We start from the raw sequence: 144,179 nt of genomic DNA, 5'->3' as shown, positions 1-144,179 counted from the left end.
CTTCCGAAGATGAATGTGCCCCATTCTCCTATGCCACAATTCGGACTCCGATTCGCTCGCTTTTGTCATAAGGCATGATTCTACCGTGGCCATTTCAGTCGACCTCATATCCATAATATACGTATTCCTCTCACGTGGAGCCTTCATCACAATCCACTCCTCTGGTATCTGAAAACCAGGATGTAACACAATCGCCTCATTCTTTGTAAAATGTACGGTGTACTCCTTATCACAGATCTGCGACACACTCAGCAGATTGTGCTTCAATTCTTCGACAAAGTTTACTTTTTCTAGAGTCATCTTTCCATTAGACACCGTTCCCATTCCTGTAATCTTGCCTCCACTTTCTCCTGCAAAGCTCACTCTCCCTCCTTGAACAGGTTTCAAATCGTGTAACAAGTTTTTGTTACCCGTCATGTGCCGGGAACAGCCGCTATCCACAACCCAAAGATTATTGGCAGCCCTGTTCAACTTTTCCTGCACGATTAAAGCAAAAGATTAGAATCTAGGGACCCAAGACCAATTGGTCTTGGATCTATACATCCCGAACTTTGGCTTTCCAAAGTTAGTCTCTGTATAATTCCTGTAAGTCCTATTAGTATACCTCCTTGTAGATTGATTGTGAGGCCTTCCAAACCTTTGTGAATTGAAAGAATTATAGCTTGTGGTTTGGTTATTAGCAGTGTAAAACTGAGATTGGTTTCTTTGAAAACCTGAATTAGTCACATTTCTGAATTTTGAATGGTTTTCATTTTTACCAGTATTATTATTACCATTAGACTTATTCTCAGTTTTAGTAGGCCTCACACCTCTGAATCTCTGCTTCAGAGGGCAATCTGCAACTAGGTGCCCTAATTGATTACACCTAAAACAACACCTATGTTCAACCTTTTTATCAACAGGGGTTTTAGATGTCGAGGCATTATTACCGCCCGTTTGTCTCACATAAGGTGGGACATACAGGTTTAGCGGAGAACTCTTTTTAGTTGTTTTATCTTTCTCTCCACTATCTGGCAATACCGCCTCCTCTTTTGCCTTACCAGGCTCGGATGACTTATCCGAACTTGATGAGACTGGACTCGGATCAGAAATTTTAACACTTGAAACAGGCGAACTTGTTTCGCCTCTACTAACATCTGGTTCTTTACTAGTTACTTTAATTGGAACTGTCTGAACAACCTCAAAGTCAACAGATTTCTGAACACTAGGATTAAAAGTGTAATTGTGATTATAAGGTGGTGGAACCTCATGATAACCAATTCCTCCCCTCTTAACAGAGGAACCTTGATCACTAACAAGGTGATCAAGAATAGCAGAGGAATTTCTGAACTGCTCAAGTTTTCTATTCAGTTCCACCACTTTCACCTGGTGATCAGCAATCTGTTTTTCTCTTTCAGCTATTAGCTTGGTTTTTTCTTCCAAAACTTCATAGCTTAGATCAATCACTTGTATTTTTTCAGCAAGTTTAGCTTTTAGACTTTTAATATCCTTTTCACAAGCTTTTATTTTAACTTTATAGCTATTTTCTCTTGCTTTAGTAAAGTGATGATCTTCTTTTAAAGTTTTAAACTCCGCATCCAAACCAACATACTGATCAGTTATAGTTGCTAATTGCTCAGACAAGTTTTCACATTTAGAACAAGTAGGTTTAGAACATACCTCGGAGAGCTGGTCTTTAACATCTGCCATGAGAGCTTTTTTTTCTCCGGTAACCTTCTCATTTCCTTCAGTTTCAACCTTCGCCAAATTGGCCTGTTCGAAAGTTTCTTCAGAATGCAGGTTCCAGTTGTATTCACCATCTTCTCTGGAAATCATAGCACTATAATCTTTACTACCCCCATTATGCTGTGTAGACTTGCCTTGACCACGTTCTACACGCTCATTTCTGCACTCCTTAGCAAAGTGGCCATTTTGCTGACAGTTGTAGCATCTTACCTTCGTCTTGTCAAACCCTGGCCTTCCACCGACAAACTTTCTTCCGGTCTTTTTCATAAACCGTTTCACTCTTCTCACGATCATAGCCATCTGCCATTGCAGATCCATTTCTTCCAGATCATCAGCATCAATCTGGTCATAGTCTTCATCCAACATAGCTGGATCAACAATCTTCCCCTGAATGTAATTCTCATAGGAAGCAATAAAAGAAGCATAGAGAGCAAACTGCTCTTCAGCAGATTTGACACTCATAGGCATCTTAGAGTAGTTGTTGCTAGGAATACTTGGAGAGCAACTACTCTTGCTTGCTTGCGGTTTAGAAGCACTAGATCCACCTGCTACAAAGCAAACATCACCATTCGTGTTGACTGACACATGCCCCTCATGTGATGAGTTGGCACCCGACTCTCCCTTCGAGTAGTAGGCAGCTGATTCAGTCTTCGAACCTGAACTAGAGTTGACTTTAGCACCATACATACCTGGATCTTGAACCTGATCCGTAGGTGTCTCCTTTCTAACCATGTTAAGCTCAAAGGTTCGGAGCTTGTTGACTGCCGTTTCCAGATCATATTGGGGAAAGTCTTTGTCTTCCCTCATCAGCACCGTGTACATCTCCCATTTTGGTGGGAGAGCATCAAGAAGCTTCTCAACTATCTCTTCTTCTCGGTAAGAAATTGAATAGTTGCTCAGTTCAGTCATCAGATGATAATATCGGGTGATGATATCATCTAGAGATTCATTCTTCGAATACTTGAAGACTGAGAACTGGGTTTTGAGCAATTTGATCTTCGAAGCACGGATTCCCACATTTCCTTCAAACCGGTTCTCAAGAGCTTCCCAAAGCTCTCTTGCTGTCTTGTACTTTCTAAACGTATGAAGGATCTCTTGTGGAAGGGCCATAGTGATAGCAGCATGAGCCTTGCTCTCGGCCTCATACATCTTTTTCTCTTCATCTTCCATTTTGCTGTACTTCTTGATCTGATCTGATACCAAGAAGTGCTAAGAGTGTATGATCCGATGCATCTTGTTAATTTATCGAAAGCTGATCTGCAGGTGTTAAATGAAAAGAAGATATTTTATATTCCTGCTTGGAAAGACGAAGCGAGGAAATATCAGCGAGTAGTCACGGTATGCGTGAGAGAAGGAGTACATGCATGAAGACCAAGAGATTGAAGATTACAAGACACGTGCTTGAAGATCAAGACATGAAGCTACTGCCAAGGGGGAGTCTGTTGGTGCATAATGTCAGTAGTTCATAGTCTAGTGTCTGTAATCGAGTCTGTAATGATTAATTATGTTTTATATGTCTTAAGCGAAGTTACTAACAAGTTCGCTATTTAGGCGAACTTGTTAGTCAAGCGAAGTTATGGACAACTTCGCCTGAACATGCCAGGCGAAGTTGTCGTGTATTTATATAGGTTACGGCTTAGCTTAGAAAAGGAGTTCGTGTGATCATTATCGAAGTTACGAGAGCTGTAACGTGAGGACGAGAGTTCGTGTCTGTAATAGTGATATTGTATCACGTGTTTTGGTTATAATATAACGTGTTTGTTTATCGTATCGTGTTTTTGATCTATTCGTGTCTTCTACGCTCGTAACGACCTACGCAGGGATTCCGCACCTACGTAGATCGAGATATCTCGTGTTGATCCATCCAGGGAACCTACAATTGGTATCAGAGCCTTAGGCTCTTATGCTATGGTTCGATATCGGCGTTTTGGTGTTTCTGGCACGAATCTGATGTGTTCTTGGCTGAACAGCGCCGCAGGCGAAGTTATGGGATTCAGGCGAAGTTGCCGTCACTGTTCGTAGGGTTTCGGCGATGTTATTGGCCAGGCGAAGTTAGCAGCCAAGCGAAGTTTTAGCCAGGCGAAGTTATAGCCAGGCGAAGTTATGGACAGGCGAAGTTAACGAGAAAAAAAAAAAAAAAAAAAAAAGAGTGTTTTGGACTTTTCGTTTTTATGGCCAGGTGTACACGATTATTGTGAGACCGAAGACGTTGTTCCGTCAACGAGTGAAACTTGTTATCTCTTGGTCTTACGTGTGAACAAATACGTGTCAACTCTGGAATTGGAGTTGAGGTTGTGAATGGGATATTGTTTGAAACTGGATATTGACACATATTTGGGTGTTTGTGGGCAATGAAATTGTTGTTGTTCGAGGTTGACCAACTGAAGAAAGTCAAATTGAACTGAAGGTTTTTGTCATTACTGGATTGCGGTCAGAGCATATTATTTATGTTATTTTCAAGGCGTTCGAGAATTGGATCCTGAAACGTGATGCTTATTTATTAGAGTGAAAATTCTGGAACAAGTTGGATTTAATCGGGAACTAAAGTGTTTATGTTCTTGATCGTTATCCCTGGTGATTGAAGATGCTTCGGATTAATTAATGGTCATGTGTTAGATTCTGTCAAGGTGGTTTTGTAATGAAATTGATCACTTGATGTTGAGTAGTTGAAGATTAAACCTTATCGTATGCCGACGAGTTGGTGAAGTTGTGGAGGAAGCCCAACTTCACGTGTTGGTGAAGTTAGATGGACTCACGTGATTGGTTGAGATGATCTATTGGCATGAGGATGCATGCATTTCAAAGACCTCAATCGTTATAGTCGGAGAAGCTTACACTGAAGGGAAGATCTGATATGGAAGACGCTGGGCGATTGGTAGATTTGTGAAGCTACATGACATATTCAGACACGGCTGGTTGACTGCAAACAGAAGATCATCAGTTAAGAGGGGGACTGTTGGTGCATGTCGTGTAACAGATGATCTTTTGTGTTTGTTAGAATTGAGAGCAACGGTCAAAGGGGAGACTGTTGGTGCATTTTGTGACCGTCGCTATGCAATTCTGACCAGCGGAACGCCACAGGCGAAGTTAGCACAACTTCGCCTACTGAAGCCCAGGCCCGAGAATGTTTTATATATATATACGTGTGTCTTGTTTAGGTTTAGGAATCCAGAAATTAGTGTGTGTTTTGAGCAGTTTGTTTGTTTAGAGAGAGTAAGAAACAAGGAGAGTCGTGTGAGACGCTCACCTCGGGTCAGTCGTGTTTTCTGTTTGGTTACGGTATGTAACGTGTTTGTTTGATTATTATATAAGAATCTGCAGATTTGATTATCCCGTTCTTGTATTTGTTCGTGTATTTGTTCGTGTACGTGTTTGTGTTCTTCATCTTTACACCAATAAATGAGTCTAGGAGGATTCCGCACTACTAGACCTCGTGCGGATCTCGTATCGATCGGCGACGCCCCGGGGGGAACTACAATTCTCTTTTCTATTTAAACATTATTTTCATCGGTTGTCAATCATCAAAAGGTTATCAATTGAAAGAACTCCTTTGATCTATCGATTTTATCAGTAAGTTAGCTTAAAGGGTACCATGTATGTTGAAGCTTGGAAGCCATTAGAACAGTAAAATATACCGAATTTAATAGATCATACGGGTGAAGGTACGTAAGTATTAAGTAATACATACATCTACTTTAAATATACGGTATAGTTTCCAAAATATAAATAAACAGTTAACCGAGTAACTGACTAAATTGTTATGTAGTAGTCTGGTAATCTAGTTTAAAATAATGATATATGCGTTATGTATGGCCCATTTGTGGTACAACGAAAGGTTCAAAGTAGTAAACAATAGGCCAATAATATTTAATGTTGCTAGTATGGATAAGAAAAAAAATAAAGTATGTTGTTATAGTGGATAGAATAGGCTAAAATATACATAACATGTTTCACTAATTATATGTATTGTTTGTTAACTAGTTATATATTTATGTTTTTTTAACATATTTTTAAGTAGGGGAATTACGATTACGACCCCAAGTGGAAGCTATAGAAAGTCGGTTAAAAAACGAACAAACAAAGGGAAAAGGATGTTATAGAATAAAAACTCGACTAGCAAATGAGTAAAAAGAGAGGGAAAAGATGCAAAAGCAATGGGCCGAATCAATGCATCGATAATGGGCCGAATCTATGAGTCGACTTGACAATTCTCTAGGTAGTACACCAAATGTATCATAGCTTATGATTATTGTTGTGTTAATTTGTAATAACTTTGTTTTATTTTATAGGGATATTGTTTTTTAATACTCCCAACTTTCACTCATTTATAGATAACACTTTCAATTTTTGATTTGTCACCCATCACTCCCAACTTTCACCCTATTTTCCTCTACCACTCCCCGTCTAAATGAACACTAACCTCGTTAATGTTTTGGACTAAAAATGTCATTCAAATTAGTTGAGGGGGTAAAACAGAAATTTTATATTTAACACACAACCTCCATTTCCGGTGACCTCGTTTTTCCGGCGACCTCGTTTTTCCAGAGAATTTGAGTTTTCCGGCTATCTCGTCTTTCAGAACACCATATCATCATTTCACCGAGCTTCACATATGAATTTGAATTTTCCGGCGAGTTGCAGGTTTCCGGCGAACACCATAACCATCATTTCACCGCCTCAAAACAAAAAACCCCCGCCCCCCGCCACCACCAGTGTCTCACCCAGCCACCTTCCGGGATCACCTGCGTGCCGGAAAATCGAGTTGCAGGTTTCCGGTGAGCACCATGTTCATCATATCTCCACCGGTGTATAATCTTCTTGATCCCCATCACCTTTTTACACCTCTGAACCAACTCCATTTTCTGAAAGATGAGATAGTCGGAAAACTCATATTCGCCGGAAAAAAAGAGGCCGTCGGAAAAACGAGGTCACCGGAAATGGAGGTTGTGTGTTAAAATAAAATTTCTGTTTTACCCATCAACTAATTTGAATGACATTTTTATTCCAAAACATTAACGAGGTTAGTGTTCATTTAGACGAGGAGTGGTACAGAAAAATAGGGTGAAAGTTGGGGGTGGTGGGTGACAAATCGAAAGTTGGGAGTGTTATCTACCAATGAGTGAAAGTTAAAAGTATTAAAAACCAATATCCCTATTTTATAAATATGGTTTGAAAATTCTCTTGGATTTTGTGTACATGATTTGTATTGGATTTATTTCCACGTTTTAAGCAGAAAAAACTGGATAATTCGGCGCTTTTTATCAGTGTTTTGAAACCCGGCCCGAACCGACTGGTCGGACCAGGACCCGCTACAAACACCGGGCCGGTTATGGTGTTTAACCCGTTTTCTAAAAACCCGGCCGGTTCTTGCGGTTTGCGGTTGACCCGGACCCGGTGAACCGCCGAGTGAACCGGTAAAAAGTATAAAAATCTGATATTCGAACCAGTTTGCAAAAACCTAACACTTTCCGGCCGTAATTCCGGCCTATTTAGCCACTGTACACCGACGACTTTTAAAACAGGTCGGCTTTGAATGATAAAAGACATAGGAGTCCGAAGGAGATGAAGATAGTGGGACGATTGAGTCCTAAACTCTCTTTTGATGAAGAGGCGACGGCGGCAATTACCTGTGATGAAGAGGCAGCGGCAGCTTACATTTAGGGTTTGATAGAGATGAACATGATGGAGTGTTGAATGGCCTGTAGGTTGTGTTAATTATTTAACTTTTTTTTTAAGTTACATTTTTCACCCTTTAAAGTTATAGTTTTATAAATTTAACCCTAAATTTGTTCTAATAATGTGAGTAGTTGTTTTATTTTATTATTTTTTATAGTTTTATTTATATATATATATTTATATTATTTATTACGTTATCCGGGTCAATGACCGGTTCGACCTCCCTGGTCGGTCCGACCTGTGACCCAGTAAGGTGTCCGGGTCGATGTCCGGTCCGGATCTTAAAACATTGCTTTTTTATACCTTTTTTTTTAGTTGAAATTTGAAGAAAGGAATACCAAAATAATATGGTAGGAATTTGGTCGCAAAATAATTTAAATAGAAGCTTGGTAAGAAATCGTTGGTAATTTTAGTGTTATTCGATTTCCTTGTCGATCGAGAAAATAACATTAGAGATTAAACAAGTTAGGTGACGCGGGAGTGCAGGCTCGGTTTACCACTAATGTTATATCGGCTTTGTTATTGGGTTTAAGCAACATTTTTACTTAGGCTTAAGTGAAATGTTTTAATCAATATATTCGGGCTCATATGAGAATTGTTTTGGATGATATTAATCGATGAAAATGGATCGCGATTGAAACAAACACATACAACATTAAGGTTACAACATACACCATCAACGAACATAACTCAATTCAAAATTCTATTCCATTATCAGAATCCTCTGTCTAATAAATCGATCACTATGTGTAACCCATAGATAGTTAATTATCTGAAAGTGATTCATGATTCAGAGATTAATTTAAGATTTCATTTGATATTCTATAAAATTTCATATATGATTCCAGGTTTATTTATTTAATTGATTTCTTGGTGTTAGATTACAAATTAATATACAACAGAAATTGATCGGAAACGTGCGTTTTCTTATGAATTTCTGATGATTTCTCGTCATCAAACAGTTATATAATGTCAGCTATTGAAGACGCCCAGATTTTGTAACATTGTTTACACTTCTTTATAACATTAACGCCACTTAAATAATGATGCATGCACACATAATTATATATTTAATACAGCACATATAAACTATAAACTTTTAGTTTATATGTATCATGTATGAATGCTTTATGTTAATATATATGCATCATGTATGTATGGACATATATATATGCATGCATGTAGTCTTGTAGAGTGGTACATACTATGTGTCTGTCGTGTAAAGTTACAATACGTCAACTTTGACGTCTAAACAAGACATCTATTTTATGCCTAAGGTAGCAGACAAAGGTTAATTATTACTAATATTACCTAAAGAAAGATTAATTTCGTGCGTTGAATTCATAAATGAGTGGCGGTCAACCTCAGATTATTTCAATGTGAGCCGTAATCTAACCACCACTCACATAAATTCATATTTTTATCATGTTGTCCGAAAGGTTTTGTTTTTGAAACAATTTCGTTTCCGTAATATGAAAATACATGGATAAAATATGTTCCGTGATACGTTAAAATAAGTCAAGCTGTATCAAATTATATACATATAAGTTTTATATCTATTTACCTTTAATTCTTATCCTAGTATATCCAGTATATATACTTAATTTTTTTTTAAACTTACAGAACATATCTTTTATCTTGTCTCACCTATCAGGTTTCATCATTGATGTTTAATAATCACTTTAGTCATCCTTTACTTTTCATTTTTGTTCTAATTATCGTCTTTAATGTTAACTTCGTTAGCTTTTAAGGTTAAATCATGATCGTTTTTAAATAAGTTAAGTTATGGCATTGGTATATGTTGAGGATTCATACACTAATTGAATCCCTCTCTTTGTTGGTCCAACAAACTAATTTAGAACAAAGTGAAAAGACAATGCAAAACAAGTTCAAATTATTATACTATATATAAAGACATTGACATGTAATTGGTACATTAAACATGTAGGTAAACTATTTTTTTCTTTTATTTATTGAAAAATAAATAATAATAATAATAATATTAATAATAGTAGTAGTAGCAGCAGCAATAGTAGCAGTAGTAGTAATAATAATAATAATAATAACAACAATAATAATAGTTACTGACTGTTAAATTGAGGGTTTAAGAGATTTTTAAACTCAAATATGCTAGCTAGTTGTCATACTTGAAAAGTTTCTTGCAAGTTCGGCTTTTAAGGTCTACAAGGTAAAGCCGATTTTTATGCCATATTGTTTCAAAAACTCATATAAGAGGCTCTAAACGCCCATTGTTGGGGTTTTTTCAATATGTCTTCAAGAAATCTTTTGCAATGGAAGCTTGTGACGTGTTACATTTTAGAGATTAACAACCTTATGAGAAAGTTGTATATCTTTGATGTAGGTTCAACAAGAGTTCAACATTATGACTTGATCTATCCAAGGATGCTATGCATACGCACATACACGTCAAGAAAGTTACACCAATATATAATAAGAACTCTTTTGTAGGTGATACAAGCAAGTAAGGAATTCAAGACCTTTTATAACCAAAAAAAAATAGGAAAAAGAAAAATACTAATAAGATCAAGTAGCTAGGTTTTAGTTTTTATCCTTGTTTGTTGTGTTCTTTCAACAGCTTGCAATGAAGCGTTTTGTCCTTGGGTCAGTGGGTGTTCTACTCTAGCATAATGGCTGCATCATATATGTGGGGCCAGGGTATAATTAGATTTGGAAGCATATTGTTAGAGCATTGATGAGTTATGCGGAATGAGAGAGAACTTGTTTTTGATTTTTTTTTTTTTTAAATTTAAGGATAGATTTTTGCTCTTATTTATTTTTTAATATTTATTAAAATTGTTGGGTGTAAATTACTGAAAAAATTGTAGTGATAAAGCTTTAACTTATATACTTTTACATCATTTTTTTAATTTCATACAAAGTGATTTATTTTGTAATAAATTAATTACAGATGTTGTAAATAATTTCATTATTATTTAATAAAAAGAAAGTTTGGCGTCGCTGGACTATGATTGGTCCATTTGGCAGCGCCTGAGTGTTTAAGTATTATATATATTTTTTTGGTTTTTTGTTTTAAGTTTAATGATTAAACTGTTATTCGTGTCGACTCACCACTATAACGTCTGGAAGAGACAATGCGCGGGATTACCAATGACCGGATTTTACGGACATTTTGTTTTAGTTTCGGAACCATAAAAAACTTAATCGAAACCGACTGAATTAGTATCGAGTCACCACCATAATGTCGGGACCGACAAAACTCGAGTTTTACTAACGCCCGGGTTTTATCTACCGAATATATGCCATTTTTAGATATTTTATTTTTTTATATGTTAATTTGACGAATTTATTTTTTGGGTTTTAACGCTTAGGTTTTACCAACATTGTTTATATTGTCCCGTAACAAACATAACTGAAACCGACCAAATTCATGTCGACTCACCGCCACAACGCCGGGTACCGACAATGCTTGGGTTATTTACCAACATTGTTTACACTATACCGTAACTGAAACCGACCAAATTCGTGTCGACTCATCGCCACGACGCCGGGTACCGACAATGCTCGGGTTTACCAACATTTGGGTTTTAACGGCCAAATAAACGTCGTTTTAAATATTTTATTTATTTTAACGCTTGCGTCTTAGGATTTAGAGTAACATGACAGGTATATAAGCATACCTGACCAGTCCCGAAATAATGCTTCGGGTAATTTACTAGTTTGATATAAAAAATAATTTGATTATAAAACGTATATGTTAAAAGTGGTGTGTTGGTGTTGAAATGTAAAGATTTTTTTATGTGTTTGTTACGACGGAGAGAAATAATAAGTGTTTTAAAAGTATTAGTAAAGATTTGATGTGGCAACTAAGTGAGTACATTTGATTGCACTCAGTTCAACCTTAACTAATGTGGATAGGCTTAATTAAATAATTAGTTAATATCACTTACACAAATAGATTCATTTATAAATCATATTCAAATCATGTAACATGTGATAGTACAATAGCATTATATCAAGATTTATTGAATTCCGAATTACTTTATATATTTATTACTAGTATAGTATACTAGTTTATTCATATTATATAATTAGTTTTTATCCCTGTATTACGGGGGTTATTTTATATTATTTGTTTCTAATATTTATTTATTTTTAGAATTTTTATCTTTTTTATTGTATGAAAGTTAATAATATACTTATGGTTTAATGATAAATTGTTTCACAAATAAATGAGATGTTGTAACATGTTTTAAAAGCTATATGGGTTTGATGAGACCCAATACCCGTTTATTTTTTTTACTATAAAATTTGGTTTTTAATTATAAATAATATATATCTTTTTTTTAAATAAATTAGATTTTAATTTTTAGTATATCCCTATTTTATAGGATTTTTATATCAAATATTTGGTGAGATTAGTTTTTAATTTAATGAGATGTTATAATCCGTTAAGGAAATATCTTGGTTTGATGAGACTCATACCCGTGAATTCGGGCCAAATGCATGAGAAGCCTCCATATAAAAATCAAGCAAATCTGGTGACTCCAAAAAAAAGAGGAGCGACCACATCGCGACACTTAGGTTTTTTATGCTTTCGTTTATATATATTATAGATAAATGAAAAGTTGCTTATATATATCACGTTACCTTCATATTTCTTTTTACTGTTTATTTATCTCATTTCTATCTTATTAAATACATGTCTTTTTTTTAATAATTTTTATTTTTAAAGTAAATACCAATCATTATACTTTAAAAACATTTATGTTAAATCCTTTCTTATTTTAATAAACTTTAAAATCTAATTAATCAAATAGTAAATAAAAGTCAAGTTACACTAAAGGGGAACCAGGGAATCATGTGCTTTACATGTAAACCTTTTGCTATTTAAATTATTTGTTATGCAAGAAACGCATCGATGGCGCAAAATCATGTCGAAACGTACTCTATTCGTAATCACCGGTCCAAAAAGCTAGGTTGGTCGGTATGTTTGATATGTAAGTTTTCATGATCTTCTAATGATAATGTTGGTGGTAAACTCATCAGTAACATGTAATTAAGTAAATTATGTACCCTTATCTTGTTTGTCTACATAGTGTCGCATATGAATTACTGATGGAATAGCAACGGAAGCTAGCTAGTTTCATCGAGAGATTTTTTATGAAAATGCGCCCGTCGCTAAAAGCGCTCCAAGCGACAGTGGTTGCTAGGTAGTAAAAACTGCTGATTAGGAAAATCGGTCTCTTGATCTTGTCTATAATATTCACAAATACCAAAAACCCTATAGGACAAAGGAGATTATTATTTTTCTAGAAATTTTATATTGTTAGACCTTTAATAATTTACTAATAACTGAATTCCATTTAAGAAGGGAAATACACTAGCCATTAGAAAGGTCAAAAGGTACATTAAACATATAGTTGAAAAAGAGAGTGTAGAAATAGTTGGGAATTGCACTGTTTGTTTCAAGAAGTAGAAAAAGAAAATTCCAAAAGAAAACAACAAACGGCTGTGTGTGTATTCTCATACGTAATTCTCTTCTCTTTTATTTTAGCCTAAAAACTAGTTGATAGACAGTTTCGTGCAAAACCAACAAAAGTGACTGCCCATCCACAACCCTAAACCAACCTACTTTATTTATTTTCATCTCAACAAATCCCTTTTCTCTTCCTATAAAATCTTCATCCATACCTTCTTCTGTTTGATTAATTGTTATTGTTACATGCTGATTGTTAACCAACAACTAAAACTACCACTTTAAGAAAACTCGCTATTTCTGTCGCAAACGGTAGAGCTTATTTTAATCATATATAGTTTTTTTACAGTTATTTATGGAGGAAACAAGAGGTAGTGGCTCTAGTGATGATTCAAGGATTTGTCCTAGAGGACACTGGAGACCGGCTGAAGACGAGAAACTGCGGCAGCTTGTTCAGCTTTACGGTCCACAGAATTGGAATTCGATTGCCGAAAAACTACAAGGAAGATCAGGTGTGGTTTATGTGTGTGGGATCATCTTGTTTTTATGTTGTTCTTTTGTATGGATCAACATGGTTAAATATCTGGTTAATTTTAGTAAAACATGTAATCAATTGATTATGGTGTGTGATTACAACAACTTAACTAAACAAATAGTATTTGATCAAGATAGGTATTTTAATCTGAATATGTAGAAAGATATTTGTGGCCAAAATTAAGTTTATTCATTTCAAATTATTTTCTTATTATTTTGCTTCTAGACAACAAGAACACTTGATTCATTACTTCTTCTATTAACGAAACCTAATATATTTCCATAGTTTCTTGAACAAGTAGAAGGCTTTATATTCTTAAAATATTTTAACTTTCATGTATCTTTTACTCTTCAATTGCAAACAACTATATCTGTCTAAACAAACCGATTTCTTAATCTTCTGAAATAAATAGAAAAACATCAATTCAAGATCAACACTAAATAGAATTTTCTCTAAAAGTCATTTTTAGGGTATCATAAACAAAACTATTTTAATGATACTATGAATAACTATAATAATAAACAAGGGCTCTCTTCTAGAACATGTAAATAATACTAGCCATAACAAGATGGATGTTCTTAGTTAGAAATAAAAAAATATATATTTATGCTTGGGATATAGATGTATTTTGTTTGTGGAAATTAATCCATTGCATCTGTTAATATTGTGCAGGAAAGAGTTGTAGATTAAGATGGTTCAATCAGCTTGATCCTAGAATAAACAGAAGGCCATTTACAGATGAGGAAGAGGAAAAGCTTTTGGCAGCTCATCGGGTGCATGGAAACCGATGGGCTCTCATATCGCGGTTATTTCCTGGACGAACCAACAATGCAGTCAAGAACCACTGGCATGTTATTATGGCAAGAAAGCAAAGGGAAAAATCCAAACTTTGTGAAAAAAGAAGATATGAAGATGATTTGCATAGTTGTAAACTGAATATGGATCATGGAGTACTTCCAAGGGACTCGCACTCCAACAAGTATTCAACCTCAATCTCTTTTGCAGCTAGTTTTAGTCAGTTCATGCAGTTACAGAATCCAAATTCTTGGTGTTTTAGGCATCCTAATAGCATGATAGCAACCAATAGATACTTGCAGACGGCGGATTTAATCGCACAACGACAGCGTAAAGATTTATATAGTTCTAGTCATCAAAGAATATCAGACCATTATGGGTTACAAAACCATATAAGTTCTAGTGCATATAGACATCAGGAGGCGGTTGTTTCTGAGAAAGAACGCCCGAAGCGGGTTAAGACGAAGGTGAATTTTGAGCAAGATAAAGAAGAGGAAGAAGCAGTCAAGAACAAAGATGATGTACCTTTTATAGATTTTCTTGGTGTGGGAATTTGTTCTTGAATACCAACATTATATATTTAATATTTAGGGTTTCTTGTGTATATGCACCATATACATGTGTGTATAATATATGTGTGCTAAAACTTAAAACTATCTTTTAATTTAATCCATGTATTTCTTTTACTTAGTTGTTCTTTCCACAATACTAATCTTATATAAGCACATGATCTAAGATAATTCATCATAAGCATGGAAGCATTGAAGTAAAAGTATAAACGATATCAAATAGTAGTCTAATTAATGATCGTTTATTAATTTATTTTGTGATAAATAAATGTAATACATATATCCCTATATTTATAAACCATCGAAATCTTAATCAGTAACAATCTTTATTTATATTAAACTAGGAGAAAACTAGCTCAAAAACCCCTTAGGTTTTGTTACACAAGTTACTCAAACATGAAGTAGTTATAAGAATTTTAAAAGATATATATATATAAATTGAGTTAGTTGTGTTAAGTTTCTAGCTTACAATAATGGCTAAAGAGGATTATATTTTCCATACGTAACTGCCTTGAACACAACAGCACGATGAACAAAATGCAAGTGTTACTTGTTAATTTATTATGGAAAACAAACTGTCCTTAGCATGATGCTGAAAGTTCAACAGAACATGCTTTTCTATGAGAGATCAAAGTTCAACGCACAAGTCAATATATAGGCTTAAAATAGCCTTGAAACATGCATAATATTAAAAAAGAATATATATAACCTCTTTGAGGTGGCGGTTTGTGGCTTACTGGTGGTTTTGCTTGAAAGTATTAGGTTTTTTGACTCTTTCAGTGATAAAGAGTTACTATCAATTAAACCTCAAATATTGTTGTTTAGATTAATTGTATGACTTAGGGTTACATCATAGGTGTGGGTTTGTATAGACAGCCTTATTACGTACATGTCTAGTACCTAAATTATTACTATGGTCTAGTATTACCAAAAGAAAAAAAACACTCACGGATGAAAATTTAATGACAAAACAAAATCAAGAAAAGAAACCATTTTTCTAAAAGCCGTAGTTGAAACATGATCGTTAACAGAATCAGTATGGGAGTGGGCGCTTTTTGAAAAAAATGTGGTTTTATACACCGGTGATATTTTGAAATGATCACCGAGGATCATTATATTGGCAATCATTTGCGTAAGATTATGTTTAGGGTTTTTTTAGTCGTTACCGAGTTAGAGTGTTTTTTTGACAATGATTCCTCGTAAAATTTGAAGATGAATTTGGTTAGGATTTCCTTACGTGCCTTCTAGTCGTGGTCGCGATATATCTTCCTTCGCAAAAGAAGTCTATACGTGAATCCGATAAAAAAAAATTTTCCCAAAACCTCTCAAAATTTCATTTATTTGTGTCTCTCGGTCTCTAGTTAGTGGTAGTATTTCATTTTGTTGGGAATTAATGGTCTTCATCCTAAAATGTGATATATTGAATACATCATATATTTTATTGGTCATATATATGCATCCCAAAGGAGTCGTTATCTAGGAATATGTGGTCGATTCTTTGGTCGTGAAGGTAGGTAGGTTTATATTTTATTCGATTGAAAAAATGATAAAACTTGGTTGACACACTTTTATTTGTTATTCTGACCGATTGAAAATTAAGTGATCATATTTATGGTTGTAACATTAACTTGTAGTTGTGTGAATTGTGTCTCTATTAATTTGATTGAAAATCTGGTTGTAACACTTATTTTTATATATATTAGATTAAAATTTTGGTCGTATATGTTTGTGACACTTGATATTTGTATTTTAGATTATATTAGCGTACTAGCTTTAGAGCATGTGTAACACACGGAATGATCCAAATGATAATGTTACAAATAAAATAACATAATGTATATCAAAAAATATATTACATCTATTCATGTATCTATACTATGTGTAATTAATTTTATTTATATCACAAAATGATTTTTTTCAAAAAAAAGTGAATTTAATATAAAAAATAAGAATAACGCAAGTGCAAAAACATACCCGAGAACTTTCCATCTATTAGAAATTTCATTCTCAGTATCATATATGTATAATTGAAAGAACTTTGGTAATGAACCAATTTCGTATAAGACTTCTCATGCAATAATAGTTCCTGAGTTACACCAAAAGATTTTGATAAGTTTGAGGAGGCTTCTTGACTTTGCCATAATAAAAATACATAAAAATAACACATTAATCTGTTCAAATTTGTGAATGTTTTGCTTCACTTGAGCATAATTTTGTATAACATGTTTCATACAGCACTCTGATCACAATTAAAGGAAAAATCAATACTGACACAAATGTTTCAAATTTAATAAAAGTTGAAAGCATTGATATGTTTGGAGGTGACATATCAAAAGTGTCCACCACTGTTTCTTAAATTTTAATAGTTGTTGGAAAAATAGTTAAATTCTCAAATCCTAAATCTTTTCATTATTTACAAATATGTCATTGAAGATAAATTCGAATAAAGTTCTAACTTTCATTTATTTGACATTTCGAAAGTCAAAATTTTGAACATGTAACAAATTTGACGATAAATCTATTTACATTCTCAAACTTTTCAAAAATACTCAAATTATCCATTTTTAACCAGCAACAAATTTTGAGCAAAATATAGTTAACACAAGTACTAAGCAATTTATTTACCAACTTTTGACATGTAACAATCAAATATAAGTTTCACAAAAAACCTCAAACAATCATTGATAAAAAAACTAAGAAACTAAGTATATATTATAATTTATAAGTTTATATGAAAGTTTATAAAAAATATCAATAGATAAATGGATTGATTTTAAATAAATGGAACAACTGTTAAGCATATATTTATAATTTGATGATTAAAAAAAGTTGTTTCGTAAAATAAAAGCGTATTCGAGTTTTTTTTATTATTATTTAGTATTTACAATCTTCAATAATATACATAGTGTAATATGTTAATGATTACATTTGGTATTATATTCTTTTCAATATTTAACGAGCATAGTTTGTTGTTGATTTTTGGATTTCATCAAGTATGTTTTGGAATATATTTTAACATACAGTAGTTGTAGAATTATATGTAAATGTTTATTTTTTAAAAAATGGATATATATATATATATAGTTGGAAATGAATACTTTAATCATGTTAGAAATATAATATAAATAAAGTGTAAAAGTAAAGTAAATAATTAATTAATCTATGAGGGTTATTAGTTTAAGAGAAGAAAAAACTGTGATGTTTAACTACAAATCGATACGTGTTTACAATTATTTTCTTTATTAGAATACAAGCTTTAGAACTCGTATATTACACAAGATGATTCAATGTTTAAAATACAATTGATACTATGATCGAAATAAAAAAAAAAACAATTCATTGATGAAAACATAAAGAACATATCATACAACTATCGATTTTAAAACACGTGTATGACATGATTAATCCATACAGCTGTGGTGGTGTATTGTGAATGCATGAACAAACATCTTTTGAGAACAACCATTCGTGAATTCTCCAATTTTTAACTTTTCAAAATACTTATTATTTATACCGCTTATAACTAAATACATCTAAACATATTGTTAACAATGGTAGAAATTAACAATGTAATTCGACTTTGAGTCAAAATTCATTCAATTCACCGACAAAAAATGTGTTTTAAAATAAATTATACAACTTAAGACCTTTTTCAGATACATACTTTATATCAAAAGCATTACCAAAAATGAATCTTTGAAAGAACAATGTTCAACCCAACGACTAATTTCGAGGAGGCTTCATTTTGATCTAAATCAAATTGATTTTCTTTTTAAATGACATGTTTTGGTCTAAACTGATTTTTACTCTGAACCAGTTTTGATCCTAACCAAATTGACATTTTCTTAAAAACGATCATTTTTTACATGGACTCATTTTACTCCAAACACGTTTTGACCCAACCCAAATTGCCTTTTTTAAATGACCAGTTTGACATAAGCCATTTTACTTAGAACTCGTTGTGCCCCGGACTCATTTATGCCTAAACCAAATTGAAACTCTTTCAAAACGACCCTTTTGGCCCGAATTGATTTTACTTAAAACTCATTTTGGCCCGAACCAAATTGGCATTTTTTAAATGACCAGTTTTTACATGAACTCATTTTACTCACACCCTTTCTAGCCGACAAACCCCGAACCCGTTTGCTCCCGTCACCAAAAACCTACATACTTGATTTCACTGAATAACACATCACAAAATCATTACAAAACAATTGAATTTAACCAAACCTAAATCAAGATAACCCATTAAAAGAAATCAAAACTCAAAAATAAAGCTAAATCCAAAAAAGAATATTGAGTAGCAATCATGCTAATGGTTATCTTGCACACACCTGGTAAATTCCTACCCCACTTATAAACGAGATCAAACATTACACAAAAATAAAAACCATACTATTAACAATTTTAAGGCAAAATTCCGTAAGCCCTAATATTCTTTTACAACTCACTTACATATATTAGTCCAGAAACGCTTAATCCGATCAACAGATATATGTTGATGTACTCGATTTGATATCATGGAGTCAGGTACTTAGCTTCGAAGGCAGTGTATCGAATACATTATTACGACAACTGTGTGGAATCGAACAAAATCACATAATTCAGTGATTAAAGAGCGAAATAGAAGATGAAAAATATGCTATTTGTAACAGCTAACAACCTAATAGACGTTTTCAAGAGATATGTGGCTATATGGAGGATGAATGTTCATACGGAGAAGTAATCATATAATAGGGCAAAATACTTCTTTTTCAAAACCTAAATACATATACAAAAGGGGATGTGTTATTCATACACCCTTTATAGAGTGTATGTATAGATTTGGTGTGTGTTAAGAGGGTGTGTGAATAACCAAAAAGGGTGTATGAATAACCATTGCCTACAAAAGGTAACAATTGAGAAGAAGATTCCATAGATTATTAGGGTTAGGAAAGATCTTCAACCATGAAACTAAACTCAAGGATCCAATGCAGGGAAATGTTTTTTTGTTTAAATAGATTCGAAATATTAAGCATATGGATCTAAATTGGGTTACTAGACCAGAATAAAAAGAGGAATGGTTTTGGCGGGATATTAATAGCTAGAATCAATATACGACTGTCATGTGTCCATAATTCACTACTAGAAAAAAGGGCTTTAATGACATGCGCACAATGACACGCGTTGATTTATGACGCGTAATTGTGCGAGTCATTAAAAAAATGTCATGTTTTTAAACAATTAAAAGATTTATGACATTTATTTTTTGTATGTCATTAAACTTGTGTCATAAATTAAAGAAATAAGGATGTGTGTCACAAATGCGAGTCATCTCTCAATCAAAATAAAATTTTCAACCTCAGCCCTATTTCTCTCAAAATACCGCCTAAGTTATTTTCCCAAATTCAAACCCATCTGCCAAAAGGCTAAAGAGTAAGGTAACAACATGAATATCATTTTCCCCAAATTCAAAACCTAGAATTCTCAAAGAGGCGAACATGGCGAGACCTGCGAATTTCTGATTGTGATCGGGTTTATCAATAATCGACAACGTCATCATCAACCACAACAGAAACCATGTTTTATTACAGCCGATCTTCTTCCCGATTTTAGGGGAAACCCCTCGTTGTGATCCTCGACAAACCCGTGATCCAGGTTTTGTTTTGGTTGTTAAACCCTAAATTAATAACAAAGTTTGATTTCTTAGTTTGATTATTCACAAATTTGATTTTTGAATCTCGTTTTTTAACTAGTGGTGTTGTTATTAGAACTTAGGCCTTGATTCGTGATTTAAGAGCATTTTTGAGAGATTGATGTTTAGAGTTTAGTTACAAATATGAGCTTCTTTGTTACAAATGTTTTTTTATGCTAATTTCTAACTTCTAATAATTATTTTGAATGTGCACATAAGGTGTTTGTGTAAATGCCTCAATCAAATAAGTAGTAAAGTATATGCTTAAATGACTAGCTGTTGCTAAGTTATTTGTGAAAATATGTTTAGCTTCAAGTTGACTAGCTTGGTAAAAACTCAAACTTGTCTTATTAATGTGCTTAAAATGATTAGAAAAAGTGGTTCGGGTCATAGTGGTGGTCATTGAATGTAAAACGATGTTTGAAGTTGATAAATCTAAGATAACAAACCTGTTGAAAATAAAAATCAAAAATCTAGCTAAAGCGAGTCTCAGTTTATGTCGTATTTTATATTTCTAAAAAGCTCTTCGAGTCTTCTATGCTTCATATTTGAAAGTGAGAATCTAACTCGGAATGTAAGGGATTCAAAAAGGTTGATTTCCGCAGCTACTTAAAATGTTCAGCAAGCTGTTTGACAACACTAAGTGCTTCTTATCCGTGCTTATAAAATTTGTATAAAATTAACTGTAGCTCCGATAAAAGTGTATTTTATATGGTCGGAAAGCTCTCTGAGTTTTCTATGTTTGGTATTTGAACATGCTGAACTAACTGAGATTTAAAAAGGGTCAAAACCCAGCTTGAGCAGCTGCTGCACAGAATGTGCAGCATCAAAATTAGAGTTTTTTATGTTAAGTTGATCAAAATAATTCACACATACATAATAGAAATAACAAGCTCACATAATTACTTCAAGAATCACTTGGTTAAGTAAAAGTTTTTATAAAGCTTCAAACTCTTTTTATCTTTATTATGGTTTCATTCCAAACTTAAATTTTTTATATCATTATTAGGAGGGCAAGCCAAGATACTGATGTTTGTTCATATGAGCCCGGAACTGAACGTTGTTGGAGAAACACTCAGTACACTTAAGTTTGCTGAGTGAGTGGCGACTGTTGAACTTGCTGCTGCACAAGTACATAAAGATAGTGCAGATGTGAAGGACCCTCGAAGAACATGGTTTATTTTTCATAGTTTGTGTATCTTTGTTATGATTCTAAGAAACCATATAGATTAAAATCATGTCTTATTTCAGATTGCCAATCTCAGTGCTGTTATTGCAAAGAAGGAAAGGGATCAAGAAGACACACAACACATAGTATATGCAAGTCCAGGGGCAAACTATCATCATGTTCCCTTCCTAACTTACAAATGGTGGATTCATTTCCTAAGCCAACAATTCGTGGGAAACCATGGGCGGTTGTAGGAAACACAGGTAATTTAAAGTTTTAATTAGTTATATTAACCACAATGGTTATGCGTCACGACAATGCCAAATATGAGGTCAATAAATAATTTCCCTAGTTAGGCTAAGTTGTTGATTTTGATAAAATATTGCATTTAGTTACTTTATTATTGTATGTTTTAGGGTGAGAAGATGGCCTCTCTTTATCTTTTGGTTGGAATAAACATTGTCAACTCGGAACGGGTTAGTGAAAAATGGCGAGTTCATTTCAAAATGGTACTGTGAAGTTTCGCTTCAAATAAGCACGCACCATAAATCCCGATAACGAAGTAGGGATGGTTGTCTGAGAAAGATGAAAATAAAACGTATGATGAAATCTGAAGATGACGTGTGACTCGCCAGTAACTTTCTGTCTCTCAAGTAAGTTACATATATTTTTTTAAATGGATTATGTGCAAGGTGGTTTAAATAAAGGGTGGCATTATTAATTACTAGAATGTAAAAAAAACAAGCTCACTAATTATTTTACTTATTGATCGCTTAAATAGTTCCGATGACTAAAAACACAATCTATTTCTCTCTTGTAGAAGTTGAGGTATACTCAGTATGTTGTTTAGTATCTAAAGTTACAAATGTTGGTATTATGACTCTTATTATTGTTAATTGTGTTTAGGTAATCTTCAAGAAAGGCTATAGGCACGAGTAGAATATGATGATTCTGTTGACTCCTTGGAGGAAGATGAAATCGAAGAAGAAAAAAGGTAATAGCATTTAACTTAATAATAATTAACTGTTTTGAGAGCTGACATTCTTGTTAAGTTAATTTGCTTTAATAATATTTAATATTGTGTTAATTTGCTTTAATAAGGATTTGATTTTGTTTGAAATGAGTTCTAACATTTTCTTTGTTAACTTTTTTTTTCAGGTTGGGAGAAGCAAGGATGAATACAAGGATGCTGATTTTGATATTATTTGCAAAGAATGGTCGAGTTTTGCGGCGACTCTTTTTTTTCCGGTGATAGTTTGTACTAACAATAATTTTTAACTTTGAAATATTTGTTAGAATATTTGACTTATGATGTATACATTTTAAAATGGATTGTTTTAATATATATTTATTTTATTTTGTTAATAATAATATTATTATTTAATGTTTATTAAATAAAAATACTGAATTTTATTTTTTTAAAACATTTAAAACCATGACACGTATAATTGCACGTCGTAATTCTGTGTCAAACGCATGTCATTAAAAGATGACATGTCATTTTCATTTTATGACTGGGGCTTCAACGACACGCATTTGCGTGTCATCTGTACTCTTTAATGACACGCAATGCGTGTCGTTAAAGGCATTTTTTCTAGTAGTGATTATTTTACTTTATTAGAATATGTAGATGTATATATTTCTTGATGAATATTTGTATTCAATCCACTATTCATAGACCTAAAATAACTTTTAACAACTTAATATTAATAATTGCCATAATTTCAGACGTTAAATTCGCTCTTGTTGCAACTGCATTTGCCTTTTTATGTATCATCCTGATCGATACTTTCGTATTAAATCTAGTAATTTTGAAAGTTTAAGAGCCAATTAGTCATTAAGTCAAAGCGCATGGTTCAAAATAAAATTTTGTAAATCTTGACCCGACGAACTGCTATGAGTTTGTTGATCCGCTGAAGCAATCAACAGTGTGACTACATGTGCCAGGTAACTATGTGTGGATTTGTGACACGTGACAATGATCATATTATCGTTGGACAGTTGGCATCTAGATATTTCCGGTTCCGACAGATTTTGATGTGTGTTTGATGACATTGATACATTTGGTTGTAGTGGACAACTGCCATTTAGTCAGATGATCTGCTACAGGTCCACGAACTCATTTATAAATAGGGTCATTCAGGTTTCAGTTTGATTCATTCGACTTTCGACGTCCCTCTCGATTCCCGTTCCCGAGCCTTAGTTGTGTTCCTGGGTCTTGAATTCTAAGATGGCTTCAACATTCCGACACTAAGCTGATTCTCGTTCATGGGTCTTGAATTTTGAGCTGACTCCCGACATTCCGACACTTCGTGCAAGCCAGTGGCGGATCTAGGAATTTTTTTTAGGTGGTGCACTACTTTTATATGCTTAAATTTCATAGAGTCGGTCGGGTATAAAAAATTCCGGGTCGGTTCGATGATTCGGCCAAAGCTCATTACATAATAAAAATACGATAAAATAATAAAAAAGATACCGTTATTAAAGTGTCTTAATTTACCAACTAAATTGGTTAGAGGTAAATCATGCCCGGTTTGTTGACACGTACCTCTAAGTAGATATGCCCGTCTAATTTCATCTTTTTGACTTCGCTGATAAGATGAAATGGTTTGCCTTTCGAAAGGATCCCATGAAAGATCATCAAAAATTATTTTTGACGGTTTACTACTTGAAATTGATGATCCAAGGTTCGATGGTTCACTTTGTAAATATCTCTTAATATTCAAAATACCTACAAATCAACAATTACAAACTAACAAATTAAAAACTATAAGAAACTAACAAACTAAGAAATTAAAACCAACAATCTAACTAATTAAAACTAAAGTAACAATCAAAAACAATTAACAAGAAGTCAAGAACAATTAAAACTAAAGCAACAATTTAACAAATGGATGATCATTTTATAGAAAACTTTCTAAGAAGCATTTCATCGAACACCTTGTAAGCATAATTGTTACAATAAAAAAACATTTATTCATCTCATTCTACCACCAAATTAGAAAGATTTGAGAGCTGAATGTGAGAGTTAAACAACCAAACCACTTATTAACACAACCTAGACCATATAAGACAATAGAAGAAAGCAAAAATCCCAAAAATTATTTCAACATATCGATGGGAATTGGGAAAGAACATGGAAGATCGAGCATACCTTCAAAGTCGGAAGAAGAGAACGGCTGAACGGGGACGAGGGGTCAGGGGAGATAGGCTGTCTGTGTTTGAAGAGAGGCCAGGGAAAACTGAAGAGGCGCCAAATTTGTTGTTGTGGTCTTAGTGTTTTAATAAAACCCATAAGGTAAGTTGGTAAAAAAAAATAAAAATAAATCTATCCTTCAACAAGAATGGAACCTGCGACCTTAAGGTAACCAAACAAACACCATACCGGCTGAACCAGCACTTCGAACTTTTATGTAGTGGTTCCTTTCCTATTTATAAGGTGGTTCCTTTTATATTTTCTATATATAATTAGACTATTATTTCGAAACTCGAGTGGTTCCGCGGAACCACCCACTTCTACTATAGATCCGCCCCTGGTGCAAGCAAAGATCTACCCAATCATCAACGTTGTAACCCGACCGTTTAGCTAGTTGTTAGGCTCGTTAAAGTAACAGTTATTGCATTGATTAGTAAATTCATTATTTAAAGTAACAACCTAGTCGGGCGTATAGTCAAACCTTGAAACTCTTTTTGATAAACAAAATTAGCCTTTTCATGTAAAGGTAGTGATAAAACAAACATTTCTTCATGATGAAAATACATAAACTTTTAATACGGTAATCAAACCGAAAGACCAAGGTCTGTATGTTATAATAGGTAAATCAATGTGTTAAACTATAAAGCGAGATAAATTTTTTTACCAGGTTTAAAACTATAAAACTAGACACGAGGAGTCTAAAGCTAGATTCCAATATGATCTAAATACTAAAGTAAACCTTTTACAAATATAGGTCAAGAATTAAGCAGAGGTTATTGTGGACCTAGCTATCAACAAGACAGCAGGGCGAGTATGCCCTGTATTTTACAAACTATTTAGCGCTTAAAGTGTTTGCACAAGATTCATAGATCCTTAAAAGTTTATGTCACAATAAGAAGAAACAGACACCCAGTTTAAAGTAAATATGTGTCTGGATAACATATGATACGTCTATGGATCGACTGAGGCCATGCTAAATGAGTTAGTCACAAAGCTATTATTAATTGTTCATGTACTTAGCTTAATAACTCCTAATAGAGTTAGGTCCCTAATGAGTTAGTCACAAATGTATTATTAATTGTGTCATAACTAACATTGAAAATGATTTGAGTCCGCCAGCGTTAATTACCAATGATGTTTTGACGAATTCATATGTATTATTTCAAATATGCATATATATTCCAAATTATATATATATATTTTTCAATTTTGACCGACTTTGGCCGAACAGTGATTAATCGGCGACAAATCGGAGGGGTACCGGCTATCGATTTACCAAGGATTAATAGGCGTCTAGTCGAGACTTTTACAACCATTGTTAAACTATGTAAATTATGTTTTTGAAACAAGTTTGACGGTGTTTATTTCCCAATGTATAAATTAATATTTAAAATCAATGAAGTGTTTGTCTGTTACATAACTAAACTTTGATAAACTAACAAACGAGTATCAACTATTGGTCACATGTAGTGACATTTTCAGTTCCAAATGTAAAACGTTTTCTAACAAGGAATCATGGTGAAAGTTCATTCATCTCTTGATATGAAAGGTCAATCTTTCAAAGACTTAGATAACCTAAAAAGAGAAAAATAAAACATTTTGAATTTTAGTTTTCCGGTTATTATTATTATTATTATTATTTGAAAAGAACGGGTTCGAGATATACAAATAGTCTATAATGGATTACTAATATAAACGTTTTCACGTTAAACTCTACCACAATTGTTTCAATATGAATCTACCGTGACAATATATGGTAATTTATAATATTATATTTTCAGTTAACTTCCCGCAATACGAGTTGTAACTTGGGTCTTGGGCTTCAATTGTTTGTACACTGCTGAGGTCATCGTGCTTATTTGGTTTATTGACAATTGTAATGGTGTGTCATTTGTGACGCTTTGTGGTGGTGTGTCATTTGTGAGCCTTTATTCTCCACTGTCATTACCCTAGCCTTCTTTCCCCCCAACGTTGTGTTCACCCATGATGTGTTGTAAAACACACTAGTTTTTTGCGTTATTTATAATTGTTTTAATCGCCTGTTCATCTAATATTTAATGTTTTTAACTTGTTTTGAGTATGATCTTACATGAATATGTATTTTGTAGGTTACAGGTTTAAAGAGAAAGAAATCGAGCTTTGAAAGAGACTCAGAGGCCCATTGTGCACTATTATTGAAGAACCAAGTTAAAGCCCCGACCCATATCCATTTTGTGAAGCCCATAAGTGTTATAATATACTAAACAACAAGAAAAAAAGCCCTAACCATTCTCTAGAGATGAAATCAACAGCAACGAAGAAAAGAAAAAAAATTATAAACCCTAGTTTGGTGAAGGATCTGATCAACAGCAATTAGGAGGAAGAAAAAGAGAGTTTTGCAGCCAAGTTACAAGTGTTTTCTAAGTGTTTTAAGCCTTCAAAGACAGCCATCATCATCATACTTCATCATCATATACTTTGGTTTGATTTAAGTTTCATAATTGTCTTGTTTTTTATCTTAAAGTTGAATTCTTTTGCAATTGAATTAAAGATTGAGTTGTGTTTGATTATTCTAGATTGTTGATGTTAGGATTAAACGCACACACGAAACTGAACACGACACGAAAGCAATAAACGACACGAGAATTTTAACGTGGTTCGGTCTAAACTGACCTACGTCCACGGGTGGAACTAGGTATATCTTTATTGAGTGACAACGATTGTTACAAGTACATAGCGTGTTTAAATAGAGATGCGACTAGGGTTAGTATCTTATTAAACAAGAAATCCAAACCGGGCCGAGCCTGCCCTTTGGACTTCAAATAATAAACCGGGCCTACACCGAAAGGCCTACGAAACCCAACAAACTCCCACTCGGAGGCCTTGAGTACTCTCGTCTGCACTCCTGATTGTACTTCTGTAATCAAAACATTTAACTTCCAGTTTCCACCGCCTTCTCATCAATTAACCTGAAGACCCGTTGAAGCTCTCCGGAGCTCCAACACGTCAGTCACGGCTAAAACTGCCCCTGACCCGTTCTCTGTCCCTACCGGCTCCCACTAAAACAAACTACCGGATCCCGAGATATTCTGAGAACAAACACTCTCCATATTCAGCAAGTAATTCACTGGAGAGACTTTTACATCCGGAATACTGGTTTTCTTAATCCACTGTCGACCTGGAACTGTAACTGAAACACGACCTGTGCTCCCACTGTCACGATGTCCTCCGACTGATTTAACCTTCCTAGCTCGTTCATCCTGAATCTTCACTTTGGCTCTGGGTTTGTTACTTGCAAAATGAACCTTCTTCTGCCCACGAGATTCTATGAACCGAACTTTGTCTTTCACCAAAACTAGATCCATTCCTTTCGGTGACGTATCGACCATATACAACGAACCCATTTTCTTTCAACGAGCAACAACGAGATTCCCTTTGACTACTTTCCACTGCCCATTCCCGAACTTAACATCGTGCCCCTGGTCATCCAACTGTCCAACTGAAATCAAACGTTTCTTTAAACTTGGAATAACCCTCACGTCTTTCAAAGTCCAAGAAGTACCTCCTGAAGTTATCAAATCAACATCTCCCATACCCGTAACCTCTAGATAATCATCGTTTGCAAGACGAACCTTTCCAAATCCCCAACCTTAAGATTCTTCATCGTTTCACTACAGTGAGTGGCATGAAACGATGCACCAGAATCCATCACCCAATAATCAACGTTACTCTCAACACTAAGAACAAAAAACTCATCCTCTGGGCATTCTTCTGCAGTGTTGACTTCTGTAACGTTCACATCTTTCTTACTATTCGGACACTGATTCCTGAAGTGTCCCTTCTCTTTACAACCCCAACATTCAATATCTTTACGAGTCCTAGACTGACTCCTCTTCCTGCTCCCACTGCCTCGTTGTTTTCCCCCTACCTCTACCTTCTGTGACTAATATATTACTTGATGATGCACCTGAACTTCTGCGTCTTGAATCTTCTCCAAGAATCAAATCCCGAATCCCATCAAAAGTAATTTTTGTAGAAGAACTACAAACCGCAGTCACTGTTTGCGACCAACTGTCGGGCAAAGAGGATAACAATAAAAGACCTTGAACTTCATCATCAAACTTAATGCCAACTGACACTAAGCGGGAGAGGTTCGAATTAAGATTATTGATATGCGTTGTAACTGACTCACCCTCTTTCATTCGAGTTGTCACTAGCTCTCTGATAAGATAGACCTTATTCGATGCCGAAGGCTTCTCATACATGTTGGATAGTGCGTCCATCATACCACGGGCCGTGGTTTCTTTCATGACGTTAAATGCCACATCTTCCGACAACGACAATGTAATACAAGCCCTAGCTTTCTTGTCTAACTTCTTCCAATCTGCTTCTGACAACTTTTCTGGTTTTTCATCCTCAAACACTACATCCAAGTCTTTCTGACAAAGTAGTGCCTCAATCTGCATCTTCCACCAACCAAACTTCTGTCCGTCAAACTTCTGTATTGAAAACTTTCCGTCTACTGCCATGACAATGACTAAAACGAAAAACTGGATAAAAACAGAGACGGACATAGCAACACGAGCCTGAACTTAACGATTGTTCTACTGGACTCTGTTAAACAATCAACCTATTTTAAACGACAAAGGAAATAACGAACTGTAAATCAGAAACTGAAACTTTTAAACTGAAACGATAAAACCTGACAAACGCAGTTGACACTGGTTCTCCGTTTCTTTAACGCTTCTTCTGATTGACAACAATTTTTCAATAAAAGTAGGATCTTGATATAATTATTCTTCGCTCGTTCTTGCTTAAACGAAACCACCCGGCAAAAAACGAATTAGCCCACAACAGTAACAAAGATCAAAGTCACGATCTATGTTGTTCAGAAAAAGATCAAACTAATTTGGTAAACCAACTCCCCTTGGTCAAATACCAAGCAAAAGAAACTCTTTTTTATTTGGTTGGACATAAGCAAACAATTTGCATTTTATCTTTTGAACTTTAGGGTGAACTCCAAGAAGAATAGAAAATATATAAGCCATTCCTTCCTCTCTCTGGTTAAAGGCAGACAACGACAAAAAAGAGAAATACTCCCTTCTTTCGTTGGCAATCTAGTGAACCAAAACAGAACACGTCCGACCTTCTTCTTCCCTCGAATCCTTTCAGCGAGGTGGCAACACACGGTGGTGATGCGTGCTCAACTACTTTCGAAACTAAACCTACAACTCAGATACGTGGCAGTCGGTTCTAGCGGCGCTACTGCGGCGGTGAGAATCGGACTGTGACAACAGCGAACAGAAACTGACGGAACCTTAGCTCCGACTTCTGGTGCGGCGGCGATGAGCATAACTGGCTCAACGTGTTCTTCATGTGATCCGAACCTAAGCTCTGATACCACTTGTTAGGATTAAACGCACACACGAAACTGAACACGACACGAAAGCAATAAACGACACGAGGATTTAACGTGGTTCGGTCTAAACTGACCTACGTCCATGGGTGGCAACTAGGTATATCTTTATTGAGTGACAACGATTGTTACAAGTACATAGCGTGTTTAAATAGAGATGCGACTAGGGTTAGTATCTTATTAAACAAGAAATCCAAACCGGACCGAGCCTGCCCTTTGGACTTCAAATAATAAAACGGGCCTACACCGAAAGGCCTACGAAACCCAACAGTTGAATGAGTTTACTTATGATTTGGATGGGTAATATGAATATTTTTACAAGTATATGTTGCTGTTCATTTAAGATGCTTGGCTAATGTTGTTAGTTCTACCTAGGTTTGATGATTATTGTTCAAGTTTGATGAGTTTTATGGATTGTTTGATCAAAAAACTTGAATTGTTATTGTAAAGTTTGATTTATATATGAATTAGGTTGTGGTTAGTTGCTGGAACTTTATTAATATTACTTCATAAACATCATGCTTTGATTGGTTGATATTGTATTGATTGATTTTTGCATGTTTAATTCTAGACTTTGTGTTTAGGGTTTGTTTGCAGTACGTAGAACCGTGGGGTTTTGTTAAGTGAGTCATTTGATAAAAATCAGCGGGTTTACACCTTCTTAGAGACAGAGAGGTTATAAGAAGTTAGGGTTGTCTCATAGCCTTTGCATGCTAGGATTAGGATTGCGTGAGAGCGAGTTCGGTTCTTGTTGAGTTTGGGTTTTTGAGCGACTAGTTGATCTAATATGTGTTAAATTGAATTGTTCCTCTATCCGTGGTTGTGTAGTATTCATATACATTAGGGTTGAGTGTCGGTGAGTCCGAGAGGAGAGTCAAAATTAGAGCACCTTAGTAATCATTTTCCGGCTTGCTTTTCTAATCAATTAAGTGTAGTTAAGGATTGTTATTGAGACCGAGAGGTGCTCTAGCTAGCTTGAGAGAGAATTAGTTGTGTCATCTTTAAATACCGGTGTCCTGAGATCACTCAATCCGTTTGCTTGTTGAGCCGTCAATTTGATTCTTACCTAGGTAGATGTTTTCTCCATCGTATCAGTTGTCGTTAAGTGTTCTAAGTTTGGTAAGTTTTGTCAGTTAGTCCAGTTTAATTAATTAAGTTAGTTTAAATTTAATTAGGTCAAGTAGATTTTAATATTAAATTTAATCAAAATATTATTCTTAGGAAGGACTTATCTAGGGTTTAGTAATCTAAAATGTTTTCACGTGTCCATGTGTTCGATACTCAGACTTCTTATTTCTATACTACTTACGATCGGTACCATTTCCGGTTGTGTGTGGAATTATTAGGATAATCTATTTTAAAATTAAAGCTTAGTTGTGAGTTTCATAGATATAGATTCGTGAATTAGGCACACATCAAGTTTTTGGCGCCGTTGCCGGGGATAGATGTTTATTTTACTTAGTTGTAGGAATAAAAAATAAAAACTGTTTAAAAAATAATAATAAGAGAAAATTTGTTCAAAAAAAATCCAGAAAGAATTTTTAAAAGTTTTTGTCCCTTGTTTTTAAAAACTGTTTATGCATTAAACATGGAATGATATTAACTACCGATCATTATCACTCTTGAATTCTTAAAAGAAAAATGAGTTTTTAAAATTAGAGCATATAATTTAGGATGTGTCGGTTGGCTCAGCTCTTTAGTTGGTATAGACAGTACATGCTTGACTTTAAATTGAATCTTAATTTGCTTGAACTTTAGTGGGGTTACACCTTCTTAGAGACAGAGCTGCGAAAAGAAGTTAGGGTTGTCTCATAGTCTTTGCATGCAAGGATTAGGATTGCGTGAGAGCTATTTAACAATGAAATCAAGTTTGTCGACACAATGAGCGTTACATGGCTTTTTAACCGGCCAAACTAAATAACGAACAAACGAGAGAAATATGAGTAGTTGGAGCATCCCGTGAATCACCACATATGATGAACTCCAACAAAAACATAAAACAAATTGAGAAATGGATAGTAGGGGTGACCATGGGTTCCATGCATTTTTCACCCAACTAACCATTTAAATAACAAAACACAATAATCGGAAAAACCGAGTTTAGCCACGAAACACCGTGAATTCGGTTTAAAATAACCTAGGGTGTCGGTCGTATGACAGTTGTGTTCTCTCTTTGGCCTATTAGCTCGAATACTGTGGCCAGTTTATCCTCAGATAAGGAATAGCGTCTTACCTTGGGATCTCGAAACCATTTTGCTAAGGCCGAACTTATAGTACTCTCCCCCTTCCATTTACGGCCGGAACTTGTCACACTACCTAGCCTTAAGGTGAAGATTAAAAACAAAAGTAGGGAATTCTTAAGAAATTTCCCAAAAATAAAAAAGGCAATCCAATTACGAAAATTTTCTTTGAATGTTGAGGCATAGCCTCAGAGTTTGTGTGTGTGTGTGCATAACAATACAATAAATAATAAATATATAGTTATCTAAGAAAGCTATAAACTGTTTATTCGAACACATAAGGCAAACAGATAAGCAAATATGAGGTTCCAAAGCAGGTTACTATGGCACCACTGACGATATATCTTAAACATTCGGCTCTGATACCAATCTGTCACATCCCAACTTACGGTGGAAATGTCGAGGCGTGAACAAATTGCTCACAACTCTCAAGGTACTATCATGCAATATTATAAATTCCAATATCTATTTATTTAAATTCAAATAAAACAATATTTCATACAATATCCAAACAAAAACAAATAGTGTGAAAACCATAAACAATTGTCTCATTTAATTTCTCTAACATTATTCCTTAAGGGGGTGTTTGGTACAGAGAAAAAAAATGAGAAGAAATGGAAATGGAAATAGGAGAGAAATGGAATTGGAAAGAAATGGAAATAGGTGGAGAATTGAAAATCATTTCCTTTGTTTGGTAGAATAGAGAAAAGAAGTGAAAATCATTCTCCTTCTCTCAACCTAACTCTTCCAGCTGCCACCAACTCCACCTTCTCCTCTCTCTCTCCGGCGACCGTTCTTCCTCCTCTATCTTCTTCTAATCCACCACGGCCACCAACCACTAAAACCACAGCTGCCGCCAACCACTCCGCCGCGATTTAGGGTTGCTAGTTGCGAACGGACGGACGCCGGTCGGAGTAGGACGCGACGGAGTAGGGTTCCGCCAGTCGGAGTAGGACACGAACGGATGTTTTTGCCTACATCATCGCCGGAGTTGCTAGTTGCAACGCGACGGAGTAGGGTTCCGCCGTGCCGGACATCATCGCCGGTCGGAGCAATGGAAATAATACCATACACACTTTTTGCCTACACCGAGAAGACAGATGAGTAGAGCAGAGAAGCGATGGTGGCTCACAGAGAATTCCATTTCTCTTCAAAATGGAGAGAATTGGATTTCTCAATTTTTTGCCTACACCCAATTCCCAGAGAAATCCAATTCTCCCCCCAATTCTCTACCTAATTCTCCCAAACAATGGAAATCCAATTCTCCACCCTCTTTTCTCTCTACCAAACACCCCCTAAGCGATCTTTAACTTCAACAACTTCATATCACACGATGACCTGCATATGCGTTGAAAATAAAGTAGATTTGTCAACACAAGATTGAGTGAGCAACACACCAGCTTACTATACATATAATATATATAAAAATAAATTGTGCAATAGGTCATATGAGATAAACAAATTAACCATTGAGATAAATGAGATGTCGAGAAGCACGATAGCTATAACGACTGGCGTTACGATCATACTATTATGAGATTATGCTGGCCTCTGCGAATGCGATTCACAACGAGCACATAAGCACATAACATATATGGTATTAAATTGTTATCACATAAGAAAATAGTTGAACTTTGGGTATAAGTATGTATATGAAAAATATGTTTATGCATATGTCCACAAAACGTGGAAAAACGATTAAAATATGGGGAATGTGGTACTCACCTCAATAGACGAACAAGGTGAATGAGAATACTAAGAGTGCGGAGATCGCGTGTTGACGATAAAGCCTAATAAAGAACAAAAAGAAGTACAGATACACTAAGTAAATGAAGAAGATTGATTATGAAAACTCGATAACCATTATTAAGTTGATATATATATATATAAAGACATATTATGTAAAATAATTAGTTTGATTATAAAACATATCTTGTAAATATTATTTTTAGTTTTATAATATATTTATAGTTTACTTGATATATATGTGACAATCATCAATTTCAGGTTAACTCCGTTAACTCAACTCCGTCAATTCAAACTTAAGATCACTGAATCTATAACGCACACTTCATTACATTTAAACTAGGGTTTAAATGACGCTTAACACTTACTACATGTGTAGTCTTTCGGGAATTGCACCGAAACGCAAACGAGTTGACGCAAACGATTGATAAATAAACGAAAAACGTCAAAACAGTAATTATGTGATAATTATGTGTTAGACTTATGTGTTATGTGATAACATGGTTATAAACGTTAACTCAAGATGAAAACAAGTTAGTTAGGCTAGAAAAGTAATACTTAGAAGTGGAGGGACTTGAGTGTAACTTGTATGTTTATAAATATATCATTAACTTAACCCTAACTTATTATTATTCTAAACCCAAAATCCCGATCGGAACTTCTTCATCCCCTTGCTCCTTGGCTGCCGTCCACCTTATACACACATACAACCCTCAAATCAAGTGTTTGATTGAAGAACTAGGTGCTAGGAAGGTATAATTGATCATTCTATACATTCTTGTTGCTTGATTTTGATGTTTGTTGGGTTAACCACAAACCCTAAGCTGCCGATTTTGTGTATGTATATAGCTAATATGATTGTGGTTGATTGAATGATGATTTGATAACTAGATTGAATCTTGTTGCATGTAAATTGTTGTGTCTTTGATTTGAGTTCAAACACAAACCCTAATCAAGTATGTAATATGTAATTGATGTGCATGGATGGTGTTTATGGAGTCTAGAGGGTTATATGAATGCATGATAGTTCATAGATTGTTATTATGTTGAGTTTGGATGCAAACAGTTTCTGGACAGAATGTGTATTTGATGTTTAAGTGACTGTAACAAAGTGTAAATATGAAAATTGGTTGAGATTATTGGTATTACTGTAAACTAGGTTGAGTCTAGTTTCTATAGAATATAAATTTGTAATTTTGGACAAGTAAAGGTTAACTTTTATGATTTTACAAAAACGTTGTGCAAAGCTGAGCTGTTAGACCTGCTGTTAGGTTATGTTGTAAATGTTATATCTCATGAACTACGAGACCAATTGGGTTGGTTTCACTTCTGGAAGTTGACTCATTGAGTTAGGAACCTAACCCAAGTGGTCTTGCATTTATTGGATTTTTCGTTTAACGGGAATTACAAATAACATTCTGTTGCGCATGAATTTGACTGTTATGAGTTTGATGTAATGATTTGTTGATTGTGAGAAAACTGTGAGGAATAAAAATGTAATAAAATATGTTCTGGAAACCTAAGACATATGTGCTTCTGTGATGATTTTTGGTAAATTAATTGAGATGCTATGATCGGTGAAATAGTACAATCTTTCTAGTAGGATTTCTGTCTCGGTGAAACTAGCTGCTGAGTTGTGTAAAAATGCATGAAACATGATACTTGTTATATAATTGTTATGTTTTGACCAAAATACCCTTGCGGGGAATAATTTCTAATTGATTGCCATGATTTGACCAAATTGCCCTCATGGGGAATAATGGCTAGTTAATTGTTATTTGTTGACCAAATGCCCTTACGGGGAATAATTGCTAGTAACGTACGTTATGAATACATGACACGTATATGATTGCTTACACATGTAATGTGTCACAAAAACACTTGTTTAAGTCACCCACGATTCACAAACGAAACACGAAACATGTTATGTGCATAGGTATTATGTGCCGGGTCTAGAGACTCGATAATATTCCGACACTTAGAAAAATCTCTTTGTTGTTTTAGAACGTTAGAGAGAGTTTTTCGGTGACGCGCATCTTGGTGATTTATTTTGGGAAATTCTTCGCAAACAGTGAGTTTCACTTTCCCCCACTTTAAACTGTTTTCAAACGCTTTTCACTTGGGGGAGATAACATACTCCACAACGCATTTAAGATTTTGTCATAAATTATATATCACTTGTAAAGGCTAAGTGGCAAACGAAACATTTGAAGTCCTACACATCGAACCGGTTAATATTTTGAATAGCGAGTCACTGTTGAGTAGTACTACTGGGTTTGACAAACCCCACCCAACGCTAAACTCGACTGGAGGTCGAGCGGGTGTAATTTTGGCTAACACGTACCATGGTCTGGAGGACCTGGTGACAAGGCACTTAATAAACGAGTCAGCTTCGGTGTCGAACACTTAGTAATACTTGTTGTATAGACTAGCTACCTATCGATATATAATTTGACATAACACTATCTGGTAACGCAAAATGCTGTAACGCTGTAACGCAAAACGCTGTAACGCTGTAACGCTGTAACGCAAAACGCTGTAACGCAAAACGCTGTAACGCTGAACGCAAACGCTAAACGATTTATTTTTATATAACTTGTGAACTCACCAACCTTGTGTTGACACTTTTAGTATGTTATTCTCAGGTAGCCGAGGCTGGCGCGCGGTTTAGGAACATGCATTGATTGAAAACGCTTTTGTCCTGCAAACTTATTTTTAACGGTTATCTTTGGTTTTAAGTCGTCCTGCGTGACGCAACTTTTGATTAAAGGTTTTTACGCTTCCGCATTTAATTACTCGTAAACGTTTTCATGGTTTTGAAACTTTATTTTATGGTTTGATTATAACTGATGATTCCGATCCTGCCGGTTCACACCCTCTGACGGTAAAACTCCGTTAGTGGATTTTGAGGGTGTGACAATATATATATATATATATATATATATATATGTATGTATGTATCAAAATATTAGTTTTTTATGTTATTATATATATATGTAGATATACATATATGCTTACATATACGTATATACACGAACGATAACGTAAGAAAAACAAGTATTATAAAGTCGGTTTTCATTAAAATTGTTTTAATTAATTACTATTGTTAATATTATATTTATTAAATGATTTTAAAACGAAAAATATAAAATTTACTAAAAATTCGGGGTGGCAGGGGGTCGAACTCACGACCTACCCCCCGTGACTCATGTGTTTAACCAGCGACGTGCAGTTTAAACCAGTTTCCATTAATTATAAGCATAAGCAGATTAAACAGTTTTGAATATAAACCCTAACAAATCCAATTCGCTCCAATTCGTTATTGTTAATCGATTACACCATAGGCTTTTTGATCTTTAAGTGATCATGATTCATAAACACTTAACAATTACCTTGATTGATGATAGGAGAAGGGTTAATTGGACAGAACACAGCCGACGAAGAAAGCTTTAAGAATGAATAGGTAAATGACCAAAGTAATCTAATTATATAGGGGGTTAAGGCCAGCCATGTAATAAAGATCGTATCTGCTTAATTAATTTTAATATTATTGACGATTTCGTGTCCAACAAGGTTTAAGGAGTTGTCGGTAAGGTTAATAAAGAAACCGGGTCCAAATTGATACAATTAACATGTTAGGGATGTCGGCTAGGATGAAAATACCATTATTAGATGATTTAAAATATCAATTACAACATATAAACGAATATTGTGGTCCAAGTTAGCTGTAACAACCCTAAAAATAGGGCTAGATTATTGACGATTTCATGTCCAACAAGGTTTAACGAGTTGTCGCTAGGTTAATAAGGAAAACGGATCCAAATTGATACCATTAACATGTCTAGGATGTCGGCCAGGCCGAAAATACCATTGTTAGATGATTTACGAGATCAATTACAACATATACACGAATATTGTGGTCCAAGTTAGCAAATTTGAATTCGGGTACAAGAAACTGAAATGGATACGGGTTTAGTATTAGGATATCTAGTTAGGTTAAATGGGTTATGACAATAATTACCATCTGGACCCTGAGGTTTGAGCATTGACACAAAAGGAGACAAAACTAAATATTTTGGGCTAAATGTGTAAAAACACAAAAGATTTAATTATAAATAATTAAATATTAATAAAATAATCAAACTAACTCAATAATTGCGGAATTATTATTAAAAATAACCTGAACATTGAACCGAGTCGGGTAAAAGTATAAGTTCAAAAACCCGAGTTGTTACAGTCTCCCTTACTTTAGGGAGTTTCGTCCCGAAATTAAGGAATGCTATAAGAACACCGTTACATAGAATATATAATTCAGAACTTTAAATAGTTGAAGTAATGCTCCAAATGAAAATCCGATAAGGGCACTTATATATAGGATGTACAAGCGGCGTATCCACCATGTCCTTATCATCTTTACATTTGTACCGGTATCTCAACTACTTTCTGTTCTGCATTATGACACACAAGTATACGAATCATGATTTCCATGCGAGGACTTTGGTAATCACGTATGCATCCATAATTACTTAGATCGTCGGACGGTCCACATAACTCGTCCCATTGTGTGGGTTACAAAACGTTTAAGTAAAACATGATTTTGAGGAAACAAAAATTTTAGGAGTTTTAGTTAGAAAATCACAAATGTATAAAACAATTCCAAAAGTTGCAATGAATTTTACTAAAGTAAGGAAATTTTCAAGACATCGTAAAAATATAAGTATTTCAAGTTAAGAGATCACTTATTAACAATTAAGGTAAAAAAATAAGATAAATGTAGACTTTAATAAACAATCTATCTGAAAAAAGGAACTTTATTCATAAGATAGAAGATAAATAGTCCAAATACGGAAATAATTCAAGGCCATAAAGAGGCGTTACAATACGTAATTAAGAAAAGGACAAAATAAGGTAAGATAGATAAAGAAAATGGCAAAATTCTTCACGTTGGTTGAGTAGCTTAATGATGTGACTTGAGATACCATGAGGAGTTCCATTCATAGGAGTTGGAGCAGTCGAGGTATATTGGCTTGGAATAACTTGAATGGGTTGAGCCTTTGCATAGCAGGGGCTTGAGTGGAGTAGGCTTGGTACACTTGAGCTTGGGGGTGAGGAACTTGATAGAGTTGGGGTAGGTATAGATGACCCTGATTAATGGGTGGAGCTTGAAGGATATGGGGTTGATGGGTTTGAACTTGGTGAGCATGGGTCAAGTAGTCGGGCGTAGTCATGGTTTGGGCTTGATGGGCATGGATAAGTTGAGTGCACATATTATGAAGATGATTTGGGTCTCCAAAATGATACCAGGCCCGAGTATTAGGAACACCAGCTTGAGCATGAGGGTTAGCTTGTGAATTAGGCGGGGCACGACAAGTGTTAGCAAAGTGACCGTAACGGTTGCACTGAGTGCACAGTCGGCAACGGGATTGAGCGGGTTGGTGTCGGTTACAATTGGCACAGATACGAAAAGGACCAAAGTAAGTCTTCTTGTTTGGGGCATTAGGGTCATTGGGAGCTTGGTTGTTGGGTTGGTTGACGGAGTAGTTTTGGTGGTTGGTCTTACATTTGTGGTTGTTGTAGGTAGGCTTGGTTTCGGCTTTGGCTTTAGTTGAGGAGTCGGTCTTAGTCTTTTCGGGAGTAGGCTTGAAGTCCTTGTGAGACAAGGTTCCATCCCGAACATGACTATTAGTGAGAGAGGCAGCTAGGTCCATCACCTCACCAATGGTTAACGGGTCACGACTTACCACGGCATCACGGAAGCTGATCGGAAGACCACAAATGTACTTTTGGATACCGCGAGTCTCAGGGGTTACCAAATGGGGCACAATACGGCTACGCTCGCCAAACCGGTTAGAGTATGAGGAGTTGTCCCCACCAATCTGCTTAAGCTCCCAGAATTCAGTCTCCAATCTCTACAGTTCGTGTTCCGAGCAATAATCTTCTTCATCGCCTCCTTAAGTTCCTCCCAAGGCATAAATACGACCAAATCAGACCCTTGGTCATTCCTCAAGGCATTCCACCAGATGACAGCTCGACCCTCGAATCGGCTTAAGGCGAACTTGGTCCGTTTGGCATCCGGACATTCGCAGTGGATGAAGATGTTTTCCATTCCCTCGAACCATTAAAACAAAGCGGTGGCATTTTCCTCACCACGGAAGGATGGAGGTTTGGTTCTCAAAAAGTTACGGAAGTCATGGTTATTTGGTGAGGCCGAGGTGGCTGAATCGTTGGAGTTAAGGCTCTGGATCTGTGTGACAATCATGGGCATTGCAGCAGCAAATTATTTTGTGATCATAGCAGCCAAGCGACGATCGCATGAACCAGATGAACGTTGATGATGACGGTGGTTTCTTAGAGACAACATTCTATATGGACTAAAAATGAGGATTTATAAGATGAATGATAAATTGAGGAAATCATGAGAATAATAAAATGTTTAATTATGTAGATAACCGATAATAACATTTCCTTGAGAAGTAAAGAGATTTGCGTCATAAGGGTTAAAAGTAAAAGATTATAAGATGAGGAGGGTACATTGCGTAAATAGTTATTATGTGATGTAGTTAATATGATTAATGTGTGATGACTACACGAGGAGATAAGTCAGTTTAAAATTTAGTTTTTTTATTTGATGAAATTTACAATAAACTAACGAAATATAATTGTGGATGTCGGCCTCCCATGAGCTTTCCATGGCAATTTGAATTAATTATTATATATATATATATATATATATATATATTAGTTAATTATATATTATGAAAAAAATCATAAATGAGCCCAAGTTTGGCTCGAGCTCAACTCGTTTTGACTTACGAGAGCTCGATCTTGGCTTTTTCTAAAGCTAGAACTCGGCTTGGGCTCGGCTGGTTTATTTTTTTATTAATCTGAGTTGGACAACCCTTCAGCGTTACACGGCATTTTGATTGTCCCAACTAATTAACGAATTAACAATGAAATGAAGTTTGTCGGCCCAATGAGCGTTACATGGTGTTTTAACCAGCCAAACTAAATAACGAACAAACGAGAGAAATATGTGTAGTTAGAGCACCCCGTGAATCACCACGTGTGATAAACTCCAACAAAAACATAAAACAAACTGAGAAATGGATAGTAGGAGTGACCATTGGTTCGAAGTTATGACCATCTGTCAGAGAAAAAAGAACGAACGGATCTTGTAGGATTCCCAATAAATTCTTCGATTTCTTCCGGAAGCATATGATTAATCATCTGCTTCTCACGTTCCGTGAATAGCCGGGGAGGTTCATGGCCAAGGGTAAAGATGTGCGAATACCGGTTCTTTTGGAATGTACCGCTTGTGTTCGAAACGGTGTTAATAAGGAATCAACGGGCATTTCCAGATATATTACTCAAAAGAACCGGCACAATACGCCTAATCGATTGGAGTTACGAAAATTCTGTAGGATGTTTCACCCAACTAACCATTTAAACAACGAAACACAATAATCGGAAAAACCGAGTTTAGCCACGAATCACCGTGAATTCGGTTTAAAATAACCTAAGGTGTTGGTCGTATGACAATTGTGTTCCCGCTTTGGCCTATAAGCTTGAGTATTATGGCCAGGTTATCCTCCAGGTAAGGAATAGCGTCTTACCTTGGGTTCTCGGAACCGTTTTGCCAAGGCCCAACTCACAGTATTCTCCCCCTTCCAGTTACGGCCGGAACTTGTCACACTACCTAGCCTTAAGGTGAAGAGTAAAAACAAAAGTAGGGAATTCTTAAGAAATTTCCCAAAAGTAAAAAGGCAATCTAATTACGAAAAGTTTTCTTTGAATGTTGAGGCATAGCCTCGGAGTTTGTGTGTGTGTGCATAACAATACAATAAATAATAAATAAATAGTTATCTAAGAAAGTTGTCAACAGTTTATTCGAACACATAAGGCAAACAAATAAGCAAGTATGGGGCTCCAAAGCAGGTTACTATGGCACCACTAACGACCTATCTTAAACCTTCGGCTGTGATACCAATCTGTCACACCCCAACTTACGGCGGAAATGTCGGGGCGCGAACTAATTGCTCACAACTCTCAATCTACTATCATGTAACATTATAAATTCCAATACCTATTTATTTAAATTCAAATAAAACTAATATTTCATACAATATCGAAACAAAAACAAATAGTGCGAAAACCATAAACAATTGTCTCATTTAATTTCTCTAACATTATTCCTTAAGTGATCTTCCAACTTCAACTACTTCATATTAGACGATGACCTGCATATGCGTTGAAAATAAAGTAGATTTGTCAACACAAGGTTGAGTGAGCAACACACCAGCTTAATATACATAAAATATATATATATATATATATATATATATATAGTGCAAAAAGTCATATGAGATAAACAAATTAACCAATGAGATAAATGAGATGTCGAGAAGCACGATGGATATAACGACTAGCGTAATATCGTACTATTATGAGATTATGCTGGACCTCTCCGAATGCGATTCACAATGAGCACATAAGCACATAACAAATATGGTATTAAATTGTTAACACATAAGACAATATTTGCATTTTGGGTATAAGTATATATAGGAAAAATATGTTTACGCATATTTCCCCAAAACGTGGAAAAAAGAGTAAAATATGGGGAATGTGGTACTCACCTCAATAGACGAACAAGGTGAATAAGAATACTAAGAGTGCGAAAATCACGTGTTAACGATAAAGCCTAATAAAGAACAAAAAGAAGTACAGATACGCTAAGTAAATGTACAAGATTGATTATGAAAACTTGATAACCATTATTTAGTTAATATTATAATATATATATATATATATATATATATATATATATATATAAAGACATATTATGTAAAATAATTAGTTTGATTATAAAACATATCTTGTAAATATTATTTTTAGTTTTATAATATATTTATAGTTTACTTGATATATATATATATATATATATATATATATATATATCAAAATATTAGTTTTTTATGTTATTATATATATGTAGATATACATATATGCTTACATATACGTATATACACGAACGAAAACGTAAGAGAAACAAGTATTACAAAGTCGGTTTTCATTAAAATTGTTTTAATTAATTACTATTGTTAATATTATATTTATTAAATGATTTTAAAACAAAAAATATAAAATTTACTAAAAATTCGGGGTGGCAGGGGGTCGAACCCAAGACCTACCCCCCGTGACTCATGTGTTTAACCAGCGACGTGCAGTTTAAACCAGTTTCCATTAATTATAAGCATAAGCAGATTAAACAGTTTTGAATATAAACCCTAACAAATCCAATTCGCTCCAATTCGTTATTGTTAATCGGTTACACCATAGGCTTTTTGATCTTTAAGTGATCATGATTCATAAACACTTAACAATTACCTTGATTGATGATCGGAGAAGGGTTAATTGGACATAACACAGCCGGCGAAGAAAGCTTTAAGAATGTATAGGTAAATGACCAAAGTAATCTAATTGTATAGGGGGTTAAGGCCAGCCATGTAATAAAGATCGTATCTGCTTAATTAATTTCAATATTATTGACGATTTCGTGTCCAACAAGGTTTAATGAGTTGTCGGTAAAGTTAATAAAGAAACCGGGTCCAAATTGATACAATTAACATGTTAGGGATGTCGGCTAGGCTGAAAATACCATTATTAGATGATTTAAAAGATCAATTACAACATATAAACGAATATTGTGGTCCAAGTTAGCTGTAACAACCCTAAAAATAGGGCTAGATTTTTTTTTTTATTTTTTTTTAAGAAAAGTTATCGTTAGAGGCCAAGTGTGAAGTTGGTCGAATAGTTGAAGGGAACTGTACATTGATGGGGTTGGCCTAAACCGAGGAGATAATAACTAATTGGCTCGACCCAAGAATTATGTTGAAACCAACAGAGATAGGGGTAAGCCCCATGATAATATCATGTTTTATAACACGAGCTCGACTCAAATTAACTAAACGAAACCGAGAGTCATTTAGCCAAGACGGAACCGAACCCGATAACTACAAAAATTATATGACCCTTTTCATAGATACATAAACGTACCGGGTATCCAAAATATATATCCAAATATCAAACGACCCATTATACTACCATCCGGTCACCCAACCAAACGTAACGAGAACCGATAAACAAGTTGTGACACCGGATATTATTTAAATTTTCTAAACATGCGTTCTTATATGTAAAACCGGTCCCTGATAAATTATTTAATAGAATTTTATAAAAGTGATGAAGATACTATAAGATATTATTAATATTCCCAAAATCAAATCCAATCCATGTCCCCTGTCAAAATTGCTGCCTCTCTGCCTCCAATTACCATCTACATACATAGCTGCTGTCCAATCAATCTTCATGCATAACTCCATCCAAGAAATCCCCTGCAGCATCATATCTTTCATCTCATCTTTTAATCTATCTCTTGCAATCACGATCACACTATTATATTCATCTTATTGATTCTGATGTAATAAAAACTCCTGCAGCAAAGCAACATAACTTTCATTCTCATGTTATAATCATGTTAAAAACTCCCAGACTGAAACTCCTTTGTTGTTGTCTGATATTCCCTCAGAACCAGAAGCATCTGTGTGAACGTGCTCGTCATCTCCGCTTAATCAATATTACTCTTCAATGTACACACTCAAACTCACTCTATGCTCCCTATCTGGGAGGGACCGAACCAGCCTAAATCACAAGGAAAACCGGGTAATCACTAATGTAATATTGTTCAACTTATTCTTATCTTATTACTCTGATATTCTAATAAACCGGTAACCAACTCACAGCCCTAAAGCTTCTGTTTCCGCTCATGGATTGAGTTCAAGAATCTATCCTACTCGTGAAACCCTAAAGGGTTCGAGGTATTGCAGCTCGTATATGTTGATTTCAAGCTTTGAACCCGTGTTAAACATGTGTGAAACTCAACCAGTAAACTGAAAGAAAACCTATTAATATGTAATCTAAAACTATAACGAAGAACATGTTAAAATCGGGCATAACATAACCATGAAGTTAAAACCTTTAACTAATAAACCGACCACACTAACGGGCCGTGAACCAAACCAATAAAATTTGTTAATATTTCCAGAATGTGCTGAAAATGTAACAGGTTTGAAATTATAAAAGGTTATATAAGGTGCAGCCCCAAAAATTGTGGCCAAGCTCATGGTCTTTTGGAAACTCGTTTAAAGGTGAATTAGCTTGAAATCAAAGCCGATATGTGACCATATTAACTTCTGGACATCTAACATAAATTCCAGTTGTTAAAGGTGTCTATTTATGTCCTTAAACTTGGAATAAATTAGCCCCAAGAAATAACATTAAACCGTGTGACGAAAACCTTTTAGACTGTCACCTTGTAACCCGTTTAAGTGGAAACTAGCTCGAAAACCAACCTGACATGTGACCTTGTTAACTTCTGTACATTTAACAAAAGTTCAGCAGTTACACATGTATAATTAAGACCTCAAACCTGGTAAAGACCAGCCTCAAAAGTTAATACCTAACCGAGTAAGAAAAACCACACGAACCGACATTTTGGTGACCCTTTTGATATGCAGTTAGCCATGCAACCCTAGTAATAATATGATTCCTTTTTGCAGCCATAAAAATAATATTTTGATTATATATAACCTGACCCGAAACCATTTTATATGAATCTTCGTTTTTAAAACCGAACTAGACCCCGAACTAGTTGAACCGGGCACGTACTTGTAACAGCAGCCCTAAACATCAATTTTAATACCCATGAAAGGTTAAAACAACTTATTTTTATGTATTATAACAGGTCTTGAAAGTTTTGATAATTAAAAGTGAGTTTTCGTTAAAAATATATAACGAAAGGGCATTTTTGAAAACCGGTTATTTCTCAAAAACTGATAGGATTAGAATGTGTTTTTGAAATAGAGGCTGGTGAGTTTAAATGCCTAGATAATAGCTGTGAAATGTTTAAGGGAAAATGTATTTACAAAATGGGCCCGTTGGCAAGCTTAAACTCATTGTTTCGTTAAAACCGACGAACGGGCCCGACTTTTAAAGAATAAAAGACTTCAAAAATATAGAATGGATATTTTCTAGTAATTATATTTAAAATAATTTATTATTATGTTATAAACCATTATCGATATTTACAACACCCTTTTTATCAAGAAATAGCGTTTAAACGCAAGTGAAGCTAAAACCGGCGTAACCCAAACAAGCATTTGAAAAATATAAACCTATGAAGTTTCTAATTTTTAACAGCAAGTATGAGCCAATAAAATCATAATTTTAGTGTTTACGTATTTTACAAAAACTATCTAAGCCTTTAACTCAGTTTTTGCCAAAATAAACGTTAAACGAAGGTACGAGGACTAAAACCATACAACCCAAAAATTTTTGAGATATCAGACCTGAAAATAACTCATTTTATGTTATATATAGTTCTGGAAATGACAAGTTTCAGTTACAAAAGTATTCGTTCATTTAAACTATTCTTTCAAGACATTTCGTTAAAAACCGACAACACCGTTGATAACCGGTATTGGCAACGTTTGTAAACACAGGACATGGTTGTTTAAATATGTATCATTAGACTTTTGATATCAATGAAATGTATATAAATTCTATGGTCATATGGTAACTCGAAACCTAACTGAAGGCCCGAACTTTCCAAAAATAGAAACTTTATCGAAACCAACCAAGTGAAGCGAAGTAACTAAAAACTCTTAGAAGCTAAACTATAAACTTAAACATACAACATCAATGTATAAACTTGTACAAGTGTAAACTTTCCATAAATGGGTACTTAATTCACCGCGAACCAAACACTCTGGCCGACACTATGAAATTAACTAGTACCGAAAGTTTTACATTGTTGTCCAATAACTTATTGTTGATTAATGTATACTAGGCGTACTTGGTGGTTCATAGCGTAGTTGCAAGCTCATTGATTATCTTTCATATACATATTGCATACGGACTGAGGTGAGTTTCGTGCTGCCCTTTTTACTTAAACTTTTTGGGCTGGATACATGCTGGTTTTACTTATGGTGTGATATTTATCAAGAGGTGTTTTACTGCTAAATTTTTTCCCAACTTTTACACAATCATTAGCCCGAGGGAATGGGCCAGAGGCTTGTATGGGTAGTACTATTTGGGAGACCCCCACGCACAGTGACCCTATGTTGGGTAAACCACACTGAGATCTGCGGATCGTTGAGGCATATAACCTACGTGTTTGATTATTGCTTTTAGCAGGGTGATAATCCGGGACGGTTTAACTTCTAGTATGAGTTGGGGATACTTATGCTAGTTGCAGGTTTGATTGTGGACTTGATTGATGTGCACCATGTTTTATACTTACATACACGCAAACTCTTTATAAATGATCTGTTTTATGTGTATGTGAGCTAAACTCACGAACTCACCAACTTTTTAGTTGACACTTTTTAGCTTGTATTCAGGTACTATGGGGATTAACAATTTTGGATTAGCTTTGTAATGAGAATGCTTAAGGATAGAGGCGTATTCCGAACATGAATTATGAAGATTAGATGCCAAGAAGATTAGTAGAACCAACCTCGGGATTGTAGCAGTGTCAGAGAAGAGATAGTTGTGTAGTTACACATTGTCATAAATACTTAGTGCAAACATTGTAACTTATTTTTTTTCAATAATATTCCGTTGCTTGCACTTGGTACCAATTTGTCTTTGAAACTCCCAGGCCCCCTAGCCCCTAATTGGCAGGGTGTGACATTAGCAAATTTTGAATTCGTGTACAAGAGACTGAAATGGATACGTGTTTAGTATTAGGATATCCAGTTAGGTTAAATGGGTTATAACAATAATTACCATTTGGACCCTGAGGTTTGAGCATGGACACAAAAGGAGATAAAACTAAATATTTTAGGCTAAATGTGTAAAACACAAAAGATTTAATTATAAATAATTAAATATTAATAAAATAATCAAACTAACTCGATAATTGTGGAAATATTATTAAAAATAACCCGAACATTGAACCGAATCGGGTAAAACTATAAGTTCAAAACCCGAGTTGTTACAACTAGTTGATCTAATTTATGTTTAATTGAGTTGTTCCTCTATCCTTGGTTGTGTACTTGATATGGTCTAAAAGATACATGCTATTATATAAATATTTCCTACATTTTCTAGTATTTTGAGCCCAGTTCTTTATTGAATATATTTCTATTTGGCTCATAATTGGATTTTAAAGATTAAATTTTTAAATGAGCTAAATTAAAGTATTTATGCTAAACTTGATACCACAATGGCATCAAAGTAATAATTGGTGGAATAAATGACCACATATTTTGTGGAGTTTCATGTTCACATGCTTATTAAAAATAAAATTCTACATTAATCATGCTCCAATTACTTATTTATTAATATGTGATAAATATTTACAAAGTGCAGGAGGGCTCGTTGAAATATATCAAATGGGCTGATGGTTGGTGGGCCCACCAGAAAATACAAAGAAAGAATAAGGTTGAGTGTCAATGAGCCCAAGAGGAGAGTCGAATTTAGAACACCTTAGTAATCATTTTCCGGTTTGCTTTTCTAATCAATTAAGTGTAGTTAAGGTTTGTTAGTGAGACCGAGAGGTGATATAGCTAGCTTAAGCAAGACTTAGTTGTGTCATCTTTAAATACCGGTGTTCTGAGATCATTCAATCCATTTGCTTTTTGAGCCGTCAATTTGATTCTTACCTAGGTAGACGTTTTCTCCATCATATCAGTTAAGAGTTGTTAAGTGTTTTAAGTTTGGTAAGTTTTGTCAGTTAGTCCAGTTTAATTAATTAACTTATTTTAAAGTTAATTAGGTCAAGTAGATTTTAATATTAAATTTAATCAAAATATTATTCTTAGGAATTAGGAAGGTCTTGTCTAGGGTTTAGTAATTTAAATCGTTTTCACGTGTCCTTGTGTTCGATACTCGGACTTCTTAGTTCTATACTACTTACGATCGGTAAACTTGTCGGTTGTGTGTGGAATTATTAGGATAATCCGTTTTAAAATTAAAGCTTAGTTGTGTGGAATTATTAGGATAATCCGTTTTAAAATTGGCGCCGTTGTCGGGGATGGGAGTTTATTTTACATAGTTGTAGGAATAAAAAATAAAAACTGTTTAAAAAAATAAAATAAAATAATAAATAAAAAAAGAGAAAATTTTTTCAAAAAAAATCCAAAAAAAAAATTTAAAAGTTTTTGTCCCCTATTTTTAAAAATTGTTTATGCATTAAACGGGAAATGTTATTAACTACCGATCATTATCACTCTTGAATTCTTAAAAAAATGAGATTTTAAAATCAGAGTATATAATTTGGGATGTGTCGGTAGGCTCAACTCTTTAGTTGGTATCGACAGTACATGTTTGGCTTTAAATTGAATCTTAATTTGCTTGAACTTTAGTGGGTTGCGTTAAAATAATTTTGGGATGAAAGCATGGGCCATACTCAAGTCTCATGTTTAATTTGATTGCTAAATTTTTATGAAAATGTGAATGCTGAAATACGATGCTTGGGTAGGTTTAACGTTAGGGCATGCTAGTCCGCCCATGATATAAACATAGAAAAAAACATACTTCTAGTTTTAGTGGTAGACATTTCATAGGTGTATGATTTTATAACCTTAAATCTTGTATTGATGGTATTCTCCAGGGTTCTGAGACTATGGGTCGGTATACGGTACATCATCAGGGTATTCGCATCGCCTAAGTGGATTTGTGAAATAAGCTAACAATAGCAAACCCGCAGTTTATTGCCAAATCATAAGTCATAAAACTTGATCACTCATGCTTTACAGTACAACTACATTACTAACTTGATCAAACCACGTTGATAGCCATATGAGGTCTCCTTGCTCGCGTCCTATTACCATTAAGAAACAGACCACAAGGCTCACTACATGTGTAAAACGACAGATGAATTTGTGCATACTCACCAATGGTGATGGTCCTGGGGTGTTGCTTGGTAACAGGTGTATGCCTTGTAGTGGGGAACACTAACTCGTTAGTTCTTAATTGCACTTAATTGAGTATCTAAGTGGCTGCCTAGTAGACCTTAATGCTTAAATTTGTGTGGATAAACAATATCCTTGATCGTCTCAGTATTTGCTTAAATGTTACATTATGTTTTGATCAGTTGGATATGAGGTTTAAGTCAATTTGGGGTGGTTCCGGGTCGGTAAAACCAAGGAAAAGAAAAGAAAAAAAATATTATTATTAATTTTGGTTCCCACTAGTTCATATAAACTTTAAAAAACGTCACATGTTATTTGTCTCGTTGTGTATGGAAAGAGCATGGGTTTAAAGTGGACAACATACTAGTAATCGCAGTTGATGTTTTGATAATGTTTTTGAATATTAAAAGAATCAAGAGTTGAGTTGCAACTATCTATCGGTTATGATCCTGTGCATACTTCTTTTTCAGGGACGAAAAAGTCTTAAGTGTGGGGATATTTGATGTGTCGTAAAACACACTAATTTTCCGCACTATTTATCATTGTTTTAATCACGTGTTCATCTAATATTTAATGTTTTTAACTTGTTTTGAGTATGATCTTACAGGAATATGTATTTTGTAGGTTACATGTTTAAAAAGAAAGATACCGAGCTTTGAAAGAGACTCAGAGGCCCATTGTGCACTATTATTGAAGAACCAAGTTAAAGGCCAGGCCCATATCCATTTTGTGAAGCCCATAAGTGTTATAATATAATAAACAACACGAAAACAAACCCTAACCAGCCCCTAGAGACGAAATCAGCAGCAAGGAAGAAAAGAAGAAAAAAATTATAAACCCTAGTTTGGTGAAGGTTCTGATCGGCAGCAGCTAGGAGGAAGTAAAAGAGAGTTTTGCAGCCAAGTTACAAGTGTTTTCTAAGTGTTTTAAGCCTTCAAAGACCGCCATCATCATCATACTTCATCATCATATACTTTGGTTTGATTTAAGTTTCACAAATGTCTTGTTTTTTTATCTTAAAGTTGAATTCTTTTGCAATTGAATTAAAGATTGAGTTGTGTTTGATTATTCTTGATTGTTGAATGAGTTTACTAATGATTTGGATGGGTAATATGAATATTTTTACAAGCATATGCTGCTGTCCATTTAAGATGCTTGGCTAGTCTTGTTAGTTATACGTAGGTTTGATGATGATTGTTCAAGTTTGATGTGTTTTATGTATTGTTTGATTATAAAACTTGAATTGCTATTGTAAAGTTTGATTTATATATGAATTAGGTTGTGTTTAGTTGCTGGAATTTTTTTAATATTACTTCATAAACCTCACGCTTTTATTGGTTGATTATTTATTGATTGATTTTTGCATGTTTAATTCTAGTCTTTGTGTTTAGGGTTTGTTTGCGGTACATACAACCTTGGGGTTTTGTAAAGTGAGTTATTTGATAAAATTCAACGGTTTTACACCTTCTTAGAGACAGAGAGGTGATAAGAAGTTAGGGTTGTCTCATAGCCTTTGCATGCTAGTATTAGGATTGCGTGAGAGCGAGCTCGGTTCTTGTCGAGTTTGGGTTTTTGAGCGACTAGTTGATCTAATTTGTGTTAAATTGAATTGTTCCTCTATCCGTGGTTGTGTAGTTTCATATACATTAGGGTTGAGTGTCGGTGAGTCCGAGAGGAGAGTCGAAATTAGAGCACCTTAGTAATCGTTTCCGATTTGCTTTTCAAATCAATTAAGTGTAGTTAAGGTTTGTTAGTGAGACCGAAAGGTGATATAGCTAGCTTGAGCGAGACTTAGTTGTGTCATCTTTAGATACCGGTGTCGTGAGATCACTCATATCCATTTTCTTGTTGAGCCGTCAATTTGATTCTTACCTAGGTAGACGTTTTTTCCATCATATCAGTTAAGGGTCGTTAACTGTTCTAAGTTTGGTAAGTTTTGTCAGTTAGTCCAGTTTAATTAATTAAGTTATTTAAAGTTAATTAGGTCAAGTAGATTTTAAAATTAAATTTAATCAAAATATTATTCTTAGGAAGGTCTTGTCTAGGGTTTAGTAATCTATAACGTTTTCACGTGTCCTTGTGTTCGATACTCGGACTTCTTAGTTCTATACTACTTACGATCGGTACATTTTATCGGTTATGTGTGGAATTAGTAGGATAATCAATTTTAAAATTAAAGCTTAGTTGTGAGTTTCATAGATATAGATTCGTGAATTAGGCACACATCAAGTTTTTGGCGCCGTTGCCTGTAACATCCCGAAATTTCTAAAGTAATATTTATTATATTATTTTGTCGGGTGAAATAAACGAGTTAGTGGAACGATAATAATAATAGCAAAATATGAAGACTTAGTAGGATAATTAGATGGGATTAGATATGGACCAAAAGGAAATATGGGCCTTCGGTCCATGGGCTTAAGGGAGTATAAATACCCCCTTAAACCCCAATCCTTTCCATTCCATCCATTTATCCATCCTAATCTCTACACACTCCAAAACACACACAACCCGAACCAAGATCCAAAGGCGAGGACCCGAGCTCGTTGGTGCTAGATCGTCGTGACGAACCAAAGCAACAAGACCAGCTCGTGTTCGTAGTTCGACTCATTTACGGTACGTTTATATCGAGAACTTGTTCGTTTAGGTTTGGATTAGTATAGAAATGATAGATCTGTGTTTGTATGGTAAAAACGAATCCAACAAAGCTAAACTTACTGAAAGTGGTTATGATTTGATGGGTTAATCGATTGATAAAAGAACCCGTAACCTATATGCCTAAATCGCAACCTTTAAACATCGATGTTAGGTCGATTTGATGGTTGGGGTTTGTAGGCGCTGGTCAGACGATTCCGTGGATTCCTAAATCGAGTTATTTGGTTAAGAAACGAAGATGATTAAGAGATTTAAGGACGAACAGTACCTGCAGCTGGACAACTTCGCCTGCAAGCTAAGTTCGCCTGATGAACTTCGCCTGCAAAGCTAAGTTCGCCTGATGACAACTTCGCTGCAAAGCTAAGTTCGCCTGATGACAACTTCGCCTGCAAAGCTAAGTTCGCCTAAGGTTTAACTTCGCCTAAAGCTAAGTTCGCCTAAGGTTTAACTTCGCCTAAAGCTAAGTTCGCCTAAGGTTTAACTTCGCCTAAAGCTAAGTTCGCCTAAGGTTTAACTTCGCCTAAAGCTAAGTTCGCCTAAGGTTTAACTTCGCCTAAAGTCAAGTTCGATTAGAAAATAAATTAAAAACGATAAGTAAAAGTAAGCTAATACTAGGCCACCAGATTAAATCAGGCGAGTATTGATACGTGTAACTTATACAGTCAGCCGAGCTCAGTTAAAGAAGGGATTTACAACTATCGGAGGAAGAAGCAGAGTTCAGGTGAGTTTCTAGCCCCATTCCTTGTTATGTTTTCGGGGCTGTGTGCATACTCGATGTGTTTGTTAATACATTTATCCTAAGTGATAAGTGTATGCCATATGTGATATATGTGATGGATATGAATGATTGTTTGTCGGTACGCGAACGATCTTCGGATATTGCGCGTACTTTCAGGTTAAAAATAAAGGTACGAATATTATATATCGAAGATGTATGAACATTACAAATGAATACTTGTCGGGGCGTGAACGATCTTCGGATATTGCACGTATCGACAAGGGGTATGGTTGTTAAATGAATGATGTAAGGAACGCCTAGAGTGTTCTTATGCTATAATGTAATTATTGTATATGTGAGGTATGTGTATACAGGTACACGAATGGTATGTGAGTTCTACGTTCGACATAGTAAGTTAGGATGGCAAATCCCTCTAGCTTCTGTCGGACATAGACTCGGCTGGTGATGGCGTAGTTAAGGACTGCGGACCTTATACGTATTATAGATAGGCATCAGCATAGGAAAGGACTGTGGACCTTATACGTGCTGTATTGGTATTGTGGTAGCATAGGGGAGGACTGCGGACCTCGTACGTGCTAAGTATTTGTATTGTGGTAGCATAGGGGAGGACTGCGGACCTCGTACGTGCTATGTATTTGTGTTATGGTAGCATAGGGGAGGACTGCGGACCTCGTACGTGCTATGAATTAGGTGGCAACATAGGGAAGGACTGTGGACCTTGTACGTGTTGTGGATGTAGGATGGTATAGGGAAGGACTGCGGACCTTGCACGTACCATAAATGGTGAACATAGGTAAGGACTGCGGACCTTTTACGTGTTCACGACCTTGAGTACAGGTATAGACGGCGGACTATGAACGTACTCTCGGTAGACTGAGGTTAGTGATTGTAGATATGTATGTATGTATGGTAGCAAGTATGTATGAAGAACAGAAGGGTAACTAGTTAAGTATGGATATGTATCTTCGGATATGTATGTATGTGTATGTATTGTGTGGCGTCCGATTAACTATAACTCACTCAGCGTAGCTGACTTTTAGTATGCACGCAGGTGAGTAGAATGAGACAGCTAGCTTGAGCGGGCACATGGTGGGCGAATAGGAGACTGGCATCTGAAGACTTAAGATGTTTTAATGTAATTGACGTTTATTTTGAAAGACAAGAATGTTTAATTAAGGCAAGTTTTGGATCGCTGTAACGTTTCATGAAAGTTTTTATATTCCGCGAAAGTTTTAATGAACTCTGATTTGTAAGAACTGTGTTTATGAGTAAATCCGACGCTAAAGTAAGGCTACCGGGTTCGGGGCCTTACATTGCCGAGGATGGAATTTATTTTACTTAGTTGTAGGAATAAAAAATAAAACTGTTTAAAAAAAATAAAATAATAAATAAAAAAGAGAATTTGTTCAAAAAAATCCAAAAAGAATTTTTAAAAGTTTTTGTCCCTTGTTTTTAAAAATTGTTTATGCATTAAACAGGGAATGATATTAACTACCGTTCATTATCACTCTTGAATTCTTTAAAGAAAATGAGTTTTTAAAATCAGAGCATATAATTTGGGATGTGTCGGTAGGCTCAGCTCTTTAGTTGATATAGACAGTATATACTTGACTTTAAATTGAATCTTAATTTGCTTGAACTTTAGTGGGCCGTGTTAAAATTGAATCTTAAAATAAGTCTTTACCCTTAAGCTTTCACTGCACACTTTTTTATTTCAATTTTTCTTTCCTTTTTTCATTATTTTTTTTTTCATTTTTCTTGACATACTGTATTGTCTTATTTAATTTGTGGTGCATTGGCCTTTTATTTAGCTAATGGCACATTGGCATTTTTGAAAGTTTGCAGCATAAAAACAAGAGTAAAGTGCTATTTTCGTCCTCGTGGTTTTATAAATAATGTGAATTTAATTCAAAAAGTTTATCTTTTGTATATGAACCCTTCATGTTTCTCAATTCTTGTCAATTACATCCAAATCACTAACTCCGTTAAATTAATAGTTAAGTCAAGGATATACATGTCTTTTCACTCTTTCTTTATTATAATACTTATTTCAGTGACTTGCAGTTTTCGGCCCTGTCGTTTGCCTAAATCTGCGGTTATATTCCAGTAGTTTCAAATTTGCAATCTTTGTCTCTATGGTTTCATTTCACTTACAATTAAACCCGAATTCACTAATCTCCTTAAGTCTGGTCGGTAAACCCATCAGTGCGTCCTTCATGTGAGGGGCAGTTTTGTGCTTTTTTTTTCTTTTTTCCCAAATACGCCCCAACCCCTCACGTGAGGGGGCTTGCGAATTAGGACTGAGGTTTAGTTTGGAAGAAAAACGACAAAATTGGTCGTTACGTGAGGGGCACGAAGATGAGTTAACGACCAGACTTAACGAGGTTAATAAATTTGGGTTTAATTGCAAGTGAAATGAAACTACAAGAACGAAAATTGCAAACTTGAAACAATTGGACTAAAACCACATATTTGGACAAACCACATGGACGAAAACCGCAATTCAATGAACTAAGTATTATAATAAAGAAATAGTGAAAAGACATGTCTACCCATGACTTAACGATTAAATATAACGGGGAATTGGGAAACGTGGAGGATTCATATGTAAAAAAATAAACTTTTTGGACTAAATTCGCATTAATTGTCAAACCACAAGAACGAAATGACACTTTACTCTAAAAACAATAAAAAAAATATCTCTTTTAACTAATAAAATTATGGTATTTGTATAAGGGAAAAAGAGCCACAGTCTTTTGAACCTTAAGTCGTAATATTCTTTTGGTAATACCGTGTTAAGATCATATACATCATAGTAATCCAAGATTGCTTTTGTCCTTAACATATCTTTAGTGTAATAATTACTATACATCATACGAATTCTACCGTTTTTAAATAGTATTCATCTTTAATTCACATCATCGTTTTCTATTTCTCTTAAGCAACAGTTCTACAGTTTGCAATAATCCGTTCGATTGACATCTTATCATTATGAATATAGCATTGGAAATGAAGAAACGGGGAATCAGTCATGAAGATGTGAAGATTGAAGAAGCTTATGTTTAACTTATTTTATCACTAAACTTTTTAATTTTGCTTATTTATTGATTGTGTTTTTAGATTATGTTGATTTATTAATTGCTTATTTGCGCTACGAATGAAGATGATTATATTGCTTTAGTTTTAGTATTTTATTTATTTAGTAGTTTTCTAGATCATATACTCAAAACCAGATAAAACTTGAACCCGAATAAACCAAACCAAGAAAAACCAAGAAAGATTAGGGCCGGGTTTCGGTTGTAGATTTAAAATTCTCAAACCCAAAAAGCCTTACCCGAGAAATCCAAAACCCGAAATATCAACTCGAAGAACACCCATACATATAACATCATCATATAAGCGTAGCTGGATACATTCAAAAAAACTATTTTGTATAAAAAAAATATCCATATTATGCAAAATAAAAAAAAATGTTTTAAAAAAAGCACATACAAAACTACACTAAATTAATATTCAACATTATATTGAAATTATCAATAACCCAAAATTATTTCCTGTATTCTTTATACAAAAATTTATTTTATATTTAATCCTCCTATATATGCATGTGTATGTCCAAGTACAATCTAATAAAATCCAAGAACCATTCTTATAAACAGATGGGATTAGACCTTTTCTTATAAACAAGACATCCTGTTCGCCCAATGTACATATTTTAAACAATCTTAACAAGTAGGTTACTTCTATGTTTTGAACTCGGTTATATCTATAAGTGAGATCATAATCAAACTTGAAAGGTTAACGTGTGCTAGAGGTGCACAAACCGAGTATTTTCAGGAACTGGAACTGAGTATGGTCTCAAAAGTCAAAACCGGGTCGGGTAGGAACCGGCTCTGGGTATAGTCGGATCTTTGACCGGGTTTTACAGGTTTTGGGTAGGGTCGGGTTTTGACCAGGTATTTTCGGTTCCGATTTCGGGTACACTTCCAGAGAGAAATCCTATACCAGGTCATACCCGCTGGTCGGGTACGGGTAGGAACCGGTTCCGGGTCAGGTCCGGAACCGGGTACTTTATGCACCTCTAGCGTGTGCGATCTAGACAAATTTGAGCTACAAACTAAAAAAGTTGACTCCTCGAGCTGTCAACTCACACACGGCAGCACGGTGAAAAAGAAAAAAAAAGACAATCTACCGGCCACCAAATTAAAGCCTAATCAACAAAACACAGCAAAACACAATATCACACCAAATCCCAACATATTTAAAACATAAACAGAGACAAAGTGAATTCACTGGAATTTAAAATCAACAAAGGTAACCATAGAACATAAAAGCATCATGATAACATGTTTTGGGACCATATTAAGTTACCATGATCCTGTTGCACCAACTGTCGGATTCTCAAAAGCAGCAAAATTCCAGAAAGTCTTGAGAGAGTAAGGCTGGGAGACAGTCAAACCTTCCTCCGTGATCTTTGCTATCTGTAATTTCATATATCATCATTACTCGAGTTATGGTCAAATGAATACCATATATCATCTAGACAAATTTTAGGGTTTTTTAGGGTGAAATGAATACCATAAAGTACCATAGGGGGCTCTATTTACCTTATTTTTGGTCACACACCATTATGATATTTTCTTACTACGTGCTACTATATATAGTATATATATATAGTATTATAATTTTTATTACGTGCTACTATCAATTATACTATAGTTGTGAAATGAATACCATAGGGGCCTCTATTTACCTTATTTTTGGTCACACACCATTATGATATTTTCTTACTACGTGCTACTATATATAGTATATATATATATAGTATTATAATTTTTACTACGTGCTACTATCAATTATACTATAGTAGAACTTTGATTTCCTTTTATATTGCCACATACATATGTAGTCAAGAGCTGAGGGTCTCTCCGAAAGCCACCTCTCTATCCCGTTGGATAGAGGTACGGTGTGCCTGCATCCCATCCTCCCCAGACCCTACTTATAGCTTTGCTATTGGTGGGACTCCACTGGGTATGATTGATTGATTGATTGACTCGAGTTATGGTCAAAGAGACAACAATTAAATATGAAATTATAAGTCAACTAAACTAAAAGACTATGCGATGATACAATAATAATTACAACCACCTGAAGCTTGTTGACAGCAGATCTATCACGGTATAAAAGGTTGCGCATGCATTTTTCCAATAACTTGACACCCTCTTCAAAAGTTAAATCTGCCCTCCATTCCTCACGAAGTATTGGGCGCGCAAGATGATTTCCAAATCCGGTTGCGACATGATCGTCCTCAAAATGAACACCAATCATGCTGACCTGCACATAATTTAATCACCAATTAATAATCAAAAGCAAACTTCTAACAGATTCAGAAAATGCAAAAGAAGAGAGAGAGAAGGGTCTACCGATCCAAGATACTTGTGCCCGTTTTTCACGCCACCAATAATAAGTGAATTCCATAATGGATCAAACTTGTTGCGGCGGTTGTACATCACTCGAGTTAAATAATTGTGCACTTCTTTAGGGCCAAGTGAGTTGCCATCATCCCACATATTGTCATGCAAACTGTTGTATAAAGTAGCAATCATAGTTTAAAACGCTTACAAGTTCAAACTTCATTTAGACCTGGTTCTATTTATTTGTAAACGGGTTGAATCGTTCTATGTGTTTATCTCTAACGGATCAAATAGATTATATATCAAAAAGCATTAGATTAAAAGGTACAGACCAAGTAGTAAAAAATAGACCAGTAAATGAACGCAACGTTCAGCGAACCATTCAATGGGAAATTCCTTTATGTCGTTTATGTAACAAACCGAATGAACATGAACACATGTCTTGTTCGTATATTACGTTCGTGAGTGTTCGTTTGTGCTTGTTCATTTCAATTTGTTACGTTTGTTTAAGTTCATTTGCTTACGTTCGTTAATATATTCTGTTAAACCTTTTACACATTTAGGCCCATTAAAATCAAGTCTAGCTTCAATAACTTCTTAGGCCCAAGGCCAACACATCGTTGTTCCCATTTAATTTTGATTGATTTTAGCACAGCTATATTCATTCATCTATGTTCACTTCAGTTATGTTTGTTTTTTTACGTTCATGAAGCATTCGTTTATACTGTTAAAGATCAGGCATAAACAAACACGAACACGTTTGTTTTTTTAATCAACAAACACGAACAAGGTCATGTCCGTTTAATTGTTCGTGTTCGATCGTTTGTCCGGTTAAAGTTAAACGAACGAACACGAACATGATCTGTATGCATTCATTCAGTTTGGTTACAGGCCACAAAACCTCCTTACTAAAGAAAGAATTAGATTACTGTTGAAATAGCGTTATCTTTGTAATCATATGTGACAACCTAAATCGCTATTATTCATAAAAAAATTATTAATATTTGACAAGCAATATTTTGGGTCATCCCAATCCAAAGTCCAAATCCATTTTATTACCAGGGCCCGTTTTTTACACGTTAATGCTTCACCTTTATGTAAAACAATCACTATGCGCTATATAATAAAAATAATTCAGAAATAAGTAGCAAAGATACTTACATGAGTTCATCAAGGTATTTTAGAATCTCTTGGAAATCACTGATTTCACCACTCGCACCAATAAGAGAATGTTTTCCCACTTGCTTCAATCGCTCCACACTCTTATAGCGAATGGTAGATCCATATGACCCTGTGAGTGCATAACAGTATTACCAAAATTCAACACAGATGATTCACATAAGTTTGTTTTAAAATTTTGTTGTTTAAGGATTATCATCATCATCATCATCATCGTACTCAGTATATCCCACCAATAGCAAAGCTATGGTAGGGTCTGAGGAGGGTAAGATGTAGGCAGCCTTACCTCTACCCCATAGGGATAGAGAGGCTAATTCCGGTGAGATCCCCGGCTCGATAGTAGTTTTGCATCAAGCCTTGGACATAAGGCACATAGCACTCAATCATCGGGACACCGGCTGATCGGTGCATGTACCCTTATCTTTCAGCTATCAACGCCACTACATGATGCCTGATTAACCGTCCGTCACTTTTAACGTTATTTTCACGAGATTAGTAAAATAACGTCAAAATTAGTGCAATTTCACTTTTGCACACCCGAGGGTTCACACATATATACATCATATGTGCGCACCGCAAGCAGGGCTATGTGCCTACATACTTATATGCAAATAAATGTAAGGATTATCTTAACCAGTAATTCAAATAAATGTAACGAATTTACTCTCCATACTTATATGCATACACACAACAAGATGTGCATGGTTGAAACTAAATCAGCAATTAAACAACTTTGAAAATCAATTCCATCATGTAATTTGTACAAGTAAAAGAATTTAACAAAAGGCAGAGGTTATAGAGCATAAACAAACCTCCCATGTCAGCAGCCATGAGAATACCATCCTTGTATTTGATTCCAATGACAGATGTACCAGTCACATACGGATACCTGTTTCAAAAACCAATCATCCTTCTTTTAGCACCATGATCGTTAATAAAAAATAATGATAAAAAGAGCTAATTCAACATGTGTTTGCTGCCAATATCCCTTATCAAAATGAATCTTGAAAGTAATAGGTTTGACTTGAGAGTTAAAAAGTTTATATTTATTTATTAAATACCAAACATAAGGCTGGTGTCAGAACATTCATATCAAGCGTGTGTGTGTCATCGAAACGTAGTAGATGAGATCACAGCATAAAGACATTGAATGTGACAAATAAACAATGACACAACAGTTTGATAAAATTGGTAAAAACGTTGCTTCATATTATTATCAAGCTAACTAAGAATTGGACATGTTTGATGATGAAGTGAGTAAGATAATAGAAAAGAATAGAATAGAGGTGATTAGTAAGTGAGTACATACTGAGTCCTCTGAGAATCTCCCTCTGAGTTCAATAAAGTATCCATCACCTGCTGCATAACACACAATCAAATTACATATATGATTTGGTATCCAAACAGTCCTCTATGTTGAAGGTATGAGAAGATCTAAATAACATATGATCTATATCTATAAACCCTAATTTTGAGAACAACAGCTGCATTGCATTACAATCTACAACTAGGCTGGCTTAGAAGACTTCAATCGATCATTAACAAACACTGTTTCGCAAAATAAATACCTAAAATCGGTTAACCTAGGCTAAGACTCTTAATTCTTCTCTTAATAGAAATTAGGGATCTCGAGTGAGTAAAAGTGATAAGTTTATGTATACGAAAGAAAGCACGAGAAGGTTTACCGTTGGTGTAATGGCGAGAGTGTTGTTGTAACGGAGATGATAATGAAGACGCTGCTGCTGCAAATGCTGCTTGCTTGTTTGTTTGTTTAATTCTATTGACGAGAACGAGAAAGCTCAATAATAATATTAATTAATGTGTTTCGTTCTCTCCAAGAGAAAGAGAAACAAAATTGCAAAACCAACCCTTAACTTTTGCAGCTTGCCACTTGGGTCTATCACTTTTGTGGTAGCTGATTAGATTTGAAGTTGCACCTTTTTCCCTCGTTTAGGGTGTCAATCGACTCAATCGTGTTTAGTTGATGGGTTGAAATATAAATCCATATTGTTATTTGTGTTAAAGATTTTAACCATAGCCTCCACACCCACAACTTCAGGTCTAAGGAAATAGCTTAATAGACTCAAGTCCTTGATAACAAATTAACAATGTAGTCGAGCGATAGATTAAGGTATGAGGGATTTGTCATTGTCTGTTACGGTAATATCATCAGCATACACAAGACGATGGATGATGGAGGTGACTAGATTGAAAATAGCGATCCGGAAAATCATCAATTCTTGGTACCGGTACCAGTACCGAAATATTTGGCACGGTACCGGTATTGAAGGTCAAATTTCAGTAAATACTGGTACCGTACCGATCTTGAAACTCAAAATTTTGGTACAGATTCGGTACCGACGGTGCCAAATTTGCTCATCCCTGGTCCAAGATAGTGATCACATTCTTCAACACACTATTAGAGATGACAATATATAGCATTTATAATCTTAGTCTCACATCCGATTAAAAAATTGTGCCTCGTACCAGTTGGGTACGTGTTGATTACTCAAATTTTGTCATTACCAAATTACATTGATTAGTTATTACTGTTAAATTTATATTTAATTTTTGCTTAACCATTTATGAAAACAAAATTCATTATATTTATATAAATTAAATAATTTTTATTTTAATAAAACTTTATATTTTATTTTAATTTTTAATAATTTTTATGTTTAAAATTAATTTTTATATAATTTTATAGAAATTCATTATATTTTATTTTTATGGGGAAGGTTATCATACAAAGTAAAATATCATACTAAACGTGAGAACTGAACAAATATTGAAAATTGGGTGGTGACATAGTTGTAAATAACAAGAAATTGATTCTTCCATCACCCTTAATAAATAAAATCGCCTGACATCTTCATCAAATTTAATCAATTCCCAATTTTCATCAAAATCGCTCGCATCTTCATCAAATTAACTTGATTTTAGAACCAAAATCATGAGTCTAAACTTCAATTTGAGTTTTGCGATCATTAAATTGAACCCACGTAATGCACTAACCAGCCGATTAAAGATTCTGAAGTTTTAGGGTTTTAAACCATGTTTAGGTGTAGAAGAAGATATGATAATTACTCTATTAGAGTAATTATTTATATAACCAGAGTAATTATGAAATCAAACAAATTACCAATAACTAATCTATAATTGATGAACGAACCACCAATAGAACCCTTTGTTTCATAAATTACTCTACTTATATAAGTTTATTACTCTACTTGTAATATTATTACTCTACTTGAAGTTGAAAATTACACTACTTGAAGTTGAAAATTACTCTACTTGTAATATAATTACTCTAATTGAAATTGAAAATTACGCTACTTGAAGTTGAAAATTACTCTACTTGTAACATAATTACTCTACTTTAAATTGAAAATTACACTGCTTGTAATATAATTACTCTGACTGAAATTGAAAATTACACTACTTGAAGTTGAAAATTACTCTACTTGTAATATAATTACTCTAATTGAAATTGAGAATTACATTACTTTAAACTGAAAATTACACTGAAGTTGAAAATTACTCTACTTTAAATTTAAATATACTTTACTTGTAATATAAAATTACACTACTTGAAATTGAAAATTACTTTAGGTGGAATTTAAAAATACTCTAACTGTAATAAAATTACACTATTTGAAATTAAAAATTACTTCACTTGAAGTTTGATTTTAGCCTGATTACATATCGTCTCTTCAACCATCACAGTTAATTAATTGCCTAATTCTAATTGATTTTATTTTGTACAAGTCTTGTTTTATTGATTTCAAACACTCTTAATTTCAGTTGACCCATTCTTTTCATATGTTATTTCAATTGATTAACTTGGTTGATTTCACCTAAATCCCTTGAAAAAAAGTCATGCTCTTTTTTTGAAGATCGAATTCTATTTTAATTGAATCATACAAATCAACTGATTTCATCAATTAATGGGTTGTGGGTGGATGATACGATGAAGACATGCGATGGTACGATTAGAAAAAGGGAGAAGTCAATTAGTAAAGAAATTGTAGAATAGATGTGTGGGCAATGGGTTGCAGGTGAAGGATGAAATAATCCCCCAAAATTTGTCACCGTCAAATCCTTCAATTCGTACGTTTAGTACGTTTTTCTATTTGTATTTGATCTTTTGCCTTATTTTTATTCTGCTCAAGTTTTAATAGAATAGAACTTTATATTTTATGAACAAAAGTCTTTGTATACATTTATTCGCCTTATACTTAAAAGAATAAGCCGTAAGAATATGCGAAATAAACGGGCACACTAATAATATTGAAACAAATCAACAATAAAGGGAACATGAGAAAAATCAACATCCTCTTGAGCTCTATTAGCCTTCAAAACTCGGCATATACAACAAAGGGCAGCGCCCCATTTGGTTTTCATATTACATACAACAGTAATATGAAACAAATACACAAAAATCAAGCATTGCATTCATAAAAATAATCGGCAATTTACAAGTTGTTTCACTAATTTATAACTTCATCTAAACTCTTTTCTTGTTGAGTTCGCTTGACAGATTCTCCATTTGGTTTCCATACAGAAACTAAGCCTGCTGCATCGCCGGTAAAGAATAGGCTCTCGGGACCAACTTGGATTGCCTTGACATCGTGTCTTGAATATATTCTACCCCTTTCAGCAAACCTATATAATAAAAAAAACAAAAAAGATTTAATTTTGAATGCCAACCACCACCAAATAAAGTTATGCATAGAGTGTGAAACTTACGAAGGCAAATCAAATATGCGTACACCATCGTCTTTGCACGAACATAGCAATATCGGCTTTTCTTCAGCATCATGAGTCCCACAAAACGCAAGAACACCCTGCAACAATCAAGAAATCAAAACCATCAAACCATATATTATGATTATGTTCCACACAAAAAGAGAAAACATGAGTTATTCACAACTTACATTATCCACATTATGTTGAAAAACTTCCTCAATGTTGCCACTTGCAGTTGCAGACCAAACCTTGATTGTTTTGTCCAATGAACCAGAAAACAAATACTGCTCCCAGCATATGACACTCGTCACGTCACTCGTATGTCCATTGAGAACATGTTTACACTCCAAGGATTCAGCATCCCATACCTTCAAAAGAAAAAGAACCACAATCAGTAAACATGATGATAAGATTTTTAAAAATACAATCTTTTTTAATGTTTATAGAAACATACTCGAATAGTGCGGTCGGCAGAACCAGAAAAGAGCTGTTTAGCTCCTACAATGAGCGAAAGTACAGATCCAGTGTGACCCTTCAAACATGTTGCTTCTTCTGCAAAACTGTTTTTAGAAGTGGATTTCCATGATAAAACAGTACCATCCTGCACCAGAATTTAAATTTAAAACTGATGTCTCCAATATGAGTAAATATTTATATTATTCAAATAAATGGCTTTTGTATTTTACCTCCATCCCGGCAAAAAGAGTGTCTTCAAACATGGTAATTGCATTAACCATTCCACCACTTGCTTGGATAACTACTGTTGGTTGAGTTTCGCGATTACAAGCCTGCCATAATCAATATCCCAATTAGTAACTACAACTCCACAAGCATTACAACATTACATTTATTGAACAAACTAGTATTAACATCTACCTTAATCATATTTTGAAGCCCAGCAAAGATCCATGGGCCTTGTTCAACCAAAGTCCCACATTCTTCATCGAAGTTGATAACATCCCCACACTGTAAACACAAAATAATAGCATAAACATCGAGAAATCTCCTATTATAATAAATAAAAACCTATTTGTGCCACTTGACATCTAATTTTACCATGGTTGTGCCACTTGGCAAGTTTTATCTCAATCATTAAAACCTTTATTCTTTATTTACAATAAGAATAATTAAAATTATTAAATGATAATTGAACCTTTCTTTAAATACGATTATCCTATTATTATGAGTTAATTAATTAGTAATTAGTAATAAATGTCAATAATAAATGTGTGTTGTTGTAAATTGTAATTTTTAAATTTTAAGACTTCAAGAATGAGAGTATCTCAATGGACATGTGAGAGTGCATTAATACTTCTTCCATTTATAAGAAAATGAAATACTCTGTTTACTTATTATTATCATTGTTATTATTATTTAAATAACAAAATAAAAAGAACTTTAGCTTAAAGAATAAGTACTCTGTTTTTATCATTTCAACAATTTTGTATTTTTTATAAGTAATCCTTAACATAATAAATAAAAATGTGGTGGTGTCAGCATCTAATTAGACCATCTTATGCCAATTGACACATTTAAAAGTTAAAAAAAAAAAACTATATTAATCCTATCCCATGTTAAGGAAGAAATTAATAAGTAAACCAACTATTAAGCCATTGGGTATACTCTAACCCATCTTAACTCCAAGTAAACACCACATCACTTATTTTTCTCTCTTTCATTCCATCTCACCCAAAGTAAATTGTTTAATCCTTTTAACTCCATCTCACTCATATTAATTGTTACTTTAATATATTCTTCTTTGTCTTTTAACACGTTAAAAGCATATAATCCATGACCCCTTTTTAACAAATTTAACACAAGTGATGAGTGATTTAATCCATTTTTAAAGTGTCAATAATCTTAATTTATGTTGAGGTTAGAGTATACCCAATGACCTTATAAAATGCATTTGTCATCAAACTTGTCATTAGCCCTTTCATGATATATTGTGTATGGTTGCTTAGTTTTAAAAATATTTCATGTTATCCGGACTATAAACGTTGTACAGTTTAATATCCTATATCCGTTGTTAAAAACAGGGTCGTCTCCGAGGATTTAGATACCTCGGTCTAGCCGAAATAAAAAGGCCCACAGCTTTAACAAGTAACAAAATATATAAGCTAACTTTTTTAAATGACGTTTAATGTTATAACAATAAACATAGAAAAATATATTATTAAAATCAAATACTATAATAACTAACGATTAACCAATTATTAGTGAAACTCTCCTAACATTGGATAAAAAAATAGCTTGGTCCTTGGTGGCTGGCTTGGTCAACCGCAGAGGAGCCTGGTGGCCAACAATGAACCAATAGTGGTGGTCTGCTGGGTTAGTCATTGTTCAGGTTTTGTTTAGCATTCGCAAAGAATGAAGGAAGTAAAACAGGAATTTCAATTGACAACTATTTCTTTTATTTTGAATTGGGAGTTTATTTAGTTTTTTTAGTTTTAGTTTGAACCCAATAATTTAAACTTGATTAAATAGACTATGTATGAAAAAAATTTTGGGCCCCATAATTATAAGATGGAAAAGATCAAATCATATTTTATAAGTTTTATATTTTTAAAATATTTTTAAATGTATATATAAAAATATAGATATAAAAAATTTTGGTCCCCAAAAATTTCGTGACCGGCGCTACCCTCCAGCCGGCCCTGGCTTAAGAACACAAAGATAAAACGGATGACATGACATACATGTAGAGACAAATACGATTAAGTTACATATAAAACTATAAATGTTATATACATGTAAACATTTAGAGATTTAGGAATAAAACGCTATATATATACATGTATGTATGTATGTATGTATGTATACACACACCATGTCGTTTAATATGTAATGTATTATACTGTAAACTGCATATTTATATAAACAATTTAACACATTATTTGTGTTTTACATTGTGTCGTCATTGAAATTTATTTATTCTAACCCGTGTTGCACACGGGATCCTAACCTAGTGTTGTATAAGCACAAAAGTAATATTTCACAATGCAAAAACATTCAAAACCGACCTTTCCAGAATTACAATCCCAAACTCGAAGAGATTTGTCCTTGCTAGTACAATAAAGTGTGTTGGTTCCATGAGGTAATACAATCCCAGTTACGCCCTGAATACAAAAATTCAATTAATAAGCAGGTCCACAGTGATAAACAAAGAACAATAAAAAGAAAAAAAAAAACTCGGTGGCATGTTTTAACACCTTTGAATGTCCTTCCAACTGGGCAATCAATGAAAGTCCATTATCCCCAAACCATGATTGCAAATTGTGGCACTTTTCGTCTTTGACACCATTTTCAGTCTTCTCAACGCGTTCAGTTTGACTTTGACCAGAACTTGGCAACACCTTTTGTTCTGTCTTCTTCATGACAATCTTATTGTGGTCACAGTTCTCTTTGTTCTTCACAAATGTCGGTTTGGGAGGTGGACTGTTCAACTTATAACTGTTGGGATTGTTCTTCACAAACGTCGGTTTGGGTGGCGAAGTGTTCAGCTTATTGTAACTGTTGGGATTCTTCCAGACAAGACCAGACTTAACAGTGTCCGGTTTAGCTCGCTCCGGGTGCAAAAACTTGCAGGGATTTCTGGTGCATCTTCCTTTCAACCAATACTTGCAGACGACAGGAGCTTGATGATTTCTTCCAGCGTTGTTTTCTTGAGACCTCCTTCCACCAAGTCTCTTGAACATGGAGGTGTCGGTCTTGATCGATAACCTCTTACCAGCAACCAATGCCATTCTAAATAATATGAAAACTAGTGATAATTAGCTCACCTTATTCAACAAAATCAATCAATCTTCCATATATCAAGTGCTGATCATCAGGTTTCAGAATGAAAATTGCATAATCCGACAGTTCGAGAAGACCAATCAAATCTAGCATTTATCACAGACTTCCACCGAAACCGTTGAAAGCCAAGCGTACTAAATATGATCCAGTGATATCCCCAACGCCCAACCCTAACCCTAACCCTAACATTATCCAGCAATCAAAACAAACTTCCACCGAATCTGCCGATCGCCAGATGATAATATAATCGAATGGCATTCATAATCTAAACCCTAACCCTAAGATTATAATCCATCAATCAACGCATAGCTGGTGAAAATAAACAAACAAAATCCTAAAAGCTAAATCTATCATATCCGGCCACCATCTGGAATCGTGAAAAACAGATCCAATCATCCATGGCAATCCGAAGAGCTTGACGATTTGATTGATATACATGTATATATATTTACGAGAGGAAAACACTAATAATAATGATGGTAGTCACAATAAACTATTATCAAACCTGTTAATTAGTCGCGTCTGTATGGATGAAATTTGTGACTGATTGATGCGTAAAACTTACGATTAGGGTTATAATGTGAATTGTGTGTGATATGAGTAAGAGTCTGGGTTTGCGTTATATAAATAAAAGACGCGTCCAATTTACGCTTTACTTGGAGCCCAAGTTTCTCATTTTCAAAATTAAGGAAAATTTATCTTTTAATTTCTAATTGGAAAAACTCCTCCTATACGCCTCTTATCTATGTTATGGGCGTTTTGAGAGTGGAAAATGACTCATGGTCTAATGAATACAATATATCATATATCTTTGCATAAAAATAAGGCCTAAGATAAAACTCAATAACTATAAGTACTACATCTAAGGTAATAACAAACCAACAAACAAATGTGAAAACATATATTAGAATATTTTTTGAGAAAAAAAATCATTTATATAAACACATAGAGCAAATTTAAAATAAAGAACAATTATGGAGCGTTTTATTCCTTATTGACTTTTTAAATTTTGCAATACATATGTCAAAACTACTATGATTAATTACCTGGTTTCTTAATAAAATTGTGTATACAATTTAGTCAAAAACTATTTTAAATTATCTATAAATTAAACCTATGCATGTTTGTGAATTAGTGGAGGGAACAAAAGAGTTGGCAAAATTTTGTGAATGTGATGATGAATGGGTGCATATATTTGCATTAGATTTTGTTTAGGGTTAGTTATGGTAGAAGTTGGAGAACACATGTTTGGCTTCATCTACTGATGGAATGATGCCAGCGAAAGGAAAGGTATCCCCGTTAAACTGATCAAGTTGGGTGATATAAACTTGAGAGTTAGACGGATCTAAGCATTTATAACCTTTATTTCTCGGGTTAAAGCCAATAAAAATACACGAGGCACTTCTTGGTGCATGTTTGTGAGGAGTATAATCCCTCAGGTAAGGAAAAACCCGACAACCAAAATTTCTAAAATAGGCATAGGATGGAAATTGATAAATTAACATCTCAAAGTTATTTCCAAGAACGGGAGTGGGTAGACGATTAATTATATAAGTTGTAGATATAAACGTGTCTACCCATGGCCATAATGTTGTTGGTGGATGAAAATTAAATAAGATGGCAAGATCTATTTCTGTTAATCTGTTATATGCATATGCTTGCGATCGACTCGACCATTTTGTTGAGGTGTGTAAGGACACGAAAGACGAAGACGAATGCCATGTTAAAAGAGTTGTTGTTCTCAATTGTTAGTGAGCTCTGCTCTACCATCCTTTGGAAAATCTTTACTTTGTTATCACAAAGAGTAAAATGGTTAAAAGGTCACCAAAACATTAAGAAAAATATGATTTTGCTTTAAGTGGATAAAACCATGTGAAATGTGAGTAGTCATCTACAAAATGGCATAATATGGGTAACATGAGTAAGGCTATGCGTAGTGAAGGGGCTACAAATTGGGGCGTTTTGCGCCGTGTGACGCCTAGTCAGCAAGGGGTGAAAATTTGTTTTTGGGGTGTAATGGTGTAGGGGCTACAATAGTAATATAATAATAATATATACATATATGTATATATCACACACACATGTTAATATAATAATAATATTTTTTTCTTCTTCTTGGACGACATCTACTCCTTGCCCCCGCCCCATTTCGCCCAAATATCGCGCAGGGGGGCGGTGTGCTCTCCCTTTGTCGCCCTTTCTCGCCCAAACTCGCGCCCCATTACGCATAGCCTAAGTTGAGTAACCATCTTAAGATATAAGTGGTGTCAGTCCTCAAAGATCCAAATTTACCACCGCTTTATTTTTTTATCAGAACGTCGCTACAAGCCTAGATGCATGTATTTTAGATTGAAATGTTTAAAATCTGCTTTAGAGGAGTCAATTTTCAACCCAAACGCGACATAAAAAAATTAAAAATAAAACAGTTTTTGAGTTGTGATATATAATTCCCTTAAAACGGATAATGTTTAGTTTGACCTACTAAATTAGACAAGTCGCAATTGGATTGACGTATTAAGTTAAATGGGTTATGTTCAGATTGCCCTATTTCTATTTAGCTGTATTCATTTAACCTACTTTTTACAAGCTACCAACCAACCCAATTTGCACGTCCCGCTTAGTTACACACTTTAGATGTTTGTGCGTTAAGTTTTTTACACAAACAAATACATGGGTTGCTGTATTCGGGTTGAATAATTCAACCAGTCAAACAGACACAATTTACACCTGAAACTTACATACATGGGTGCTTATAGACCGAAAAACCAAAACCTAATTTAGAAGTTTGATATATAAGCATTTAAAAAACAAGGGTGTAGCTCTAAAGTTGTAAGAACAGGTAACAAGGTTAGATCAACGATATCTATATCTATGTATTTCAAGAACATTCGATGCATCAATGTTTCTCGAAACGAACAACAATACAACTAATGTTGTCAGAACTGCCCTTTGCATATGATTCTTGCACAAGTTTCCGACATGCAGCTTCAGCTTCACTTATTTCCTGCACCATACCCACCGCATCCTGCACCAAACAACGCTTGCATTACTTTTTTTTCTATTAAAACCCATTTTGGATAATTATCATATTAATACCATTGTATTATATTACAGATTGTATGATAAACATTTAACATAAATATTTTCAAGTTTTATAAACTCACAAAAATCGACCTGACCCTACCCATTTTTACACACCCAATTCCCTCCATTACCCAACCCACCCTAGTGATTTTGACAATATTATTTACGCATGTAAAACATCCAAAAGCTTGAAACTTGAGATGCAAAAAAGGCAAAAATCTCCGATGATCTGAAGAACCAAAATGATCAAAGTATCACCTAAACAGAAGAGCGAAATCATATGAAATAAAAACTCCAATTATTGTATTATAGAAAATCATCTAGTTAGTTACAAAGTATAAACAAACACGAGCAAAACCATGAAGTCTAGGCAAGAATAAATATTGGTCATAGGAAGTTCAGTAGAGTGCCTTATAGTATGTGTGAGCATGTGTGATTTATAAATTAACAATATGTGATGTGTTTTTATTTGTTCTTGGACTAATTCGCAGAATTACAGCATCACTATACTAACTTACTAAGACGTAAGTGATCGATCCAAAAAATGTTAGAACCAAAGAATGACCTTATCCATAGATCATTTTAACCCACGATAAAAGATTGAGCCATTTATTGTTTGAATTTCAAGAAGAAACAATACCAAACCTATATATTATAAAAAAATTATTTCCTTAAATATAGGAATTTGTGTTGAATTAAAGTCCAAAGAGAAAATGTACCTAATGATCTATAAACAAACACGGTTCTAAAAAGAGCAAGGGACACCGAGTTGATAGGGTCCCCGAAGCCAGGGCGAAGGTGCATCACATAGACGAGGTGAAAAACATTTATATAATTATCTAGAGTTAAATATGGTTTTCTTCCTTGTGGTTGGGCCAAATTAACAGTTTCAATTCATTTTTTCCCATTTCTGTCCACAAGGCTTTAACTACAATTGTTTATCCTGTTTGAAGTAAGGGCATTTCAGACTTTTCACACAAAGTGACTAATTTATTATTAATAGCTGTGTATTTATTCATGATAAGTTATCAAATTGAATTACACTTCAATCTGATCCTTGATGAAATAGATGGAAAAGCCTTGTAGGAGGCAACTGGTTCTCTGTACATTAACAAATACTGAGGACACATCTGACTTACCATCTGGTTGTGCAACAATCGGTGATGGTTTAAGTGATTACATTTGACTACCCAAATGATTATTAAGTTTCTGAATTCTGATGAATTGATGATTGTTAGTTGTATTTAGTTATAATTAGGGTTTTAGCCCATATAGTTGGCTAAAGCCCATGGGCCTTTTATGGGTTGATAGCTAGGGTTTATTTGTGTATAAATAGATGTAGTTGTTTATGTATTTCACACACCTTCAAGTAATAAACATTACTTCACTACAACCATCTTATTCTTTACATGGTATCAGAGCTACGGCTCTCGATCCAAACCCTAGCCGCCATCTGATCCGAACCATAGTCTGACCAGCCCGCTACCAGATCTGAAACGAGCTTTAACCTCGTTATACCTACTGTTTTGTCACGAAATCTTTTTTCGAGACACCTCCTACCATCACCGCCGCCACCATCGTAACCAGCAACCTCCGAAACATCATCCGTCAAAAAATCGCCGCCTGACGCGCCGCCACGCGCCGCCCAGTCGCCGTCACTGTCTCCCACGCGCCGGCGCGTGTGGGCGAGTGACTGGGTTTCCGGTCACCGGATTTTTTCCAGATCTGTTGTTTTTTACTTCCGAAGCTTCCCGTGTTAGTTTTCTGATACGACAACCTTTTTCCGTCTTTCTCGGTTATTGTGTTCAAGTTTTGTTCAAACACTCCAGCTACCAGATCCAATGGAAGCCAAAAAGACCACTGAAAGTCAGATTGCTCCAGGTATTATCAACTACTCTGTTGTCCTTCGCATTCCCGTTAAGCTTGACTCAAAAAATTGGGGTTCGTGGAGTCTCTTTGTCCAAAAGGGTCTTGAAAGTATGGACAAAGACGACCATCTCACTAAACTACCCCCGGACCCGATTACCAAAGAATGGAAAATTGATGATAGCGGAATCCTAATGGCCCAATGGAATGCTATGGATACACAAATCCTTACTATTGCTCAAAACTTTTCCACCGTAAAGGAAATGTGGGATCACCTCTCTTCATCCTTTTCGGCCAAGGAGTCTATCTTTCATGCTTATTCTGTGGTTCAAGCCTATGGTCAGGCCGAGCAAGGTGATTCTACATTTACCGACTATTTCACACGATTTTGCAAACTCCGAGATGAGCTTCGCACTATGTTTCCACCCAATACTGATTTGAAGATTCAGGAGGAGCGAAACGCCAAGATGGATGTCATGACCTTCATTGCCGGGATATCACCTAAGTATTCAAGCGCTCGACCCCTACTGTTGAGCAACTCCGCTGCTACATCTTCAGTTGCATCAACCTTTCATCTGTTACGGGAAATGTATGGTCCTGGTGCAACTCGACCTCCTACTGATACATCGGCTATGTATACATCTACTGGTCGAGGTTCTCATATGACCCACAAAAAGGGTATTGGACGGGGCGGTGGTCTTGTTTGTCACTATTGCAAGGAACCGGGTCATACAAAATGGGACTGTCCGAACCGCCCTCCTGGAAGTCAGCCACCTCCTCGTCCCAAAGCTCGTTTGGCTGCCGCTGGTGAGACTTCAGATCCAACTGCCACTCCCACCTACACAGTTAGCGAAGAAGACTACTGTCGTCTCCAGCAGCTTCTAGCCTCTCAGACTCCTGCTCCTGCTCCGTGTGCCAATACGGCCGATTCAGGTACGCTTTCTAGTCCTTCTTCATCTTGGATTATTGATTCGGGTGCCACTCATCACATGACTGGGAACTCGGGTATTATGTCCAACCTTAATAAAGTCTCCCACCAACCTGTTCGACTGGCTGATGGGTCTTCCTGTACTGAGGGTTGGATCCATTAACACCTCATCCAACTTAAACCTCTCGTCTATTCTATATGTTCCTAAATTTCCCGATAACCTTTGTTCGGTAAGCCAACTTACTAAACAACACAATTGCTTCGCTAAATTTTATCCTACTCACTGTATCTGGACGAACCGTCTGATTGGCACAGGTTTTGAATCTGGAGGCCTCTACCGCTTAACCTTCCCGTCAGGTCCTACATGTTCTACAGCAAATGCTTCAATCAATGAGAACCACTGTCGGTTAGGTCATCCCTCTACAGCGGTTATGAGGCAAATGCATCCAGATTTACCACTTTCGTCTTTTAATTTTCATTGTGAGTCGTGTCAACTTAGTAAACATACCAGGCGTCCCTATCCCCCTAGAGTGTCTAATCGAGTCAGTTTTTGTTTTGAACTTTTGCATTCTAATGTATGGGGACCTTGCCTTACCAAATCTACTTTGGGTTTTGAATATTTTGTTAGCTTTATTGATGACTATTCTCGCACTACTTGGATTTATTTGATGAAAACTCGTAGTGAGGTTTTTTTCATATTTCAAGAATTTAATGCTTATGTTCAAAATCAATTTAACACCACCATTAAAACTTTCCGATCCGATAATGCTAAGGAATATTTTTCCACCGACTTTTCTTCATACTTAAAAAACAACGGCATTATTCATGAATCATCATGTGCATATACATCTCAACAAAATGGTGTGTCCGAACGCAAAAATCGTCACCTATTGGATGTTGCTCGCACACTCATGATCCAATCACGTGTCCCTCATCGTTTTTGGGGAGATGCCGTTCTCACAGCTGCATATCTGATTAACCGCATGCCCACACCCGTTCTTCATGGTAAAACACCGTTTTCTATACTATCTCCCATCGGTACTCCTTTTCCTCTAGCACCTAAAGTCTTTGGTTGCGTTGCCTATGTTCATGACCATCGTCCGAAAACAATCAAACTTAATCCTCGAGCCCTTCGTTGTATCTTTGTTGGTTACTCACGGGTTCAAAAAGGGTATCGGTGCTATAGCCCATCTCTTCACCGACACTTTACTAGTGCCGATGTCACTTTTAATGAGTCATGTCCTTACTTTCCTGAGTGTTCCACTCCTGTTTCTGACCCGTTTCCTGACCTCGATATACCCACATCTCCCTTCATCCCCACCATTCCTGTGTCAATTCCTTCTACCGATCCAATCTCTACTGATTCTGACCCACCGACAGAATCTCCGCCACTGCTTTTCACATATGCTAGGCGAGGTAGGGGTCAAACATCAGCGACACTTGATTCACACCCTAGCCACGACCCCGAAATACCCTCTTATACTCCGTCTACATCTGAGCAATCCACACCTCTCACTAATACATCACCAGATCCAACAACCTCTGATACACCCGTTTATGATCCTCCTGGTGCACCACTTCCCGATATACCTATTTCCTTTCGCAAGGAACCCCGGAAATGTACTCGTTACCCGATCCAGGACTATGTTGCCTACACCCACCTATCTCCTGAATCTCATGCGTACACCACTACCCTTGATTCCTACCTGATTCCCAAAAATGTGACGAGCGCTCTCGCTCATCCAGGCTATGGAAGATGAAATTGGGGCTCTAAAGTCCAATCATACATGGGATCTTGAAACACTTCCTAAAGGGAAGCGTATTGTTGGTTGTCGTTGGGTGTTTACGGTTAAACTACACCCGGACGGCTCCTTACACCACTTAAAGGCTCGTTTGGTAGCAAAAGGGTATTCTCAGGCATATGGCATTGATTACGATGAAACCTTCTCTCCAGTTGCTAAAATGCCATCTGTACGTATTTGTATCGCTCTTGCTGCCATTAATCATTGGCCGCTCCACCAGCTTGATGTCAAGAACGCCTTTCTTAATGGTGTTCTTGAGGAGGAGGTATATATGGAGCAGCCCCAGGGTTCGTTGTTGAGGAGGAGGCCTCGAAAGTTTGCAAACTACGTCGTTCTCTATATGGTCTTAAACAGTCTCCCCGGGCATGGTTTGGTCGATTCTCTAGTGTTATGGGACAGTTTGGGATGACTCGGAGTGCCTACGATCACTCTATCTTCTTTAGACACCAGAAAGGAAAGAGGATTATCGTAGTTGTTTATGTGGATGACATTATAATCACAGGTGATGACGAGGTCGGGATCACCGAACTCAAGCAGTTTCTTCAATCTCAGTTTCAGGTCAGCGACTTAGGTCGATTGAGGTATTTCCTTGGCATAGAAGTATCTCGCTCTCCACAAGGAATACTTCTCTCCCAACGAAAGTATGTCCTTGATATGTTAACTGAATGTGGCTTACTGGGTTGTAAACCTGTTGATACCCCAATGCTTCCTACAAAGAAACTCCTCCCAAAAGAAGGAGATCCAATGAAAGATCCTGAGCGATACAGACGGTTGGTTGGTAAACTTAATTATTTAACCGTCACACGACCGGATATCTCCTTTACTGTCAGTATTCTGAGCCAATTTATGGTTGCACCATACACCGGTCACTGGGATGCTGCCCTTCGTGTCTTAAGATATCTTAAGACCTCACCTGGCTTGGGTATATTATACTCCGACCAGGGTCATTATCGTGTGGGTGCCTTCACGGAAGAAGGAGATGGTCGGATATCAGGGTTCTCAGATGCAGATTGGGCAGGTTGTCCGATTTCTCGACGATCTACCACCGGATATTGTGTGTTTGTTGGAGGAAATCTTGTATCATGGAAGAGTAAGAAGCAACACACGGTTTCCCGGTCGAGTGCCGAATCGGAGTATAGAGCCATGGCAGATGTAACATCAGAGATGACATGGGTTCGTCTTCTCAGAGAGCTCGGGGTTGTTTCTAATGACTTGATGAGGTTACACTGTGATAGTCAGTCAGCCATTCACATAGCCAAGAATCAAGTATTTCATGAGAGGACAAAACATATTGAGGTCGACTGCCACCTTATCAGAGATCGAGTAGTAGGCACACAAACTGATCCTCCTTCCATTCAACCAGTTCATGTGAAGACAAATTTTCAGCTAGCAGACATTCTAACTAAACCGCTCCAGAAAGCTCAGATAGATTTTATTTGTAACAAGTTGGGCATGATTAACATCTATACTCCAACTTGAGGAGGAGTGTTAGTTGTATTTAGTTATAATTAGGGTTTTAGCCCATATAGTTGGCTAAAGCCCATTGGCCTTTTATGGGTTGAAAGCTAGGGTTTATTTGTGTATAAATAGATGTAGTTGTTTATGTATTTCACACACCTTCAAGTAATAAACATTACTTCACTACAATCATCTTATTCTTTACAATGATGATTATGATATTATTTGGTACATGAGACAACCTATTGAAGATGAGACCTGATTTTTAGCTCATGAAATTGACTATCCAGGTGATAATCCAAAGAAAACCCACCCACAAGAAAAAAAATCCCAAAAAAAGAAAACAATGATGATCTTTCGTTTGCAAAGAAGGATTCTTAGGCCCCGTTTGGTTATAAGAATCTATAGGAATTGGAATTTGAGTTAATTCCATTTCAAATTGTGTTTGGTTTAAAAAAGGAAGGAACTGGAATAGATTAAATTCCTTTGAATTCTAATGATTGATAGAATTTAACAATCCTTCTCATATGTGATGGAATTTTAAACATTCCAATGAAATGTTTTAACTTTACAAAAATACCCTTATTTTCACATAATTCAGTTACTTTCTTCTACCTCTATTATCATAGTGAATAACATATGAACATAAATCGATTACAGGGTAACAAAAATTCAGAATCAGACCAAACCAAAATCAGACACAAATATCGTTTGTTGGGAAGAACATAAAGCACATCCAAAATGCATACAAACAAAAAGCAACAAAAATTCAGAGCCGAAAACCAAAATCAGAAACAAAAATTAATTCTGGAAGAACAGAAACCAATTCAAAATCGATTGTGGATGAACGAAACTAACCAAAATTAAAAACAAAACTCATTTGCTGGAAAGAACAGATGCCAACAAAAAAGACGATATTTATAGCGCAACAATTACTTCGCTATAGATGAGACCATAAAAAAAAGCAGCGGTGAGTGTTCATTAAAATTAATTCAATATAGATGAGACCCTATGTGCGATGGTTTGTAAGTGAAGCCAAGAATTAAGGAAGATATCTATAGCGAAACAATTTTTAAGTTAAGACAGAGGAAGGTGTCTGTGTACAATTTTCAAGCCAAGAAAGGGTGGGCTATCATTAAGGATAATGTTGTAAATTTAACCTTATTTACTTTCCAATTCCTCTGATCACTTTACGAACCAAACATAACATTATTTTTTCATTGGAATTAATTCCAATTCCTTGACAAACATTCTGCGAACCAAACGGCCCCTTAATTATCCAGTGAACAACTTTTACATTCAAAAAGTGTGGGTCCCATCAATCGATCAGTTGATAGGATTGGTCAATATGATGAACGACTCATGGATGAAACCGACACATCTAACACGGTTAAATATATGCTATTCAATAGCATGAATGACACAACTCACTAAATGCGATTTAGAAATAATAATACGCAACTAACATGATAAAATAAAAGTTACCAGAAGTTGCAGTCCATGCTTAATCACAACATACTTAACTATTTAAAAACTATAAAACTGTTTCGCTTTGATAATGGGTCATAAACACCATGTGTCAAAACAATTAACCTATTTAAACACACTTTTTAAGTTACGTGCATTGCATCTCGTATATAGATTAAGCGAGTTGAACCCATTTATACATTATTTATCGTGTCATAACTTATAACGTGTCAGCCCGTCTATGACCCAAACAGTTTACTTCAAAAACTAACATGTTTAACTTCTTGTCGGGTCATGTCATGCTACAAGTAGTGTCATAAATTGCTACTTTAAATTTAGATGCATAGAAACTAAAATGCCATCAATGTGAGTGACTAACCTTGTTTGAGAGTACATTCCAAAGCCCATCAGTTGCAAGGATTATAAACTCAACACCATCAATTTCTTCTTCCTGTCATTAAATAATTGGTCCATCATCAATAAATCATTAAAAAAACACATCAAACAAAAGAATCTATAGATATTCTTTTACTTTCTCTTATTTGCTAGAAGTAAAAAAATATGAAATTTCAAAGAATATACGCTCATATAAAAGTAAATCCAATTACTTTATGCGGTTATAGATCGCGTGCTGATATTAAAACTTTGAATACTAAGTTACCTGAATTTCTGGTTCAACTACCACATATGGCTTAAGTAGTTTTGTCTCCAAAAGCACGGGAAACAGCAAGGACCCCACCAACACGCCATGTTCCTGAATTCCAGAAATTAATATATAAATAATCCAGTTTTATGCATTATCTATAACATAATCATCTAGTCAAAGACGTACCTGCCCAAAGGATGAAGCCACCAGCCTGTTCAATACACTCCCGTTCATCACTTCTGTCAGGCTTGTGATCAATTGATAAAGGGATTGCTGCAAAGAAAACAAAACAAAGCATAATTATGCATTAACTCTGTGTTCATGTGATACTTTGATAATGCAGGACTCAAATAGAAGTCCACCAGAGGAAAAAAACTGATGAATGATATCAGAAAACAACAAAATGAGCATGTTGAACCTTAAAGAAGGTGGCATTAATAACAAACAAAATTAGAATACATAGGTTTAGGGGGTGTTTGGGATTCCTTATTTCAACTTCCTTAAACTTTTGGCAATAAGTTATAAGTTACATTAGTGTAACTTATAACTTCTCTCCCTCACAACTTTTAAGTTTTCCAGACACCTTATAATTTTTTAGAAAAGTAATAAGTCATAAAGAGGATGAAATAAGCAATCCCAAATACTCCCTTAAAAAATCACAACCCATACTTATCTTTATCGAACGATGGAAATGATACATGTTTCATTTCATTCTATTACCATAGTAGTTCGGAGTTTATCTTTTCTATTAATGCTATTTTAGGGTATATACTATATATTGATATCTTGTTTTATCAAGTGCAATATAGTTCCGCTGGATACTCTATTCACAGTTTATAAATAATTGATTCCTTAGATATAAAAAAAAATTTAAAAAGGTGACTTAGGAGAATGAATGCACTTTGGACAGTGTTCAGCCTGTTTCTCACCCATCCTAAAACATAAACCAATGTCCCAACCTAAAAAATTTATTGGTAAACAGGACAAATTCCAAACTAAATGTTGAGATCTAAAAAAACCTATTTCATCTTCAAGTTCACACATATAATAAATGCATATTCGTTTCGTTAGCTTAATGATGATACAATATCAAAACGTGTAGCTGGTGTCGGTAATAAAGGTTTTCCTTGTTTGGATCTTTGACGTGTTTCCTTTCATGAATCCGTTGACATTTAAAAACATAACCGACCCCACAAAGAATTAAAGCAGAAAACCAATACGTCGGTTTTTACATTAAACACACTAACAGGATAGAAACAAAAATTTCTTACAATCTTACATGCTTATTACAACATGCGAGTATTCGGCCCTCACTGAAATTGTCAACGAAAACTGTGTTGGGAAGGTTTTTGATGTGTATTTGGTTTGTTTTATGCATTTAGTGCAGAAATTTTAGTTGTATAGATTGTCGCTGATACACTTCATGTTGTTTTGTCGAAGTATAATATCTAAAATAAGAAATCCTTCTACCAAATTAGGTTATTTAAAGAGTCATATCTGTTAGATTCTTAAAAAAGTGAGACAAATAAATTTTATAGGTTTGAAAAAAGTAACTGATAAGAAACAAATGGTACTAAATCCAGTAGCTAAGTCAACCAACTAACCTGTGCCAGACCTGGAAGCAACAACTCGGGAATCTCCAACATTTGCTACCAGAATCTTGTCGCCAATGATCACATCTGTTGATGCAGTTGATCCAGCATCTCTTTGCTGAGGATTTTCTCCATTAAGGTAATCATCATCTGTCTGTTTGAACGCTTCAACTGCCAACCAATCAACATGATTCACCACCAAAACAAACATATCAAAACAGATACTACAATTACAACTCAAACCAACTGAAAAGTGACAAAATCAAGTTCAATATACCAATAGCAGTCTTTGTCTTTCATAAAATCTGGATGTGCGCTTAAGTTCTTAAAAAGAGTGTTCTTAAGATACTCTGCAGTTCTTGAACCACCATGACCTATATACATACATCACAATATCATATAACCAAACTTTTCAGTCCGTTACATTTTTCCCAAACGTAACTTAAAAGCTGACCATCAAAAACACCAAAGAAGGCAACCATTTGACCATCAACTTCTGATATTGTTGTTTCCATGTAATCCTCTATCGACGCCCTTTTCCCCTTCAAACTCGCATATCCATAGCTAAATCCAGCAGTTTTGCTTCCAGTCAAAAAACTACATACACAAATACACATCTAATTACTAATTACCTATAAGTTAGCAAATCCATTAACAAAATTTAACACACTCAGGATGTAAGAGTGGTCGGCTTGCACCCTCACCCTCCGGCGAAGGTGTTCCCGCCTACCCACTCTCTTTCTGTCTCTCCTCACCACACTCAAACACCCCTCTCTCTCTCTCTCATCTCATTTCTTCAGGTTGTAACGCCCGTGGAAGCTACCATCGATGTGATTTAACCGCAAACCTGAGCTCCACCCGCACCACCATTAACAATCTTATGCTAAAATTGAATCACATAAACCATCTGATACAGTATCAATAAACTAAGTGTCCAAGTGTTGATGATAAGAACATCACAATCAATTATAAACTAAAAGGAAATAAATTAGGTTTAAATCCGTAATCAATTAAAAAAAACTCTTAATAACCAAAATTAGGTTAACCTAAATGCATAAAATCATAACGAAAGGTGAAATTGTAATTGTAATAATATATATATATATATATACCTAATTCCACCGCCACTGTCTAGGGCATCAGGATCCTTGGAGAGAACCGCAATTGCGGGAGATTGTTCCTCTTTCGTTTCGGTTAGGGCTTCGGCGATTGGTTTCGGATTGGAGGCATCAGTAACAGGAATAGGAGGTTGGTTTGATGGCGGAGGAGCGGTGGCGGTGGTGGAATCGGTGGCGTCCATAATGATTAGTGATGATGATGCATCGAAAGGAAGAAAATGATATTTATTTATTTATGATATGATATGATGAGTGGTGTATTCAAGCATTGATTTTATCGATCATCATTTCACTTTTGTTTTATCCATGCTTTTATTTTCCAACGTTTTTTTGGTTTCTTATCATTTTCAAATGAAATTATGTGAATCATGAAAACCCAATTTTGGTAATTATTTATTTTTCTTTTGTTTAATATGATATAAGAATGTTTATTATTGTTTTGATTTACATTGAAATCATATAATTTAATTCACTTTTATCTTTATTATTTTTTATTACCGTGTCTCTACGGTAAATTTTGTTAGGGAAGGCGAATCACCTAACTCAGAGGTCTGAGCTCAGACGAGTTTCCATAGCAATCCCCCACCCCTTCAAGTTGTGTTTCCGATTTTGTTTTGCGGGTTTCATAACCCACCATAGGCTGTGAGAATTATTACGATTTCCAAATTAAGATAAACTTGCATTGTTACCCGCGCGTTGCGGCGGGCTAGTGGTGCTAATTTGTATGATTTTAAATATCATTTTTATTTTGTGCTACTTAGGTTTACATCCAATTTGGCATAATGACATTTACATTTATTGTTTTTGAAAATTTGAAACTGCTCAAACGGTACTAATAATAAACCCAACATTTGAGTGAAAAATCATAACTTAAATGTGTAGGTGTACATCATTTTCCTTTTCGTCGGTTTGCAAAAATGTGTCAAGTGGTTGTGTCGCCTGGTTAATATATTTATCGAAACCCTGTACACATTTTTAAAATAATGCATATTAAAGAGAAAAGTAAATAAAATTAGTTGTAAAATAAACTAATAATTAATTTAAATTATGTGTTTACAGCGTCTACTTGTATTAATAATCAGCACAACAATAATCAATCAAAAATAAGCAGCAAAATGTTTTAAAGATTCGGAAGGGATTGGATATAAAAATTTGAATTTTAATAAACAGTTTTCATTATAAATACTAAGACAATGGGTCGAATTAATATTATAAAATGAAGGTCAGAATAATTTTTCATCATCTTTCATTATTTATTCTTGTCATCCTTCCTAATCGAATATAAAAAAGAACGCATCTTTTATCTAGTGTTATTTATCAGCTATACATTTAAATTCAGATTTCATTTTGCAACATGTAACATGAAAATTCAGATTTCATTTTGCAACATGTAACATGAAAATATTGTTACTGTCATTCGATATATCACAATTAAACTCGAGATTGTTTCATTAGTGTTTGTTTCTTTCAAAATACCGTCCAGATTCTAGCAACTCCACAGCTCATCTAGTCCAGAATTATCTCATAACTCCAACTGAATAGTATACAATAAATCTAAATGATAAAGCAACATATAAAAATGGCATTTATAGTTCTCTAAAACAACCGTAAATGCCTAATAATTGGCTTTGAAGTTCCTTCAGTTGAAAAGTTATGTTTTTTAATTACTTGCCCATTCCTCTAAGCCATGGGCCTTCCGACTGAAAACAAAGTTAGTTTTAGTTTTGAGTCCAAGTATCAATAGATAATGAATAAATAGAGAAAATATTGATTCTTTTATATATAACACAAACCGAACTATATGTGGGATATCTCAATCCGTGAGTTAACGGTCATCCTGGTTCAGGTGTTAAAACAGCTGTAAGAAGAATTGATACGGATCAATGGGCCACAATGGTACGTTTCAAGCTACGTAAGAATTGATATGGTCCACAATGGTACGTTTCAAGCTACGTAAGAATTGATACGGGCCACAACGGTATATCTCGGTCGCATTTAATTGACAAATTAATAAGAATATCATATTTTTTATTTAGTTATTAAGCTTAATATGAAGATAACAAAATGTATACACACATATGATATGTTTATTTGATTGATAATCATTAGATTTTACAAATGAACTTTAAATCGGTAGTTATTGGGTGTAATCCCTTAAGCGAATGGTGTGATTTTTGGGTATATAACTGCCCAAAATTTTAGGTTATAACGCGACTAAACCCAAAAGGTAAAAATGCAATTAACGGCAGAAGATTAAAAAAAATGCTGCTTTGAAAACATACATGTTGATAAAACCAACTATTTTATCAATCAATAAAACAATGTTTCCCGTGTAAGCTTCTCCCTTGACCATCATTACAAACCCTATTCAGACATACTTCTACAACACAACGAAATCCAATAAGCCAAACCCCATTTAGACATCAATACACTATTTTTATAATTTTATACCCTAAACAAAATACTTAAAATACATCTCCATTAGACCATGAATAAAAGATTGTTACATACTGGACAAAGTACATCAATCAATATTTGTCACCATCCACCAACTTTAGAGAAGCAAGAGTAAGGAAAATTAACTGTGCTTTGCATTGAACTTATTGGTTGTTCCGTGTATCGCGTATGAAACCATAATAACATGTTAATCTCAGAAAATCTAAGCCCTTTTGTTTTACATCCTTTCTTAAAGAAGTAAAAATAAAAAAGCGGAAGCGGTTGAATCCTGGAATGTCGTTCAATGCATGAAAACAGCATTCTGATTGGAATTGGAAACACACGTATATATTGAATCTATCGGTTTCTTCCTATTGATGAAGCGATGTGATAGTTGACCGAAAGCAACCATGATTATTCCGGCCAGGACATCGAAAACAAATAAAAAATTTCACATTTTGCATCCTTAGTTATATGCCAACCATGATTCAATGATATCAAACGAAAAAAGACGTATAGTTATGCATATGTTAGTAAAAATACGTCGCCGGCCGGAGTGGCACCGAACCCTCCACTTGTTCCACATAACATGTCTTCGGCTGGAGGGCCACAAGACCAACCGGACCCCCCCTGTTTCCATCGATGTTTAGAAATCTCCATCACCTTCCGGTAGCGGGTGCCGGTTAAGGTCCAGAGTCTTATAACGTTTCGTGCTCCGCCAACGCCCGGTCATCTTCGGTGAAGAGAATGGAGGGATATGGCAATGTATTTATAGGTCGGGAGTGGCGGTTATTATTAATTAATTAATTGCAGTTAAAGTTGGTTATGGAATACAGTCACGACGTTTTGATTATCGGTTTTTTGTTTTCTAAAGGTGTCATCAAGTTGAAACTATATTAAATTTGATTGAAAATATATGGAAACTAATCGGGTCCTAAAAAGTAAATATGCTTATATTGATGGTAACTACCAATACCAATTTAATTATATGTTTGTAAGGCCCGGTTTTGTTTATTTAAGTCTTTCGTATTTGTTCAGTTTAGTTTACATTTTCATTCGTTTACGTTTATATGTATTGGGCCCGAGGCCTTGTGTACTTGAAACCCATTGGGCATTTAGTAATGAGATGGGTGTATAGCATACTCACATATATAATGTGTGTGTATGGAATACACCAACTAACCCTTTGCAAAACAATTATCTAAGTAACCAAAAACTCTCTCAACTCTCTTTCTTTCTTCCAAGTTTCGGCTCCACCATACCCACACACAAGATCCGAGATCTCGGTCCAACTAGTTGTTTCCGCCAACTTGTTGTGAGGTTGATCCAAGAACAACTAGTATTTAGTTTGTTGTGTTGTTTGATCCGGTTTCGGGACCTACAATTGGTATCAGAGCTTTCGGGCTCTACTAGTTGTAGATCTTGGGTCACAACCTTGGATTTTGGTCTTGTGTGTATGTAAAAACGGATTTTTTGAGAAAATAAGTGTGTTTTGGGTTGTTGTGTTCTTGAAGTTCTTAAGATATTTAAGTTGTTCATGTTCAACAAGATGGTTTAAAGTTGTTAAAGTGGTTGGTTTTGGTGTGTGAATCTCAAAACATTTGTGTTTGTAGTGTTTTGCATGTATTTGGGTTGGTTTGAGAAAGGTGATAGAAAGTGAGTTGGTGACATTCCAAAAGAGGAATTCAAATACTTTTGTCACTTGAATACTTTTGTCACTTGAATACAATTGTATTCAAGTAAATTATATTCAAATCCTTTATCACTTGAATACAATTGTTCATTTGAATACAATTGTTATTTGAATACAATTGATCTAAGTAAATTGTGTTCAAATCCAAGCTTCCGAGTTCTAAGTAAATTGTATTCAAATCCTTCATTATTTGAATACAATTGATCCAAGTAAATTGTATTCAAATCCAAGCTTCCGAGTTCTAAGTAAATTGTATTCAAATCCTTCATTATTTGAATACAATTGATCCAAGTAAATTGTATTCAAATCCTTCATCGTTTGAATACAATTGTTATTTGAATACAATGCTCATTTGAATACAATTGGTCATTTGAATACTTTGGACTTCGCTATTGAGCAGTTTTTGTTTTAAGAGTGTTTGATCTTGAAGAAAAGGGTTGATCAGTTGACTGTTGACTTTGATAAAAAAAACTTTATTATTTTTACTTAGTCTTCTGTTAAACCCTATTCAGGTGTGAGTGAAACATGGCAAACCCTATTCCTACAAGTGCTGAAGCCGTGCAATATATGATGTTTGAGAACGAGGCCGGAACCACCTTTAAGCCTCCAAAATTGATGAAATGGGACTGTGATTTTGATGAGTTTAAGTGGAGGTTTTACAACTATCTCAAGATCATCGATTACAATCTTATTAGACCTATTGAACATGGTCCACACCGTCCTACGACAACTGGTACTGATGGTGTGGTTCCCAAAACAACAGTTAACTACAATGATGATGATCGAAGGATGCTTGCTGAAGATCAAAAGGCTTTTGGTATCCTAACTGTATCCCTTTCACGAGAAATTGCATTGACACTGAGAGACTACACCACTGCTAAGGGTCTATGGGATGCCTTAGTGAACAAATTTGAAGGGAACCTGGAAATGAAAAACAGCCGCAAAGGAATGTTGAAGGGAGAGTTTAACATGTTTAACTACATTCAAGGAGAATCAATTGATAGTCTCATCTCAATATTTGAAACATTGATTACAAAAATCAACAGTGCGAAAATTGAAGTCGAGCAAATTGAGATCAACGATAAGCTTCTTAACTCTCTCCCTTACTCATGGAGTAGCAGCGTTATCACCATCAGGGGAACTTCCGACCTTCAACTCATGAGTTTGTCTGATTTAACCTCAGTTATCAAGTCATTCGTGATGGATGAGAAGCTAAGGATGAACAATCACATAAGTTCTCTCTCAAAGGCAGGTATGGCAACTGGAACAGGTGTGAGTTCAGCATTCTTAAGTCATTCGAACTCCACTACTCAAAATCCAAGTTCAACCCTCAAGAATGCTGGTGTATCTCAAGCTTCATCAAGTTCAAACTCAAGCTCCTTTCAATCTGATGTTGATCAAGCCGTTGCACAAGCACTTAAAGCTCACGGAATCAAGCCAAACCCAATCACTCCCGCTTACTCTGCTTCAAAGCCCCTCTCTGCTGATGACTCAAATGTAGCCTTGTTTCATGCGTTTATGGCAAGTCATGAGGAGTTGTTACAAGGAAAGCTACTTCCTCCTTCGTTTAAACAAGGAGATCTTCCCGAGATCAACAAGTATGATCTCAAGAAAATGGATATCAAATACCAGATGGCCATGGCCATTCATCATGCCACAAACTTTATGAAGAAGTACGGGAAGAATAGCTTCAAGGATGATGGGAAGAATCTGGGTTTTGAAAAAGATAAGCTTCGTTGCTACAGCTGTGGGGAGCCAGGTCACTTCGCTCGTGAATGCACGAATCCTCCAATGGCTATGGGAGAGATCAAGATCACCGAAATGTCTGACAATGAGAGTGCTAAGAAGTCTGGTAAGAGAATCATCCCAAACTATTCCTCAAAGCAAAGGATCCCAAGGATAAATCAAGGAAACTCAACAAATGGGAACTTCGAGTCGAGCGCTAAGGCAATGGTTGCTAGAAATGTCGAGTCAATTGTGCCTGACTGGGAAGGGGATAAATTTGAAGAATTAAAGAATCCTCTGAACTTTGCTGGGATAGCATTCACTGATGAGGCTGGTACTTCTTCAAGCAACCCTAATGGAATTCCTACACCTGCCTCGCTCATTCCCGAGGTACACAAACTTTGCTCTCAAGAATGTATTGATAAAGTTATTCACTATAGAAACCATAATGCTAAAATTCTTGAACAAATTGAAAGCATTATAGTTCAAAATGATGATCTTAAAAAGGCTGCTAAGATTTACACTACTAGAATTAACACTCATGGTAATGATATGACCGATCTTAGGGAACAAGTTTCAATTGCTAGAAATTTAGCGAAGCGTCATGAAAATCAATTAGTTGAACTAAACGCTAAAATTGTTAAATTAGAAATTGATTTAACCCAAAAGAAGATTGCCATAGAAAACTTTGAATTAGCCACCGAAAAGCTGAACAAGCTTATTGGGTCACAAATGGAATTAAGATTAAAGACTGGTTTAGGTTATGATTGTTCTGTTGTACCTCCACCGTTTAACAATAACTATACTAGCGTTCCTCATCTTGATTTTAATTCTCCTCCTGAGGAAGAAATGGTCTATGGTATTGGTCATGTGCCCATATCAAAGACATTTGTTCCTGCAGCTCCCAAGACTGTTATTTCAGCTAATTCTTCAGTTAATCCTAATAATGATTCATCTTCTGTAGCAGGTTGTGTAGAAGAAAGTGGGTGTATGGAAACAAACATGGGGTTTGGAGATAAAAACTTGCTTTTTGATTCATCTATTAACTACCCTGTCTGTAATAATATTGTTTCCAAAAATATTTTGAACAATGATGTATCTGATGAGAGTGTTCATGTTGGCACGCCTCTTGAAAATGAAAATGAAGTTTCTATTTCAGATAGTGATTGTGAAACTATTTTTGATGAAACCATTATGGATAGAACTGTGCATGAAAAGATCTCTGTGAATACTAAGCTACCCAGTTGCTCATCAAAAGATTGTAAAGTTGAGGAAACTAAAATTAATGAAAATCGTTTTGAAAATGAAAAGGCAAGTACATCTGGTAAATATGTGCCACCTCATAGAAACAATTTTTATCAATCCACAAATCAATATTATCAACCTCAACTATACAATCAATTTGATAATAGCTACTATGGTTACTATTCACAAGGTTATGTTAACTCTTTCTATACAAATGTTTTTTATGATCGGGGTCATAGATCTGACAGCTTGTTTTTTCCCGTACAACCATCTCCTTATTCGCCACAACCCATGTATTATCATTCTGACGGTTTCTCAGGGAAGATAGAAGAAAGTTGTGTTTTGTGTGTGGTAACCCTTCTCACCTTGCAAGACATTGCAAGAACTGGCATGATATGAAAAGGAAAATGAACAGTCGGTTTAATCAATTCAGATCCAGAGTTAAACCAAGCTCAAGGAATAGAAATGATCAACCTGACAGTTATGCCAGTGAAATGGACGTGAGATCCAAAAGTAAAAAGAATGAAAAACCTCCTTTTTGGATAACCAGGAAGGAGAGAGCAAAAAGGAATTCAAAGACCGACAAGTCTGAGAATTCATCAAAAAGAAAGCAGAAAAGACATCCAAAGATTGAAAAATCTGAGGATGTTGTTTTAAAACCAAGAAGGAGACAATCTCGAAAAACTTTTAAAAACAGGAAACCTGCTCGTGCATGGAATCCTAAGGACTACTCTTCTGACTCTGACACGTCCCACAACTTCATAAACAACAATGAGAAAAGGACATTTGACCCTCCCGAGACAACTAAGTCTCGGGAACCTGTATCTAATTAAACTGTTAATGTGTAGGGTCAGCCAAGACGTTCTGTAAATAGTATATGGTATTTAGATAGCGGCTGTACCCGACACATGACAGGAGACGAATCCTTGCTATTTGACATTAAACCGTTCGATGGCGGATACGTTTCTTTTGCTGGAGATATGGGTGGAAATTTTTCAAAACAAGGAAAAGTGTCAAATGGAGTCCTGACATATGAAGATGTCAACTTGGTGGAACAACTAAACCACAACTTGCTTAGCATCTCTCATATCTGAACCGAAAGCTTGTCATAATAGAACGGGTCGATACTGATGACAACTATGCAGACCTGTTTACTAAAGCCTTTGATCGTGCCAGATTTTTGTTTCTCGTTGAGTCACTTGGCATGATCTCTTTTGTACAAAGTTAAGTTTTAATTTTTTTGTTTTATGTTTCTTAGAGAAGAAGAAACGTAGGGTTTTATGAAAATAAACTAAAGGTTTATGATAATACTTGTAACTAAAGGTTTTAAAGTAAAGAATAAATAATCGAGGTGGCGATTATAAAACAAGACTAAAGGTCTTAAGCCGGATTGTATATCCGACTAACAAATGGTTATACTCGTATTATAGGTGCGAGAAGCAACGGGAAAGACCCTCAGACGGTGTTTGAAGCCGATCCAAATTAAAAAGGTGAATACGCCCCAAACTTTTAAACTTGTTTTCAAACGAGTCAAACGTGTTATATGAAAAAGTTTACATGAGACTACGTGTCTCTAAAACATTTAGTATACGTTTGTCTGGATCCTTACATATGTGGTAAAATGCGGTGGGCACATCGCACCACGCTTGGTCACGACCTCCGGCCACGATGGGCCGGACCTAAGTACGTCCGAATGAGACTGACCATGTGTATATATATGGTACCTAATTATGTCGAAACGCTGCGGTGTTTAGCTGGGGTGACTAGTGTAGAGACTTGAGTTTATAAATTGTATTGTTTTAACTTGATTATTACTAAGCCAAGATGGGCCAAGACTTACGTGGTCTTGAGGGGTGATCAAGTAAAAGAAAATATTTTAGCGTCATCATATTCACCAGCATTCGTTGCTGACGTATTTTCTTAACATTTTGCAGGTAATCAAGAATAGGGCTTGAAGAACGAAGTGCTCATGATTCCGATGGCTCGGATATTTTGTTAACTTAAATAATAAAAGATGGTGGTTTTGTAAATTATAAACAAGTAAACCTTAAATGGAACTTTCGTTCCATCTTTTGTAATATAAATATTTACAACTTTAATCCACATGTTTTATAAGTCTTCCGCTATTTAACCGTAACTCTGATTTATATACAAAAAGTAGTACCAACTGTTGGTCGCACTCCTAGGCCTTAGACGTGGGTGTGACAGGTTGGTATCAGAGCCATAGATCTTAGTGAATTGGGTATTAAAAGATAATACCCAAGCTTCGATCCAAGCATAGGAAAAATATTTATACTTGTTTATTTTAATAGGGATAAGAATGGTTGGTAACCCTTTCTTTCCTTCTCCTCATTCTAAACCGCCCAACATTAGATGTCTTTCAAAGAATTAATGGAAGGTTATGATCATGAAGCAAAAAGAGCCGGAATCTGCTACTCATTTCCAAAAGACAACATGAGCGAGGACTACTATGAAACATTCTTCAATCCCGACGTAGAGCATGATCTAACCAAACCCTTTCAATATCCCGGTACAGAACAAAACACACCAAGTCAAACCTTTCAAGCACCAAGACACTCCAGCTACCACCCGTCAAGCTTAACTATGTATCAACCATCCGAAGTCCCAACGTATCATCCTTCCGAGGTTCCTACCTACCAACCATCTGAGGTCTCGCCGTACTACCCATCTGGTGTTCCGACATACCTACCACCGAATCCTCACCCTTCATACACTTTTCTCTCCAACCGACCGATCAAAGAGGAACCTAGATCTCCATCATCAGATTGGATGAAATGCCACTCAGATCAGCGAAGATGGCATACGGGAACATCTACCATAGACTCTGCCGACTCACGTCTCAACAAAGAGGGACCATCTCGCAAGCCTAAAATAAGGGTGATGATGCTGTATGAGAACTTTCGCATGCCTGCAATATCAAAGGAGACTGTCCAATTAATGGAACAAGAGGACCCGGAGGAAGAAGATCTGGAAGAAGAAGAAGAAACGGAAGAAGACCCAGAGGAGGAATACCCAAATAATCCGAATGAGGTGACAACACCGATGGAAGAACCACTTTCTCACCAAAACCTAAGCTATGGTTCTGTTGATCCCTACATGCAATTTCTCCAAGAACTCAAAGGCAAAGCATCATCAAGCTTCCCACCGTACCAAGGCAAGATCCCATCAATTGAAGATCAAGCGAATGAAATCCGGGAGCAGAATGAGGTTGCAGAAGCTTTCTTCAATTACCAATCCGATGTGACTACATCAATATATCCGGACCCGAAGAACCATTTCGACGTAGTCATGATGGGATACCGTGATCCGCCACCCCGCTACGGATATCCAAATGAAATCCCTCAGTCACAGGAGGAACATCTAGACCGAGCCTTACATGAAACAGATGAATTGAGAAAGAAGATAACTGTGGATGGGAAGAAAAAGAAGAAGATAGGAGAGACGCTTCTTCGGAAATGCAATAAGTTGTTCAAGGTGGTGAAAAAGTTCATGAGAGATTGAAGAGAAGATGGTGAAGAATGTGGAGAAGTCGTGTGTGTGTTTAATGTAATCTTTGTTATATGTAATAAGGTTAGGTATATATATATATCAAGTGAATGATATATATAAGAAAAAATGTTGTAAAATAAAATATATATATCATGTTATGATATATATATATATTGTGAAATAAATATATTGTGAAATATATGTGTGTTTTAAAAGAAGAAATTTTTAAATTTCATATATAAAAAGAAAAGATAATGTCTCGATCAAGTAACAATCATGAGGCTTCTCGAAAAGAAGCCGACAAAAGAAAAGAGAAAGAGAAAGAACATGAAAAAGAACAGAATGAGAAAATTCCAGATAAATATATAAATCAAATACAAAAGATAATCAAAGATGTCGTTAGGGCTGAAACAGAAGCTAGATCTCAATCTAGGCAAAATAAACATTCACAATCTATTAACCCTTCTCGAAAATCTATCTCTAAACCTCGTTCTAGACCATCTCACCTAGAAGAAAGTGTTCACGAATCCAATGTATATGGAGGTGTTAGACAAGAATTTAAGAAACTTAAGATCGGTGGGTGTTCGTTTAAGGATTTTAAGTACTTTGGTCCTAAGGAGTTTCACGGTGATAAGGGAGCCATTACGATTGTGAGATGGCTCGAGGAAATGGAATCTATAGTAATAATAAGCAAGTGTTCCGATAAAGAGAAGATTAAATACTCCGCTCAAATGTTCAAGGGGGAAGCGCTCGAGTGGTGGAATACGATGATCATGAGTAAAGGCCGACAAGTGTTATACAATATGTCGTGGGATGAGTTTAAGGGAATGTTGATGGCAAAATTTTGTCCAATGCATGAGACCGATCAAATCCAAACCAAATTCTTAAACCATAAGGTCATTGGAACAAATCTTCGTGAGTACAACTCTAAATTTCACGAATATTGTCGTATGGTTCCCAGCCTGTTACACCGGAATCCAGCAAAGTTACTAGATATATTTGGGGATTACCGGGAAAAATTCGTGACATGGTGAGGTCTCACTTGCCACAAACCGCCGACTCCGCGATGGAGTTGGCTGATTATTTGATGGGCGGAATGATCCGCAACAAGAAAAAAGATAGGAAGGTCATAACAACGCATGATCCGAAGAAAGGAGGAAGCACCCGTTTCAAGGGTAAAGGAATTGACCAACGAAGGTCTGGCTTCAACCCCAACATTCCACAATGCAAAGTCTGTAAGAAATATCATAGGGTTAGATGCCATTTAACTCCACTAGTCTGTGAATCGTGTCATAGACCCGGACATGCAACGGCCGATTGTTGGGAGAAAAAGATGACCTGTTACAATTGCAAAGAAATGGGACACTTTAGCTTTGAATGCCCAAAAATAAACCCGCAATTGGTGGTGTGGGGTGGAAGTGGTCAAAAGAATGAGCCCAAGAAGGGCAATGCAAGAGTCTTCGTTCTTGATACCAAGAAAGCGGTCGACATGCCGGGAAACCATTACCGGTACGTTCCTAGTTAACAACACTTATGCTAGAGTCTTGTTTGATATAGTTGCCAAATTAAGTTTTATAGATTATAACTTTTGTAGTCTATTAAACTAACCTTTAATCAAACTTAATAAAACTCTAAGCCTCGAGACCACTAGTGGCGAAATTGTTAAAATCTCCGAAGCTCTAGAAAACCAATTATTGCCTATGACTCTTGATGGTTTTGATATTGTATTGGGTATGGATTGGTTATCCGACAATCCTGCTCGTATCCTTTGCAATAGCAAAACTGTTGAAATCCAAGCCCCCGATAAACGAACCATTCGAATTGAAGGGGATAAAGACGCTGGCCGAGTTAGCCTAATCTCCATGATAAGGGCTAACAAATGTTTAAATCAAGGATGCTTAGCATTCAGGCCTACGTCACCGAAGAATCTAAACTTAAAGAAATCAAAAACGTTCCTATTGTTTCCGAATTTGCTGATGTCTTTCCCGATGAACTTCCTGGAATTCCTCCCGATCGTGAAGTAGAATTTAGGATCGATCTTATCCCCGGTACTGCTCCGATCGCAAAGGCACCATATCGTCTTGCTCCGCCTGAAATGAAAGAATTAAAGAAACAACTCAACGAACTTCTTAAGAAAGGCTTTATTCGACCAAGTTCATCACCATGGGGAGCGCCGATACTTTTCGTCAAGAAGAAGGATGGATCAATGCGCATGTGTATCGACTACCGAGCTCTCAATAAAGTCACAATCAAGAACCGTTATCCACTCCCTCGAATCGACGACCTTTTTGACCAACTTCAAGGTGCAAGTTTCTTTTCAAAAATTGATCTACGTTCTGGTTACCATCAACTCAAAGTTCAATCCGAAGATATTCCGAAAACCGTATTCCAAACAAGGTATGGTTATTATGAGTTCACGGTCATGCCATTTGGACTTACTAATGCTCCAGCCGCGTTCTTGGATATGATGAATCGGATTTGCAAGCCTTACTTGGATAAATTTTTTATCGTATTCATCGACGACATACTTATTTATTCTAAGTCAAAGGTTGATCATGAAATACATCTCCAAATCTTACTTAAAATACTAAGGACTGAAAATTTGTACGCTAAGTTCTCGAAGTGTGAATTTTGGCTTCCCGAAGTACAATTTTTTGGACACATTATCAACGTAAACGGTATTCAAGTCGATCCCGCTAAGATTGAAGCTATCTCTATGTGGGAGATCCCAAAGTCGCCAACCGAGATTCGAAGTTTCTTAGGTTTGGCCGGCTATTACCGAAGGTTCATTGAAAACTTTTCTCGCATAGTCGTTCCTCTAACCTCGTTAACTTGAAAAAATGTCAAGTATGAATGGGGAGCGAAGCAACAAGAGGCGCTCGATATACTTAAACAAAAAATCACCCAAGCACCTATACTAGCCTTGCCAGAAGGTACTGAGGATTTTGTAGTCTTTAGTGACGCGTCTCATTCCGATTTGGGATGCGTACGAATGCAACGCAAGAAAGTGATCGCTTATGCCTCTCGTCAACTCAAGGTGCACGAAAAGAACTGCACAACTCACGATCTAGAGTTAGGCGCCATAATCTTTGCATTAAAAATATGGAGGCACTATCTCTATGGAGTAAGATTTATCGTGTATACTGATCATAAAAGCTTAAAACACATTTTCGAACAAAAAGAACTTAACATGCGCCAACGACGATGGATGGAAACTCTCAACGACTACGATTGCGAAATCATTTATCATGAGGGCAAAGCCAACGTTGTGGCCGATGCCTTAAGTCGTAAAGAGCATGAAAAGCCAAAAAGAGTACGAGCGTTAAGATTATAACTTCAAATCGATCTTCTCGAACAAATCAAATCCGCTCAAGCTCAAGCAATCAATGAAAACAAGATTTTCGACGAAAAACGCAACGGCACCATTGACTCGCTAGTCAAAGGTGACGATGGTATCCTTAGAATAGAAAACCGAATTTGGGTACCAATCATTGGGAACTTGCGTGAAAAGATTATGAATGAAGCTCATAAGTCCAAATACATGATGCACCCCGGTAGTGACAAAATGTATCAAAACCTAAAGCCAAACTACTGGTGGAATAGAATGAAAAAGGACATCGCTTCGCATGTGGCGAAATGTTAACATGTTTGAAAGTCAAGGCTGAACACCAAAAGCCTTCGGGATTGCTCCAGCAACTTGAACTTCCCGTATGGAAGTGGGAGTAAATAACCATGGATTTCATTACAAAACTCCCAAAAACGACTCGTCAACATAATGTTATTTGGGTTATTGTGGACCGATTAACAAAGTCCGCACACTTCATACCCATTAATGAGTCGTACTCAATGGATAAACTAGCGCGTATCTATGTAAACAACATCGTTGCTTTGCATGGAGTACCGCTATCTATAATCTCTGATCGAGACAGCCATTTCACGTCTCATTTATGGAATAGCTTTCAACAATTGCTTGGTATGAAATTAAACCTTAGCACCGCCTATCATCCTCAAATCGATGGACAAAGCGAAAGAATGATTCAAACGTTGGAAGATATGCTCCGCGCTTGTGTGATAGACTTAGGTGGAAGTTAGGATGACCACTTACCTCTAATGGAATTTTCGTACAACAACAGTTATCTCACAAGTATTCAAGCCGCACCATTCTAGGCGTTATATGGTCGAAAATGTAGGACGCCCGTGTGCTGGTCTGAAACCGGAGACAATCAATTGTCTGGACCCGAAATAGTCCAAGAAACCACAGACAAAGTTCTTCAAATTCGAGAACGACTTAAGACGACACGTGATCGTCAAAAGAGTTACGCCGATGTCCATCGTAAGCCGTTGGAATTCAATATTGGTGACAAAGTTCTATTAAAAGTCTCGCCATTGAAATGTGTTGTTCGCTTCGGAAAGAAAGGAAAGTTAAGTCCTCGATTCGTTGGACCTTTTGAGGTACTTGAACGAATTGGTACTGTTGCATACCGATTGCGACTACCCGAGGAAATGCAAGGAATACACGATGTATTCCACGTTTCAATTTATGTAAATGTTTAACCGATGAATTTTTAACTATGCCATTAAAAGACGTCGAAATAAATGAAAACTTGAAATTCGTAGAACGTCAATTCAAATAGAAGATTTGAAAACAAAGAAATTGAAAATAAGAACATTGAAAATCGTGAAAGTAAAATGGGATTCCCGAAGGGGGCCCGAGTATACATGGGAGCTCGAATCTGAAATGAAAAGGAAATACCCTCACTTATTCTCGTAAAGCAATCTCGAGGACGAGATTTATTTCAAGGTGGGGAAGATGTAACATCATGAAAATTTCAAGTCAAAAATGTCAACTTTCCAAAGTCAATGGACCAAATCTGCCAAATTCCAAAACTCCAAGGTTGAAAATGAAAATTCTGTTTTCTTGTCCTATCGCGATATGCGACGGGAAAAAGGACAATCCCATCACGTATCGCGAAGGTCCTGGTCAAATGGTTCTAGAAGCAGTCAACGGCAATACGCGATCATTCAAAGACCAACGTCATCGCGTATCGTGATGACGTGGCCTGACAAGTTGTGACACGTGTGCCACGTGTCATCCAGTGGCACAACATCACGCCACATGTCACCACGTGGTGCCGCGTCCGCCACGTGGCAGGCCTACGTGGTGAGTGGCCAAGCCAACATCGCGATACGCGACGGGCTAGCCAAGGAGGCCATCACGTATCGCGACGGGCTTCAAATTTTTGTCTATAAATAGCAAGTCCGGGATCTTCACAATCTACACCAAAATTCACACATTTAACTCTCTCTCTCTAACATCTCTCTATACCCAAGAACCATATTCTCGATCCACCTCGATAAACGTGCCCCGATTCCTCGATTTCCGTACCTATTACCTCGATAATCGTGCCATCTCTCGACAACGTACCAAAAAAGAAGGTGTTACTATTCCGACGTCCCGACAATTCATTTTGTAAGGCGTGACGACGTGAGAAGGAGTGTTGGTGCGTCTCGATAAGCGTGCCAAGGTGGAGTATTGATCAAGGAGGGTTGAAAAAGAAAGAGATGTCGAAGTGCTGCTCGATTGTCTAGGGTTTTATAAGCCGACAAAGGTAGGCATAATGCCCGAATAAAATAGTAATAAAATATTATAAAAGTCTTAATACCTCAAGTCGAGGTTATACTCGATACCTCGATAAATAAAAGAAATACATAACAAAGAAAAGAAAGAAAAAGAAAAGAAAAGAAATATATATATATATATATATATATATATATATATGAACATATAAACGTGTGATTATTCTTTATTAAAAATATTATTTAAGCAATAACTAGTATTCTTAAAAAATAAAAAGAAAAGAATACGTTTCTTAGAGAAGAAGAAACGTAGGGTTTTATGAAATTAAACTAAAGGTTTATGATAATACTTTTAACTAAAGGTTTTAAAGTAAAGAATAAATAATCGAGGTGGCGATTATAAAACAAGACTAAAGGTCTTAAGCCGGATTGTATATCCGACAAACAAATGGTTATACTCGTACTATAGGTGCGAGATAGCAACGGGAAAGACCCTCGGACGGTGTTTGAAGCCGATCTAAATTAAAAAGGTGAATACGCCCCAAACTTTTAAACTTGTTTTCAAACGAGTCAAACGTGTTATATGTAAAAGTTTACATGAGACTACGTGTCTCTAAAACATTTATAAACAAAAGTAAAAACCTAACCCTCAGGCTATAGTATACGTTTGTCTGGATTCTTACATATGTGGTAAAATGCGGTGGGCACATCGCACCACGCTTGGTCACGACCTCCAGCCACGATGGGCCGGACCTAAGTACGTCCGAATGAGACTGACCATGTGTATATATATGGTACCTAAGTATGTCGAAACGCTACGGTGTTTTGCCGGGGTGACTAGTGTAGAGACTTGAGTTTATAAATTGTATTGTTTTAACTTGATTATTCCTAAGCCAAGATGGGCCAAGACTTACGTGGTCTTGATGGGTGATCAAGTAAAAGAAAATATTTTAGCGTCATCATATTCACCAGCATTCGTTGCTGACGTATTTTCTTAACATTTTGCAGGTAATCAAGAATAGGGCTTGAAGAACGAAGTGCTCATGATTCCGATGGCTCGGATATTTTGTTAACTTAAATATTAAAATATGGTGGTTTTGTAAATTATAAACAAGTAAACCTTAAATGGAACTTTCGTTCCATCTTTTGTAATATAAATATTTACAACTTTAATCCACATGTTTTATAAGTCTTCCGCTATTTAACTGTAACTCTGATTTATATAAAAATGTGGTACCAACTGTTGGTCGCACTCCTAGTCCTTAGATGGGGGTGTGACAGGTTGGTATCAGAATCATAGATCTTAGCGAATTGGGTATTAAAAGATAATACCCAAGCTTCGATCCAAGCATAGGAAAAATATTTATACTTGTTTATTTGAATAAGGATAAGAATGGTTGGTAACCCTTTCATGTCAACTAATCTTGTTACAAGGTTTATATATATATATGCATATATATGTATGAATTATAATTATATATTAATAATAAAACAAATTTTACTTTATTAAAACCCAAACATCATTATTGACTTTTCTCGTCATTTATCATTTTTACAAATTTCTTATATATATATGTATATGTATATATATATTGTATATGTAATATTCTTTTAATTGAAAATATAATAAAACACATTAAATGTGTTAGACGAATTAACTATATTTTTACAATTGCGTTTTATTAAAGATTTTAAAATATAGATATTATTATAATTAAATATTTAAACGTTTATTATTATAGTATATCGTAACTCATATTTATTTAAATTAATTATTCATAACTTAGATTATATGATAAGCAAAAATTCTTTTTAATTTAAATAATGACTAATAATATTGTTTTCATAATAACAAGTAAACCTTAAAAATATATCGTTCAATCAATAACGTATTAAATCACAAACATAACTCAAATCACATAGAAATCATTAAGTCATTATACGTATTATCTCATTATTAATTAATTCATAATATTATATTATCTAATTAGGAATCCTTGACGGTAAATCCCGAAGGGTTTATCATTCTCACATCCTCACTTGTGTTTTGTTCACTAATTAGGTGAGTAATCACTTCCCTATTTTACTTGTTTTCAAATGTTTTTGGGACACTTGTTTACCATTTATCAAATTATTTATCTTATTATTTTTCAAACGCAAACTGTGATCTTTGTGTAGTGTATCAATTAAATGACTGCCTGTTACTTGCTATTTGCTTACTTGCTTACTTGAATCGCATTCGGAGAGGTCCAACATAATCTCATTATAGAATGATCATACGACCGTCGTAGTGGCCGGAGCCCGATCGCATTGGCAATGGTTTCACCGACACTCATTACTTGCTTAATGATTTCATTCTTTATACTCATAGATAACAGTTTTGCTTATTTTTGTTCATTTATTTATATCATTATATATTACCATTATTGTTTGTGTCAAAACTGGTGATATACTCACTCAACATGTGTTGTTGATCAATATATATTGTACGCATTTGCAGGTTATAGATTAGATTGCTTATTGAACTGAAGCTGACGTACAGATGACTTTAGGATAATAAACATATACAAGAATAGTTGGTTTTGTTTTTGTAATTTTCTTTATTTTTGTTGTATTTAAATGTTGTTTGATAATAAATAAATTAATTAGATATTGTCGCTTTATATTTTCATGATAGTACCTTGAGAAGTGTGGGCAATTAGTTAACGCCCCAGCATTTTCGCTGTAGGTTGGGGTGTAACAGCAGAGACAAGCCCATCATATAAGCTCTTAACTACATAAGGGAGTATTTAATGAGAATGATAGTAAATGCTTTAGAGGTAATAAAAAGGACTAAAAGCATGCTTACACCCACTACCACCCAAGAGTTTGATCTAATTAGAAAAAAATGCATCACACTATAGTGTTCAGTGGAATGGGGGGATTTGTATCAAGTTAGTGGTAGACTAGGTAAGCAAAGAGTTGTTGACTTAGTTAGGAAGACTACCTGCAGAAGGTGGGAACTGATGTAACACCCCGACCGATGGCGGATTATACATCGGGGCGCCACGTATTGTTTCATTACTCGCGACACTATTTGGGTGTCAATATTTAATAAATACATTTCATTGCGCACGCGCAGAACATGACATAAAGTAACATAAATCATATCATAACTTAAAATATTCAAATAACATAATATGTCTTGTTACATTTTAAACTAGGTCCAAAAAAAGAAAACATCCTATGTGTCCTCAAGCTTCCAGAAACAGCTACAGCAAACCTGAACATGTGTTAAAATAAAACGTCAACACTTGCGTGTCGGTGAGAAATCAAGTTTAATAAATATAAATAGATAACAATATCTGCGCGCATCATGTGTATAACTGGTGTTCAACAAGGGTGTAATCAGATTGTGATCAAGCCTTAGATCATAGCTCATAGTTCAATCCGTGCTCCCAATTGAGCACAAAAACAAGAAAACTGTGCAAGTGTAAACAAAAGATAAATCATAAACGATAGTTCTCCCGTGTTCATCTAATGGATCCATGAAAACTGCGGAATAGGCCGACAAGACGGTTAATGATCCACACATACAAATAAACAGCCAAGTCTACGTCCATAACACATGGGGTTTTGCGCGACAAAAGTTTATAAACAAGTTTAAGACTCAAGTTTGTACGAACACATGAACATCCCAAAACATTAAAAATAAAAAGGGATTAGGTACGAGATTACTCACCTGAAAAAGGTATGTTGAAAGATAATGCAAGAAACAAGCACAAGTTAACCTATAAATAAAAGTTTATTGATTTAATGATTTGTTTTATGCCTTGAATATATGTTAGCATAGTAATATGTATCTTTAACAAATTATTATATATTATATATTACCGGAAATCTGGGCAGGACAAGGGAAAAGACGAAGGCAGAGAGAGGAGGCGGCTGAGGAACAACGGCAGAAGGCAAGGAGAAGAGAGCAGAGGGGAGTTTAAGTGTTTGTGTGTGTAGTGTTAAATAACAAGAAAATAGTATTATATATAGGGAAACCCTAGGGAACACAATCCCTTAAAAAGAGGAAAAAGATCTTAACAAATCAAGCAAAAGATATCAAAAAGCACAAGAAAACAAAAGCAAAAGATATTAAAAAGATATGGCAGCAGGGGAACAGGAAAAAGGCTGACAGGTTACAGAATAAAGCATGGGAGGAGTCAGATAAAGGTACTGGTCAAGGCATGCAAAAGAAGATTTCAAAAGATTATGTCAGTCACTTTTTCTGCCAACCAATGGGGTTGGTGCGCATGCTGCGCCGAAAGTGACTATTCAGACAGAAGATAAGATATCACAAAAGAATACAGGCTGACCTAAACAGAAGAAAAGACTTAAGGTCTAGCGCGAGAAAACTCGAGCGCTACGCGCGAGGGCGAAGGCAGACAGAGAACAAATCCTTGGCGCGTCGCGGGAAGAACTACAAATCCTTAGCGCGCCGCGGGAAGAACTACAAATTCTTAGCGCGTCGCGGGAAGAACTACCATTCTTAGCGCGCCGCGAGAAGAACTACAATTCTTAGCGCGTCGCGAGAAGAATTACAATTCTTAGCGCGCTGCGAGAAGAATTACAATTCTTAGCGCGCTGCGAGAACAGTTCGCCTCGCGTATCGCAGGAACAACTGGTCTTCACGCAGGCTTCCTTGTAAGGAGTCTGGCGCGTGGAGCTGCGCAGACATCCTTAGGCGGGAAGAACCAAATGACAAGCAAAGAGTTAAGAGGAAAAGGGGTTCAAGGCGCAAAGGGTTAAGCAAGGAGGCGGGACGACGACAAGAGAGAGAAAGAAAGGGACGGATCGGCGGAAAAGAAATTATTATTAATAGTAAGTAATATAAAAATATATATAATTATTAAATGTTAAATTTACAAAGATAAATAAACAATTTTTAAATCATAAAAAGAATCGGATTCGAAAACGGGTACCTGGGTCGGGTCGGGTCGGATCGGGCAAATGTCACAACTGACAGGAATCCCATTGCTTAAACTATGTCTACTGTTCACTTGTCAAGTTTTTAAACTATGTTTATTTGCAAACCAGGTATTCCATGTGAACATGTGGTTGCAGCAGTTTGGTACAATGCTACTAATGGTGAAAGGGATGGTGTCCTAGAATGTTGGGTTCATCCAATGCATACAATGGAAATGTGGAGACATGTTTACTCATTTAAGATAAACCCAATAAATGACAGAAACTTATTGCCAAAGTCTCCATGTACTATATCTATTACACCACCCAAACATAACAAACAAGTTGGTAGACCCAAGAAGGCAAGGAAGAAATCTGCATTTGAGATGGAAGAAATGACTAGAGCTGGTAAGTTGTCAAAGAAAGAAACTAAAGGATCTTGTTCAAGGTGTGGCAAGTCAGGACACAACATCAGGTCATACAAAAAACCATTATGATTGGTCTTTGGGAACATGGTGCATGAACTTTGTTTGAGTAGTCTTTTGGATCTTAGTTTGGTTTACCCCTTTGTCTAGTACGTATGTTGTTTGGATCTTAGTTTCGTCTTTTGAACTTGTTTAAATGATCTAGGATATTTGGTTTTTGAACTTTGTTGTAATGATCTAGGATGCTTATGTAATGACTATGTTGAATGGTTGGTTTGTGTAATGGCTGTGTTGAATGGTTAAATTGATGGCTATTGTTAGTTTGGCAGTCAAATGGTAAACTTTGCAATGTGATCTTAAAAATTTGGCAATCAATTGATATCAATGTAATTGGCATTCAATGTGATATTAACTTGTGCAGTCAACTAGTGCAAGATTACGTAGTGTAGTCAACTAGTGCAAGATTGAGTCATTTGTCATGACCACAACATTAGATCAACATTACATATAAGATCATAAAACATTAGATTGATAAGTCAACATTACATTGCATAATGTTGACTGAGTACACCACCTGGAAAAAATTCCTGGATCCGCCACTAAATAGGAAAAGAAAAGAAAGATAAAATTTTCCTATTATACCTTTTAAGAAAACTATTATATAGAGTTAGATATGAGGGTAATTTAAGAATCGATAGGAAGTTACTGTTGAACACAAAAATTTTTCTCATTATCTATCCAATTTGGAAGGTTGAACATATGCTTAAATTTTTTGTTTTTTTCTTTCATTTCCTCCCCAATCTTCTTAAAAAATATTTGAAGCATGGTTTTTCCCCCTATTTTTTCCTTCACCTTTCCTTGTTAAATGAGACTCAGGAACACAAAGGAAATTGTTAAACCTCTTTATTTAATGTAAATTAATTCTTAAATTATTGTACGTGGAGAGAATTTAACGCCCGTCAACATTTTATGCCCCTCAATCCATGAAACGAGTGTATGCCACCAAGGTATATACACTAGCAGTGGCGGAGGTACTGCTTGGCTACCGGGTTCGTCCAAACCCAGTCTTTTTTTGGTTTTATATACAACTATAGTGTCGAATTAACGAGCGAACTGATTCTTTTTTGACGAGCGAACCCATTAAAAAAGGTGAAAGAAGTATGAAAAAAAAAGTATATTTGTTGTGTTTTGAATTTGAAGGTGGTGTGAAAAATGAAAAGGAAGAAGTATGTGCGCTGTTCGTCCTTCCTGAATCATTATTTACGGTTTATTTTGTTTTGACCCTTGGGCCCTTTTTAAGCCCAACATAAATAAACTTTTTTTACACGTCTCCTTTGATTTGATTATTTATTTTGTCTGGTGAGTTCAAAATAATTTATATTGGCTTCAATATTTTCATTTAATATAGTGATTCTAATCGAGCAAACTACACTTAAAAAAAACATTAGATTTCTTTCGTTTTAAGTTTTTCTTATTTTTAATTTTTAGCAATGGTAAACAAAATTATTATATAATATGAATTCTAAATTATTAATTTTGACCCTTGATTAAAACCTATTGGTTCAACCACTTATATGTTAAGTGTTAGTTCAGTAAGTTTGAGTAAATATTAGTTCTATTTGGTAGTCTCTTCAAATCCAAAAGTCCAAATCTTACATATATTTTGGCCCCGATTAAAATGTTTAAGTTCGTCACTGCGTCCAGTCCACCCATCTTTCTTTAATTTTGATTTTCACATAATCAAATTTATATGAGTAAAAAACAAGGTTACTTTTTGTTTGATGGGTGACGATTATATAAAATGGTGTGTTTTGCATTTGTAATATTGAAATGAGTTCTTTTTAAAGTCATTTCAAAACATGAAAACGTCTAGGGGCGATCATAATATGTAATACCTTTTTAATTCAAAATTACTTAGTATTTTGTTGAATGTTAATAATGAACTTTTGTTATGACACTAACATTACCTATTTAATTTATCCGGCCTCACCCAACTGGGCCAGAAAACTTTATCGCCGGAAAAAAGTTTAACACCGAAAAATCTCGAACCGGGCCTTAGCTTCCAAGTAAAGCTTAAAACTTAAAACATGTTCGTAAATGTGACGCGTCTTTAATTTTGAAAACCGTTGCCAATACATATATAAATAACGCAAACCCAAACTCTATTCTCATCACAATTCACATCCTCCTTGAAACCCTAGTCGTAAAATTTACGCATTCTGATTTCATCAGTTCAATATCTCCAGAGGCGATTATTAATTAACAGGTTTGATAATAATAATAGTTTATTGCGACTTCGATTCGTGTTTTCCTCTTGTAAATATATAAAAATATACACATGTATATCAATCAAATCGTCAAGTTCTTCGGATTGCCACGGACGATTGGATCTAGTTTTCACGATTCCAGATGGTGGCCGGATATGATAGGTTTAGCTTTTAGGATTTTGTTTGTTTATTTTCACCAGCTGTGCGTTGATTGTTGGATAATAATGTTAGGGTTAGGGTTTAGATTGTGAATGCCATTTGATTATATTATCATCTGGCGATCGGCAGATTCGGTGGAAGTTTGTTTTGATTGCTGGATAATGTTAGGGTTAGGGTTTGGGTTGGGCGTTGGGGATATCACTGGATCATATTTAGTACGCTTGGCTTTCAACGGTTTCGGTGGAAGTCTGTGATAAATGCTAGATTTGATTGGTCTTCTGGAACTATTGGATTATGCGATTGTCGTTTTGAAACCTGATGATCAGCACTTGATATATGGAAGATTGAATGATTTTGTTGAATAAGGTGAGCTAATTATCACTAGTTTTCATATTATTTAGAATGGCATTGGTTGCTGGTAAGAGGTTATCAATCAAGACCGACAACTCCGTGTTCAAGAGACTTGGTGGAAGGAGGACTCAAGAAAACAACGCTGGAAGAAATCATCAAGCTCCTGTCATCTGCAAGTATTGGTTGGAAGGAAGATGCACCAGAAATCCCTGCAAGTTTTTGCACCCGGAGCGAGCTAAACCGGACACTGTTAAGTCTGGTCTTGTCTGGAAGAATCCCAAAAGTTATAATAAGCTGAACACTTCGCCACCCAAACCGACGTTTGTGAAGAACAATCCCAACAGTTATAAGTTGAACAGTTCACCTCCCAAACCGACATTTGTGAAGAACAAAGAGAACTGTGACCACAATAAGATTGTCATGAAGAAGACAGAACAAAAGGTGTTGCCAAGTTCTGGTCAAAGTCAAACTAAATGTGATGAGAAGACTGAAAATGGTGTCAAAGACGAAAAGTGCCACAATTTGCAATCATGGTTTGGGGATAATGGACTTTCATTGATTGCCCAGTTGGAAGGACATTCAAAGGTGTTAAAACATGCCACCAAGTTGTTTTTCTTTGTTTAACATTACGAACCTACTTATTAATTGAATTTTTGTATTCAGGGCGTAACTGGGATTGTATTACCACATGGAACCAACACACTTTATTGTGCAAGCAAGGACAAATCTCTTCGAGTTTGGGATTGTAATACTGGAAAGGTCGGTTTTGAATCTTTTTGCATTGTGAAGTATTACTTTTATGCTTATACAACATATCTTGATGTTTATGCTGTTATTTTGTGCTTACAGTGTGGGGATGTTATCAACTTTGATGAAGAATGTGGGACTTTGGTTGAACAAGGCCCATGGATCTTTGCTGGGCTTCAAAATATGATTAAGGTACGTCTTAATACTAATTTGTTAAATAAACGTAATGGTGTAATGCTTGTAGAGTTGTAGTTACTAATTGGGATATTGATTATGGCAGGCTTGTAATCGCGAAACTCAAACAACAGTAGTTATCCAAGCAAGTGGTGGAATGGTTAATGCAATTACCAAGTTTGAAGACACTCTCTTTGCCGGGATGGAGGTAAAATAAAAAATTTAGTCATTTTTTAAGTAATCTAATTATTTACTCGTATATATCTCATCAGTTGTAAATTTTGAACTTCGGTGCAGGATGGTACTATTTTATCATGGAAATCCACTTCTAAAAACAGTTTCGCAGAAGAAGCGACTTTTTGAAGGGTCACACTGGATCTGTACTTTCTCTCATTGTAGGAACTAAGCAGCTCTTTTCTGGTTCTGCCGACCGCACTATTTGAGTATGTTTCTGTAAACATTAAAAAAGATTGTATTTTTAAAAAATCTTATCATTACGTTTACTGATTGTGGTTCTTTTTCTTTTGAAGGTATGGGACGCTGAATCCTTGGAGTGTAAACATGTTCTCAGTGCACATACGAGTGACGTGACGAATGTCATTTGTTGGGATCAGTATTTGTTTTCTGGTTCATTGGACAAAACAATCAAGGTTTGGGCTGCAACTGCAAGTGGCAACATTGAGGAAGTTTTTAAACATAATTTGGATAATGTAAGTTGTTAATTAAGTCGTGTTTTCTCTTTTTGTGGAACATAATCATAACATGTGGTTTAATGGTTTCGATTTCTTGATTATTGCAGGGTGTTCTTGCCTTTTGTGGGACACATGATGCTGAGGAAAAGCCGTTATTGCTATGTTCATGCAAAGACGATGGCGTTCGCATATTTGATTTGCCCTCGTAAGTTTCACACTTTATGCATAACTTAATGTGGAGGTTGTTGGCATTGAAAATTAAACCTTTTTTGTTTTTTTTATTATTTAGGTTTGCTGAAAGGGGTAGAATATATTCAAGACACGATGTTAAGGCAATCCAAGTTGGTCCCGAGAGCCTATTCTTTACCGGTGATGCAGCAGGCTTAGTTTCTGTATGGAAACCAAATGGAGAATCTGTCAAGTGAACTCAACAAGAAAAGAGTTTAGATGAAGTTATAAATTAGTGAAACAACTTGTAAATTGACGATTATTTGAATGAATGCAATTCATATTTTTGAGTATTTGTATCATATTAGTTAGTATGCCCTTTGCTGCTAAATTTTGAATCAAGCACGTGCCCAAGTAGTATGGGAGACGGTTTTCTAATCGGGTGCCAAAGATTTTTATCGCCATCTAATTGGTTCAAAACGAACACGTATGTGTGTTAACACCATTCACCATGACTACTGTTTTGTCTCCAACACCCACTCATCGTGTCTGCTGCTCCACCACCTGTGACACCTTCACCGCCCCAACGCCGGTGCCACCATCATGGCCACCACTCTACCATATAATTGCCACCACTGACACTCCCACTACCACCGAAACGCCCATTGCTGCTGTGCCTCATTCCCTGACCATAGCCACCTTCACAGTCACCACTAGCCACCATGAAAAAATATAGCGAGTGAACTTATTTTGTTTTTTTTTTTTGTTTTCTAAAACGACTCATTTCAACATAACCCTAGTCTGGCCAAAGAGCGTTTTGGCTGGCTAAACTGATACTCTTCTAAAATGGCCGTTTTGACCCAAACTCATAAATCATATTGCTCCGAACCGTCGTTTGACCTGCCTGGTTTGCTGGGCTTAGATTTTTATAATTTGAAACTCATGATAAAGTATATAAGAACACAAAAAAAAAGCTCAACTTAGGACTTTAATACATACCAAAACCAAACAAGAGTAACATAGTTCACAAAGGGAGACAATATACAAGATGGCATTGTTCACAAGCTATATATTGTATGCCAAATATTATTATCATTATTATTCTATACACACATGAAACACATAATCCATCAACAAAGTGTCAAGAAGGCAAAAAGCGTTCAAATAAGCTCCCAAACGAAAAGCTAGGCTTATTACTTGCCTGGGGCGGGGTCGAGTTTGAAGTCGAAGGAGATCTCTTAACATTAAGCATCATCGTGTGCCCGATTTCCTTTCTGAGCCGTTCAATAGTTTTCGTGTCTACTGGATTCCCAGAAGCATCTCTAACATAGAATATGTTCACGGCTTGTTCCCCGACTGTTGTAACGCCCGCTCTTGACACTGACAGCCCGTTTTCCCGCAGGACTCGTGTTACTTCTGAAAGCAGTCCGACACGGTCTTTTGCGCATAGCTCTAGGCTAAGACCCTTTATCATCAATGTCATCCGCGAGGTTATTGCGAAATAAATAATTAAGACAGGTTACAAAATCTATGCTTTTATAGTAATAATAATCCAATTTTTTTAATCATTCAACTTAGATGGCCATTGGTCATATACATCTATTTTAATACAATAATGTCGCGTGTTATCTAAAACGGGTCAAATCAAAACAATTAAGTAAAAGAGTAATGGGCTAAAAGTCGCACCGAGTTTACTCTTAATGTATACATCTCAAACCGCGTTACTGAAGGATTTAGATTATTACTGCAATCATAACTAACATGTAGTTATTTATAAAAATATTTTAAAAATTGACTAGAAAATGCTAGCAGGTCAGCAATCCTAACTAAACGGGTCGTTTTCGCGCGTTGGCAAGCTTAAAACAACACAAACCCGAAAATTGAACATGATCTAGACCCGAAAATCGTGTCAAACACGTGAACCCGAACATGACACCCATTTTAGCGGAGTGACCCCCCCAGATTCACATTACATTTTTACAGCAAACAATAAACATATACAAATTTATATAAAACAATTATGTTTTTTATTATAAAATCTTTTGTCCATTTTCTTATTAGCTTTACACTTTGGCATAAGATCCCCAACCAATTTAATTTATTACATAAAACACATTTAAAAGAAATAAACGGGTTAAACAGTCAACCTGAGAACCCGTCGGCTTAACCTGAACACGACCCGTTTAGCTTAAAGGGTTTTCAACCCGAAACTAACCCAAATCCGTTTATAGTTTACATCAAACCCAAACCCCTGAATTTCGTGTTATATTATAATATATTACACACACACACGAGGCTAATAAGTTAATATTGCTTACCTCGCTTACTCTTCGCAGAATTGCAGCCTCAATACACCTGATAACTCTTTCCTCCTCTCCTTCAGTGTTGACCGGGGAGCCATCCGCATGACGGATATAATACTCCTAAAAACATATAAAAATACACCCCGAATTTCATCACTACATGTAAATTTACAAAAAAACTATATTTAAATTTTCGATAGAAGATCACGATAATGCTGCAAAGGAGTAAACTCCTAACTCACAAGGAGATATCAGATAACATTCAATCACCTCCAAAAGAAAGCAGACAAGTTTCAAAAATATGAAACACATGCATACCTGTGTTGCATAGGGGCTATCAGATGAGATTGTAGCATGAAAAACAACATACTGCATATCTGTGAGTGTGCAAACAATATCAAACATAAGTTTGGGCCGATCTCTGCACCGTACAGTCACCACCGAGTAATCCTTCTCCAGACACCGGTCAACTGAAATCTTTAACTCCAGAAAACCAGCACAATCAGCCTCAGAAGCCAACCCTTTGACTTCATAATCCATTTCAGCAAACAACATCTGGTGTAACCGCCGGTCAATGTGAGTCAACCCCATTGAGAAATTAGTATGAGCTGCCACTTTATCATCATCGTCTCCACACACTCGGAGAATATGCTTGAGTTGTTCTTCCATAGCGGATAAACGTGCAGGATCATGTGAAGCAGTGGTATCATCGTTTAAGTAAACAACGCAGGCGATTTTTCTGTTGTGTGTCCAGACCTCACCAGCTGCCACATTGAATTGTTGGTTTGCAATTACAGCTGAAATCTCGGATAATAGTCCCCGGGCGGTCTCTTCCTACAAGCTCAATGGCAGTGCAGTCACCCATTGAGTGAACCCCTACCTGTTTGGCGGACCATGACTTGGTTTCGCTTGCAGTGTGGCCTTTCGGACCCAGAGCCTAATAACAAAAAAGTCACATCAGAAGTATAATACGAGCATTGCTATAGGGGTCGAGTTCGTGGGTCGAAGACAGAACCTGGAAACTTTACATGGACCCGAAAATTGTGTCACATGAACACAACACGTGCATTTTGCAGGTTAACATCAACATGGCCCGTTTAACCAGAAAAGAATAATATATAACTTTTTTGCATACACTTTAAAATTTTAAATATTTTTTCTGGTGAAAATATGTTTAAACAATATGGCATGTCATTTCTAAATTAAATTTTGCCAATATATTACATGCACATGTTCATATTACATGTTTTATGTAATTTACAAGTTGAATTTGTTTCAGTTTATCATACATCAGTGCACTTCTCAATTTTCTTTACCAGTAAAATTCGGCTGGGAGAGGAGACAGACGAAGAAAAATATTTATGGATTTTCAAGTTTTCAACTTTGCGTGTCTCCGGAGAAACAAATTAACCAAAGAACACTTCAAATAAGGAGATAATAAAGGAGGAGAAAAGGGCAGAGATGAAAGAGATATTTAATATAAACATATACTTTCGTACTCAGTATATCCCACCAATAGCAAAGCTGTGGTAGGGTCTGAGGAGGGTAGGATGTAGACAGTCTTACCTCTACCCTTTAGGAATAGAGAGACTGCTTCCGGTGAGACCCCCCGACTCAATAGTAGTTTTGCATCAAGCCTTGGACATAAGGCGCATAACACTCAACCATCGGGACACCGCCGATTGGTGCATGTACACTTGTCTTTCGGCTATCCACGCCACCACATGATGCCTGATTAACCTTCCGCCACTTTTAACGTTATTTTCACGAGATTAGTAAAATAACATCAAAATTAATGCAATTTCACTTTTGCCCACCCGAGGGTTTCACACATATATATACATTATATGTGCGCACCGCAAGCAGGGCCTTATGAACATATACTTTATATTTTTAAAATCAATTAACTAGAGTAACAAAAAAAAGATATTAGATGCAAAGGCTACTATTATTCTCAACATATTAAAGGTTTTTAATCAAAGCATATTACATGCATATAGAGTGAGAGAGAGATATAGAGAGAGTTGAAAGGAATTGTTTGTAAAGATTCTTCACACACACACACACAGATATATATATATATATATATATAGAGAGAGAGAGAGTTATAAAGTTATTCCTATTAGCCCATAGTGACATTAGTAATTATTCCTAAGAAAGAATCTTCTATCTTTTCATACAACCAACCCTTTCATTGTCAAATAGTAGAGCTAAAAGAAGATCCTCTTATTTTAAAATAACCAATTATGATGGCATTTACTAGAAAAATATGATGTTTTTAATCTTAAGGTTGGAGTTTTTAGCATTGTTCTCATGGACAGTATGACACTGCAACTTCATTTCCGCATTGGGCCCGTTCTAGAGTTTACAGAACACTCAATTTGAAATGTCCCCATAATCTGTTTGCTTAAAAATAATGGATAAAACGAGTCTGTTCTGAACAGACGATCTTTTAATAAGGTCGGTCGGGTTAACGTTAGGTCATTTTCTACCAAGTCTACAAGGTTTACCCCTTTGACTCATTGGATATCAAATTCCATCCAAATCAGCCAATCAGAAAACATTAGTAAACGTGCAGGACATTTTTGTGGATATCAAGTTCTAGTATATATGTCAAACTGAAAGATTTAGATACAAATATATAAGCTGATCAAGAGACATACCTTTTCTATGTATTCGATCATCATCCTATCAGTTATCTTATTTCCTTCTTGGTCGGTCACATGAAACACTGCAAAAGAGTAACAGGAAAGATAACCAACTTAAAAGAAGCAATTTATGCAAGTGAACAAGAGACGGAACATTACATAATATGATATATTTGGAAAAAAGAACGATGCAACATAAAGGTTTATGGAAAAAATATGAAAGTACGGTAATATCATATCCATGTTCAAGTTTCATTCTAAAATGTACGTGCGCATACCATCCATGAACCAACCACCATCAGAGGAAATGTACGCTTTAGTAATAATAAGATCAAGGTCTGCAAGGATTTGGACCACTTCCAGTAATATTCCTGGTTTGTTTACACTGTCAACCTGTGAGGGAAAAATAAACAAAAATCCACCTAGTGAGATTCGGTGTTTCTTGAAAACGACATAAAGATCTAATAAGACAGTTAAGGCCACCGGTGTGCTGTATTATTTCATCAATACAGTCAAAATTTTACTCTTGGAGAGCTCCAGAAGATTACTTCTACTCAATGTTTGTGACAAGAAATAGTAAAGGTATGTTATCATCTTGTAACTTTATTATGCATAACATTACGATATTCCATACTTTCAATATAGACAGTACCCTGATATCAACCACAGTAGACAAAGTTGCTATATAATCACCCTCTTGGTCAAAACTGATTGTTTACTATTTATTAATGAATCTGATTTAGTTATTCATTATGAATCTCAGTTCTACTGCATTAGAAGTTAGAACACCTAATAAACGAGTCACAAGATTACCTTAACTAACGTACACTCTCGACAACTTATCATTATCCACAGAAACCCTGCATACACAGAACGCGTGTGAGTAGAATAGTGTCATTTTGCACAAAAGAAAAGAGAGAGAACCTTGGAGGGTTTATTCTTATGCTTAAGCTCTCGTAGTCAGGGTCAAAGTAAGGCAATCCTCCCGGGGCCATTGATGAGGGTGTAATTTATGGAGATATCACCCTCTTTGTCAATGTGAATGCTTGTAATTACATAATTTTCACTGCATACGTAAAAATGTGTTTGGCAAATGGCAGATCACATGCTGGTTACCATCTGCACACTTCATTCAGTACCTATGAGTAATGCCCTCAACAGTTTAATAAATAAACCTGAAGATAAATCTCAAAAATATCATGAGTAGTTTATGTGTAAGAAATTTGAAAACAGAGCAATCGATGAGGACTTCAAGTCTACGCTAACAAATGCTTTTCAAGAAACCATCAAATTTTAAAAATCCGTAGTTTCTTACAACATTTTTCTAATTAACCAACAATTTGGAACAACAACACTTATCAATAGATCAACAGATCTAGACATGTTATTAATATAGCATTATGAAACTGATTAAAGCGACAAGAACAATCAGAATCATCAATCATTTGTATAGCATGATTTATCAAAGAGTAGCGTTTACATCTCACTAAAAGGCAGACAAGCAACAAGCTGCGCCGCTAGCTTATTTTGGATAGAAAAACTAAATCATTTAAAAAATAACATTCATAGATCGTGGGGTCATAACGGTACACACAATCAGATAATTAAAAAAACTAACTTTATAAGATATGAATCCGTCAGAATTTACTTTTACAGCAACTTCTACACAACTTATCAAAGTCAAATTACTTTTTACCCTAACCGAGGTTATAATAAATATAAACACACATTTCAAAACCAGAACAAGTAGTCGCAGTAGTAGTAACAGTTACCTATTTGCGTGAAAAAACAACACAATGGATCTCCAAATTCCGTAAACCTAATTCGTACGGTACAGAATACAATTAAACTAACACAAAGCGAATAAATATATATCCGGTTTACAGATAAACTCAAATTAACCTTGTAAAACAACAAGACGCAAACGAAATCAATAGAGGAAAACAGTGTGATGGAACGAACGAACAAACCTTTTGATCTTGGGCAATGGTGGAATCAAGTGGAAGCATATGAGAGTTTTGAAAAGGTGAAAAGGACAAAAGCAAAACAAATATTTTGGTGCTTTCGACGTCGGAAGAGCACTTATATATACCAGTGCTCTTTCCACTCTCTCTCTCTCTCTCTCTCTCTCTCACTACAAGGTGCTTATATTCTCTCTCTCTCTCTCTATATACATATTTATATATACACACACATGTGTGTGTATGTATCTTATTTTTCTATGTATTTGTTAATTGCTGTTGGCTTTGGCGCGAGTTTGTAGGAAAATGAGAAACAGAATTATTATTAAGACGTTTGAGATTTCGGGGTGTTCATGGCGAGTATTAAAAACGGACTTGTGTATGTATAACTTTTTTTTAATAGATTGAAGATAATTGTGATAATACAATAAAACATGTATCAGGCTATGTTTGTTGTTTTTAGGTTTTTAACTGGACAATTGGCCGATGGGCTAATTATTTGATAAGTTTTATAAAAACAATTTAGAGGGTTGTTTGGTAACTTTTTAATTATTTCATTAAGATGCTACACCTGGATTAGTGAGCATCAAAGTGTGTTAGGTTCACTAATTGTCAACTTTGAATCATGATGAGCCTCAAATTTATAAATATATTGAACGGAGCTTTTTGAATTGGTTGGCCCTTTTAGCGGCTCGGGTGATGGGTTTTCAAATAGCCCCTTAACGAGTTTTATAAAAAAGGTTTGCGGATTTAATTATAACGTGTTTAAATGTTAATGTTTAATTTTAAATTCTCTTTATAAATGTATATACACACACTTTCCGTGTTAGGTCGACGAAACCAGACTTTTATGAAGGGTCACAATAAGAAGATTTTTTTACATTCTCAAATCTCAATTATATATTACTTAGCTTTCTTTACCAACTGATTTACTGGAAACACGATAATGATGTTGAACTAAAGGAGCGGTGCTTTAGTGGTACGCGGTGATTTTCTCTCCGGTTCGACTCTCATTTGTGACAAAATGTCGTGTGCAAGCCAGGGATTTTACCATAGTTGTCACTCGGGCGGTGGGTTTTCCTTAAAATTGGCGCGAGCCGAGTCATCAACGTTGTCTGCGATTGCAGACATGGGTGACCTTTTTGCCTATAGTAACCTGTATATTTTTATCGACAATATAGGTTTTGAGTTTCTTATAAAAAACTATATTATAAAAGAAGTTAAATCTTAGGTTAATTTAGATAACGTCGTGAGTAAAAAGTTAACAATTAATGCAATCAAATAAGGTAAAAAAAACAACACATGAAATAAAAGTTGATTTCATTTTTACCTTGCATGGGTTTGCAGTCAACAAACGGTTAAATTGCACTAATTTTGACGTTATTTTACTAATTTCGTGAAAATAACGTTAAAAGCGGCGGAAGGTATCAGGCATCATGTGGTGGCGTTGGTAGCCGAAAGATAAGGGCACATGCACCAATCAGCCGGTGTCCTGATGATTGAGTGTTATGTGTCTTATGTCCAAAGGCTTGATGCAAAACTACTATTGAGCCAGGGGTCTCACCGGAAGCAGCCTCTCTATCCCTATGTGGTAGAGGTAAGGCTGTCTACATCTTACCCCCCTCAGGACCCTACCATAGCATTGCTATTGGTGGGATATACTGAGTACGATGATGAAACGGTTAAATTAACGTCGGGGCTCAAAATTACCAAGGTTTGTAGTCAACATGTGGATTTCCAGAAAATGAAGTTAGGGGTCGCTTCCTGCATTTTATGTTGACCAGAGGGGGTACAAATAATAATTAACTCATACTTACTTTTCTCGAGATTTAATATACTAAATTTAAGTTTGTCCTGACATTAATGTTAAGTATTTAATTAAAGTTTGAAGTCTTTAAGACCATGCGTCGCGGTGTGACGTCTTTATCATGACACAAACATTTTAACGCCTAAAACCTTTCCAAACCACAATGTCACAACCCCCGACCCTATATCCTGGGCGGGGGCTGTGAACGCGATTATGGTACAGTGTTCATTTATAATATTTAGCAGCAGAAAAAATTCATCAAGACCGTAGTTAGGAAAATCATCAGAGTATAAAAAACACCGTGATTTTTATTTCATAAACTGGAAACAAGACTCATTTTTATACAAACATAAGTTTTATAGAGATAAATACTAATTTACAAAAAAGAACATATTTATTCAATCTGGTGGCATGCAACTTATTTAAGCTCAGGTGCTCAGTGAACCTAATCCTGTTTCTTTCACAACAAGTCACCTGAAACATGTTTAAAAATATTTGATCAGCGAAAAATACTAAAAATACTGGTAAGTACATTTATTTATAAATTACACATTTTTATAGTACAACATTAAGATGACTTCACATTTGTCTGCTTACAAATTACCAAAAAGTATTCGTCACTCGACTGTATCTATTACTGTGGTCATATTACTTATTGGCTAACTCTATGTCCAATAAGTAATGATATAAATAAATATTGTATACAAAACCACAATACTAGTGGTAACCATCTCGTAAGTCTACAAAGACTTAATCACTTTTATGTAATGAAAACCGTTTGAAAACATTTCGACTGTTACTCTGACATGAGTTATACAGGTTTAAAAATCTCAATGACAGTGTTGAAAAACTGGTTGTCTCACACAAATATGAGTTGTGCGAGAACTTGAATGTCTCACCTTGCAAGTTAACAAATTACGAGCTTCCTAGTATTAAGCACTTAATTTAATACCATGTAGTATGAATTAGTATAAACCAAAAAGTTTTAAACGATAATCACGAGATTGAAAACTTTACACGATGACACCAAGTGTCACCTTGTTCAGGCAGAGATTTGGATTTATGTATCAATTTCTCGATCAATTGTACATGGTCTCGTTGCGGCTATTTGTGGCACTACAACAAAAAAGGCTTTTTAGTACACACAAAAGTGTCCTAAAATGCTATTTTATAGGACCTTTCATTTAATATGATCAACGAGAAAAGCGTTTCATGTAAAGGGGTCGTAATAAGTCTCGGAACTCAAAAAGCGTCCTAATATCCCAAATAAGATTATGAAACCAATTTTATGGTCGCATAATATATCCATTAACAACCCAAAAAGCGTCTCAATAAAAACATATTAGGACACTTTTACAATGTTTTAACATGTGCTTACCTACATTTAATCTTTTCACACATACAAGCGTCCTTAAAAATTAATTTATAGGACCCTTATGATGTAACATTATAGGTACTTTAGTACCAAGAAAAAAGTCCCGATATCCCAAATAAGATTATCAAACCAATTTTATGGTCGCATAATATATCCGATAACAACCCAAAAAGCGTCCAAATAAAAACATATTAGGACACTTTTGCAATGTTCTGACATGTGCTTGCCTAATTACAAACTTTTGATACACATACAAACGTCCTTAAAAATTAATTTATAGGATCCTTATGATGGAACGTTATAGTACCAAGAAAAGGGTCCAAATATCCCAAACAAGATTTGAAACTAAATTTTATGGTCGCATAATATGTCTATGAACAACTTATACAACGTCCTAAAAAACATATTATAACACTTTTACAAATCATATTATACAACCCTTTTTTAAACGTCCACACACACAATTTTACGATACGGTTATGGAATCTAAATATTGAAAGAAATAAAATTTCATTATATTAAATAAGCTTGTTCATAACGAAAACACTAAACATAATTAAGTTATAACATTGTCCAACATAAACTCTTGTGACATTCAACAAAAAAATTAAAAGCAATAAAAGAAACAAGCACCATAAAATCCGGAGTCATCATGCGTCCTCAATCCTAACAGACTACCTACAAATAAACCATCCATGTATAAGCATTAAGTTCCATGTTATTACAATTATTCGTATCACAAGTTTAACAAATACATACCGAGATGAATGGACAAGGCCATGCGATGGATGCACCGATACAATCTTGAATTGTGGAAAATAGCCCATCTGGTCACCCACACATATTTGTAATCACTCAATCCAGAATTTCCCATACCTAACTATATTTTTAAAGAAACAATTTACTGATGAGACACGATATGCTAGACACAACACCATTATGATGATATAGAGAGTTTAAGAGTTCAGCACTAACCTCCACTTTTTTCCCCTAAAATCCCTTTTTAAATCACAGATTCAAACAATGGAGATAAAACAAGACCAGACTCAATGTTAAACAGTTCTTTTACTAAAAAAGAATACAAACCTTATTAGTTCACCTGGGTAGATAAAAACTTGTCGTACCCGCTTTGACTGTGTGCGCTCAAGCATTGTGGTTCCTATCAGTTCCCAATCAAATCCATAAACCAAACATAAGATATCATTAAAACAATAATTGATACCAAGCTGAGCCAATATGAAACATGTCAAAAATCACCTATATTGTTATATATATAAAATAAATATTATAAATAAAATTGTATAAACGATTACTTTCAACGAGTACAGTATAAAATTAAGTGATGAAACAATTTAGATAATAATTCTTAAACCCTAAACCGATAACAAGAAAATTAGAATTAACATGGTGCCAATGAAACAACACGAATTTATTCCATTTTCATATTGTCTTCTTTTTAATGTTTGTCTATACACAGTAAAAAAGGCATGCCGAAATTTTTTTTTACAATGGCTATGAAATGTTTAAACATACCTGTACAGTTGAGAGTGCCTCGAGAACATCTTGCAATTCTGATCCAAAACATTATACAAATAAAGTGAAATAAAAAAAGAAGAAGAATTCTCATTACACAAGTCAAAGGGTGTTCAGGTGTTGGAATCAATTAAATATATAACTTTAATACACAACTTTATATAAAAATGTTACGCTAAACAAATCTCGATGTGAGAAATCACACTGTTAATGAAACATACATCAAAAAAAGGAAACACTAGTTAGGCCAATTAAAATTCCTTTTCTTGTAGAAAATGATAACATACATGTAGAGGTATAAGCAAGCCGACCGGAGCCCGAGGTTGACTAGTTACATATAAGATAACTTATATTTTTTGTTGAGCTCTAGCTCGGTTTAGCTTGTTGCGAGCTCTTTTTCAAAAGCTTGAGCTCGGCTCGTGAGACGTTTTTCAACTTCGACTAGACTCGTTTATTATTTAATAATTATTTTATAACATTTTCATTTAATTTTATATATTTTCTTATTGCCTCGTTTAGGCTCGAGCTCGGGCTGGATTAATAGAGAAGTTTCTTTTAAGGCTCGAGCTAACTTAAGCTTGGCTCACTTTATGCTTTTGATAATCCAATCTTGAGTAGCTCACAAGCCGGCTCGGCTTGTTTGCACTAATTGATACACACATGTCCTTGCTACATGAACTGGAAATTTCTCAAAGCACACTAATTTATTTATATGTTGAAAAATTGTCAAAAGTTGATACAACTTGAAAAAGTTAATTTTGAAGTTGAGGTAAACCAACTCCATTCTCTAAAATAAACAACTTGAACAAGTTTTAAAGCTCAGACATTGTCATAAGTTATGTTCTAGCACAACTGCTATCAATTTGAAAGGAAGGATACCTCTGTTTTAACTCTACAGTTATCATATCCAAATAGATCAATACCAAATCCCATTGTCACACATCCATGGAGCTTATTATGGCTCCGCTAGATATTTTACAAACATGCAAATACTCAGAAGCGAAGACATGTAAAAACGAATATTAAGTCCCTACATATGCATAGATAAAGCATACATATACTAAATACTATTGTTATCAAAATTCAAAGTACTGAAATTATAAAATAAAGTAAATTTTATGGTTTCATGGGAAAACTAGTATGATTGCCATTCAAACTGTATATAAACTATGTCCAAAGGGTTTTGTTCTAATTTGTTCAACAAAATTTCATAAAAGGGCTACACTAGGTGACGTAGTCAGCAATAACATGATAGTTGACTATATGTTATACTTTCAAACTAGTTCAGTATATTAATATAATTTTGTAATTATCATAAGCACATTGTTGCAAGTTTTCATAATTTTAGTAATTAAACACAAGTGTAACCTGTGTGGTGCACCATAACAGAATTAAAAGGAAAAAAAAACCCTATAACTATGTCCAAATTTCTTAGTTTAACAATTAACTATGAATGTGAAATTGAGGAAGAATCAAATCGCTTACCACATATCTCAGTCCTGCGTCTCCCTGTTTCAGGTATGCCGCCGCACACATCTGCAAGCACCACAAGACTGTGACAATGATATTTCCCGTCTTAGCCTTGTCTGGAAAGCTTGTTCAAAGAAAATAATAACCCCTGATACGAATAACAATTGAAAGCTTAGATCGCATTCTTTGACATAAATTTGCCAATTGTAGATATATCGCCAAAAACAAATGATTTATAAAATATTGATTATGAGCATAACAACATCTAATCAACACAATTTAGATTTTTGTTACCTGATTGCGTGAACAGAAAGTAGACCATGAATCAAAAGTCGAACCGATGGTGGTTTGCCGGCTGCCGTATCGATGTTTCGGTTAGGGTTGATGAGGTCAAACGGAAAAACCTCGATTGATTATTAATGTTATAGCTACTGAGCAAATATTATATTTAGAGATACGTTGGTTGATTTAGGGTTCGGAAATCAAGGGAAGTTGAAGGCAGTAGTGGGACCATGACTTTTTTTTTGGAAATTTTTGAGAGGGAGAGGGGAAGATACAAAATCGATTTCATATATTTAATAAATTTGTGATTTACGAATCATATTCATAGCCTATAGACAATTTTTTTGAAAAAAACTTTTGATAACCGTATATTTAATATATATGATTTATGACTTTAACATCATACATAGTCATCATCCAGATATATTATCTGACTTGCACCATATTTTTTTTATCAATTTTAGTCATTCTCCTTTTCGATCTTTTCATGTGTTGTTTCATTTATATAGAATTATGCTTTATATTGAAAAGTTGAATGATATGATATTTTAGAATAAAATAAATTGTCTGTTAATACTTACATAACACGTTTGGTTAATTAATTTATAGTTGTACTCTAAAAACACTCGTTTAAAATTATATTATGTTACACTTTATAATAGTCCATACACAATAATCTATACGGCTCGTATAGGCGTTTTTCGAAAGCGATTTACAGTGGTCAAAAGACAGTTTGAATTTTTCTTCAAATATTTTCTTTACTGTCGTATAGCCCTATACGACCGTGTAGGTTTTATGGTTTGTCAGGAAGCAATACGGAGTCATTTAATGACTATACGAGCCGTATAGTGCTGTACGATCGTATATGCTGCAAAAAGTTGATTTTTTCCCATGTCAGTCATTCGTAGCCTATACAGCCCGTATAGGTCTATACGAGTTGTATGAACATATGGGGGGTGGTGTATGAGGATCACATTCCAATATTTTTTACATACAAATAGACTTTTTACATAGGTATAACTAACGTTTACAATAGTGTAATCATCACACATCTTTATTTTCTCCCATAATTCATTTTCTTATCTATTTAATCCAAGTCATATACTCTATACTCATTTAAGTGATTGTGTGGTCCATATTAAGTTCTTGGATGAGACACTTGGATCTTTAGGTCTAGTATATTAGAAATTTATAAAGAAAACTATAGATTTAAGGGGATGCAGCCCCTGGCCATACATTTGATCCACCATTTATGACAATATAAATTCTAGACAGAATTACAAATTTTGTCCTTTAAAATAAGCCAAATTTCGGTTCGTGTCCTTTTCTAAGTTTCCTTGCAGGCGGTGTACTTTAAACTTTTTTTTCCTACAAGTTTTGTCCTTTACGCTAACTGGGTTAGAAAAAGTCAGTTAAATGCCCTCACGTGAGACGCATGTGAGGGCATTTTTGTCCTTTCTTATATCTCTGCAACTAAGCCTCTGTATCACTCTTCCCCCTCCCTGTCGATCGAATCAATTCCCGGCGATCAAAAACCTTAAACCCTCGTGTGTCCGACGCGACTAATCAATTAGGGCTTCAATCAATTGCACATCATTCTCAGAACTTAAACACGTAAGATGGATGATCCTCCTCATCCTCCATTCTACATTCGTGAAGCTGATGAACAATCAAATGCTGATGCGTTTTATGGTAAGTTAAAACTTTAGGGTTTATAATTGGGTTTATTTAACTAACAGCTGTTTAATCTTGTTTGTATAGTAAATAATCCACATTTGTTCACGATCAAGATGCACCATGGTGGCAGTTTCACTAAATTTCCAGGACGGGTTTATAAGAGAGCCGTTGTCCATTATGTTGACATGCTAGATATTGACAAGTTTTCAGTTCACGAGCTTGATCGAATCTTGCTTGAATTATCCTATCCTACAGATAAGGTTAGATTCTACCATTATGTAGTACCGGGTTCAGAATTGGATTGGGGGCTTAGAGCTTTGGGAAGTGATGATGATGTTAGGGGATTTGCTAAGTATATTGGAGCTTTTAATCAGTTAATGAATGTGTATGTTGAGCATGAGTTCACCTCTATACACACATACTTCTGCTCACCCTCAAAGTTTACCATTGAAGAGATAACAGATGAGGAGTTTCTTGCAAGTGAGGTCGTACTAGATAAAGCAAACTCAGTTAAGAAAATGTTGTTGTTGGAATGGCAAGATAGCACAAATGAGGTAGTTGTGGAACAAGACAAACAGGATGCAAATGTGAATGTTCAAGAAGAGAATAATGTTGGTGTTGTTGAACAACAAGACCAGATTGATATATGTCATGAGGATCCAGAATTTGACCCTATGTTTGGAGAGGATGCTTTTGGTGTGCAACCTACAAATGAGGTGGAGATTGATTACAATGGTGATGTAGATGGAGGTGGGGATGGAGGTGGATATGGTGTGCAGCCTACAAATGAGGTGGATATGGATTACAATGGAGGTGGGGATGGAGGTGGGGATGAAGATAGTGAAGATTCTTCAATTTCAGATGAAGAAAGTGGAGATGAGTCTTCAAGTTCAGATGAAAGTGGAACTGATGATAGTAGGGATTCTAACTATGAAATGAGAGATGAGAGTTCTGATGATGATGAACATCTAGAGGGTTGTCCAGTTAAGAAACCAAAGAATGTGAAGAAATCTAAGAACAAAAAGAAATCTAAAAATGTTAAGAAAACTAGGGATGGTGATGAAGATTCAGAAAGTGATTCAGATAGTGACTTCAACTATGAAGATGGTGAAATACATGATGTAGATGTAGATATGAGGGATTTCAGACTGCATACTGATTTTGAAGTTGAACAGCAGGATGCAAATTGTAGTTTAGAGGTTTTGGACATAGAAATGGATGATGTGATGTTGGATAATGATAGGATGTATAATGAGAAACAAAGAAATGAGGGGGACATGGATTATCTTTTCCATGTGGGACAAGTTTTTGGTACAAAAGCAGAGGTGAAGGATATGATCAAGGCACATGCAGTTGAAACAAGAAGACAAATTAGGATAAGAAAAGATGATTTGGTAAGGGTCAGGGCTGTGTGTGAAGGAGATATGGAAGTGCAGGGGGTTGGATCTAGCAGTGCTAATAAAGATGAGGGACCAGTCCAGAAAAGTATTGGGGGTAGGGGAAAAAGGAAAGACCCACTTGCTATTAGATGCCCTTGGGTACTGTTGTTGTCATACCAAAAGAGAACAGCTTCATGGAAAATTACAAGGTTGATAAATGAACATAAATGCCTTCAATCTAGGGAAATTTATGCTTGCACAGCCGGGTTCCTCTCAAACCATTTGGTTACTGATCTTCAAGATGACCCAAAGCTGAAAGTTAAATCCATCAAAGAAAGGTTTCAAAGGAGGTTTGAAGTTGGTGTGTCTGAGATGAAAGCTTATAGGGCAAAGATGTTGGCCAGGGAACATATAATTGGAAATTTCAAAGGCCAATATGGGTTATTGAGGGATTATATTGAAGAGTTGAAGAGGACTAATCCAGATACAACAGTGAAGCTTGAATTAGAAGAATGTTGGCCAGGGAACATATAATTGTACATCACCTACACAATATGAGAGAGAGATGAACAACCTAAAAAACTTGAACAAAAGGTGTCATCTTTGGGTATCTAAGATCCCACCAGAAACATGGTCAAGGTCACACTTCTCTGGTAAGTTTTTAATTTTGTATCCTTTATTCTCTCATAACTTTCAAGTTTTGTCCTTTATCTGTTGTGTTTTGTTATAATAGGTAGAGCAATGTCTGATGTGTTGACCAACAACATGTGTGAATGTTTCAATTCAAAGCTGGTAGATGGAAGGGACAAGCCTATTATCACATTGCTGGAATACATCAGAGAATATGTGATGAGGAAGATTGTTACTGTGTTGAAGGTAATTGATAGGTCATCAGGGTTACTAACACCATATGCTACACAAATTTTGGAGTCAGTGAAGAAGGAAGCAAGCAGGTGAGTTGTATGTGAATATTTATTTGTCTTGTAAATGATGTGAATGGTTTACATATTTGGATGATAGGTACTCTGTGCATTGGAACGGTGAGGATCATTATCAGGTAACAGGTCCATATGGTGATCAGTGTGTAGTGAACATGAGCACAAGTACATGTGCATGTAGGAGATGGGAGATAACTGGGATACCTTGTAGACATGTGGTGGCATGTATTTGGGTGAAGGGTGCACATGACAGATCTGTTGGCAGGCCAGAAACATTTGTCAAACCAATTTACACAATGGATAGGTGGAAGGCAGTGTATAGCTACAAGGTGTATCCCATCAATGGTATGAGTATGTGGCCCACATCACAAGTCCCAATCCAGATCACAGCTCCTAAATTAAAAAAGCAAACTGGAAGGCCAAAGAAATCAAGGAAAAAGTCAGCAGTGGAAAGGAAAGATGGTGGTTCAAGGAAAAAGTCAAAGGTTGATGCAAAGGGCAAGGGAAAGGCTGTGGAGGGTGAAGGCCAGAAAGTGAAGGCAGTGAGAAACACAAAGCCAAAAGGATCAAACACTTGTGGGACATGTGGTCAAAAGGGTCACAACAAGAGATCATGCATGAAAAATTTTGCAGATTAATGTGCCTACTGTTTGACTGTTTTTGTAGTTTTTATGACTTTATGGTATGGATATTTTTATGACTGTTTTTGCATATTAAGTTGTTAGACTTTTTTTGAAGTTTTTCATGGTATGGATGTATTAAGTTGTTGTCTGGACTTATTTTAAGTTTTTCAAACACTTGTATGGATGTATTAAGTTGTTATGGATGTATTAAGTTGTTATGGATGTATTAAGTTTTTCATGTAATGGTTTGGCAGTTTTTACTTATTTGCAGATTGTGCATGATGTGCAGATAGATGGATGTGTAGATAGATAGTGCACAATGTGCAGATTGTGCATGATGTGCAGATAGATGGATGTGCAGATTGCAGATTGTGCATGATGTGCAGATAGATGGATGTGCAGATTGCAGATTGTGCATGATGTGCAGATAGATGGATGTGCAGATTGTGTATGATGTGCAGATTGTGCATGATGTGCAGATAGATGGATGTGTAGATAGATAGTGCACAATGTGCAGATTGTGCATGATGTGCAGATAGATGGATGTGCAGATTGTGTATGATGTGCAGATTGTGCATAATGTGCAGATTCTGCATAATGTGTAGATTGTGCATAATGTGTAGATAGTGCACAATGTGCAGATTGTGCATCATGTGTAGATAGTGCACAATGTGCAGATTGTGTATACAATCCATCCAAAAGTCCAAAATAAACTAACCAAAGATCCAAAATAAACTGATGATACATTGCTTAAAAGGGATCCAAAATTACATCCAAAATAAAGTCAAAATACATAATACTTAAACTGCATAAAGTCCTAAATTAACTAATAAAGTCAAAATACAAATAGTCAACAACTTCAAATTCAGTCAACTAGTTACATTTTCATTGCAATTACAATTGCAATGAAAATGATCCAACTAATGACCAATCTGTTCTTCATCTTCCTTGCTTGTTCTTTATAACTCTCTAAACTTTGTTCAACCTTGTTTTTCGACTTCAATAAGCCCGGGATAATCTCCAATGCCCGTTCACACATTGGTGGGTCACGCCATCCAAGAAAGGGGCAATCCGATGTCTGGAAAAGAGGAGAAACATGAAGTATAAACAATTGACTGGAACTTAAATCGAATTACACACTTACCATGTCCGGACAAGAGAAAAACCGACGACCTGGATTTCTATCAGTCCATGAAGTTCGAACAACTGCTACCTTGCCACAAACACAGTAAGCCATCATCAATTGAGCCCTGGTATTTGAATTTCGCATCGAGCCCTAATTGATTGAAGCCCTAATTGAGTCGCGTCGGACACGAGCCCTAATTGAAGCCCTGATTGAAGCCCTAATTGAGTCGCGTCGCCGGAGAATTGAATCGATTGAAGGACACACTGATGGAAAAGAGGGGGAAGAGTGATACAGAGGCTTAGTTGCAGAGATATAAGAAAGGACAAAAATGCCCTCACATGCGTCTCACGTGAGGGCACTTAACTGACTTTTTCTAACCCAGTTAGCGTAAAGGACAAAACTTGTAGGAAAAAAAAGTTTAAAGTACACCGCCTGCAAGGAAACTTAGAAAAGGACACGAACCGAAATTTGGCTTATTTTAAAGGACAAAATTTGTAATTCTGTCTAAATTCTAATATTTTTAACTTACAAAAACTATATATTATACATAGTTTTAATATTATAACTAAATTTTCGAAATGTTTTATTTATATCTAATATTTAATGATTTCTATAATGATGAATCAAATTAAACTATGATTAATCCATCTCGACTCTCAAAAATGTAAACTAAATTTGAAGTATGACTAGACAATATAGCTCGTAATAACTTATGATTGGTCATATTCAATTTGTTTGAAACTAATACATTAGTCACTTATGTTAATTTAATTACTAATGGTTGAACTAACAATACCTTATATGGGAGAGAAAACTCAATCTTTAGTCATATTCTATATAAAAGGCATTAGAGACTACCTATCAGCCTTTATTAGGGATGAGCAAAATCAGTACTGCTACCGATACTGGTATCGAAATCAGTACCAATTTTGTACCGTCGGTACCGAATTGGTACCAATTTTTTGAGCTTCGGTACCGGTACGGGACCGGGACCGGTACACTACCGGACGAGACCGGTATTTCCCGAATTTCTACCTTCAATTTCGGTACCGTCCCGGTCCTGTACCAGTCCCGAACTGAATAATTCGGTACCGGTATCAAGAATTCGCAATTTTCAGGACCGGAACCGGTCGGTACCGGTACGATCCCGATCTATTCCCTAGCCCTTATTTCTCATGCTGGAATTGTTAGAAAGACTTTTCAATATCTAATACATTTTCTTAAAATTGTAGAATAAGCTCAGATTATTGGAGACTAAACATCAGTCCCTACTTTCTCAATCAATAAAACACTTCAAAGACTAAATACAAGTTTCATAAAGGATCCCATTATATGATTTTTGTTTTCTGTACCAATGTTTATCTTTTTCTTATAAACTCCAACAAATAGTTGTTTTTTATATATAAAAAACAGTCATTTTAGTTATTGATGGACCACTGACTAACATGTTCATCTCCATTCATATGTGAGAAAGTCCACTGGCCTAACCCAGAACCTTTTTTTTATCACAACCAAATTCTCTTTGTAAATTAAAGTTTTTGATATCTCACCTCAAACTACTTGGGCTTTGGATGATCGTTTTCGGTACTGATACCGAACCGGTACCGATTTGGTACAGGATCGATACCAAGTTTTGATTTTTCAGTACGATATGGCTCGATGTATTTTAAGACTACAATATCAAGTGTACTATTACGGTGTATTATAATAACACCACAATGATTAAGCGTCCTATAAAGGTTAAAGTTATAAGACTCAAGTGTCAAGTGTCCTGTTAAGTTATGTTATAATAAAACTCTAACGAATAAGCGTCCTATAAACCACATGTTTTATGACTAAAATATCAAATGTCCTATTACGGTGTATTATAATCACACCACAATGATTATGCATCTTATAAAGGTTAACGTTATATGACCATATTGTAAAATGTCCTATTAATTTATGTTCTTATATGACTTCGATTAGAAAGGGTCCTATTACACCGAACATTTATGACTTAACTACAAAATGTCCTATTAAGTTATGCTATAATAAGACTTTCAGTGATAAAGTGTCCTATCACATTACCACATAATAGGACACCAAGAACTACATGTCTTATAGATTACTTTATTAGGATTTACAGTTTAAGTGTCTTATTAAGTTATATGATAATACAACCCCAAAGAATCATCCATCCTATCAAATAACTTTTTAGGACACCGGTTCTGTAGCGTATATTGTAAAAGGACCCCAAATGTTTCATTTGTCCTATTATATAGATTTTAGGACCCTATTTTATAAGCGTCCCACACAAAAGGTCCTAAAATGCCCTTTTTGTTGTAGTGTGGTATTATACCTGTAACAACTCGTATTTTTCGTTTGCTATATTAATATCCATTACCGACCCATTTTCGTTTTCGGGTAATTTAATCAATTAAATTTTTTAAATTATTTACATTATATTTTTATATTTATTTATTATTTTAACTTTGTTAAATGTATAAAACCAACCCTAAACTTAGTTTTAACTTCTTTTGTACCCATACATGAAATACAGGGACCAATTTGCAAATTTATCTAAAGATTATACCATCTACCTTAACCAAACCTGTATTTGGATCCTAACCCATATCCCGATTGATTTCTTGTACCTTAATTAACGTATTAGAATCAAATTTGACTATCCAGGATCGTTTACATGCCTAATACGATGTAAGGCCCCGTTACCGGTGCCCTACTTTGGACGTTGGATTTACTCATAAACACAGTTATAAATATCAGAGTTAATTAAAACTTTACATGGAATATAAAACTTTCATAAAACATTACATAATTCATAACTTGTTTCAAAACATCCTTTGTCTTTCAACATTAAAGTATTAAAATTAAAACATCATGAGTCTTCAGAAGCCAGACTCTTATCCTTCTACCATGTGTCCATCTCAAACCAGCTGCCTCAATCTGTTAACCTGCGTGCATACTAAAAGTCAGCTACGCTGAGTGAGTTCTAGTTAATCAAACATAATACAATACATACATAACTACATACTTTCATACTTTCGTTTATAATATACTTACTTACCTTCGCACTTTCTTTCTTTCATATACTTACCTTACGTTTTAAAGAGCATTAAGCCCTATAACCTTCGCATATATTATTATGGTACATAACCCTTTATCCTTCGCATATATTATTAGGGTATGCAACCCTTTAACCTTCACATATATTATTAGGGTATGCAACCCTTTAACCTTACCTTACCTTTCATTATTATATCCATACGTTTAATACTATACACAACATCATTGTACATACATCCGTATTCATATACACATATCATACATACTACACTATACCTGCCTTAACAGTACATGCAATACCCGAAGGTCGTTCACGTACTGTCAGGCATACATACATATATATCAATACCTACACTTACCATTTAAGGTAAGTGTATTAACATCCACATAGAGTATGCACACAGCCCCGAAAACATAACAAGGAAATGGGGCTAGAAACTCACCTGAAGTCGGTTACGTTCACCGTTGATGGTAATCCCTTTCTTCGGTTGTGCACGGCTGACTGTATAATAATTACACGTATCAATTAACTATCACTACTCATATCATCTTTCTAGTCTTAGCTATTACCCACAACGAACGAGGGTCCGGGGGCAGCGCCCCTGGCAGCGGGGTCTAGGGGCGGTAGCCTAGCCTAGCATGGTCCAAGGGGCAGAGCCCCTGGCTGGGGTCGAGCTGCCATGTCAGCTTGGAAAAATTTTATTTACATTAACTGTCTTAACGCATTTTCCATTAGGATTTTAATTCATTTCTCAGTGAACTTAACTTTTGGCGAGCTTAATATCAAGCGAATTTAACATTAGCAAACTTGTATTAGGCGAAGTTCAAAGTGGCGAACTTGTATACAAGCGAACTTAATCTTGGCGAAATTAAGCATCCAGCGAACTTAGCTCAGGCGAAGTTATAGCTTGACGAACTTATAACTAGCGATGTTCTCATCTAGGCGAACTTACAACTTAGCGAAGTTCACATCTAGGCGAACTTACAGCTTAGCGAAGTTCACATCTAGGCGAACTTACAATTTAGCAAAGTTCTCATCGAGGCGAACTTATGCAGGGATTAGCTGCAGGCGAAGTTGCCCAGTAGCAGCCCCTGTTTGACCTTAACCTCCATAACCACCCCCGTTTCAGCCGGTAACCCTCTGATATGGTGTTAACCCTCCCCGCGAACAGTCCCATGGTCATTTTCAGGTAAAACTTGGCCCGGAAAGACAATAAGTTTGGACCTTTAGGCTTTAAAACGTTTAATAACATAACTACGGTTCATCCTAAACGAGTCGTTTATGTTTACGGGTTCATTAGGTTTGTTTTATCATCAAGTTTACATCTTTACGTTTCGTTCATACCGATCCATTCTCGTTCTAAGTTTCGAGACTAAACGCTTATAAAAACATAATCTTTAAAGGTAAACGACATACCTCTACGAGCTCGGGCTATCGATCTTGTATTTATCTCGTGTAATAAAGATCTTCTTGAACTAGCGTATAATCGATCCCTAACTTCGCTCAATCTCACGGCCGCGTATATGTGTGTAGGTGTGTGTGTTAGAGAATAAGATGGAAGGAAGGAGGGTTTAGGGTTTAAGGGTGGTTTAAGGGGTATTTATATCCCTTAAAGCCCATGGACTTAAGGCCCATTACCCTTGATCCATCTTAATTAGTCTAGTCCATGATCTATAATTAATACTAATTAATTATTTAAGCCTAATAACTAAACGCGACTTTCTTTATTAAATACGAAATTTTAGGATGTTACAAGTCTTCCCTCCTTAAAGAGGTTTCGTCCCCGAAACCTAACTATTACTAAAACAAACTAGGGTAGAACTTGCGCATCTCATCCTCAGCTTCCCAAGTAGCATCTGATCCCTTGCGATGTTTCCATATCACTTTCACCAAAGGTATAACCTTATGACGAAGTTGCTTCTCCTTGCGATCAACAATCTCTATCGGTTGCTCGATGTAATTCAGTTGTTCATCAACCTCAATGTCCATTAATGGCACGTGAGACGTGTCATCAGCTAGGCACTTCCTCAGATGAGAAACATGAAAGGTTGAATGGATTCCTTCTAACTCAACAGGTAAATCTAGCTTATAGGCTACTTCACCCACACGATCTAAAATCTTAAATGGTCCAATGTACCTTGGACTCAATTTCCCCCTCTTTATAAAACGAATAATTCCCTTCCAAGGCGAGACCTTGAGCATCACATTGTCACCAACGTTAAACTCAATCGGTCGTCGCCGCTTGTCAGCATACGACTTCTGTCTGTCTTGAGCGGCTTTCATTCTTGCCTTGATCTGATCAAACTTTGATGAGGTTTCTTGCACAACTTCTAAACTTCCCATCTCTTTCTGACCAATCTCTCCCCAACACACCGGGGTTCTACATCGTCTACCATAAAGCATCTCAAACGGTGGCATACCAATACTTGAATGGTAGCTGTTATTATAGGAGAACTCCGCCAGATGCAGATGATCATCCTAACTTCCTCCAAAGTCTAAAACACAAGCACGTAGCATATCCTCAAGGGTTTGAATCGTCCTTTCAGACTGCCCATCGGTTTGAGGATGATAGACCGTACTTATGTTCAATCTTGTTCCCATAGCTTCATGGAACTTCTTCCAAAACCTCGAAGTAAATCGGGTATCTCTATCAGACACGATCGATAACAGCACTCTGTGTTTAGCCACAACCTCTTTAATGAATAAGTTCGCTAACGTTTCTGACGAGATAGCCTCTCGTATAGGCAGAAAGTGAGCACTCTTGGTAAAACGGTCCACAATCACCCAGATGGTATCATGTTGCTTAGCTGTACGAGGTAGCTTAGTTATGAAATCCATAGTGATGTGTTCCCATTTCCACTCTGGTATCTCTAGAGGCTGCATTTTTCCATAAGGCTTCTGATGTTCGGCTTTGACTTGTAAGCTAGTTAAGCACTTACTGACATAATCTACTACCTCATTCTTCATTCCCGGCCACCAATAGTGTCTTTTCAAATCTTGATACATCTTAGTAGCTCCTGGATGGATCGAATATCTCGACTTATGAGCTTCATCTAAGATTCAACCTCTGAGATTTCCATGGCGTGGAATCCAAATACGGTCAAACCTAGTCTTAACACCATGAGTGTTTTCCACCAGCTCGTCTTGTTGACCGAAAATCCTTTCCTTCTTCACTAGCCCTTCATCTACCAACACTTCTGACTGTACCTTGACGATTTCTTCAAAGAGGCTTGAGTTCATAATCAACTGGTATGACTTCACTGTTGCAAGGACTTCTTCATTCTTTCGGCTTAGTGCGTCGGCTACCACATTAGCTTTACCAGGGTAGTACTTAATCTCACAGTCGTAATCCTTTATCAATTCTAACCATCTTCTCTGCCTCATGTTTAATTCCTTCTGCTCGAAGAAATACTTTAAACTTTTATGATCTGTGTAAATAGTGCACTTAGTACCATACAGATAATGTCTCCATATCTTGAGAGCGTGCACCACTGCCGCAAGCTCTAGATCATGCGTTGCATCAACACGCATAAGCTATCACCTTCCCTCGTTGCATCAACACGCAACCTAGCCCTTGATGCGAGGCATCAGCACAAACAACTAAATCCTCGTCACCCTCGGGTAGAGCAAGGATTGGAGCTTGCGTGAGTCTCTTCTTTAGTTCCTCAAAGGCTTCTTCTTGAAACTTTCCCCAACTGAATACTGCTGACTTTCGGGTCATACCGGTCAACGGTACGGCTATCTTGGAGAAACCTTCGATAAATCTCCTATAGTAGCCAGCTAACCCTAGGAAGCTTCGTATGTCAGTCGGATTCTGCGGAGTCTTCCAATTCGTTATCGCTTCAATCTTAGCTGGGTCTACGGTAATCCCTTCAGGATTGATCACGTGACCTAGAAATTGCACTTCTCGCAACCAGAACGCACATTTCGAAAACTTAGCATACAACTTCTCTTTCTTCAGAGTCTCTAATACTTCTTTCAGATGCTCAGCATGATCAGACTCACTCTTTGAATAAATCAATATATCATCGATGAAGACAATAACTGACTTATCCAACATTGGTCGACACACCCTATTCATCATGTCCATAAATGCTGCAGGAGCATTTGTTAGACCGAATGACATTACGAGGAACTCGTAGTGTCCATACCGCGTTCGGAACGCTGTCTTAGGGATGTCTGCCTCCTTCACCTTTAGTTGATGATAGCCTGATCTAAGATCTATTCGTGAGAACCAACTTGAACCTTGCAGTTGGTCAAACAGATCATCAATCCTTGGCAAAGGATACCTATTCTTTAACGTAAGCTTATTCAACTCACGATAGTTTATGCACATTCTCATACTTCCATCCTTCTTCTTCACGAATAACACTGGTGCGCCCCACGGGGAAACACTTGGTCTAATAAAACCCTTATCGAGGAGTTCTTGCAGTTGGGACATCAATTCCTTCATCTCGGACAGTGCTAGACGGTAAGGCGCTTTCGCGACGGGTTGTGCTCCTGGTACTAAATCTATCTAGAATTCTATCTCTCGCTCCGGTGGCAACCCCGGAAGATCCTCTGGGAATACTCCTGGGTAGTCGCGCATAATAGGAACATCTTTCATTTCTTTTGTCTCGGCCGTAGCGTTGACAACATACGCCAGGTAGACACCGCACCCTCGCCTTAACAATCCTTCGGCTTTTATCATCGAAATGACATTAAGCCCATAACTTTCCTTATCACCATAAACCGTCACCGCACTACCATCCAAGGACTTTAACCTTATTATCCTACTCTTACACACTATCTGAGCTTCATACTCAGACAGCCAATCCATCCCTAAAACCACATCGAACCCTCCTAAGGTCATAACATACAACGTAACAGGGAACTCATGTCCCTCTAACTCTATCTTACAGTCGTTAACCATTTTCATTATTTTAACCGAAGTGTCACTAGCGGTTTCTACTATAAAAGTTTCAGACACTCGGCAACATTTCATTTTAGCTAGTTTACTAAATGGTGTGGCTACGAAACTTTTGTTTGCGCCCGAATCAAACAATACTGAAGCGGAAATACCGTTTAAAAGAAACGTACTTGTGACGACATCTGGGATCTGCTTGGCCTGCTCTTGGGTCAGCATGTAGGCCCTGGTCCTTGGCCTCGATGGTTCAGCATCTTTCTTCCCGCTTCCCCCAGCTTCAGTACACTCTATGGCCATGTGTCGCCACGTGTAAGCGGTGCCTGCCACGTGTCGACACGTGGCAGGTCTAGGCACTAACTCAGCAAGCCTACATCGCGGTACGCGATGGGCTTGCCAAGTGACCCATCGCGTACCGCAATGGGGTCCGAGATCAGCCCTATAAATAGCGAGCTCCGGCTCTTCCCATTTGCACACCAAAAACACACACTTTACTCTCTCACTAGCTTCTGTCTACCTCGTAAAGCGTGTCAACGATCCACCTCAAAATCCGTGCCCTGAAACCCCGTTTTCCGTGCTTAGTACCTCGTTATTCGTGCCACGTCTCGACGACATTCCAAACTAGAAGAAGGCGCTGCCCGACATCCTGACTACTACCTCGAAGTACGTGCCAATAAGTATTGGTGCCTCGAGAAACGTGCCAAGTGTGGAAGAAAGTGTTGATCAAGTGAAAGTTTAAAAAGCAAGTAGTGTCGAAGTGCTGCCCAAGTGTCTGGGGTATTTCTAAGCCAACAAAGGTAGGCATAATGCACGACCAAAATAATATTAAAATATTATAAAGGCTTAATGCCCAAGTCGGAATTATACTCGATGAATATAAAAAGTGAAAATAAATAACAAAGAAAAGAAAGAAAAGAAAAATAAAGATATATATATGAATATATATATATATATATATACATATGTGTATAATTATTCTTTGTTATAAAATATATTATTTAAGTATTATGAATATGCTTAAATAATAAATAAAATAAATATGTTTCTTAAAGAAGAAGAAACGTCGGGTTTTTAAATATAAACTAAAGGTTTATAAAGATTACTTTTTAACTAAAGGTTTTAAAGTAAAAGAAATAATGAACTAAAGGTTCATCGAGATGATAAGACTAAAGGTCTTAGGCCGGATCGTGTATCCGACTAATGAATGTTATACTCGTACTATAGGTGCGAGATAGCAAGAAGAGATCTACGGACGGTGTTGGAAGCCGATCCTATTGAAAAGGTGAATACGCCCCACTTTTACAAACTTGTTTTCAAACAAACAAACGTGTTATGTGTAAAACTTTACATGAGGCTACGTGTCTCTAAAAATATTATAAATAAGAGTATAAGCCAGCCCTCAGGCTATGGTATACGTTTGTCTGGATCCTTACATATGTGGAATGCGGTTGGCACATCGCACCACGCTTGGTCACGACCTCCAGCCACGATGGGTCGGACCTAAGTTACGTCCGAGTGGGGAATGGCCATGTGTATATTTATGGTACCTAAGTTATGTCATAAACGCTGCGGTGTTTCGCTGAGGTGACCTAGTGCAGAGACTCGAGTTTATGATGATTGTTTTAACTTGATTATTCCTAAGCCAAGATGGGCCGAGACTTACGTGGTCTTGAGGGGTAATTAAGTAAAGAAAATATTTAAGCGTCAGCATATTCACCAGCATTCGTTGCTGACGTATTTTAATAACATTTTGCAGGTAATCAAGATTAGAGCTTCAAGGACGAAGAAGCTCTAGAATCCGATGGCTCGGATAATTTTGTGTAAATATTAAAACATGGTGGTTTTGTAAACTAAAAACAAGTAATTACTAAACGAGACTTTTGTTTCATCTTTTGTAATGTCAATATTTTATATTATCGATCCTTATGTTTTTATAAAGACTTCCGCTATAACCCGTTACTCTGATTTATTTACAAATATGGTCCCAACTATGGATCATACCCCTAGGCCTAGAATGGGGGTGTGACACCAGCCATTTTTTTTGGATAATTTGATTTTGTTTTATGTTTTAATTAATAGAAATCAATGTAATTAATATTAATATAAAATGAACATTGTTTTATTAAACTGACATCTTTAATTTGACGTTTCTTGTCAATTAATTTCGTTACCAGTTTTCGTTTGTGTGTGTGTATTATTTTTAAACAAAAATATAGCAAACGTATTAAAGACATTTTTACCATTAGATTTTTTTGTTAAAGATTCCAAAATACATATTCATCTAAATATTATTATGATAATTATTTATTTAAACGTTTAAATTAGATTATATAATATATTACAAGTTATGTTGGTTTATGTACACATTTATATAATTGCATTATATTTATTTAAACATTTATTTATTTAAATACTTATATAATTGTATTATCTTTATCCTCATATTTTATTTATAAATTATGTATTATATCAAGTAGGGTTGGTATCATTTAAGAACTCTAAAAAAGTTAAGAACTCGTAGAAACCCTTAACAATTAAACAATTTTTAATTTTTTTTATATATTAACATTATTTAAGATTAGTTTTATCATATTTTATATAAAAAATTTTGATTACATATATTAATCACAAGTTTACATATATGTAAAATTTTTGAATAACGGAATTAAGATTAGATAAATAAATTTTTGAATAACGGAATTAAGATTAGATAAATCACAAGTTGCAGGAATAAATAAATTTTGAATAACGGAATTAAGATTAGATAAAGGTTTGGGATTTGATGATCGAGTGTGTTCTTGCGAAAGTTAAATATTACATAGATTTATTATAAATTTTATTATCAAGGTTTTATCGTAATAATTGATTAAATTATATAAAATACATAAAAATCCTTGAATAAATATTTATAAAGATCTTATAATTTACATAAAGAAATTTGTTTTAAATGTTTATTTTAAACAAAAAATATGTTTTATATATGGATTTACATTAATAAAGATTTCTTTTATATTAATATTGTAAATAATTATTTAATAAATAATAAATAATAATATTTGAATCAACTATAACCTTTTATAAAATGCTTATATATACATACATATATATATATATATATTTGAGCATGTTAATTAACAAAATTACATTAAATATATATTTTAGATTAAAACTCCTTTTTAAATATTAAAACCTTTATTATAAAAGCTTTAACAATTTAACAACTATTATATATGCACACACACACATATATATACAAATATATACATATATATGATTTAACCAAGGTTCAGAAAAGAACTAGTTAATATGTCGGTTTTAAATAAAATACCAAATTATTATTATTTTTATAGTATTTTTGATATTATTACAAGTATTAATTTTTAAATCATCTTTTCCAAAAAAATAAAAAACAGAAACGGGCTGGGGGAGGGGGGTGTTTTAACCCGCGCCCCCAGCCAAGCAAATCATCAAGGCATCCCCTAGCTACCTAGGCTATGGCGTCACTTTGTTTAAACGTAACAACAGAATAATATAACATGCAAACCAGCAACCCAGTTCCTACATTAACCCTAGAATCATCAATAGGTCAAAACGTTAACCGTTTGGCCGATTAACCTTAGGGTTAAAGAAGAGGGTTCAGAGACGATCCTAACCATATATATCATATTACCATAAACGATTAGCAAAAGGGGTTCAATTGTTGGTTATAGCAGACGACTCAATCAAGGACACGAACAGCTACTTGTAAATTAATATAATCCAATTCGTATGGGGGTATTGATGGCGCTAGGGTAAGGGTAGTGTACTAAGGTTTAATTGAATTATGACGATCTATAAAAGGTATAACATTAAACGAGTGATGTCGGTTTGTTCATAATAGAAATACATATCATATATGATATGGTTTCCTAATCACTTGTGTCGGTAGGCCGTAATAGGTAAGGTGAATCATAACCATGATTCAATTCCAAGTTAAACGCTACAATTAAAGTCCAAGAAACATAAAGGGGTCACAGTTTAAGAAATGGATCGGTAAACGGGTAAGGGTAAGTGGGTTTAAGGGTTAGGAGAATTATAATTACCAGATTTTGTGAAATAGTCCTTGAACTATGAAGATGTGTTCAAATGAGGTTAAAGTTTAGTTTAGGGTACAAATTGAATATAAATCAAAGTTATTTATTATATTAAATAAATAAAATAAACAAATTATTAATAAAATAATAAATACTCGATAGACGTGATATTTTATTGATAAAGTTTCCCGAACATCGAACGGGTCGGGTAAACGAATAAAAATAATAAATGGAAAAACCGAGTTGTTACAAACAATAGAGATCAATCTTTCAATCAATAACGTGCTAATCACAAGCACAACTCAAATCACATCGAAATATTAAATTCTTTATACGTGTTTGATGTATATAAAATTATACGTCTTTTTAGCATCAAATAATCCTCTAAAAACTGAAACTTCTTTCGTATAATATAGTTAAAATAACTACTTATTATGTTAAAATGTATTTTTAGGTGAATCCAAGCCTCAAACGAAGAAACAAATGAAAAGACAAAGAAAATAGCAAAACATGGGGCTGTGTTTCAGGGAACATGGGGTCGTGTTTCAGGGAACACGGGGTCGTGCTCACCTTTCAGAAAAGACAAAAATCTGCAAGAAAAGACAAAATACTGGACATCTGGACACGGGTCCGTGCTTCAAAGGATACGGGTCCGCGATCACCTTTTAGAAACGAAAAAAACAGATATAATAGACACCCAAAAACACGGGGCCGTGCCTCAGGAAGCACGCCCCCGTGCTGAGTCACCATGTACGATCTGACAGAGCATTTAATGTGACTGGACACGTGGGCGTGCCTTATGGAGCACGAGGTCGTGCCTGAGTACCCCGAGAGCCTATAAATAGTGGAGCATGTTGCACTCATTGGTGGTGCTTGAAGAAAATCTCTCTACGGGTTTCTCTTATAAAAACACCCACATTACACTCATATTGAAGATCTTGTGGAGAGTTTGAAGGCTTGAAGTTACCATCATCATCCATCACCATTGAAGAATGAAGATTCATCCAACATTTGGTTGTATTGTTCAAGTTTGATCATGTGTTTGTTATCTTCATCTCTTTTAAATGTTCATAACCATGCTCATTATGAGCTAAACTCCATTTACCATCTAATTTCTATGAAGAAACTTTGTTTTACTTGATGATTATGTTGAACATGTGATTTAGGTTGGTAAAGTACATGGCTATTTTGCAATTATTCTTTGATGAAAAATGTTTTATCACTTTAACTCAATACATCAAGGTTGATGATTAACAATCATTCATGATTTACTCATGTTCTTGGAGACTAGAAATGATAAAAAGAATACCTTGATACATTATTCAAGATAAAACATGGATCCTTATATTCAAGATAAGCTATGATCTATTTCTCTAGTTTTGATAATTCTGAAATAATATTGTTAACACGATTGCTTAGGTTATCATGCTAGTTAAAGAAATCATATGTTAATGGAATGTGTAATTATAACCTAATTAAATCAACCAATGGGAGGTTGTGTGACTAAACTATAACCACCCGAAGTTGTTAGAATTGGTATTTGAGAAATCGAAGTCAATCCTAACATTTCTACTTTACCAAACTACTTGCCTACCTAAATTGACATTCTCGTGGTAGTATGAGATTAAGCAAGGGTTGAGTTGAAAATACGCATGCTACTTTCTTTTATGTCATAGAATATGTTCACTTAAAAATGAGGGGTTATTCTATCATAAATTATTAGAGCAAGCTTATCACATGTTCACTTATTAATCATCAAGGAAGAATGAAGTGGATTCTTGATCTTAGACGGTAACCTTCATATAATTGAATTACTCATTTAGAATTTCTCTTCTTGTCACCTACATTATATATATATATATATATAAGTATTTCTATTTTATAAAAAGTTTGAAAATCAACCTCAAAATGATTAAACTCTCCGATTAAAGTAAAGTGAAGATTCATTATTAGAAACATTTGTGCCCACGAATCGATACTTGGCTCTTACCAACACTGTTCTACATATACGATAGGTACACTTGCCTATTTTGTGTGTGTTTAGTCTTAGCAGAAATCATTTTTATAAATTTAAAACACGATCTTGTGCGAAAGCTAAAATCTCCCATATTATATTTTATAAGCACATCGCGCACGCACATCAGTGTTATACCATTTATAATTAACTCATAATATTATGTCATTTAACTAGGAATCCTTGACGGTAAATCCCGAAGGGTTTAATCTTCTCACACCCCTCACTTGTATTTTATGCATCTAATCAGGTGAGTAATCACTCTCCTATTTTACTTTTTTTCAAACGTTTTGGAGACTTATGCGTACCTATTATCAATTTATATTTTATATCATATTCTCAATAGCAAACTGTGATCTTTGTGTGTGTATAAATTAAATGCTTATATGCTACATGTTTATTTGTTTATTTTATTGAAATTCGGAGAGGTCCAGCATAATCACATTATAGTATGATCATACGACCGTCGTAGTAGCCAACGTCAGATTCGCGTGACAATGGTTTTACCGACACTCATTATTTGCTCAATAGTTTGATTGTTTATACTCACAAATAATAGTTTTGCTCTTTATTTATATATTATTATATTGTAATAAAAAAAACTGGTGATTTACTCACTCAACATGTGTTGTTGACAAACATATCTATTTTGTACGCCTTTGTAGATTATCAATTGGATTGTTTATCAAGATGAAGATCATGTAGAGATGACCTTTAGGATTAACACTTATACCAAATTATTTAATTTTGTTTTGTAATTTCCTTGAATTGTTGTACTTTAATTTTAAATTAAATAATTAGATATTGTCACATTTAAATTGCATGATACTACCTTGTGAGCTGTGAACCAAAGCTCACGGCCCGGCATTTCCGCCTTAGGTCGGGGTGTGACGATACCAACACTATAATATATAAGAAAGCAAAAGATATATATATATATATATATATATATATATATATAGAGAGAGAGAGAGAGAGAGATGTGCATAGGACCCATTCTTGATCTCCTCCTTTTATAGCTGACTTTGGAGTCCGTCGCGTATTGCGACAACCTCAAAGAAAGGTCATCGCTTAAAGCGATGACTTTATAGCCTTGCCCAATCAGCCGGGGTGTTAAAAAAATATCTGAATCCAAAATATCCAAATATCCGAAATATCTGAAAATTTGGATATCTGAAAATTCGGATTCGGATAGCAATTCTGAGAAATTTCGGATAGTTCGGATATCCGAACTGTCCGACATATTAAATTTATTTATTTTATTTTTTCTATAACCATAAACTTATCCAACCCTAATTTCTTATTTCTTCCTCCCTCCTAGCATCCAATTCACTCAGCATCCAATTCAATTCATGGCTACTCTTTTGTTCTTCCACTTCTACAAGATCTCAAAGACCAAACTCTAATTTCTCACTATTACCACTCACAACAGCTCGCCGCTCGCAGCCAGTAGCCTCACTCCACCTCCCCGTCTTCCATCATCTACTCATCTCACCGGTCATCAGCTCATCACCACAGCCTTGCCGTCACCGACTCACCGATCACCACCCCCTCACCATCACATACTAGGGTCACCACAGCCCTCGCCATCACCGACTCACCAGTCACCATAGTCCTCGTCAATCATTACCCGTCATTGTTGGAAGTTCATTCTTAAAATAGGTTTTTTTTTCATGATTTTCTGATATCCGATTTACTATCCGACCGGATATCCGAAGTTTCAGATATCTGAAATTTTGGATTCGAATTCAGACAGTGAAAACCACTATCCGAAAGGTCCGGATATCCGAAATTCGGATAACCGAAACTTCGGATATCCGGTTTTGAACACCCCTAGCCCTAGCTATGCCACGTGGCATGCAACTTGTCACGAATACTTAGCCAACACGTCACATAGGTCGATGGGTCAATTGAGTACCCGTCGCGCAGTGCGTAGACCACCAAAATATCTAGATAATTACAAGGTTTTGCATATCGCGACGAGCTTTGGAATTATCCATCGTGTAGTGTGACATAATTGACTCACAAGTTAGCTCGGCACGTGTCATGACCTGGTCCCACGTCTCAAAAATACTAAGGCGGATCTCAAGCGGCTCGAAGTGCAAAGTACGACATCAAAGCGTCACATTGCGCTCATCTCCCGTGCGCGTCAGGTGCTACGCAACGTTGCTAATGTCACTGAATGTGTCTTGTCATATCATCTTGTGAGCCATTCTTCTTATAAGGAGTTCACAAATTTATCATTTTATCAAC

The 144,179-nt window shown here is 35.6% G+C and overlaps 4 protein-coding genes and 3 pseudogenes across 8 annotated transcripts; 3 read left to right on the top strand and 4 right to left on the bottom strand.

Annotated features, from left to right (window-relative positions):
* Nucleotides 1-12,763: 12,763 nt before the first annotated feature.
* On the top strand, nucleotides 12,764-14,798 carry LOC143555449 (transcription factor MYB117-like). The gene is made up of 2 exons (XM_077044992.1): nucleotides 12,764-13,371; nucleotides 14,067-14,798. Exons 1-2 carry the CDS (start codon nucleotides 13,215-13,217, stop codon nucleotides 14,750-14,752), a joined length of 843 nt encoding a protein of 280 aa, XP_076901107.1. The 5' UTR covers nucleotides 12,764-13,214; the 3' UTR covers nucleotides 14,753-14,798.
* Nucleotides 14,799-57,785: 42,987 nt separating this feature from the next.
* On the bottom strand, nucleotides 57,786-61,955 carry LOC143555448 (proteasome subunit beta type-4-like). 2 transcript variants are annotated; one of them, XM_077044990.1, is made up of 7 exons: nucleotides 61,824-61,955; nucleotides 61,448-61,497; nucleotides 60,951-61,027; nucleotides 60,121-60,250; nucleotides 58,969-59,128; nucleotides 58,694-58,879; nucleotides 57,786-58,026 (listed from the first exon to the last, which is right to left on the bottom strand). In XM_077044990.1, the coding sequence occupies exons 2-7, from the start codon at nucleotides 61,489-61,491 to the stop codon at nucleotides 57,913-57,915; spliced, it is 711 nt and encodes a 236-aa protein (XP_076901105.1). In that variant the 5' UTR covers nucleotides 61,492-61,497; nucleotides 61,824-61,955; the 3' UTR covers nucleotides 57,786-57,912. The 2 variants fall into 2 exon arrangements, with proteins under 2 accessions (XP_076901105.1, XP_076901106.1); XM_077044991.1 differs by having other exon boundaries at nucleotides 61,448-61,494; nucleotides 61,824-61,923.
* Nucleotides 61,956-64,531: 2,576 nt separating this feature from the next.
* LOC143555461 (zinc finger CCCH domain-containing protein 48-like) lies at nucleotides 64,532-69,237 on the bottom strand. Its single transcript, XM_077045003.1, has 9 exons — nucleotides 69,191-69,237; nucleotides 68,100-68,634; nucleotides 67,911-68,006; nucleotides 65,764-65,853; nucleotides 65,574-65,675; nucleotides 65,342-65,488; nucleotides 65,076-65,255; nucleotides 64,888-64,985; nucleotides 64,532-64,803 (listed from the first exon to the last, which is right to left on the bottom strand). Exons 2-9 carry the CDS (start codon nucleotides 68,631-68,633, stop codon nucleotides 64,629-64,631), a joined length of 1,422 nt encoding a protein of 473 aa, XP_076901118.1. The 5' UTR covers nucleotide 68,634; nucleotides 69,191-69,237; the 3' UTR covers nucleotides 64,532-64,628.
* Nucleotides 69,238-71,448: 2,211 nt separating this feature from the next.
* LOC143555460 (putative protein phosphatase 2C 11) lies at nucleotides 71,449-82,842 on the bottom strand (annotated as a pseudogene). The gene is made up of 8 exons (XR_013139209.1): nucleotides 82,641-82,842; nucleotides 81,983-82,125; nucleotides 81,806-81,902; nucleotides 81,541-81,699; nucleotides 80,123-80,209; nucleotides 79,952-80,044; nucleotides 79,670-79,741; nucleotides 71,449-71,710 (listed from the first exon to the last, which is right to left on the bottom strand). The product of XR_013139209.1 is annotated as a putative protein phosphatase 2C 11 (transcript).
* A 4,458-nt stretch (nucleotides 82,843-87,300) lies between these two features.
* On the top strand, nucleotides 87,301-90,839 carry LOC143555454 (uncharacterized). Its single transcript, XM_077044997.1, has 3 exons — nucleotides 87,301-89,359; nucleotides 89,402-89,553; nucleotides 90,594-90,839. The coding sequence occupies exons 1-3, from the start codon at nucleotides 87,301-87,303 to the stop codon at nucleotides 90,837-90,839; spliced, it is 2,457 nt and encodes an 818-aa protein (XP_076901112.1).
* A 15,685-nt stretch (nucleotides 90,840-106,524) lies between these two features.
* On the top strand, nucleotides 106,525-109,088 carry LOC143555459 (zinc finger CCCH domain-containing protein 48-like; annotated as a pseudogene). The gene is made up of 8 exons (XR_013139208.1): nucleotides 106,525-107,551; nucleotides 107,630-107,725; nucleotides 107,816-107,905; nucleotides 107,994-108,095; nucleotides 108,185-108,330; nucleotides 108,418-108,597; nucleotides 108,687-108,784; nucleotides 108,869-109,088. The product of XR_013139208.1 is annotated as a zinc finger CCCH domain-containing protein 48-like (transcript).
* A 644-nt stretch (nucleotides 109,089-109,732) lies between these two features.
* Nucleotides 109,733-115,688, bottom strand: LOC143555458 (ACT domain-containing protein ACR3-like; annotated as a pseudogene). The gene is made up of 8 exons (XR_013139207.1): nucleotides 115,669-115,688; nucleotides 114,623-114,837; nucleotides 114,512-114,558; nucleotides 113,977-114,091; nucleotides 113,714-113,781; nucleotides 111,369-111,987; nucleotides 111,066-111,170; nucleotides 109,733-110,212 (listed from the first exon to the last, which is right to left on the bottom strand). The product of XR_013139207.1 is annotated as an ACT domain-containing protein ACR3-like (transcript).
* Nucleotides 115,689-144,179: the final 28,491 nt, after the last annotated feature.

This window comes from Bidens hawaiensis, unplaced genomic scaffold (assembly GCF_021521415.1).
Source record: "Bidens hawaiensis isolate Kalapana, Puna unplaced genomic scaffold, B.hawaiensis_p1.1 tig00018132_1, whole genome shotgun sequence".
NCBI lineage: Eukaryota > Viridiplantae > Streptophyta > Magnoliopsida > Asterales > Asteraceae > Bidens > Bidens hawaiensis.
The sequence above is the reverse complement of the archived record's forward strand: the minus strand, read 5'-3'. Positions and strand labels throughout refer to the sequence as shown.

Coding starts and splice junctions, on each gene's coding strand:
- LOC143555449 (XM_077044992.1), top strand. CDS start 13,215: ATGGAGGAAACAAGAGGTAGTGGCTCTAGTGATGATTCAAGGATTTGT. Junction 13,372..14,066: donor AAAACTACAAGGAAGATCAG/GTGTGGTTTATG, acceptor AATATTGTGCAG/GAAAGAGTTGTAGATTAAGA.
- LOC143555448 (XM_077044990.1), bottom strand. CDS start 61,491: ATGGATACTTTATTGAACTCAGAGGGAGATTCTCAGAGGACTCA. Junction 60,251..60,950: donor CATGGCTGCTGACATGGGAG/GTTTGTTTATGC, acceptor ATGCACTCACAG/GGTCATATGGATCTACCATT. Junction 58,880..58,968: donor GGCACAAGTATCTTGGATCG/GTAGACCCTTCT, acceptor AATTATGTGCAG/GTCAGCATGATTGGTGTTCA.
- LOC143555461 (XM_077045003.1), bottom strand. CDS start 68,633: ATGGCATTGGTTGCTGGTAAGAGGTTATCGATCAAGACCGACACCTCC. Junction 65,676..65,763: donor GGCTTCAAAATATGATTAAG/GTAGATGTTAAT, acceptor TGATTATGGCAG/GCTTGTAATCGCGAAACTCA. Junction 64,804..64,887: donor CGCATATTTGATTTGCCTTC/GTAAGTTTCACA, acceptor TTTATTATATAG/GTTTGCTGAAAGGGGTAGAA.
- LOC143555454 (XM_077044997.1), top strand. CDS start 87,301: ATGGCAAACCCTATTCCTACAAGTGCTGAAGCCGTGCAATATATGATG. Junction 89,360..89,401: donor TGAGGAAGAAATGGTCTATG/GTATTGGTCATG, acceptor TTGTTCCTGCAG/CTCCCAAGACTGTTATTTCA. Junction 89,554..90,593: donor ATTCATCTATTAACTACCCT/GTCTGTAATAAT, acceptor GTTAATGTGTAG/GGTCAGCCAAGACGTTCTGT.